A 107,311-nucleotide genomic window follows, 5' to 3' on the forward strand; every position below is an offset into this window, starting at 1 on the left:
CCGTGTCATTCGGACTAAAGAGGAGAAGGACGACCCAAGTTGTTATCAGCGCTCAGTTCAGAAGCCTGCATCTCTGATGGTATGGGGTTGCATTAGTGTATGTGGCATGGGCAGCTTACACATCTGGAAAGCACCATCAATGCTGAAAGGTATATCCAGGTTCTAGAGCAACATATGCTCCCATCCAGACGACGTCTCTTTCAGGGAAGACCTTGCATTTTCCAACATGACAATGCCAAACCACATACTGCATCAATTACAGCATCATGGCTGCATAGAAGAAGGGTCCGGGTACTGAACTGGCCAGCCTGCAGTCCAGATCTTTCACCCATAGAAAACATTTGGCGCATCATAAAACGGAAGATACGACAAAAAAGACCTAAGACAGTTGAGCAACTAGAATCCTACATTCGACAAGAATGGGTTAACATTCCTATCCCTAAACTTGAGCAACTTGTCTCCTCAGTCCCCAGACGTTTACAGACTGTTGTAAAGAGTAAAGGGGATGTCTCACAGTGGGAAACATGGCCTTGTCCCAACTTTTTTGAGATGTGTTGTTGTCATGAAATTTAAAATCACCTAATTTTTCTCTTTAAATGATGCATTTTCTCAGTTTAAACATTTTATGTCATCTATGTTCTATTCTGAATAAAATATGGAATTTTGAAACTTCCACATCATTGCATTCCGTTTTTATTTACAATTTGTACTTTGTCCCAACTTTTTTGGAATCGGGGTTGTCTTAAAACTATTAGCAACTACATCCATGTTATAATTTTCGATACCTTTGTCATTAAAGTATTTAGGGTAATGTATTTGTCCAGAGCCATCTTTAATAATACTACTTAATATATTCCATATTCCTTTAATATTATTTTTGCTATTATATATTAATTTACCATAATAATCCTTCCTACATCTCCTTATGATACTCATTAACTTGTTTTTATATTTTTTATATTTATTTTCTGCCTCTTTGGTTCTTAATTTAATTCTTAATTCTCTATATAGAGTGTTTTTCTTCTTACAGGCATTTTGTAATCCCTTAGTAATCCAAGGTTGGTCATTATAGTTTTGTTTTGTACTATATTGCTTCAGTGGGCAATTTTTATCATATAATAATTTGAATATACTTAAAAAGTTATCATATGCTCTATCAATGCTATTCTCTATATAAACTGATTCCCAGTCTTGTATTAATAAATCATTATTTAATGCGAACATGGCTTCCTCAGTCCTAACTCTTCTATACTTAAGTTTATGGTCTATCACATTTCTCTTATGATTACAGTCATAAATTGTAAAAACTGGTAGATGATCACTAATATCATTGATTAATATTCCACTTATAATGTTATTATCGGGGCGGCACGGTGGTGTAGTGGTTAGCGCTGTCGCCTCACAGCAAGAAGGTCCGGGTTCGAGCCCCGTGGCCAGCGAGGGCCTTTCTGTGCGGAGTTTTCATGTTCTCCCCGTGTCCGCGTGGGTTTCCTCCGGGTGCTCCGGTTTCCCCCACAGTCCAAAGACATGCAGGTTAGGTTAACTGGTGACTCTAAATTGACCGTAGGTGTGAATGTGAGTGTGAATGGTTGTCTGTGTCTATGTGTCAGCCCTGTGATGACCTGGCGACTTGTCCAGGGTGTACCCCGCCTTTCGCCCGTAGTCAGCTGGGATAGGCTCCAGCTTGCCTGCGACCCTGTAGAACAGGATAAAGCGGCTAGAGATAATGAGATGAGATGTTATTATCTATATCATTGGTAAATATATTATCTATTAAGGTAGCACTATGGTCAGTAATTCTGGTGGGTCTGGTAATTTTTGGGTGGAGACTCATACTGTACATGGTATTAATAAATTCCTCAGTCATACTGTGCTTATTAGGGTTCAGCAGATCAATATTAGTATCCCCACAAATGAAGATAACTTTTTTATTATCTACTGTAAATGTCTTTTCTACCCAGTCCTTAAACGCCTCTATACTAGTTTCTGGTGCTCTATATATACAGCTAATTAATACATTTCTACTTTTTTCAATATTAATTTCAATTGTTAAACATTCTAATATTTAGAATAATCTAATAATAAATATTGCTAAGATACAAAATTTAATGTTACTACATGACGCGGAAAAACTAGTTCATGCTTTTGTTCCCTCCAGGTTGGATTATTGTAATGCCTTACTGTCTGGATGCTCCAATAAGTGCATAAACAAGCTCCAGTTAGTTCAAAATGCAGCAGCAAGAATCCTTACTAGAACTAGAAAATATGACCCCATCACCCCTGTCTTATCCACACTGCATTGGCTCCCAATCAAATTTCGTATTGATTATAAAATACTACTATTGACCTTTAAAGCACTGAATGGTCTCTCACCACAGTACCTGAGTGAACTTCTGGTCCTCTATGACCCGCCACGCCTACTTAGATCAAAAGGTGCGGGCTATGTGCTGGTACCATGTATAGTGAAGGCTACATCAGGGGGCAGAGCCTTTTCTTACAAAGCCCCACAGTTAAGGAACAGCCTTCCAAGTAGTGTTCGGGAATCAGACACAGTCTCAGTGTTTAAGTCTCGGCTGAAAACATATCTGTTTAGTCAAGCCTTGTGTTAATGGTGTTTATGAGGTAAAGGTGTAGATCTGGAGGGTCCTCAGACATAGAGTGTTTTGGTAAACTGGGATGTATGGATGCTGTCAGTCCCCCACTCGCTTGCTCACTCGAGTTTGTTGATAGTGTAGTGGCTGGCTGCTTTATGTCCTGGGGCTCCCTCATGCCTGTGTTACCTTCTGGCTCTCCCCTTTTAGTTATGCTGTCATAGTTAGTTTTGCTGGAGTCCCTGCTTGTATTCAGTGCAATATGTATACTGTTCCTACTTATTCAGGTGATGTTGGGCATACCTAACAACCTGTGTTTTTTCTCCCCACCCCCCAAATCTGTCCCTCTGGATTACATGTCGGTCCTGGGATCGAGATGCTGACCTCTTCTGCTCCTCGGACCTGCCTGATCCATCCTGGTGCCCTGTGTCTGGTTGGAGTCTCATCTCATCGCTCCTGTGGAGGGCAGCCCCATGTGGACAGTTGGGGGTTGTGCCTGGAGGATGGTCTGGACTCTTGCAGTGGTGCTTTGTAGCTGGGGACTGCAGTCAGGGCCGTCGACAGGGGGGGACAACCGGGTATTTTGTCCCGGGCCCAGGCATGAGGGGGGGCCCAGAACTGGTCCCTCATGAAGATGGCATTAATCATTCTGTTTCATTCACTAGCGGCTCGTTAATAGGGGCGATTTGGGCGACGCACTCCCAAACAGGGAGGGAGATTTTTTTTTTTTTATCTACTCCTACTACCAACAGTAATGTCATTGTCCAATCAGGTTAAGGTCGCGCCTGCTGTAGCCACGCCCTTTTGGGGCGATTTCTGTCAGGTTCAGATTTGCCCCAAAATCTCCCATTGACACTAATGGTACGTACGTTTTTTTCGAAAATCCTGCTCCCAATGCGTTTTCTATTAGGTTTCATGTGCTCGCACAAGCAGCGTGCTTGCGTCATACGCCTATTGCGCCGCGCAAGTGTTGCCAGATTGGTTTTAAGTGTTGGCGGGTTTTGAACATAATTTTGGGCTGGAAAACGCAACTTGCGCGGGAAATGTGTGAACATTCTATGAAGAAGATGGCGAGTGTTGAGTGCAGCAATACGATAGCGTCTCTGAAAGAAGTTCCCTTTAGTCGTCGTACCAATGAGGAGAAAACGGCAATCAAACAGCTAGGACCTCCTAGACCGAATTTAAACATCAAGCAAGTGTCTACGAAGGGGGAGAAGACCTACTCAAGAGGTTTTAACAAGAACTGGTACCACCGGAAAACTTGGCTAGCTGGCTGTGATGTAGTCAATGCTCGTTTTTGCTACCCTTGCATTCTCTTCCACCCTGGAAGTAGCACAGCAGACGGTACAGTGATATCTGATATTTGAATTTACTAGGCAAAAGTTGTTTTTGTGTGTGTGTGTGTGTGTGTGTGTGTGTTACCAATGGCAGTTTAGCATTGCCATGTTTTTGTTTTACCAATGGCAGTTTAACATTGCCATGCTTGGAATATTTCAGTAGCCTCAAGTTCTCTCTGACTTGGTGTAAATTAAGCATATTTTCAGTTTTTATATATTGTACAGTATGTGTTCATTGGAGCCAGCAGCACCTTACCTTTTTCCAACTTGTTAAGCCAAGTTGCACTGACTACAAAACCTTGTGTAACCTTGTGTGTGTATATAGCTAAATAACTAAAGCCTTTTGTGTTCATCGGCATGCTTGTAATACTTTAAATTTCCTTTTAAGGCATGGCTTTCTGGAGGAATTCCTGGGGGAAAAAACCTGCAGAATTTATTTAGAATTATTTGTTGTTAAAATGGTGCAATTCCATATAAAAAAACCACATAATTAAGCTGCACATGTTTGATGGTTATGCTTTTCTTCATCTTTTTCAAAACTTAAATAAACACTTGTTTTGGATTTATATCCTGCCACTTTAATTGCATTCTTTAGAATTGAAGAAATTAGAATATGTTTATAATTAAGAATTTGTATCTACTTATTATAGAATACTGGAATAATATGAGAAAATAAATGAGTAATATTAATTGATTGTGATGCCAGATGTTTTGCTTTGAAGGCTTCACAATGAATCTTCCTTAGTTTTAGCCTGGCAAGCCAGACTAAATGTGAATATTTGCTACTCGTAGGCAAAAATATTTTTGGCCGCTAGGCGGGTGGGTCTAGTTTACTAGGCTACCTTAGTTTGCCACCTTTAACTTGTTCAGTGTTGCCACCTATTGGAGAGAAGAGATATTGTCTATATTGATATCTGAATTTACCAGCCAAAAACAAGTTCGGCCAATTGATTTGCTACCTAGGTCAATTTACTTCAGTCCTGTGGACATTTACGGTCCGTGTAGACATAACGGGGGAAAATTGCCCCCCCTGAAAAAAAATTCAGGAGCCGCCACTGCAGGAGAGGCTCAATGGGCTGGCTATGCTCTCTATAGAGTGCAAACTTGCAAAGAAGCTGGACTTCAATGACCTTATTGATGACTTTGCCACAGCAAAAGTCCGGCGCATTGCATTTCGCACCTGAATAGTTGCAGACTAAGGAAATGTTCAAACTGTAAATATGTTGAAATTTTGAAATAAAATGGTTGACTGTTATAATGGGCTTGGAATACCTGTTATTTAAGGGTTGGCGTGAATGGAGACTGTGAAAAGAGGGGTTGGGTGTGGGTGGTTGCTGTGTGGCGATGTGCGTGCGCGCGTATGTGTGTGTGTGGGGGGGCCCACTCAGATTATTTTGTCCTGGGCCCAGCCAAAGCTGTCAACGGCCCTGACTGCAGTTGACTTGCTGACTTGAGGACTGCAGTTGACTTGCTGACTTGAGGACTGCAGTTGACTTGCTGACTTTAGGGCTGCAGTTGACGTGAACGGTTTTGCGCTCAGGTTTCCTGTAGAACAGGATAAGTGGCAACAGATAATGGATGGATGGATGGATGGATTGATTGATAATATATGTGATGTATAACATGCATGATGCAGAATTAAAGATTTGGTAGTACTTTATTAATTGAACCCGTCACTGGGCCTTCATAATACTTTCATATACAGTACATTGTCATTTATAAAGCAATGCTGGAGGATATAAGAGACTTTAGGTCTTATATCAAAACTGAGGTGACCTTTGAGATTTTGTTGGCGTGACAGAGAAAGACCTCTGTAGTATGACCCTGATGTGGGTGGAATACTGAAGCACGGACAGGCAGCAATTGGTGTCAACACAGGCTTTATTATGACTTTTTCTTTTCTACTGCACTGCAAAACCTGATAAGGTCACTGAGCTCAAAAATTTTATTGAAACTGATTACGTAAACATTTTTGAGGTAAGTAACTTAAATTTTTTAAGGTAAGATTTCTTAAAAATTACAATTAAGTGTAACTATAGTGTATTTTTTTAAAAATCTTACCTTAAAAAATTTAAGTTACTTACCTCAAAAATTTTTACGTAATCGGTTTCAATAAAATTTTTGAGCTCAATCACCTTATCGGGTTTTGCAGTGTGCTTTTCAGCTTTTACTCATACACACAACACACACACATGCTCTGGTTGGGAGAGAGATCCCCCTCTTTGCTCTCTCCCTCCTTTTCTATGCCAAATACCCCCACCACCCAACTCAGGCTGGGGAGCTGTCCGGGCTGCAGTGGACATGTGGTGGAGTCATTGGAGTGGTGCGTGGTCCGAAAAGAGGGTGAAGGGGCACCCCAGCAGGTAGTACTGGATGGTGAGGACTGCCCACTTGATAGCCAGGCACTCCTTCTTGATGGTGCTGTGTTTACTTTCATGCATTGAGAGTTTGCGACTGATGTACAGCACTGGATGTTCCTTGCCCTCCACCTTATGAGAGAAAATGGCCCCAGCTCTCTGTCTGATGCGTCCATCTGTAAAATAAAAGGGAGAGAGAAGTCAAGGGAGTGTAAAAGTGGCACCCCACACAGTGCAGCTTTTACCTTGGTGAAGGCCTGTTGGCACTGGTCCGTCTGCTGGACCAGATCTGGTGTTCACTTTGTAGTGAGATCAGTCAGCAGGCTGGTGACATCCAAATAATTAGGTATGAACCTGCAATAGTAGCCAGCCAGCCAGCCAGCCCCAGGAACTGTCTCACCCCTTTATGGTCTTGGACCTCAGGCAGGCCACAATCAGTGCAATCTGGTCAATTTGGGGATGCACCTGCCCATGACCCAAGTGGAAACCCAGATACTGTACTTCCACCCATCCAATCGCACACTTTTCCAGGTTAGCTGTGAGACCCACATGCCTCAGTGACTCCAGGACGGCCCTAAGATGTTCTAGGTGCCGCAACCAATCATTGCTATATATAATGATGTCATCTAGGTAGACCGTGGCATGGGGGCAGAGGATGTTGTTCATGAACTGCTGGAATGTACTGGGAGCACCAAATAACCCAAAAGGAAGCACAATGAATTGGTGTAAGCCAAATGGTGTGAGGAAAGGACATTTTCTCTCAGGATAGAGATAGAGGAGTCAAGGGGATCTGCCAATATAGCCTTGTCAAATCCAGTGTCAAATAAAAGCAAGCAGTGCCTAATCAATCAAGAAACTCATCAATGTGAGGCATTGGGTATGCATCAAATTTAGACACCGTATTGACTTTTCTGTAGTTCACACAGAATCGGACCGACCCGTCAGTCTTGGGGACAAGGACCACTGGGCTGCTCTGTGGGACTGCTCAATTATGCCCATATTGAGCATAGTCTTGAGTTCATCTCAAACCACCATTTTTTTGTGTTCAGGCAAGCAGTATGGGCGGCTATGCACCATTACCCCGGGGCCATTTCAATGTGGTGTTCTATGAGGTGAGTGTGGCTGGAAAGAGGCGAGAACATATTGGAAAATTCTGTTTGCAACCTGGCAACATCTGTGAGTTAGGCTGGTGAGAGGTGGTCTCCACAGGGGACCAGAGTGGCTTGGGTGGTTACTTTTGTTTTTACCTCCAGCCCCAGCTCCACCCTCTCCTGAACTACCGATGCCAATGTCACGGGGACCCCTTGTTCCAATGTTTTAACATGTTGAGGTGGTATGTTTGTAGTGCCCCACCCCTATCTGTTCACCTCACCTCATAGTCAACGTCCCCGATTCACCATGTGACCTCAAAGTGCCCTTGCCACTTGGTGATCAATTTGGAGCTTGAATTGAGCAATAATACAAGTACTTTATCTCCCAGGGTGAACTCTCTAAGGCATGCACCCCTGTTGTACAGCCAGGTCTGACGTTCTTATGCCTGCCGTAAATCATCCTGAGTTAAGTGCATGAGGGTGGAGAACCTTGCACACAGCTCAAGAACATACTGAATTTCATTTTTACTATTTGAAGATCCCCCTTCTCAAGTTTCCCGCAGCACATTCAAAATGCTGCAAGGCTTATGCCCATATAATAATTCCAATGGGGAAAGTCCTGGAGAGACTTGCAGGACCTCTCGTACTGCAAATAACAGGGGCTCAAGCCATTTATCCCAATTACGTGCATCTTCACTTAATTCAGCTACTGGGGGTGCATAAGCGTACTTTTGGTGCCGGTCCCAAGCCCGGATAAATTGGAGAGGGTTGCGTCAGGAAGGGCATCCAGTGTAAAACTGTGCCAAATCTAATATATGGAATGAAAAGAGAAATACCATACCGGATCGGTCGGGGCCTGGGTTAACAACGACCGCCTCTGGTACTGTTGGTCAACAGGGTGCTGGTGGAAAGTGTGCTACTGTTGCGCCAAAACGGAGAAGGAAAAAGAGAGGGGGGAGGCGTGTTAGGAGACAACATGAAAGATGTAAGGGAAGGAGCTTAGAATTGAGGGTAGGAACACTGAATGTGGGAACATTGACTGGCAGAGCAAGAGAGTTAGCAGGTATGATGGAAAGAAGGAAGTTGGACATTTTGTGTGTGCAGGAGACAAGGTGGAAAGGAAGCAAGGCCAAGAACATTGGAGATGGATGCAAGTTGTTTTATTATGGAGTCGATGGAAAGAGAAATGGTGTTGGTATTGTTTTGAGGGGCGAGCTGGTCAACAGTGTGATTGATGTGAAGAGGATGTCAGATAGAGTGATAGGCATGAAGTTGGAGATTCAAGGAGTGGTAATCAATGTTGTGTGTGTGTGTGTATGCCCCACAGGTTGGATGTGAGAATGAAGAGAAAGAGTCTTTCTGGGAAAAGATGGATGAAGTGGTAGAAAGTATACCAAGGGAGAAGTGCATGCTGATAGGAGCAGATTTCAATGGACATGTTGGTGAGGAAAACAGAGGAGATGAGGATGTGATGGGCAGATACGGTGTAAGAGAGAGAAATGTGGAAGGGCAAATGGTGGTTGATTTTTCAAAGAGGATGAATTTGGCAATAGTCAATACATACTTTGAGAAGAAAGAGCAGCACAGGGTGATGTTTAAGAGTGGAGAAAGATTGACACAGGTGGACTACATACTCTGCAGAAGGGGTAACCTGAAGGAGATTGGAGACTGTAAAGTGATGGCAGGGGAGAGTGTAGCTAGACAACATCGAGTGGTCGTGTGCAGGATGAGCTTGAAAGTGAAAAAGAGGAAGCGTGAAATAGTAGAACTGAAGATTAAGTGGTGGAAACTAAAAGAGGTTGAACATCAGAAGGAGTTTAGGGAAGAAATGAGACAAGCATTGAGTGGTCATGGAAGTGTGCCAGAAGATTGGAATACTACTGCTGTACTAGTAAGATAGGCAGCAAGGAAGGTGCTAGGGTGGTCATCAGGAAGGAGGAAGGAAGACAAGGAGATATGGTGGTGGAACAAAGAAGTGCAGGAAATTATAAAAGAGAAGAGGCTAGCAAAGAAGAATTGGGACAAGCAGAGAGACGAGGAAAGCAGGCGGTTATACAGAGAGACGAGACAGAAGGCAAAAAGATCGGTAGTGAAGGTGAAAGCAGAGGCATACCAGGAGTTGTACGAAAGACTGGAGACCAAAAAAGGAGAGAAAGACCTGTACAGACTAGCTAGGCAGAGAAACAGGGAAGCGAGGGATGTACAGCAGGTAAGAGTGATGAAAGATGTAAATGGAAATGTGCTGACAAACAAAGACAGTGTATTAAGAAAGTGGAAAGAGTACTTTGAAGATTTATTAAATGAGGAGAATCCAAGAGAGGAAAGGTCAGATTCATTGGAGACAGCAAATCAGGAAGCAGAGTTGGTTAGTAAGGATGAGGTGAGGGCAGCTATGAAAAGAATGAAGACTGGGAAAGCAGTCGGACTAGATGGTATCCTGATTGAGGCTTGGAGATGTTTGGGTGAAATGGCTGTGGAGTTCCTAACAAGATTGTTTAATAAGATCCTAGAGAATGAGAAAATGCCAAATGAATGGAGAAAGAGTGCGCTAGTCCCAATATACAAGAATAAGGGAGATGTACAGAGCTGCAGTAATTACAGAGGAAAAAAATTGATGAGCCACATCATGAAGTTATGGGAAAGGGTATTGGAGGCGAGATTGAGAAGAGAGGTAGCAATCTGTGAACAACAGTACGGGTTTATGCCAAGGAAGAGCACGTCGGATGCAATTTTTGCTTTATGAATGTTAATGGAGAAGTACAGAGAAGGCCAGAGAAAGCTACATTATGTGTTTGTAGACCTGGAGAAGGCATACGATAGAGTGCCGAGAGATGAGTTATGGTATTGTATGAGAAAGAGTGGAGTGAATGAGAAGTATATTAGAGTGGTGCAAGACATGTATGAAAACAGTGAAACAGCAGTGAGGTGTGCAGTTGGAACAACTGAATGGTTCAAGGTGAAGGTGGGACTCCATCAAGGATCTGCTTTGAGTCCTTTTTTGTTTGCCATAGTGATGGATAGCTTGACGGACGAAGTGAGGCAAGAGTCACCATGGAACATAATGTTTGCGGATGATATTGTGATATGTGGTGAAAGTAGAAAGGAGGTTGAGATGGGTTTGGAGAGATGGAGGTATGCATTGGAACAAAGAGGAATGAAGGTGAGCATGGCCGTAGCCAGCTATGAGGCCACTGAGGTCTGGACCTCGGTAATTTTTAAGAGCTGAAAACACATTTGTACGCTAAATATTCAAATGGATTAAAAAAATAAAGAATAACATTAAAATGTCTCTGTAAAAAGTGCATTGTTAATTATGTTAAATGTTGATTGTCTTCTTTGTCTGTTTCGTGCGTGCAGCTCTGAGACCAAGAACACAAAAACGAATGAGTGCGCAACTCGGGGGAGGAACGCAGTGCAGTAGACACAGGTTTTTCATGGTAACCAGCAGTGCACTTTCATGAAGCTGTTAAATTTACATTTTTGAAGCAGCGCAATTTTGTCCTCATTGCTTGGGCCAGATCAAACCATTAAACAAGCTTAAATTATTCTTACTCTTGCCACATACATGATTTTTTTTTTGAAAACTGATGATATTCAGTTCAAACACCATTAAAAGTAATTTCAGGAATAGATCTCTTGTGTGACGTGTAATTCACCCCTCTCATTTAAATATGTTGGAAATTTTTTGGCATGCACTTTCCGCGCGCATCATGGACCTTGGTGATTCTAAAATGCTGCCTACGGCCCTGAAGTTGAGCAGGAGCAAAACAGAATACATGTGCATCAATGAGAATGAGGATGAGAGTGTAGTGAAGATGCAAGGAGTAGACATAAAGAAAGTTTGTGAATTCAAGTACCTGGGGTCAACTGTGCAGGCAGGGTGGAGCAGTTGGAGAAGGATTTCGGGAGTCATTTGTGATAGGAAAGTCACAGCAAAAGTGAAAGGTAAGATGTATAAGACAGTAGTGAGACCAGCTGTGATGTATGGATTGGAGACCATACCCTTAACGAAGAGACAGGAGGCAAAGTTGGAGGTGGCAGAGTTGAGGATGTTAAGGTTTGTGATGGGAGTGACAAGGTTGGACAGGATAAGGAACGAGTACATCAGAGGGACAGCACATGTAGAGAGCTTGGGAATGAAGCTAAAAGAGATGAGACTGAGATGGTATGGGCACATCCTGAGAAGAGTTGCAGAGCATGTGGGAAAGAGAATGTTGAGGATGGAGCTGTCAGGCAAACGAAATTGAGAAAGGCCAAAGAGGAGATACATGGATGTGGTGAGAGAGGACATGAAAGTGGCAGGTGTGGTAGAGAAGGATGTGGAAGACAGAGAGCAATGGAGATGAAAGATCCACTGTGGCGACCCCTAATCAGGAGCAGACAAAAGAAGAAGAAGACATGCATCTTCACTTACCAACTTCCAAATAAAATTTTTAAGTGTTTGATTGAACCATTCTACCAAGTCATCTGTTTATGGGTGATAGATGCTGGTGTGGATGGATTTAATCCCCAATAACTCATATAACTATCGAAGTGTGGGTGACAAAAAAGGTAGTGCCTTGGTCAGTCAGGATTTCTTTGGGGATCCCGACTTGGGAGATAATTTTAAACAGTGCCTCTGCCACATTATGTGCAGAAATGTTACACAACGGGACTGCTTCTGGATATTATGTTGCATAGTCCACCAGGACCAAAATAAAGTGATATCCCTGTACTCACTGATCTAATAGCTGAATGACATCCATGCCAATTATCTCAAAGGAGGTCTTGATTAGAGGGAGAGGGCACAAAAGTGTTTTTGGGGTGGCTGCTGGATTTACAAGTTGGCATTCGTGGCATGCTGTACACCACTGACAGACATCCCCCTGAATCCCTGGCCAACAGAACTGGGCCATTATTCGGGCTAGTATTTTATCCTGACTTCAATGTCTGGCCATCGGATTAAAGTGAGCTGCATGGAATATAAGTTCCCTACGGCTCTTTGGGATTAATAACTGAGTTATCTGTTCACTGGTTTGAGTGTCCTGCATCACTCAGTACAGTGTATCTTTCATAAATGCAAAGTACGAGAAGGAGGGTGTCACATTTGGCTGGAGAGGTTGACCATTGATTACTCTCACTTGGTCAAAAGCATGATGCAGAGTCTCATCTCAAGTTTGCTCTAACAGGAAATCCTTGAGGGAATCCCTGAGAGAGGGAGGCGGGGCAGGCTGCTCCCCGCTCCTCCTATCACCCTGACACAGTGCTGATGTGGAAGGCTCTGAGACAGCTTCCCCAGTCAATGCTACACCGGAATCCCCCTGTGACACGTTACTGCAGGACCCACCCACTACTACATGCCCCATTAAACCTTTAAACCCCAGCCAATCAGTCCCCAGAATCAGTGAGTGGGTGAGGCACGGGGTAACCGCCGCCTCTACAATATGCTTTTTCCCCCGAAATAGAATGTGGACAGATACTAGTGGATATTCGTGAACATCCCCATGCACACACACAACTTTCACCACTTGTACTCTCCCCAGTGCCTCACCTTGCACCAGGCTTTGGTGGATTGAGGTCTGATTACAGCTGGAATCCACCAGCACGTGATATGCATCCCCTTGAATACTCACTTGTATGCAATACACTCTGGCCTGATCTAGGGCAGTCTCTGGCACATTGGAGATCCAGACCACAGCTCCCAACTCCGTCACAGAGCACTGGCCCTGGAGATGCCTGGCTTCCCTGCAGCCCCAGCATACTGGCCCAGGCTTCACCTCTGCACCAGCAATATGGGGATCACTTACCTGGGGGGAGAAGACACAGACACAGTAGGGAAAGAAGGGAAAGGGACACCACTGCCCCACCTCCATGGTGGGGGAATGGAGTATGGATGGGGAGAGGTGAGACAGGAGGAAGGAGAAGGAGAGGGAGAAAGTGAAATTGTAGAATGTCTGCCTGCCACTGGAACCACCACCAAATGGTCCTCCACCAACTTGATGGCTCAATCCAGCAATACCGGGCAGTGGCACTGGACCCACTCTGCTGTCCCTTCTGGTAGCTGTGCAGTGAACTGCTGCAGTGCCACCATGTTGATGATCCCCTCGGCGTCACAGTTGTCTGCCCTCAACCACTGTCAGCAGGCATCCTGGAGCCACTGACCAAACACAAACAGCTGGCTGACTTCCTCCAATGTCAATGTGTGGAAGCACTGAAGATGTTGCTCTGGGGAGTGGCCAACACGCTGCAGGATGGCTTGCTTCAAGTCAGCATAATCCAGCCGACTGTCGGCAGGGAGCTGTTGCACGGTGAGCTGCGCCTCTCCAGACAGCAGCAGTAGTAAGCGGGCCAGGCATTGCTCAACCAGCCACCCGCATGCTTCGGCTGCATGATCGAAGAGTGTGAGGAATGTCTCTGGATCGTCATGTGGCCCAGTCTTTGTTAATGTGACATAAGGTGGGTCCACAGTGGTGGCGGTTGAGGACCCCAACACAAGCAGGTGCTGGAACGCCTGGCGATCTTCCTGCTGGGCCAGCAGCAAGGCTTTGAAGTGGTTCAGGTTTGAAGCCTGAACTTGATCACCCAAAGTGTGAGAATTCTTTAAATAGAGACCTAATAAAATGGTGCATGTTGTGTAAACCTGAACAGGTCTACCACAGCAGAACAGCTACAATATGCATAAACTTTGAGTGGAAGGTGCCATAACTGGGGATGAACTTCGACACATTCCATGCAAAAAGACATTTACAAAATCGATTACATCAATGCATCATTATAGCCACAGTTCAGACTGTTGTGTGTCATTTTTAATCCTTATGTCACAGGTTATTAGCTTGTCTTTACTAACAGCACATGTATGAATTTTTGAGTCTGTTTGATAATGGATCTATGTCATCTTGCATTCTACATAGTGAACTCCATAACTATCATTTGAACATGCATTCAACTGTTTTCAAATCTATTCTGATACATCATTTCAATACAAATTAATTTATTTATATAGCTCATACGCCAGCTGAATGAACAATGTTCAGGTTCTCAGACCTAAGTGGTAATCAGCGATGGGAATAACGGCGTTAGAAATAAACGGCGTTACTAACGACATTACTTTTTTTAGTAACAAGTAATCTCACTAATTACTTTTTACATCGTTATAACGCCTTTCCCGTTACTTACAATAAAATACTATGCGTTACTTTATTAAAGCTGTTTTCATCTGGCACGCTGCTCGTTCAGCCTTTCTTTACTCTGCTTTAGTGTGGGGCAGGGAGACATGAGACAATGGCACAGTAAGCCAATCAGAGTAGATTTGGACAACATACGTAGGTAGGCCATGTCTACTGCACTACTGCGCACACTTTCAATCAGAAGACACAGCGATGGCGAGCGGTCAGCCCAAGACTGCGCTTTCAAATTGGAAATACAGCCATTGCTTTTCATTACTTGAAATAAAAGGCAAAAATGTGTATGTGCAATGCACATTATGTCGAGGAACAAAGCGTTTGTCCTCATCAGTGGCCAGTAATTAGTAACAATTTTAATAACTACAAAAATATATTAAATTTGATAGATGTCTTCTCACATTGTCCCACAAAAATATTAATATAGTGTAGATAATGTTACTGATTGGTTCTGTTAAGTGTCCATTTCAGTCATTAAACACATTTAACATTCATTTTTATTATGATTACACTAATTGAATTTGATTTTTTTTTTTTTTTGGGGGGGGGTAACAAAATGTAACGGAATAATTACTTTCCCTGGTAATTAGTTACTTTAATGACAACATGCCCAACACTGGTGGTAATACATAACCCTGTTAGGGTACGGTCACATTACAGCTCGTGATGCTTTGCAATGGGTTATCAATGAAAATGAGGCAGTTTGGTGGCTATGCTTCCCCAAGCTTCAGGAAGTATTCCCAAACCCATCTGTGAGTATTTACCACTTAGTTTGCTGACAAAAACATCACCCCCAAATTTCAATGCATTCACTGAAATTTTTTGCAACATTTTCAGCTGCTTACGAGACACACACCAAAAAACAACTTGCGAAGCTCGCCAGAGCCTTTGCCTGTTCCTCGGTTATGATTGCTGCCTACTGTTTGGATTGTATTGTTTCCTGTTTCTTTTTAATAAAGACTCTCTTCTGCACATACCTGCCTCCAATCTACCTGCATTCTCCTGAGGGTACACTTCACCTCAGTGCCAGTATGTCTCACCTGACTGACAGAATACCATGGATATAGCAGAAGAGAACCAGCATGCTACTCAACGCCATGCCCGGGTTTCCATGCCTCTACCCATATTTATATTTTTCTGGGAGTGACTTGGGTTGGGTATGTTGGGATGAAATATTCCCCAAAGGGGTTCTTCATGCAATATGCACTTTTTTATGCTGATCTGGCGGAGCCCAAGCCTCCAGAGCCTGTCTGGGCCTGCTGCATGATTCACTGGCTCATGGGACAGGCACGCCGATGGGCCAAGTACTTGATCCGAGTGGAACACCCATGCCTCTGTAACTCCAAGACATTTAGCACCATGCTCTAGAGCTAGAGCTAGAAGATATGACCACATCACCCCATCTTATCCACACTGCATTGGCTCCCAATCAAATTTGGTATTGTTTATAAAATACCATTATTGACCTTTAAAGCATGGAATGGTTTTGCGCCACAGTACCTGAGCGAACTTCTGGTCCTTTATGACCCACCACACCTACTTAGATCAGAAGGTGCAGGCTATCTGCTGGTACCTCGTATAGTGAAGGCTACATCAGGGAGCAGAACCTTTTCTTACAAAGCCCCACAGTTATGGAACAGCCTTCCAAGTAGTGTTCAGGACTCAGACACAGTCTCAGTGTTTAAGTCTAGGCTGAAAACATATCTGTTTAGTCAAGCCTTTTGTTAATGGTGTTTATGAGGTAAAGGTGTAGATCTGGAGGGTCCTCAGGCATAGAGTGTTTTGGTAAACTGGGATGTATGGATGCTGTCAGCCCCCCACTCACTTGCTTACTCGAGTTTGTTGACAGTGTAGTGGCTGGCTGTTTTATGTCCTCGGGCTCCCTCATGCCTGTGTTACCTTCTGTGTAACCCTTTTAGTTATGCTGTCATAGTTTTGCTGGAATCCCAGCTTGCACTCAGCACAAAATGTATACTGTTCTTACTCATCAGGTGACACTGGGCATACAACCTGTGCTCTCCCCCCACCCCGTCTGCTCCTCTGAGTTACATGTCAATCCTGAGATCGAGATGCTGACCTCTTCTGTTCCTTGGACCTGCCTGATCCATCCTGATGCCGTATGTCTCGCTGGAGTCTCATCACATTGCTCCTGTAGAGGATGGCCCCATATTTGAAAGTCACACTTGGAAGATGCTCTGGATGCTTACAGTAATGCTTTTATGGCTGAGGACTACAACTGACTTGCTAACTTTAGAACTGCAGTTGTCATGAACAGTTTTGCACTCACGTTTCCATCAATGAACAGTTTATAACATCAACAAAACAGACTTCATGTTAAAACTGTTAAAAAATGTTATAATCATGCTGTCTGTTATCATCCAAATGAGGATGGGATCCCTTTTAAATCTGGTTCCTCTCAAGGTTTCTTCCTCATGTCATCTGAGGGAGTTTTTCCTTGCCACGGTCACTACAGGCTTGCTCACTGGGGATAGACTAGGGATAAAATTAGCTCATGTTTAAAGTCGTTAAAATTCTGTAAAGCTGCTTTATGACAATGTGTATTGTTAAAATCATTATAAAAATAAACTTGACTTGAGATACTCTGGTATCTGTTTGATGCTCTGGAGAAGGAGGATCCCCATGATTTTTTTTTTTTTGGGGGGGGGGCTATGACATTAGAGGCCAACGCAGAGGCGGTGGAGGAGGCTGTTGCTCCAGAGCTCCTTCCAGTGGCTGATGCAGCAGCAGCAGAGGAGGTTGTCACTCCAGCACTCCCTCCAGAGGTCAGTGCAGCGGAGGAGGCCATTGCTCCAGTGTTCCTTCCAGAGGCCTCAGTTCCAGAAACAGTTCCTGAACCAGTTCCACAGCCAGTCCCAGAACCAGTATCAGAGGCCGACAGGGCAGCCTCTGCTCCTCAGCCAGCTCCAGAACTGGTGCCAGAGGCTGACAGGGCAGCCTCTGCTCTACAGCCAGTTCCAGAGCCTGCTCCAAAGGTCGACAGGGCAGCCTCTGTCAAGTCAAGTTTATTTTTATAGTGCTTTTAACAATAGACATTGCCACAAAGCAGCTTTACAGAATTTTAATGACTTTAAACATGAGCTAATTTTATCCCTAATCTATCCCCAATGATCAAACCTGTGGCAACAGTGGCAAGGAAAAACTCCCTCAGACGACATGAGGAAGAAACCTCAAGAGGAACCAGACTCAAAAGGGTGATAACAGACAACGTGATTTATAACATTTTTAACAGTTTTAACATGAAGTCTATTTCGTTGATGTTATAACTCTTCATTGATGGAAACTTGAGTGCAAAACTGTTCATGACAACTGCAGTCCTAAAGTTAGCAAGTTAACTGTAGTCCTCAGCCATAAAAGCATTACTGTAAGCATCCAGAGCGTCCTCCAAGTGTGACTTTCAACTGTCCATATGGGGCAGTCCTCTACAGGAGCGATGTGATGAGACTCCAACCAGACATAGGTCATCAAGATAGATCAGGCAGGTAATGTAAGTGTCCAGAGGCCCATATTGGCTTCTGCTCCACAGCTAGTTCCAGAGCCTGCTCCAGATGTCAACAGGGCGGCATCTGCTCCACAGCCAGTTCCAGAGCCTGCTCCAGACGTCGACAGGGCGGCCTCTGCTCCACAGCCAGTTCCAGAATCCATGCCAGAGGCCAACAGGGCAATCTCTTCCTCACAGCCTGTTCCAGAACCCATGCCAGAGGCTGACAGAGCAGCCAGTTCTAGAACCAGCGCCAGACACCGATGGGGCGGTCTCTGTCCCACTGCTAGTTTCTGAGCTAGCACCAGAGGCCAATATGGATATGCATTGATAAAGGGTTCTACTATAGCACAATTAAGGGTTCCCCTGCAGGATATATTCAGATTTGAGGTTTTTTTTTTCATTCTCATTCTTTTGTCTGAATTCATTTAGCAAAACCAATGTTTAGCAAAACCAAGGTCAAGGACATCAAAGTTCTTCATTCAACTAAGGGCATCTCAATAGGTGATTCTGTAGCTGCTTCATAAAAGTGTTATAAAAATTATATTAATGATCACTTTAAGCCAAGGACATGGTGTGATTCATTCAGCTAACATAAAAGCTTCTAAAATGAGTGGAATTATATAGTTAATGATGCTTTATAACACTTCTGAAAGGAAATGAACTGCCAAATCTCATGGCAGTAAATACAATAAGTACAAAAGGCTAAAATGATGGTGGACATTTCATTATTTCATAAAAGAGTCATTAAGCTTTATAAATGTGATGTAATGACAAAGTAATAATGTAAAAGACTTGCCTGATCCATCCTGATGCCCTACTTCTGGCTGAAGTCTCATCGCATTGCTCCTGTGGAGGATGGCTCCATATGGATAGTCGAAAGGTTTCTTCCTCGTGTTGTCTGAGGGAGTTTTTCCTTACCACTATTACCTCAGGAGTACTCATCAGGGATAAATTTTTAGTTCATATGCTTAAAGTCTTTATTTTTCTGTAAAGCTACTTTGTGACAATGTCTGTAGTTAAAAGCACTATACAAATAAGTGGATGTGATTTGGCTTAAAAGATAAATATTTTTTAAAAATACAAAAGAAAAAACATTCAAACAAAAAAGGTCATTTCCAGTGACCTGTACACTGATTTGCATATTTGCAGCTTGATAAGGTTTCATCATAACTACAAAAGGTTCACCCATGACTCTTACTCATGCCACAACAAAAGAGCTCTGCTTAAAAAAAAAAACATTGACGTATCAATCATCACACATTTCAATCCAAACTAAAGGCATCTGACACCATGAACAATATTTAACTGCTAAAAATTATGACACAATTAACCTTTTAAGATTAAAAACAAATCCTGGAAAGATTAAAAAGATTAAAAATATCAGAGAAATGTCTCCACACCTTTATCTTCATGAAAAATTCCAGGACACATAAATATCTATGTACATTTACTGTTCAGTAATTCATGACTCACAGAATAATGTCACATGCTTGATCTTCAAATACGACCTGTTAAAACCTCATGCAATATTCAGCCTTTAAAAATTCTCCATCACCGTTTTGTTTTTTTTTTTAACCCCAAGAAACACTACACCTTCATTAATAATGTTAGGAACCAATATGTGTGTTATGCAAATTGCAAAATTTTAATTGCTAGCCAATTAAACGATCTAACTTTAGTCATCGGTTGGTATGTACAATTGTCAGAGCAGCCCAAACCTTTCAGTGTTACCTTGACAATGACAATTTTGTTCATCATGGCAATAAAATGAGCTAAATTAGCTAGCTAGCTTCCTAGATAAACACACAAGGGTCCAGTTTCCATCCCAGCATGCCATGATGCTATAGGAATTTGCACATCAGATGTGATTGGTTTGAAGCAGTTGACCTTATAATTTTGTGACATCACAATCCGAGCTCATATGTAGTTCCATCTTAAATCAGTTTTCCAGAGATACGAAGATATAAATGTCCATCTCGCAGTATGTTAACAAGCATTTGAAATGTTACGCAAGAGTGCTGCAGAAAATTTGCACATAATTGCATGTCACTTCGCATGATACTTTCAGTGCAGTGAACATACCCACACACACACACACACACACACACACACACACACACACACACACACACACACCCATTGGGTGCGCCACATATTTGTTAAACAGCTACCTCTCTTTATTAAAAACCACAAACCTGCTTTCTCAACAAGGTTGGGTTTAATAGTAAATTACTCTGTTTGACATGAGCTGTGATTTTTATGAATATTCTGACTTGATGCAATGCACACACCATGACATTTTTCCTATAAACGATTAATGGTGATGGAAAAGTTCTGCATCAGTGTATACGTTTAGGAATATAAATAATTGCAGAACACCAGTGCAGATTATAGAGAAATAAACACACACACACACACACACACACACACACACACACACACACTAGTCCATCTTGCTATAATATAATTACACAAAGCAGACAAAGAAGTGATTTTTAGTTATTTTTCTCTTTTTTTGTGCATGTCAGCATTGGAACAACTGTTGAACTCAAAAAGTGTGAGAATGTGGACGAGTGCCAAGTTGAAATACCTGCTTTCATTGTGAGCTACAACTTTAGAGAACATAACACACCCACATGAAATATCCAAATGTCTTGAAGCTGGAGAGGGAATGAGAGACAGAGCTGGTTGCACAATTCTCATTCATGTGGTTTTGCTGCACATCTTAAAGAATTCCAGTGATGTGAGTCAGAAAAATAAAAAAGAAATGCCAAGAATTAAACAGGTGCAAAAACAGAGAGAGAAAAATGTGAGGATGAAGAGTCCCACCAAATAGGAGAAAACGATATTCAAACATTTCATAGGTATAAAGCAAATTACATCCGTGCAATGTTCCAAAATTATCTGCTGCAACTAACATAGAAAAGTAAAAAAGAAAAATGTTTCATCAACATTGTGGGAGCATTTATAGCGGAGCGCCATACTTAAGAGAATATGATAATGCATCGACCTGATTATTCATGGATTTTGTGACCGTATGTATGTACATGTACCACCACAAGCAACCCAATTGTAAGTGCAAGGCACAATCGCTTTAATGTGTATGGAGACAAACCGAATGTTCTCACGGTCCAGAAACTCAAGCGCCACAGAGACGTTCTCAAGCTTCATCTGGCAAAAGGTGGGCCTGGCATGGTACTTCTGGTACATTTTCTTCTAGCTGAGCACCTTGAGCAGGGCAATGAGCCACAGCCCGTCGTTCAGGTCCATCTGCAGGTCACCTAACCGCTTGTACATAAACTTCATGTGCTCATTGCACCAGTGCATGAACATGTTCTGCTGGATCTTGTTCCATGGCATGTCCTCGTCCAGGTCCTTCTCCATTGATAATACTCATCGCATAAAAAGTAAGGCTGCACCTTCAATGTCGATACTAAACAACGCAGAATAGTGTCCCTTGGCAAGTAATCCTTGTTGCTCAACAGGACAGCAAGGCTGACACAGTCACAGAGAAGACTGGTTGCACCACCAAAACAAGAGGTGGGATTTGCTTTCAGGGTTTACTCCCCAAGATTCACCATGTTCTGTGATAGTAACAGGGGCGCCATGAGTAGGACACATGGTCGGTCTTCACCATGGACTTGCTAGTGTGGTCAGCTCTTGAGTGACCATATGTTACACTTCATAGGGTGCTGGATGTAGGGAGACCAGTCTAGGACACCTACTGTATAAGCCACTAGGAAAGGTAGTACTCCTCCAGTGATCCTTAACCCCCAGTGCAAGCTAACATATTTCATAAACATTTGACCACTGAGCAACGAAATTTGTATCTTTATACGTGACTGCTTCTGGGAGTGTACGCTGGCGTGTCTGTCTGCCGCTGCTCACTGGACCTGATCCTCTGCTGTAAACTTTGTTTGGAGTCTACCTGGATCTACTCACTTTTTACGAATGTATACTAAATGGACATTACCTAACCTGGGATTACTATCGTTGCACCAATTTAAATAAATGTTGGATTACTACTTTCGGCTGGAACTTGCTTTCTCTCCTGTGGGTAACGCCAATGTTTATACCGGCCTAACTCGAGCCCTCTCAGCCGTGAACAAACTCAGATTGCTTGGCATAATCATGTGCAAGTTTCCCCTTTCTCATGTTTGTGCTCGGGTTTGCGCGAGCCAGTGCTGGTAGTCACCACTGCCCTCACTGACTTGTGCCAGTCTGTGTGCTCAGGTTGATGGCCTATTGAGGTCAAAATGTGGTTGTGTATAGTTAGCTAACTTATCACTCTATGGGGAGTTTTTTAAGATGCGTTCTGGAGCTGTAAATTGGAGCAGCCTCAAACTTTTCTGCCGATTGCTGTGGATTTTATGTAGCATTACTATTGAGTGTTCCCTAACCCAGTGTGTGGCCATGGGCTTATCGTATATGCCAGCCGAACTGCTAAAAATGAACTCGTCATCCCTCAGTCTAAATGTGGATGTTTACAGCCTGTGCGTCAACCTTTCCATCGCTCACTGGCCTCGCTACATACACAAAGGTTCTTGTCGCAAAGTCTGTTGTTATACAGAATCCTCAGGCGTCATCCCCACCCAAATAGCCACAACGTCAACTTGTCCTTCATCTACAACATTTAGAAAGGGAGGCGTAAACTATGGAAACCTTACGACATTACCGTCGAGCCACTTCCCTGTTCCTCTGCCTCCCACTAACTATATCCCTGTTCAGTGGTTGCCACGCTCCCTCCCTGTAAACAGAGCATCCCATGATGGAGCCAACGTTAAAAACTTGCATTCCCTGACGTTCCACAGGATTTCACCGGCAGCAACTACACAACGATCAGACTCATTTAATGCCAAATTCGCTCTGTTCAATGCCAGGTCTCTATCAAATAAGACATTTATTTTAAATGACATTATGTTGTCTCATATGCTGGACTTTTTATTTTTAACAGAAACTTGGCTAGCCGCTGGTGACATCTCTCCTTTTGGAGACCTCTGCCCCTCCCACTGCAGCTTCCTGAACTCACCCTGAACTCACTCTGGGGGTGGTATAGCCACCATTTTTAAAACCTGCCTTAATTGTAAATCTGTGCCCACTGATACTTATTCCTCTTTTGAAGTTCAAGTTCTCAAAATCCATGTATCAGTTCCTATATTATGCGCTCTTGTCTATAGACCTTCTAAAACCAACAACCTGTTTATTCAAGAGTTCTCCAACCTCTTATCGACTCTGGCCTCCCAATCTGATAAACTTTTAATATTAGGTGATTTTAATATACAGGTTTGTTGCCCAACCAAACCCATGGTTAAAGAATTTGTAAACTTAATTGACTCTTTCGGCCTCTGTCAATCTGTCTCTGGTCCAACACATTATAAGGGCCACACTTTAGATCTTGTCCTATCCTCTGGCCTTCCTGTGTCTGGTCTTGAAATGGTTGACACGGGAGTCTCTGACCACTCCTTGTGTTAGGGTTTTGCTGGGATTCGAACCTGGTTCGTTGGTGTGATAATCCAGCAAACCCCCACTAGGTCACCAGGGGGATGACTCAAATGCAGAGGCGTGAGGCGGAAGTAGAAAAAGAATCAAAAGGTTTATTTAAACTATATACACTATATACAGGGCAAAACAAAAGACAAAAAAAAAACCAAAGAGTATAATCCAAAAGAAAAGCAAAGTGCAAAAATACAAAAGCTAAGAAGATCAAAAAACACAGTACAAAGGAAACTGGAGATAAACATAACAGCACAAAGACTCCGTGACAAGAGGACTGAACTCAGGGGTATAAATAGACAAACTAATTAAGGACACAGGTGAAGATAATTAGGCAATTAACACAAACACAAGACACAGGAACAGTGGCGGCCTCTAGAGGCCAAAATAAACACGACATGAAAAGGAAATAACAGCAGCCTCTAGAGGCCAAAACAGTCCTAGTCCTAACAGGACCCCCCCCTCTAGGAGCGTCTCCTGACGTTCCCAGGGCGATCCGGATGGGCCGAATGGAAGTCCCGACATAGTTCTTTATCAAGGACATCCCGAGCAGGAACCCAGCAGCGCTCCTCAGGACCATAGCCCTCCCAGTCCACCAGATATTGCAACCCGCCGCGGACCCGGCGGGAGTCAAGCAGGCGATTCACAGTGAACACAGTCTGCCCCTGGAAGATGCGGGGGGGTGGGGGGTTCCTAGGGGCAGGGGCATACGTAGACGTCAGTACGGGCCGTAACAGGGAAACATGGAAAGTGGGGTTGATCCTCAGAGTCCGGGGCAACTGGAGCCGGTAGGAGACAGGGTTCACCCTGCGCACCACCTTGAAGGGGCCAATGTAGCGAGGAGCAAGCTTGCGGTTCTCCACCCGCAGTGGAAGGTCCTTAGTGGACAGCCAAACACGCTGCCCAGGGCGGAAAGCGTGTGCAGGTCTTCTATGGCGGTTGGCCTGAGTCTGGTTGGTTCTGGAGGTCTGTATGAGGGTCTTCCTGACCTTGCTCCAGGTCTTGCGACACCGTCTCACATATTGGTTGACCGAGGGCACCCCCGCGTCCTCCTCCTGGTCCGGGAACAGAGGTGGCTGGAACCCGAATTGGCACTGGAATGGCGACAGCTTGGTGGCCGATGACTGCAGGGTGTTGTGGGCGTACTCCGCCCATGGCAGCCAGGTGCTCCACGATGTCGGGTTATCCATAGCCAGGCCTCGCAGGGTGGTTTCCAGGTCCTGGTTGAGCCTCTCCGTCTGACCATTGGACTGTGGGTGAAACCCAGAGGAGAGGCTGGCAGTGGCTCCGATGACCTTGCAGAACCCGTGCCACACTCGGGAGGAGAACTGGGGCCCTCGGTCTGAGACGATGTCCTGTGGAAGACCAAAGACTCGGAAGACATGATTAAACAAAAGTTTCGCAGTTTCAAGAGCAGAGGGGAGTTTGCACAGTGGTATGAAGCGGCAGGCCTTGGAGAATCTGTCAACTAAGACCAAAATGACCGTGTTACCTTGTGACTCAGGGAGACCCGTGATAAAGTCGACTGCCACGTGGGACCAGGGACGCCGGGGAATGGTCAGAGGATGCAGGAGACCCTGGGGACGCTGTCGTGGGTTCTTGGTTCTGGTGCAAACCTCACAGGACAGGACAAATGACCTTACTTCCTGCTCCATGTTAGGCCACCAGAAGTGTCTTTTCAGGAAGTCCAGGGTCCTCCGAGCTCCCGGGTGGGCGGTGAGAGGGGAAGAGTGACCCCACTGGAGAACCTTGGCCCGGGCTTGATGTGGGACGTACAAGAGGCCTGGTGGCCCCGTCCCAGGACCGGGGTCCTGGCGTTGGGCTCGTCGGACAGCCTCCTCAATACCCCAGCGGACAGGGGCCACAATCCGGGACACAGGGATAATAGGCCCGACTTCATTCTCCCTGTTAGTGGCAGAGAACAGTCTGGACAGTGCGTCAGGTTTGGTGTTCTTGGAGCCGGGGCGGTATGAGAGGGTGAAGTCAAATCGACTGAAAAACAGGGCCCACCTAGCCTGTCGAGGGTTCAGTCTCTTGGCTTGCTGGAGGTACTCCAGGTTCTTGTGGTCAGTCCAAACCAGGAATGGATGTTGTGCTCCCTCCAGCCAGTGCCTCCACTCCTCAAGGGCCAGTTTGACCGCTAGCAGTTCTCGATCCCCCACATCGTACCGGGACTCAGCAGGACTCAGGCGGTGGGAGAAGTAAGCGCAGGGGTGCAGCTTTCCTTCCGAACGTTGAGAGAGCACCGCGCCGACACCACTGTCCGAGGCGTCCACCTCCACGATGAATGGTTGGGAGGTGTCCGGGAGAACCAGAATGGGTGCCGTGCAGAAGCGGTCCTTGAGGTCTTTGAACGCCTTTTCTGCCTGAGGAGACCAGCCATAAGATCCACCTGTCCCTTTGGTGAGGTCTGACATGGGTGCTGCCACAGAACTGAAGTTCCTGATGAACTTGCGGTAGAAGTTAGCGAATCCTAAGAACCGCTGAACCTCCTTAACGGACTTGGGAGTAGGCCAATCCCGGACGGCCAGGGTCTTGGCAGGGTCCATTTGGAGTTGGCCTGTCCGTACAATAAATCCCAGAAAGGAGACCTCGGGAACATGAAATTCGCATTTCTGGGCCTTGGCGAACAGATTGTTCTGTAGCAGCCTCTGGAGAACCTGGCGGACATGGTGGCGGTGCTCCTGCACGGTCTTGGAAAAGATAAGGATGTCATCGAGGTAGACAAAAACGTATAGGTTAATCATGTCCCTTAAGACGTCGTTGATTAGGGCCTGAAAAACAGCTGGTGCGTTGGTGAGTCCGAAGGGCATCACCTGGTATTCGTAGTGCCCAGACGGGGTGTTAAAGGCAGTCTTCCACTCGTCTCCCTGTCGGATACGGATGAGGTGGTATGCGTTCCGTAGGTCCAACTTGGTGAAGACGGTGGCGCCTTGGAGCAGGTCGAAAGCTGTGGACATCAGCGGAAGGGGATATCGGTTGCGCACAGTGATCTTATTCAGGCCCCTGTAATCAATACATGGTCGGAGCCCCCCATCCTTCTTGCCGACAAAGAAGAAGCCGGCTCCAGCAGGTGAAGTGGAGGGTCGAATAAACCCAGAGACCAGGGCATCTTTGAGGTATTCCTCCATGGCCTTGCGTTCTGACTGAGAGAGTGAAAACAGTCTGCCACGAGGAGGGGTAGTCCCAGGGAGCAAGTCGATGGCACAGTCGTAGGCCCGGTGCGGAGGAAGAACGGCGGCCCTGCTCTTGCTGAATACCTCCTTGAGATCCCAGTACTCTGTGGGAACTTGAGATAACTCGGTGAGATCAGGGGGCTCGGCAGGAGACACAGGAGAGCTAGAGAGCAGACAAGAGGCATGGCATGCAGGGCCCCATTCCACAACCTGGCTTGTTACCCAGTCTATGCGAGGGTTGTGGCGAGTAAGCCAAGGAAGGCCTAGAATAACTGGGAACTCAGGTGAAGGAATCAGGTGCAGGGATATTTCTTCCTTGTGACCTTGAGACTGGAGGAAAACTGGAGAAGTAACTTGGGTGACTCTTCCATCACCTAACGCTTGGCCATCGAGGGCAGACACAGACAGTGGGACTTCAAGAGGTGCAGTCGGAATATTGATGCTTTGGGCGAAGTGAATATCCATAAAGTTCCCAGCCGCCCCTGAGTCTATCAAAGCTTGACAAGAGTGGACAGACTCACCCCAGGAGATGGAGACCGGGATGTAGATTCCTTGGCCAGGGAGTCCGGGAGAGAGGGTAGGCCCCGTCACAACCCTCCCTCGGCTGGACGGGGCGGTCCTTTTCCCAAGAGTTCGGGACATGATGCTCGGAAGTGACCAGGTTTGCCACAGTAGATGCAGCACTTGTCCCTCCTTCTGCGCTCCCTCTCAGATGCGGAGAGGCGAGTACGACCCACTTGCATGGGTTCTGGACAGTCACTGAAGGAGGTAGATGGTCTCCAGGTAGAGGTAGGGAGGCTGGGGGGGCTCAAGGCTTGGTGGCGTTCTCTCATCCTGTTGTCCAGACGAATAGCATGTGAGATGAGGGTTTCGAGGTCACTTGGGCATCCAATAGAGGCCAGACCGTCCTTGATGGGGTCAGACAGACCATGGTGGAAGGCTGACACCAGGGCAGTCTCGTTCCATCCACTTACTGCTGCGAGTGTTCGGAACGAGATGGCGTAATCTGCGACGCTTCCTCCTTGCCGGATGGACATGAGCTTTCGGGCTGCGTCGGTACTGATGTCTGCCTGATCGAAGACCCGAAGCATCTCTTCAGAAAACAGCTGGAAATCAAAGCACTCAGGTCCCTGTCTTTGCCAGATAGCAGTAGCCCAGGCTCGCGCCTTACCAGCTAATAAGGTGATCACAAAGGCAATCTTGCGGCGATCCGTAGTGTAGGTGGTAGGCTGAAGCTCAAAGGTGAGTTGACACTGGGTAAGGAACTCTCGGCACTCACTGTGCTTGCCGTCATACCTCTGTGGTGCAGGAAGGCTGGGTTCGCGAGGTGAAGAAGGCAGCATTGCAGGAGGCACTGGAGCAGGAGTGGGAGCTGGATCAGGAGCAGGAACTGGATCAGGAGCAGGAGATGCAGGCAGAGATGTCAGCTGTGCCAGGGTTTTCCCAATTTGCTGAAGCAGTTCCTCGTGGCGAGCGAGGGCCTCACGTTGGCTGGTGAGCGTACGTCCATGAGCGTCCATGGTTGCTCCGAAGCGTGTCAAAGCTGCCATAATTCCCTGAAGGTTGGCCGGGTAGACAGTTGAAGCAGCCTCTGCTGAGTCGGTCATGACGGAGTCTTTCTGTTAGGGTTTTGCTGGGATTCGAACCTGGTTCGTTGGTGTGATAATCCAGCAAACCCCCACTAGGTCACCAGGGGGATGACTCAAATGCAGAGGCGTGAGGCGGAAGTAGAAAAAGAATCAAAAGGTTTATTTAAACTATATACACTATATACAGGGCAAAACAAAAGACAAAAAAAAAACCAAAGAGTATAATCCAAAAGAAAAGCAAAGTGCAAAAATACAAAAGCTAAGAAGATCAAAAAACACAGTACAAAGGAAACTGGAGATAAACATAACAGCACAAAGACTCCGTGACAAGAGGACTGAACTCAGGGGTATAAATAGACAAACTAATTAAGGACACAGGTGAAGATAATTAGGCAATTAACACAAACACAAGACACAGGAACAGTGGCGGCCTCTAGAGGCCAAAATAAACACGACATGAAAAGGAAATAACAGCAGCCTCTAGAGGCCAAAACAGTCCTAGTCCTAACACCTTGATCGTGTTTGATTCCTCTTTACCCCACCTCAGTCCAAGCCCTCCACTGCCCCCCTTGCTGAACAGGTGCATAAACTCTGCCACAGCCTTACATTTCTCTAACACTTTCATGGTCTCAAGCTCAGTACATTTCTTCTGTCCTCTCTTCCTGTAATGATACAGAGGAGCTACTCTCCCTGTTTAATGCCTCCTGCTCTGTCACTCTAGACTCCGTAGTGCCCTTAAAACCTAGACAGCCCAACCTTACTTTTGTACGCACCCATTGACTAAATGACTCCACCCATTCCTCAAGACAAGCCTGTAGGAGGGCAGAGCAAAAGTGGAAAAAAGACAAGCTAAAAGTGTCTTATGAGTTGTTCAGGGATAATTTAAAAATGTATCAATGTACTATTAGGAAGGCCAAAGAACAGTATTATTCAGACTTAATTTCTACAAATGCCCACTGACCTAAAGTGCTGTTCAATGCCATAAATTCAATTTTAAATCCTGTTACCACTGCTGGCACAGTTACCCCATCTAATGAATCTTGTGAGCGCTTCTCAACCTTCTTCACCAACAAAATTGATCAGATAAGAGCCAGATCATTCCCCCACTATCAGACCCTTCAGATTCTCATGCCATCACCTCCCATTTCCAACACTTTCAGCCAGTATCATGCTCACAGCTAACAGAAATGGTTCAAAATATGAAGCCTACTTACTGCCCTCTGGACATCCTGCCATCACGTCTCTTTAAGGAGGTTTTCTCTATCCTTTGTCCCATTGTTTTGGCCCTCATCAACAGCTCCCTAATGAGTGGCAGTGTCCCTTTGAGCTTTAAACATGCCATTGTACAGCCACTCCTCAAGAAACCCTCACTTGACTCTGACAACCTCAAAAATTATCGACCCATCTCTAAGCTGCCTTTCATGTCAAAGATTCAAGGAAAAGTTGTTTTTAACCAGATTTCCTCTTATTTGTAAACATTCAATATTTATGATAAATTTCAGTCTGGCTTTAGATCTGTGCACAGCACAGAATCTGCTCTTTTAAAAGTATACAATGACATCCTTCTCACTATTGACTCTGGGTCTTGTGCTATTTTAGTACTGCTTGATCTAAGTGCAGCTTTTGACACAATTGACCACAACATCCTTTTTAAAAGACTAGAGGAAGATGTTGGTTTGAAGGGGCAGGTACTAAAATGGTTCCACTCCTACCTAACAAACAGACACTTCTCTGTCAGGATTGGAAACTGCTCATCCTCCTCCACCCCTATCAAATGTGGAATCCCTCAAGGCTCCATCCTGGGTCCCCTTCTGTTTTCTTTATACATGCTTCTGCTTGGGTCAATTTTTAAGAGACACAATATTTCCTATCACTGCTATGCAGATCAGGGGTGATTTCTCAGAGACAACAAGGGAAGCCGAACTTCCCCTAAAATTCTCTCCCCATACTGCGGCGTCTACGATGTTGAATTCTCATTAAAACAATAACTTGCATAACATAATATATGCCCAAGATTGTATTTACGTTCATAACTATCCCTATGTCATCCTGTAACTTATTTGAGTGATGTCTGACGAACTTGCAGTTCACTACGAGAATCACCTTTGCTGCCAGGCTGTAACCTTTCTTATTTCAATGGGCTCTATGGACTGGCAGCCGGGTATCCATTGCAGTCTATGAGATGGCTCTGAACAGCCAATTTCGGCTAGTTGTTATTGGTTAAAATCGACAAAATCGTCACTTCCAGGGAAGCCAGGTATCTCTGGGGGTAAACGGGACATGGGAGGACCAAGAAGTCGGCTGATAAAGGATTATTGGAGGTGGTGTTTGAAAGACATGAGGAGGGCGGTCGCTGTACTTCGGTGAGGAACACAGTAAGCATGATCAGTCAGTCCCTAGCGGATGTCGAGAAAGTGTAGTCATGTGCCAAAGTGCTGTCCGAATTTCTTTTCATATAAACGTTTCTTCTCATTGATGTCTCTGTACATTACTCTGTAAATAAATGTAAATATTACTCGTTGTGCTCCGTTAACTTTCATCCATTCTATCAGTTTGATCATTCGTGAATTCACTCATTTATTTCATTTGTAGTTCAATCAACGTGGTTGTAGGCTAGCTTGAGCCTTATTGGGATCTGCAGTGCTAGCTGCTAACAGCTGGTATCTATCTGCTATAATGGCAAACATCATGGACATGCTTTTGTCAAAACGTTTTGACACTCTGCTATATGAGGAGAAAGTGAGAATTAAAGAGCAAGGCAGACCAAAGCCCAAGCTTAATCTCATTCAAAAATCAGCAGGTCATAACAGGTCTTTTCAGGTGTCTTGGTATGAAAATGTGAACTGGTTGACTGGGTCTCCTGTGACTAATAAAATGTACTGTTGGCCATGTCTTTTGATGAAGCCCTCTCAGGGAAATTTAGTTTGGTCAAAAGATGGGTTTGGGGACCTGGTGAATTTCAAAAGGGCTTGCAAAAGGCATGAAACAAGCAATGAGCATGTCACTTCATGTGCAAGACTTAGCTGTCTGGGGAGGGTCAGGGTGGAACATGCCATTGATGAAGGTGCTCATATAAATAGTGTGCATCATAAAACCCCAATTCCAAAAAAGTTGGGACAAAGTACAAATTGTAAATAAAAACGGAATGCAATAATTTACAAATCTCAAAAACTGATATTGTATTCACAATAGAACATAGACAACATATCAAATGTCAAAAGTGAGACATTTTGAAATTTCATGCCAAATATTGGCTCATTTGAAATTTCATTACAGCAATATATCTCAAAAAAGTTGGGACAGGGGCAATAAGAGGCTGGAAAAGTTAAAGGTACAAAAAAAGGAACAGCTGGAGGACCAAATTGCAACTCATTAGGTCAATTGGCAATAGGTCATTAACATGACTGGGTATAAAAAGAGCATCTTGGAGTGGCAGCGGCTCTCAGAATTAAAGATGGGAAGAGGATCACCAATCCCCCTAATTCTGTGCCGACAAATAGTGGAGCAATATCAGAAAGGAGTTCGACAGTGTAAAATTGCAAAGAGTTTGAACATATCATCATCTACAGTGCATAATATCATCAAAAGATTCAGAGAATCTGGAAGAATCTCTGTGCGTAAGGGACAAGGCCGGAAAACCATACTGGGTGCCCGTGATCTTCGGGCCCTTAGACAGCACGGCATCACATACAGGCATGCTTCTGTATTGGAAATCACAAAATGGGCTCAGGAATATTTCCAGAGAACATTATCTGTGAACACAATTCACCGTGCCATCCGCCGTTGCCAGCTAAAACTCTATAGTTCAAAGAAGAAGCCGTATCTAAACATGATCCAGAAGCGCAGACGTCTTCTCTGGGCCAAGGCTCATTTAAAATGGACTGCGGTAAAGTGGAAAACCGTTCTGTGGTCAGACGAATCCAAATTTGAAGTTCTTTATGGAAATCAGGGACGACGTGTCATTTGGACTAAAGAGGAGAAGGACGACCCAAGTTGTTATCAGCGCTCAGTTCAGAAGCCTGCATCTCTGATGGTATGGGGTTGCATTAGTGCGTGTGGCATGGGCAGCTTACACATCTTATAAAAATGGGTGTCCGGTGATGGACAGGGTAAAGGACTGTATAAGGGGGACACTGGATCGGGTATACAGCAAGCTACACAGGCTGTCCGGTTAGAACAGGAATTAATGGATGTCCACTCACGAGAAACCGTGTAAACCGTGGTTTTACTAGAAAACAGAATAAAATACAAATACAACAAGACATGAGCGATAATATACACACAAGCAATAATGTAAATAATAACAATGATATAAATACAAATACACATCGCATTAAATATATATTAACGCAAATGAATAATAATTATATACAATGTAATACAAATGTAAAACACACAAATGAATACTATATAAGTAAAACAATGTAAAGCCCAATGAATGCTACTTACACCCCATAATAAATAACACAACACACTAGATACTGATTATATACACGATATGTACACAATATGTACAATGTGTACAACGTACACGGCGGATGAGGATAGCTGCCTACAGCAGCTATCATTACCAAGGTGCGTGGTGCAACTGCTTACAGCGAGTCACACCCGCATGAAGACACAGAGTGTGTCGGCTGAATGAAGGGGAGCGTGGCTCCTTTAAGCGCTGCCCCGCGCTGTATTGCGCATAGAAGGTTAGAATATGTGGCGCGGTTATGAACTGTACATACCACCACTACACTCCCAACACGGCAATGGCTAATAATGAAATGTGCTCCCTTAACAGACCGCGGTCGAGAAGACAAGCGCTATCATTACATGGCTACTGAACAGAACAGAACAAACACGTAAGAAAATAGACAGACACAGGATGAGAGAAAAAGAGAAGAAATACTCGCTAGCCTTACCGCCACATGTAACAGTTACAGATAACGAGTACACACATAACACAGTAGCTACGCAACAATAAACAACTTACATTCAAGGACGCACGGAATGCTCACACGGCACAAATGATGGACGTTGGATCCTGACACATCCGCGATAGAAAGACAGAAAGCAAGAAAGAAATGAAACAGAGAGAGAAAGAGAGAAACGGATCCAAATATTCACTGATGAGAAGCAGGTGTTGCATGGAGTCCCCGTCTGATGTGTGCTGTTTTCTTCGATGTTTGTGCGCATCTTATATAGTCCACGCAGCACAGTGTGATGGACAGTGGCGCCAGGGTGTCTGAAGTTGGCGTGTGATGGACAGTGGCGCCAGGGTGTCTGAAGTTGGCATGTTGTAACATGCCCTGACAACTAACGAGTTGGGAGCCACTATGTCTGACAAGGGTGCCTGTTTACTACTTTTAAAGGTCAAAATAATTAAGACCTGGCACCGCAATTCTGAACAGCCGCCCCCAACTTTGTGGAACAAAGTTGTGTCCATGATGTCAGGCAGAGGTGTCCTGAGGGAGTGAAGGGAGTCTCACCAGGCGTGAGACTGGGCGTGTGTAGGTTCGGTCCTTGACCTGCACCTGTGCAGTACGTACCCTGCCATCTGCTCCAGGGATGACAGCAGTGACCTTGCCCACAGGCCACAGGGCACGTGGGAGTTGAGGGTCGACAATCATCACGATGCTGTCAACGATGAGGTCCTCCCGGTCTCGTTGCCACTTGGAGCGGGTTTGAAGAGAGGGCAGGTAGTTCCTGATGAACTTAGCCCAGAATTGGTCCGCAAGGGCCTGGCACTGTCTCCACCTGCGCCTGCTCAGGATGTCGGAGTCGGTGTAGACCACTTGTGGTATGGAGGGGTCGTGCCGCCCCATCAGCAGCATGTTTGGAGTGATGGGATCTGGATCTGCGATGTCTGACGAGGTGTAACCCAAGGGCTTGGAGTTGATGATGCTTTCCACCTCGATCAGCACTGTCCTCAACACCTCCTCAGTGACTGTCTGTGCATCGAGTGTAGTGTGTAGGGCAGCTTTGATGGAACGGATCTCCCGTTCCCAGGAACCACTGAAGTGCGGAGCATGTGGAGGATTGAACTTGAAGTCAATCTGTTGACTGGCTAAGTGGGACTGTAGCTCTGGGCTGAGGGCTTTGAACGTCTCCTGCAGTTCAGACTGACCCCCTCTGAAATTGGTGCCTTGGTCGGAGAGCAGCTCATGTGGCTTCCCTCGGCGTGCGATGAAGCGCCGCAGGGCCATCAAGAAAGCATCAGTGTCCATGCTGGTGAGGAGGTCTAGATGCACTGCATGGGTTGTCAGGCACTTGAAAACGATGCCCCACCGTTTCTCAGTGCGTCGGCCGATCTTGATGAGGTACGGCCCGAAACAATCCATTCCAGTGGAATAGAAGGCTGGCTTGTGCAAGCGCAGACTTGATGGTGGCAAGTCAGCCATTCTGGGGATCACTGGTGTGCCTCGCCACTTCTGACACTCTGGACAGCTGTGCTGATGTTTCTTGACAGCCGCTCTCCCACGCACGATCCAGTACCGCCGGCGCAGCTCAGCAAACACTCGCTCTGGTCCTGGGTGCGCCAGGTGGCTGTCGAAGTCTCGGATGATGAGCTGTGTGATGGGGTGCTGAGGGTCAAGCAGGATGGGGTGTAGAGTCTCCTCCTCAACCGTGTCACACCTGCGCAGACGACCTCCGACCCGGATCAGCTGTGTCTCAGCGTCGTACTCCGGGGACGATGTGAGGATCCTGCTGTCAGTGGAGACTGGCTTCCCCGCTGAGAGCAGGGTGAGGTCTTCGGGGAAGGAGTCACTCTGTGCCTTCCTGAGGAGTGCCATCTCCGCTTGCCTGTAGTCCTCAGCTGTGATGGCGGGTGTGGCCGCCCTGTGACGCGCTCTGACTGTGGCCTCCAGCAGCTCTGGATATTGACTGAAGTTCCCTGCATCAGGCAACTCAGGGTCAGAGGTCACGGTGATGTGGCCGCAGAACTGGGACTTCTGCAGCTCGGTGGCATCCTGCAGCAGCTCCACTGATGGTGACGGTGCACTGATGAACAGGCACGCTGGGGTGGAAGACCGACGCTTGACAGCCTTGGCGGGGCCTTGAAGTGTCCACCCAAGGCGTGTCTTCAGGGCAATGGGTCCACCTAGTGGGCCTATGTGCACAGGCTCGATGGGGATGAGAAGGTCTGGGTAGTCAGACCCAATGAGGAGCAGCGGACGGGCCTGAGTAACGGAGTGAAGAGGCAGCCCTCTGAGGTGGCGGTAGGTCTTTTGGAGAGCCTCAACTGGGTGTGAATGAGGGGACAGTCCCAGTTCGGGTGATGTGAAGGCCCGCTGTATCTTGTACCGCTGCTGCGGTTGACTGAGGGATGACACAGAGAAGGACACTGACCTCCCCGGCACCGTTCTGATGTCATGACGGATGGTGCGGAGGGCCAGGTTCTCACTCTGTCCTTTGAGGCCAAGCTGCTGCGCTGCTTGGGGGAGGAGCATGGTGCGCTCTGACCCGTCATCGAGGATGGCGTAGGTCTCCATCTTCTTGCCCCCGTAATGAAGGAGCACCTTCACCATCTTCAGCAGCACACAACTACCTCTCCGTGCTGGGTCGAGGTAGTAGGTGGATGGCTGGCTGGGTGAAGACAGTGTCGCAGTCTCCGGCCTGCTTTGTGCATTCACCTCATGCAGTACCTCGAGGTGCAGGCGATTGCACTTCGGGCACCGTGCCTTGAGGTAGCACTGAGCTGCTTGATGGTCGCGTCCACACCTCCAGCACTTCTTCCCGGTCTTGATCCACTGGAGCCTTGGTTCCAGTGACATACTCTTGAACGCAGTGCACTGGTTGAAGTAGTGCTCCGTGCTGTTGCAGAAGGGGCAGTACTTCTTTGGAGGCTCCACCTTGGCGGGTGTACGTGGAGCTGACTTTGATGGCTGCTGAGCTGACTTGGTTGGGGGGTCTACCAGCAGGACCGTGGTGGAGCGTGTGGCTGCCGGCTGCTTGCCTCTGGTGCTCCGCTGCCGCTCTGCCTGGCTCGCTGTTGCCTTTGGCGGGTCGTTGGTCTCGTCCAGCTGCACACCAACCTCGTGCTGTAACCATGCGGCGAAGTCCAAGAGTGTGGGGACAGGCACACGGTCTGGGTCGATGTACCGCCTGAAGGCAGTACGCAGCTCGTGAGGCAGCTTGGGCAGCAACCGAGACACATGCGAACCGCACCGTAGCTCAAGCTGTTCCTGGGTCCCCATCTTATCCAGCATCCCCACCAAGGACTGCACCTTCAGGGCGAAGTTCCTGAAGCCTCTCTGGTCACCGCTCCTGACAGGGGGCTCAGCCAAGACCTGGTTGATCTGCCTGAGTGCCAGTTTGCGGGGCTGCCCAAAGAGCTTCGTGAGGGCTGCCATCGTATCACTGTAGGGGTAGCTACTGTGGCAGTAAGCATCCGCTACCAGGACAGCATCCTCTAGCTTCAGGTGGTCCAGCAGGATCTGATATTTGAAGCGCTCTGTCGCGTCGGGTGGTAGGACGTTGTCGAGTGCCAGCTGCATCCTGTTGAACTGCCGTGGGTCGTCCTCGGTGAACGCTGGGATTCGCATCTTGGGCCCGCGGTAGGTCAGCTCCTGAGGGGGAAGAGATGTCAGTCGCTGTGGGACAGGTGACAGCCTGTGATGATCTGGTGCCACTGCCCTCTGACCGGCCGACACCGGTGATGACGTCCGCTGTCTCTGAGCAGACGAAGGGCGCCGTGGGCTGAATGGTGCTGAGTACTGTGGGGTGGCAGGAAAGGGTGAGGATGACGTGAATGAGTGACCCCGTGGCAGATTCATGCTCCTCAGGTGCTCTGTCAGCTCTGCCATCAGTGGTGTTGGCAGATGGGGAGCTCCTCCGTGTGGCGGTGTGGACGTCACTGCCTCAGCTCCTGCGATGTGTGGCCGAGGTAGAGGTGACGACTGCTCTGCCACCGGGGCGCGGCGATGTCCACTGGTTGAGTCAGCAGGGCTGTATGTTCTGTCATGCTGCAGTGGTGATGATAGGACTGCTGGGTGGGTTCCAGGCGTGACGGCTGGAACCTGGATGTCCCTCGCTGGTGTGCGTGGAGGTGATGCATAGTGTTGTTGTTGCAACAGGTACTGCACATCCCGCTGCAGCTGCCGATTGTCCTCCCGTATCTGCTGAAGGGCGAGGAGGATAGCTGCTGACGTGTCCAGGGGAGTCTGCCCAGCAGGGGGAGTGTGTGATGGCTCCCGGGGCCTGCTGTCTCCCACGTGGGAAGAATCATCCTGGGTGTGTGCGCCGTCCTGTGGCAGCCGTCGCTGAGCCTGGGTCACCACGTAGTCATCCAGGTGCCTGGGGTGGTGGTGCTCACGGCGAGGACGGCCACTGCCATCATGAGTGGACATCCTGACTGTGTAGAATGCTGTATCCGGCTCGAAGGACCATATAAAAATGGGTGTCCGGTGATGGACAGGGTAAAGGACTGTATAAGGGGGACACTGGATCGGGTATACAGCAAGCTACACAGGCTGTCCGGTTAGAACAGGAATTAATGGATGTCCACTCACGAGAAACCGTGTAAACCATGGTTTTACTAGAAAACAGAATAAAATACAAATACAACAAGACATGAGCGATAATATACACACAAGCAATAATGTAAATAATAACAATGATATAAATACAAATACACATCGCATTAAATATATATTAACGCAAATGAATAATAATTATATACAATGTAATACAAATGTAAAACACACAAATGAATACTATATAAGTAAAACAATGTAAAGCCCAATGAATGCTACTTACACCCCATAATAAATAACACAACACACTAGATACTGATTATATACACGATATGTACACAATATGTACAATGTGTACAACGTACACGGCGGATGAGGATAGCTGCCTACAGCAGCTATCATTACCAAGGTGCGTGGTGCAACTGCTTACAGCGAGTCACACCCGCATGAAGACACAGAGTGTGTCGGCTGAATGAAGGGGAGCGTGGCTCCTTTAAGCGCTGCCCCGCGCTGTATTGCGCATAGAAGGTTAGAATATGTGGCGCGGTTATGAACTGTACATACCACCACTACACTCCCAACACGGCAATGGCTAATAATGAAATGTGCTCCCTTAACAGACCGCGGTCGAGAAGACAAGCGCTATCATTACATGGCTACTGAACAGAACAGAACAAACACGTAAGAAAATAGACAGACACAGGATGAGAGAAAAAGAGAAGAAATACTCGCTAGCCTTACCGCCACATGTAACAGTTACAGATAACGAGTACACACATAACACAGTAGCTACGCAACAATAAACAACTTACATTCAAGGACGCACGGAATGCTCACACGGCACAAATGATGGACGTTGGATCCTGACACATCCGCGATAGAAAGACAGAAAGCAAGAAAGAAATGAAACAGAGAGAGAAAGAGAGAAACGGATCCAAATATTCACTGATGAGAAGCAGGTGTTGCATGGAGTCCCCGTCTGATGTGTGCTGTGTTTTCTTCGATGTTTGTGCGCATCTTATATAGTCCACGCAGCACAGTGTGATGGACAGTGGCGCCAGGGTGTCTGAAGTTGGCGTGTGATGGACAGTGGCGCCAGGGTGTCTGAAGTTGGCATGTTGTAACATGCCCTGACAACTAACGAGTTGGGAGCCACTATGTCTGACAAGGGTGCCTGTTTACTACTTTTAAAGGTCAAAATAATTAAGACCTGGCACCGCAATTCTGAACACATCTGGAAAGACACCATCAATGCTGAAAGGTATATCCAGGTTCTAGAGCAACATATGCTCCCATCCAGACGACGTCTCTTTCAGGGAAGACCTTGCATTTTCCAACATGACAATGCCAAACCACATACTGCATCAATTACAGCATCATGGCTGCGTAGAAGAAGGGTCCGGGTACTGAACTGGCCAGGCTGCAGTCCAGATCTTTCACCCATAGAAAACATTTGGCGCATCATAAAACGAAAGATACGACAAAAAAGACCTAAGACAGTTGAGCAACCAGAATCCTACATTAGACAAGAATGGGTTAACATTCCTATCCCTAAACTTGACCAACTTGTCTCCTCAGTCCCCAGACATTTACAGACTGTTATAAAGAGAAAAGGGGATGTCTCACAATGGTAAACATGGCCTTGTCCCAACTTTTTTGAGATGTGTTGTTGTCATGAAATTTAAAATCACCTAATTTTTCTCTTTAAATGATACATTTTCTCAGTTTAAACATTTGATATGTCATCTATGTTCTATTCTGAATAAAATATGGAATTTTGAAACTTCCACATCATTGCATTCCGTTTTTATTTACAATTTGTACTTTGTCCCAACTTTTTTGGAATCAGGGTTGTATAATGTTCATGAATCTGAAGTGTGTATATTGTTCAGTAATGTTAAGAGAATGGTGGGCTCTGTGTTATAGGTTATACCTGGGTATAATATTCAAGGTTCTGTGTGTTGCATAGCCTACCTGGTTATGAATTTCCAGACTGTGTTGCAGAAGATGTTCAAGGATGTGTTGCACAGCTGGGTGTTGTGTTAAAGACTCTGTGTTGCATATCAGGGTATGATGTTCAAGGATCTTCATTGAATAGTCAGTGATTTTTGGATGTTTGATATTTTTGATTAAGGATATGAGGCACTAGCCTGGCAAGCCAGACTATAACATGAAATGTACAAGCAAAAATACTTTCTGCCACTAGGTGGGGTTGTCTAGTTCACTATGCTAATGGGGCACACCTTTCTATGCTTTGATATCCGGCCTACAGGTTTTACGATGAATGCGTAAAATCGGCTTCCCCTGTTTTAAAAACCAGCAGCCGCCACTGATGCAGATGATACTCAGTTTTACCTGCCAGCTTCACCTGATCCCCACTCCACAAACAGCCTCATTAGCTGCCTGAACGACATTAAACACTGGATGGCAGGAAACTTCCTTCAGCTGAATGACAGCAAGACCGAGGTGGTCATCTTTGGCCCCTCTAATTCAGCCGCCAGTATCACCCCCACCCTTGGTCCCTTGTCTGCATATTTGCACAGTGAGGTTAAAAACCTTGGTGTTTTTATGAATAATACTTTGAGTTTTAACAAGCAGGTGGCAAATTTGGTGAGAGGTAGTTTTTATCATTTGAGAAACATTGCAAAGCTAAAACCAATATTAGCTCCAAAAGACCTAGAAATAGTTATTCATGCTTTTATTACTTCTAGGTTAGACTACTGCAATACACTTTATCTGGGCTTGCCTCATTCCACCCTCACATGCTTACAGATGGTCCAAAACGCTGCAGCTAGGCTCCTTACTGGTACAAACAAAAGGCAACACATCACTCCCATCCTAGCACAGCTACACTGGTTACCTGTGAGGTACAGAATTGATTTTAAAGTATTGTTGTTCATTTTTAAAGCCTTAAATGGTCTGGGCCCTCAGTACATTTCTGATCTCCTCACACCTTGTTCTGCTCCCATATCCCTCAGGTCTTCATCACAACTTCTTTTTTCAGTGCCCCGCACACGCCTAAAAACCAAAGGTGACAGAGCCTTCTCTGTTGCTGCCCCTAAGCTCTGGAACAGTCTTCCTATATATGTCAGATCCTCTCCCACCATTGATTGTTTTAAATCCAATTTAAAGATGCATTTTTTCTCCCTTGCTTTTGGCACAATCTGAGGTAGTAATTTCTATTTTCATTTTTTAATTTTGATTTTATTTTCAATTTTAATTGGTGATGTCAAGTCTACCCTTTTTAATTATTTTAACTACTTTTATAAATTGTTTTGTTTATTTATCTTTATATTTTACATATTTATGCCATTTTTCTACACTTTCTTGCTAGCTTGGGTTTTAATCTAGTCCAATTTTGCTATTTATTCTGTTTCCTTGTAAACATTGTTCCAAATCTTGTGTTATGTTGTGAAGCACTTTGGGGTCAACTTTGTTGTATTTAAATGTGCTATATAAATAAAATGACTTGAATTGACTTGGTTTGACTTTATTTCCATAAGATAGATGGGTTTTTATCCAGTGCTTATTTTTAATTTTAAAAAATAACATGGGATTATTTACGAACACATTTTACAGAAAATACTCACGACAGTTTCATATAAAATGAGTTAAAACAGTTTTATTAGTCCACGAGCTTGTTGGACAGTTGATAGTTTGTGTCATGTAAGGGTGATAGATGGATGTAAGTGTAGGAAGAGTTTTACTGAAAACACGCTCACAAACAGATCCAAAATGGAGACAGAGTGGAAAACCAGGCAGTGGTGGAGTGATGCACAGACAGGATATCAGCGGGATACAATACTCACAGTCCAAAAACACAAACAGGGTCAAAACCAGAAAAATGACACAAAACACAAGACTTTCACAAAGTCTGTGTGTTACTGAGAGTCCTTATAAAAATGTCTGTGCTGTGATTGAGCTCTAATTAGGAACAGGTGCATAGGGATTGGTCCTAATGGTGCTCCAAGTTGCATGAATGTGACAGATGAAACCAGACAGCTGTGTGACGTATGGAGTGTGATATTGGATGGTAACTCTACAGTAGTGATGCAAAGTGGAAGTGCCAGTTCACTGCTGTCCCCCAGGCACCCAGCAGAGTCACACCATAATAAATGTGGTGGTGTTGTTTCTGGCGCATGGCATGCGGCGTCAAAGAAAGGAATAAATATGTATCGTAACTGCGATGTGTCTCTCATTATTAGTCTCACTGTCACAAGACAATGCAGTGATTTATTGAGGTGAAAAACATGACATGACACACTTCGATGGTTCATTCATGGTGCTGTGATATTATTATTCTATTCAGGGGGATTTTGTGCAAATATTTTGCTCATGAACTTATCAGGAGTTCTGCTTTCAGGCACTGACTGTATATATACACAGTTGTGGTCAGAGGTTTACATACAATGACATGAATATCATCTTGGATATGAATGTCATGGCAACATTTGAGCTTTCAGTAATTTCTTTGAATTGTTCTTTTTCCGTGGCAGAATGTACAGCATACATCTTCTCATCTCATCTCATTATCTCTAGCCGCTTTATCCTTCTACAGGGTCGCAGGCAAGCTGGAGCCTATCCCAGCTGACTACGGGCGAAAGGCGGGGTACACCCTGGACAAGTCGCCAGGTCATCACAGGGCTGACACATAGACACAGACAACCATTCACACTCACATTCACACCTACGGTCAATTTAGAGTCACCAGTTAACCTAACCTGCATGTCTTTGGACTGTGGGGGAAACCGGAGCACCCGGAGGAAACCCACGCGGACACGGGGAGAACATGCAAACTCCACACAGAAAGGCCCTCGCCAGCCCCGGGGCTCGAACCCAGGACCTTCTTGCTGTGAGGCGACAGCGCTAACCACTACACCACCGTGCCGCCCAGCATACATCTTTAATTAAAAAAAAAACACTAGAATTTGGTACACAAGTTTTAATTTTCTTTGGGTTTTCTGAAATCAACACAGGGTCAAAATTATACATACAGGGTCAAAAATATCCATACAGCACACCTAATATTTGGGTAAAATGTCTCTTCACAAGATTCACCTTGACCAAACATTTTTGTTCACCATGAACAAGCTTCTGGCAGAATTCTAGTTGGATATTTCATGACTCTTCATGGTAGAATAGATAGTTTTCACATGACATCACATTTATCATCATTTCTGGGGACTTTAATCATGCTACTTTGGACTCTACTTTGGCTGCTTTTTACCAGGCTGTGGATTGTCCAACAAGGAATAACAGGACAATTGACTTGCTGTATGCTAATGTGAGAGATGCATACAAAGTCACACCCCTCCCCTCACTAGGGAAGTCTGACCACAACCTGGTTCTTCTACAGCCGAAGTACACCCCCCTGGTCCAAAGGCAGCCTGCAACAACTAGCTCCATCAGGAGGTGGTCCCCTGAAATGGAAGATGCCCTCGGAGACTGCTATGACATCACGGACTGGGATGTGCTGCTTAGCCCACACTGTGAGGACATAGAGGGGTTGACACACTGTCTGACAGATTACCTCAACTTCTGTGCAGACGTGGCCTCCCCCGCTAAGACTGTACGGTGTTACCCTAATAACAAGCTATGGGTAATACAGGAAGTCAAAGCTGTCCTCAACAGTAAGGCCAAGTTTACATTAGACCGTATCTGTCTCGTTTTCTTCTCGGATGCACTGTCCTTTTACATTAAAACGCCTGGAAACGCCGGGAAACGGGAATCCGCCAGGGTCCACGTATTCAATCCAGATCGTGTCTGGTCCAGTGCTGTGTAAACATTGAGAATACGCAGATACGCGGATACGCTGTGCTGAGCTCTAGCTGGCGTCATCATTGGACAATGTCACTGTGACATCCACCTTCCTGATTCGCTGGCGTTGGTCATGTGACGCGACTGCAGAAAAACGGTGCGGACTTCCGCCTTGTATCACCTTTCATTAAAGAGTATAAAAGTATGAAAATACTGCAAATACTGATGCAAATACTGCCCATTGTGTAGTTATGATTGTCTTTAGGCTTGCCATCCTTCCACTTGCAAGTGGTAAGTGACGCGCATGCCCGATATGCACTGGGATCACACACACAGCGGCTCAGTCCCGAATCACTGCTCGTGCACTTCACTCGCGCGCTCTGTGAGCTGCGCAGGGCTGGAGTGCGCACCCTCCAGAGGGCACTCGCTGTTCAGGGTGGAGTGATTTGGAGCGCAGGATGCCTGTGGAGCCGAGCGTATCCGTGTATTGGCGTTGCTGTGTGCAAGCGAATCGTGTATTGGCGTTGCTGTGTGCATGCTAATCATTTTAAAAACGTTAATCTGATGATCCGCTGATACAGTCTAATGTAAACCCCACCTAAGAAGGCCACCTTCAGGAACAGGGATAGGGAGGCGATGAAAGCAGCACAGCAGGAGGTGAAATGCTGCATGAGGGAAGCTAAGGACAGCTACAGGAGAAAGGTGGAGCAGAAGCTGAAAGAGAACAGCATGAGGGAGGTCTGGGAAGGTGTGAAAACCATCACAGGCCACAATACAAAGACCAGAGTCGTTGAGGGGACAGTGGAGAAGGCGAACGAGTTGAATGACTTCTTCAATTGGTTCAACCAGCCCACGTCCCCCAACCCTCTCCCTCACTGCAGCCATCTCTCCTTCTTCCCTCAACACACCTCCCCCCAGTCATTGCAGCAGCCCCCTCCTCCCCCACCTCCACACAGACTCCTCTATGCATTCCTGCAGACCAGGTCAGAGGTCAACTGAGGAAGCTTCACCCCAGGAAAGCAACAGGCCTGGACAAGGTGTGTCCACAACTACTAAAGACCTGTGCTGCTGAACTGGGTGAACCACTCCAACGCATCTTCAACCTCAGCCTGCAGCTGGGGAGAGTGCCCACCCTCTGGAAGACATCATGTATCATTCCAGTTCCCAAAAAGAATTGGCCCAGCGGCTGAACGACTTCCAACCAGTGGCGCTCACTTCACATCTGATGAAGACATTGGAGCAGCTCTTCCTCAGCCTCCTCAGACCCCAGGTACAACATTGGGATCGGGAGATCGTGAGTTCTATTCACGGTCGGGTCATACCAAAGACCATCATAAAAATGGTACCTACTACCATCTGGCAAGGCACGCTGCAATACAGATGTGAGTGGGGAGTTAAACTCTCGTGGTTACCAGAGGACTAGCCCCCCACTGTAACCCTAGCTATGTAATAGGCGAGAGGCCGAGGGCTGTGGAAACGGAGATCAGCGCCGCCCGATGCGCCACATGGCGTGGGAAGGGAAGGACAACATGCCCAGGACTGTCTGCAGTTTGCGTACCAGGCAGGTGTTGGTGTGGAAGACGCCATCTTCTACCTGCTACACCGAGCCCACTCACATCTGGATAAGGGAAATGGCACAGTGAAGATCCTCTTCTTGGACTTCGCGAGTGCCTTCAACACCATCCAGCCCCTACTGCTTCAGGACAAACTGAACAGGATGTGAGTGGACCCCTGCCTGGTCACCTGGATCTCCAGCTACCTCACTGACAGGCCGCAATACGTCAGGCTGAAGGACATCATGTCTGACACTGTAATTAGCAGCACTGGAGCACCCCAGGGCACGGTGATGGCCCCTCTTCTCTTCACCCTGTACACCACGGACTTCTGCTACAACTCGGAGCTGTGTCACATTCAGAAGTTTGCCAATGACACAGCCATCGTTGGGTGTATCAGTGACAACAGAGAGGAGGAGTATAGGAGCCTGGTGAGGGACTTTGCTGTGTGGTGCAACAGGAACCATCTGCAGCTCAACACCTCAAAGACCAAGGAGCTGGTCATTGACTTTGGGAGGTCCAGACCAAAGTCACGACCAGTTCTGATCGAGGGAGTCGAGGTGGAGGCTGTGGATTCCTACAAGTACCTCGGGCTGTGACTGGACAGCAAGCTGGACTGGACTTGTAACACCAATCACTTATACAGGAAGGGACAGAGCAGGCTGTACTTCCTGAGGAGGCTGCGGTCCTTTAACATCTGCAGGAAACTGCTGTGGATGTTCTATCAGTCTGTGGTCATCAGTGTCCTGTTTTACACTGTGGTGTGCTGGGGGGGGCAGCACATCCAAGAAGGACACCTCCAGGCTGGACAAACTGATCAGGCGGGCCGGCTCTGTGGTCGGCATGAAGCTGGACTCTCTGGTGACGGTGGCAGAGAAGAGGTCTATGGACAAACTATTGAACATCATGGATGACGCCAGTCACCTTCTGCACACCGTCATCAGCAACCAGAGGAGTCTGTTCAGTGACAGAATGCTCCTTCCCAAGTGCAGGACGAACAGACTCAAAAACTCCTCTGTCCCTCACGCCATCAGACTGTACAACTCCTCTCTGGGGGGGGGAGGGGTAACAGGAGGACAGAGGATGGGAAGGATCAGTAGCCTAGCCTAGCCTAACAATAAGCAATACCGGACAATGTGCAATATAATGTGCAATATAAAGTGCAATATCTTTCCTGCCCCCCCCCCACACACACTTACCCTAACCCCACTTCTCCCCCTTCCCCATCCCCCTCTTCCTCTCTTCCCCATATCTTATTCTTTTATATGTGTATATGTAAATACTTAATTTATTTTAATTTATCTAGAAGTTTTCTCTATTTCTTTTCTCTGTTTATGTGTAATGATGCTGCTGGAATCTTAATTTCCCTGAGGGAACCCGCCCAAAGGGATCAATAAAGTTTTATCTAATCTAATCTAATCTAATCTAATCTAATCTAATCTAATCTAATCTAATCTAATCTAATCTAATCTAATCTAATCTAATCTAACAAAAGCATTGAGAAATGAAGTAGGTGCCACTGTAGAAAGTGTTCATCCTGCTGCAAGATGAAAACGTTAATTGTTATTACAACTAAAGTTCTCTTAATGTTGTGGGAATGTTTATAAATGTTATGCAAATTCATTCTCTGAAATATCTAGAACTGCAATGTTTAGAAAAGCAGAAATGTTTGCCTAGTTATCTACTGCAACAGGCAATTTAAAAAAATAATAAACGTGGAGAGATTTTCCTATTTTATGCAAAACGTATTTGCCCTTACATGTGTAATAAGCAAAGTTGACGACAGGAAAGGAAGGAAGAACATTTACTGTACAGGTGTAACTCAGAACTGACTACTGATGGGCCTGAAGCCACATAACTGCCAGGGGTGTTTATTCTTATGTAATCTCTCCCTCTCTCTCACACACACACACACACACACACACACACACACACACACACACACACTATGATATCTGCAGTAACTTTTACAGTACCTTGTAATTTTAATACACAAATCTTCTTGTAATTCAAGAGAAAAAAAGTGCAAATAGCAATAAAATAGATTTGTGGGGGAAATGCATTCAAAAACCAAGGGCTGCAACAAACAAACAAAAACAAACCCTTTGTAAATCTCCACCCTGCTCATCCACCTTGTTTCAATTCGTGTTCTTCACTCATGATGCCGCTACATTAACGGGCAGGATGTGCGGAATATTAATGCACGTTATCCCATATGCTGTGAGCTCTTATTAAATATTATTAAATATTTAAATAATTAATATCATGCTTGGAAAAGTGTGACTTAAGTCGATGCACTGGATAATAAATGAAGAGCGAATATTGCACCAGAAATAAAAAAAAAAAAGTAGCCTAAAAGTGGAACATAATGACTTAATGGATTATTGCAGTGCAAAAAATATTTTATTATTGAATAAAAAAATTAAAGTTTTTTTAATGATAAAATAAGTTTAATTAATACGATTCAAATAATATTACAAATAAGTAATAATTTTTTAATGATTTAAATTCACATTTGGACTTGGTTACATCTTTTTTCCCCTGAAAAAAAAAAAAAAAATATATATATATATATATATATATATATATATATATATATATATATATATATATATATATATATATACATAATAATGTTGCACATATAAATGTAGATCAGGGTGTGAGAGTGAAACTCCTTAGGTACAAATCAAATCAGCAAAAATACATGACTATAATTTTATTCTATTTTTGGGTTGTGAAAAAGAAAATTAATAAATATTTTAAATATCGCAACAGATAAATGTGCATTTTAATGGGGTGCCAATGCTGCAAAGGTTGGTTCATGTGCAAATTTCCTTATTCCTGAAAAGGTAAAATTATTATTTTTTTCTCTTTTGGAAATGCCATTAATAAATACAACATAAATGAAATAAAAACTAATCATTTAAATGCCATGGGGGGTCATGCAAAATAACCTTTACCTTCTTTAACTGGAACAAAAGGGTAAAAAAAATTTTCTAAATGTCAAGTCACTCATTATTCCCTTCAGAATATTTTCATAGTTTGGCCACTGAATGTCAAAGCTGAAAAATAAATGTGAGCACATTTGCCAAGTTAGCAAGGAGAGAGACTAATCCCCTGAGTTTCTGCTGGAGGGAGGATTAGACCTGTCGATGCTTGTTCAGAGAGAAAGGAGAGACAAAGCTAAGAGAGAGAGAGAGAGAGAGAGAGGGTGCGGTGGATTGAGGTGGAGTTGAATGAAATGCTTGAGGCAAATGTGTGTCACTCATCAGGGAAATCACAGTGGCTCTGCCCAGGTATGTTAATGTGAAGAATTTGGAAGTCATAATTTTTTATTCTTTTATATTCACTCTCTTTTCTTTCCAGCTCCATTCTTTCCATTCTTTTAATACTAACACTCATGAGCATTAGACTGGGTCATCTGAGCTCATGTACAATCACACAGTAATTTTTTATTTGCATATCTCAGTGCAGTGCATGTTGTGACTTGCAGCTCCAGCTCCACTGCAAGGAAGTTCATCTTCTGGTTCAGTGCACCTTATTTCTTTTCATCTTTTTTTTTCCCTTATGTTTCAGATGCAGAAAATTCTGATGCACTCTGAATCAATGTGAAACACTGTGTCTGATCAGCAGCTGCACAAAGAATCTATGGCCAAGTGTGAAGTCTGTTGAAATGTGCAAAAATTCTCTCAAGAAGCTAAGACTTTTTGCACAATGTTGCATCTGTTGCACAAGAAGTGTTCCAACCTTCTGCATGAACTTGGGGAATAACAATTAAGCAATGAATGCTCATTTTTTGAACATGGGGGGGAAATAATGCATAATAAGATTAGATTAGATTAGATTAGATAGATAGATAGATAGATAGATAGATAGATAGATAGATAGATAGATAGATAGATAGATAGATAGATAGATAGATAGATAGATAGATAGATAGATAGATAGAACTTTATTGATCCCTTTGGGAGGGTTCCCTCAGGGAAATTAAGATTCCAGCAGCATCATTACAGATAAACAGAGAAAAGAAATAGAGGAAAACTTCTAGATAAATTAAAATAAATTAAGTATTTACATATACAAATATAAAAAGAATAAGATATGGGGAAGAGAGGAGGGGGAAGGGGGGAAGGTGGTGAGAAGCGGGGGGGGGGCACTGCGGCAGGAGAGATATTGCACTTTATATTGCACATTGTCCGATATTGCTTATTGTTAGGCTAGGCTACTGCTCCTTCCCATCCTCTGCCCATGTTTACATTAGACCATATCAGCAGATCATCAGATTAACGTTTTTAAAACGATTAGTGTGCACACAGCAACACCAATACATGATTTGCGTGCACACAGCAATACAAATACACGGATACGCTCGGCTCCGCAGGCATCCTGCGCTCCAAATCACTCCGCCCTGAACAGCGAGTGCCCTCTGGAGGGTGCACACTCCGGCCTTGCGCAGCTCACAGAGCGCGCGAGTGAAGTGAACAAGCAGTGATTCGGGACTGAGCCGCTGTGTGTGTGATCCCAGCGCTTATCACTTACCACTTGCAAGTGGAAGGATGGCAAGCCTAAAGACAATCATAACTACACAATGGGCAGTATTTGCATCAGTATTTTCATACTTTTATACTCTTTAATGAAAGGTGATACAAGGCGGAAGTCCGCGCCGTTTTTCAGCAGTCGCGTCACATGACCAACGCCAGCGAATCAGGAAGGTGGATGTCACAGTGACGTTGTCCAATGACACGCCAGCTAGAGCTCAGCACAGTGTATCCGCGTATTCTGAATGTTTACACAGCACCGGAGCTGACACAATCTGGATTGAATACGTGGACGCTGGCGGATTCACGTTTCCCGGCGTTTCCAGGCGGTTTAATGTAAACGGACAGTGCATCCGCGAAGAAAACGAGACAGATACGGTCTAATGTAAACGTAGCCTCTGTCCTCCTGTTACCCCTCCTCCCCCCAGAGAGGAGTTGTACAGTCTGATGGCGTGAGGGACAAAGGAGTTTTTGAGTCTGTTCGTCCTGCACTTGGGAAGGAGCATTCTGTCACTGAACAGGCTCCTCTGGTTGCTGATGACGGTGTGCAGAGGGTGACTGGCATCGTCCATGATGTTCAATAGTTTGTCCATAGACCTCTTCTCTGTCACTGTCAGCAGAGAGTCCAGCTTCATGCCGACCACAGAGCCGGCCCGCTTGATCAGTTTGTCCAGCCTGGATGTGTCCTTCTTGGATGTGCTGCCCCCCCAGCACACCACAGTGTAAAACAGGACACTGGCGACCACAGACTGATAGAACATCCACAGGAGTTTCCTGCAGATGTTAAAGGACCGCAGCCTCCTCAGGAAGTATAGCCTGCTCTCTCCCTTCCTGTATAAGTGTTTGGTGTTGCAAGTCCAGTCCAGCTTGCTGTCCAGTCACAGTCCGAGGTACTTGTAGGAATCCACAGCCTCCACCTCGACTCCCTCAATCAGAACTGGTCATGACCTTGGTCTGGACCTCCCAAAGTCAATGACCAGCTCCTTGGTCTTCGAGGTGTTGAGCTGCAGATGGTTCCTGTTGCACCACACAGCAAAGTCCCTCACCAGGCTCCTATACTCCTCCTCTCTGTCATCACTGATACACCCAACGATGGCTGTGTCATCGGCAAACTTCTGAATGTGACACAGCTCCGAATTGTAGCAGAAGCCCGCAGTGTACAGGGTGAAGAGAAGAGGGGCCAGCACCATGCCCTGGGGTGCTTCGGTGCTGCTAATCACAGTGTCAGACGTGATGTCCTTCAGCCTGACGTACTGCGGCCTGTCAGTGAGGTAGCTGGAGATCCAGGTGACCAGGCAGGGGTCCACTCACATCCTGTTCAGTTTGTCCTGAAGCAGTAGGGGCTGGATGGTGTTGAAGGCACTCGAGAAGTCCAAGAAGAGGATCCTCACTGTGCCATTTCCCTTATCCAGATGCGAGTGGGCTCAGTGTAGCAGGTAGAGGATGGCATCTTCCACACTGACACCTGCCCGGTACACAAACTGCAGACAGTCCTGGGCATGTTGTATCTGGGGTCTGAGGAGGCTGAGGAAGAGCCGCTCCAACGTCTTCATCAGATGTGAAGTGAGCGCCACCGGTAGGAAGGCGTTCAGCTCGCTGGGCCGATTCTTTTTGGGAACTGGAACGATACATGATGTCTTCCAGAGGGTGGGCACTCTCCCCAGCTGCAGGCTAAGGTTGAAGATGCGTTGGAGTGGTTCACCCAGTTCAGCAGTGCAGGTCTTCAGTAGTCAGGGACACACCTTGTCCGGGCCTGCTGCTTTCCTGGGGTGAAGCTTCCTCAGTTAACCTCTGACCTGGTCTACAGCAGTGGCGGCTGCTGGTTTTTAAAACAGGAGAAGCCCATTTTACACATTCATCGTAAAACCTGTAGGCCGGATATCAAAGCATAGAAAGGTGTGCCCAATTAGCATAGTGAACTAGACAACCCCGCCTAGTGGCAGAAAGTATTTTTGCTTGTACATTTCATGTTATAGTCTGGCTTGCCAGGCTAGTGCCTCATATCCTTAATCAAAAATATCAAACATCCAAAAATCACTGACTATTCAACGAAGAGCCTTGAACATCATACCCTGATATGCAACACAGAGTCTTTAACACAACACCCAGCTGTCCAACACATCCTTGAACATCTTCTGCAACACAGTCTGGAAATTCATAACCAGGTAGGCTATGCAACACACAGAACCTTGAATATTATACCCAGGTATAACCTATAACACAGAGCCCACCATTCTCTTAACATTACTGAACAATATACACACTTCAGATTCATGAACATTATATGATGCACACTATTTTTTAGGAATGGGAATCGAAAACCGGTTCTTGTTGAGAACCGATTCCCAGTGTTTCAATTCCATGGAATCGTTTGCCAGATTTGCTAACGATTCCCTTATTGATTCCAGCGGGCATGACTAATGTCATGTATATTACGCAAGTTACGCAACGTGCATAGCGACATGCAGTAAGCAGTAAACATGGCAACCAAGCGGTTTAAACGCTCAAAAGTTTGGCTGCATTTTTCAAGGAAAGATGACAACCAGGCGACCTGCAGCCATTGCAAAGTAGATATTACATCGTCCGGAGGGAACACGAGTAATATGCAAAAACATTTGTGCACACAGCATGCGATACATTTAAATGAGTGTCACGTTTTCGACACGTTTCGGACTGGTGAATCTGTGTTACTCCTAAACTAAACAAAGTTGATGCTATCGACCTGTTTGTTCTCCTCTTTATTCAAATGAGAATCGATAAGAGAATCGATAAAGAACCGAATCGTTAAGCAGAATCAAAAATGGAATCGGAATCGTAAAAATCTTATCAATTCCCATCCCTACTATTTATACACAAATTCTGCCCTCCGCTCCTTTTCCAGAAAATGGTCTGTGACCCTGTCATACCAGCTGGTGCACACAGTATACGAGCACCTTCATCGATGGCATGTTCCACCCTGACCCTCTCCAGACAGCTAAGTCTTGCACATGAAGTGACATGCTCATTGCCCGTTTCATGCCTTTTGCAAGCCCTTTTGAAATTCACCAGGTCCCCAAACCCATCTTTTGACCAAACTAAATTTCCCTGAGAGGGCTTCATCAAAAGACATGGCCAACAGTACATTTTATTAGTCACAGGAGACCCAGTCAACCAGTTCACATTTTTATACCAAGACACCTGAAAAGACCTGTTATGACCTGCTGAATTTTGAATGAGATTAAGCTTGGGCTTTGGTCTGCCTTGCTCTTTAATTCTCACTTTCTCCTCATATGGCAGAGTGTCAAAACATTTTGACAAAAGCATGTCCATGACGTTTGCCATTATAGCAGATAGATACCAGCTGTTAGCAGTTAGCACTGCAGATCCCAATAAGGCTCAAGCTAGCCTACAACCACGTTGATTGAACTACAAATGAAATAAACGAGTGAATTCACAAATGATCAAACTGATAGAATGGATGAAAGTTAACGGAGCACAACGAGTAATATTTACATTTATTTACAGAGTAATGTACAGAGACATCAATGAGAAGAAATGTTTATATGAAAAGAAATTCGGACAGCACTTTGGCACACAACTACACTTTCTCGACATCCACTAGGGACTGACTGATCATGCTTACTGTGTTCCTCATCGACGCTGAAGTACAGCGACCGCCCTCCTCATGTCTTTCAAACACCACCTCCAATAATCCTTTATCAGCCCGGCTTCTTGGCCCTCCCATGTCCCGTTTACCCCCAGAGATACCCAGCTTCCCTGGAAGTGACGATTTTGTCGATTTTAACCAATAACAACTAGCCGAAATTGGCTGTTCAGAGCCGTCTTGTAGACTGCAACGGATACCCAGCTGGCAGCAAAGGTGATTCTCGTAGCGAACTGCAAGTTCATCAGACATCACTCAAATAAGTTACAGGATGACATAGGGATAGTTATGAACGTAAATACAATCTTGGGCATATATTATGTTATGCAAGTTATTGTTTTAATGAGAATTCAACGTCGTAGCCGCCACAGTTTGGGGAGAGAATTTTAGGGGAAGTTCGGCTTCCCTTGTTGTCTCTGAGAAATCGCCCCTGATCTGCAGTAATGCATGGAAGAGTCTGTGTGGAGGTGGGGGAGGAGGGGGCTGCTGCAATGACTGAGGGGAGGTGTGTTGAGGGAAGAAGGAGAGATGGCTGCAGTGAGGGAGAGGGTGGGGGGGACGTGGGCTGGTTGAACTGATTGAAGATGTCATTCAACTCGTTCGCCCTCTCCAATGTCCCCTCAATGACTCTGGTCTTTGTATTGTGGCCTGTGATGGTTTTCACACCTTCCCAGTCCTCCCTCATGCTGTTCTCCTTCAGCTTCTGCTCCACCTTTCTCCTGTAGCTGCCCTTAGCTTCCCTCACACAGCATTTTACATCCTGCTGTGCTGCTTTCATTGCCTCCCTATCCCTGCTCCTGAAGGCAGCCTTCTTCCTGTTGAGGACAGCTTTGACTTCCTGTGTTACCCATGGCTTGTTATTAGGGTAACACCGTACAGTCTTAGCGGGGGAGACTACGTCTGCACAGAAGTTAATGTAATCCGTCAGACAGTGTGTCAGCCCCTCTATGTCCTCACCACAAATAAGTAATTTCTTATGAGGTCTGTTGTAGTCATCGTTAAATCACTGGGTATTGTATTTATCAGACATTTTAATAAAGTTTGGATAAACTTATGACATTTAAATACATTAATATTAGACAAGTCATTGCATGCATGAGGTGTGAAAATGTGCAGTTTCACACAGCTTAAAGAGATGGTGAAGATGGAAGGGTTGGTCAGCCCATGATGTGTGAAAACAAACCAATAAACAGAGCTGGGGGGGATATTTTGAAGTGTGTTTAAATTGTACACATACAATATAAAAGACTATTCACTGCACACATCAAAGCATTACTGATCTATTTTGTAATGTATAGCTAAAAAAAAATAGAAGTTAAAAAAAAATGTTTCCTCAATGTTGTGTCTGTGCGCCCTCTTGTGGCAGAGCAGGTGAATAATAATTTACTGACAACCTGAATTATTCCCAAAGACCTAGAAATGATATTCCACTGAAAATTATATCTTAACAAGCAAATTAAGCAGCTTGATAAAAGCAAATTTATATAATACTAAGTCCTATTTCTGATTGAGATTTTAAGAAAATAAAAATCGGATTATTTATTTAATCTAATTTTTACACATTTTTGTTTATTTCAGAAAATCTTTTCAGAAATAAATGTTTGGAATGAGTAACAGAACAATTTATTGTCAATCTTGAAATTATGATTCTTTTTGTCTAGAAATATGATTAATAACATGAAATTTGTTTTATAATAACCTGGGAAATAAAATCATAACTCTAAATCACCTCCACTGTCAGAAATAGGGTTACAGTAGGAGTCCATTTTTGTCCCCCAAGGTACAGTCAACACTAATGTACCCCCTACGGCTCATTATTGGACCTCAAGGTAACTATGTATATAACTTTTTAGGGCCAAAAAGGTACGTATATGTTCCCAAGCAATATATAAAGGGTACAAATAAGTACCTTACAGGGTACTGACCCAGTGACAAGCCACTGTACCCCAAAGGTACAATGAAGTATTTTATTTTATGACAGTGGATACCAAAAGGCATGGATCTGTCTAAATGTATGAAACAAGAACTTGAAATGAAAACCATGCTGTTTGTCCATTTTTAAAAATATATTTTATATAAACTTTTACAGGGCGGCACAGTGGTGCAGTGGTTAACACTGTCGCCTCACAGCAAGAAGGTCCTGGGTTCGAGCCCAGTGTCCAACGGGGGCCTTTCTGTGTGGAGTTTGCATGTTCTCCCCGTGTCTGTGTGGGTTTCCTCCAGGTGCTCCGGTTTCCCCCACAGTCCAAAGACATGAAGGTTAGGATAATTGGTGGCTCTAAATTGACCGTAGGTGTGAATGATTGTTTGTCTCTGTGTGTCACCCTGTGATAACCTGGAGACTTGTCCAGGGTGTACCCCACCTCTCGCCTATCGTCAGCTGGGATAGGATCCAGCTTGCCTACGACCCTGTAGAACAGGATAAGCAGCTACAGATAATGGATGGATAAACTTTTGCAGTATCCAGGTTTCACTGGGGTGGGGTTTAGTGAACAATGTGATACAATTGCAAAGGAAAGCTGATGAATATGACATGAACAGAAGGCTGCTGGCGCGACCTTGTGGTTTCAGTGTGTGTTGTATTAATTTTTAAAAACTTTTTTTTTTTTTTAATTTCATGTTTCTAACTAGCCCTGTGATGACCTGGCGACTTGTCCAGGGTGTACCCCGCCTTTCGCCCGTAGTCAGCTGGGATAGGATCCAGCTTGCCTGCGACCCTGTAGAACAGGATAAAGCGGCTGCGGATAATGAGATGAGATGTTTCTTAGTTCTTTTGTCCTCATTCCATATACTAGCGCATCTCAAAAATATTGGAACATCATGAAAAAGTTAATTTTTTTATAATTTAATTAAGAAGTAAATTTTCAGTGTGGGTGTGAGGGGGGTATTTGTGTGTGTGTGTGTGTGTGTGTGTGTGTGTGTGCGCGTGTGCGCGTGTACATGAATACATGAGTACACTCACAGACACACACACACATACATTTTAATAACCCCCCCGTACCATGTCCCTAGCCCTTATATTGTTTGTTACATACACAATAAAAAAAGAGTAAACTTTCATATGTTCTATATTCATTACATTTAAAGTCAAATATTTCAAGCCTTTTTTGTTTTAATTTTGGTGATTATGGCTTATAGGTCATGAAAATCAGAAATCCAGTATCTCAAAATATTTGAATATTTCATTTTGTGTATAGGTCTAGTTCAGTCCACACAACCACAACCATGGGGGAGACTGCTGACTTGACAGTTGTCCAGAAGACAATCATCGAAACCCCCCCCCCCCCCCCCCCCCCCACACACACACACACATACACACACACAAGGAGGATAAGTCACAGAAGGTCATTGCTGAAAAGGCTAGCTGGAAAAGGTGCACAAGCAATAGGGATGAGTGCAGCCTTGAGAGGACTGTCAAGAAAATGGGAGAGCTTCACAAGGAGTGGACTGAGGCTGGTGTCAGTGCATCAAGAACCACCGCACACAGACGTCTTCAGGAAAGGAGCTACATCTGGTGCATTCCTAATATCAAGCCACTCCTGAATCAGAGACAATGTCAGAACATCTTACCTGGGCTAAGGAGAGAAAGAACTGGACTGTTGCTCAGTGGACTTGATAAAACACAGTGGACCGACACCAGCAGATGACATGGCACCCCAAATCATCACAGACTGCGGAAACTTCATACTGAACTTCAAACACCTTGGATTCTGAGCATCTCCACTCTTCCTCCAGACTCTAGGACTTTTTTTTTTTGTATTTATTTTATTTATTTATTTGCACATGATAAAAGAAATTTACAAGAAAACATAAATGGAACAAAAACAGAAAACGTGCTGGGGAAGACAAAAGCACAATGGCTTGTTCTAAGTCTTCCCCCATTTAAATTAACAAGTAATTAATACAAATTTAACAAATTAGAGAATAACTATATTAACAATCGTAAATAATAACAAATAACAAATAATGATAATAATAATATAATAATTGATAACAAAATTATACATTAAACTGTAACTGGTATCATAACTGAAATAACAAATATAAACAAAATGTCAATTGCAGATAACAAAATATAAGTTCTCGTCTCGTCTCGTCTCGTCTCGTCTCGTCTTCTTCCGCTTATCCGGGACCGGGTCGCGGAGGCAGCAGTCTAAGCATGGAAGCCCAAACTTCCCTTTTCCCAGACACCTCGGCCAGCTCCTCGGGAAGAACACCGAGGCGTTCCCAGGCCAGCCGAGAGACATAGTCCCTCCAGCGTGTCCTGGGTCTTCCCCGGGGCCTCCTCCCAGGGGGACATGCCTGGAACACCTCCCCAGGGAGGCGTCCAGGAGGCATCCGAAAAAGATCCCCGAGCCACCTCAGCTGATTCCTCTCTACTCCGAGCTCCTCCCGAGTGACTGTGCTTCTCACCCTATCTCTAAGTGAGCGCCCAGCCACCCTGCGAAGGAAACTCATTTCGGCCGCTTGTATCCACGATCTTGTTCTTTCGGTCATTACCCAAAGCTCATGACCATAGGTGAGAGTTGGAACGTAGATCGACCAGTAAATTGAGAGCTTCGCCTTTTGGCTCAGCTCCTTCTTCACCACGACAGACCGGTAAAGCGACCGCATCACTGCGGAGGCTGCACCGATCCGCCTGTCGATCTCATGCTCCATCCTTCCCTCACTCATGAACAAGATCCTGAGATACTTAAACTCCTCCACTTGAGGCAGGACTTCTCCACCAACCTGGAGAGGGCAAGCCACCCTTTTCTGGTCAAGAACCATGGCCTCGGACTTGGAGGTGCTGATTCTCATCCCAGCCGCTTCACACTCGACTGCAAACCGCCCCAGTGCATGCTGAAGGTCCTGGTTTGAAGAAGCCAACAGGACAACATCATCCGCAAAAAGCAGAGATGAAATCCTGTGGTTCCCAAACAGGATTCCTTCCGGACCCTGGCTGCGCCTAGAAATTCTGTCCATAAAAATTATGAACAGAACCGGTGGCAAAGGGCAGCCCTGCCGGAGTCCAACATGCACTGGGAACAGGTCTGACTTACTGCCGGCAATGCGAACCAGACTCCTGCTCCGTTCGTACAGGGACCAGACAGCCCTTAGCAAAGAGCCCTGAACCCCATACTCCCGAAGCACCCCCCACAGAATATCATGGGGGACACGGTCGAATGCCTTCTCCAGATCCACAAAGCACATGTGGACTGGTTGGGCAAACTCCCATGAACCCTCGAGCACCCTATGAAGGGTATAGAGCTGGTCCAGTGTTCCGCGACTAGGACGAAAACCGCATTGTTCCTCCTGGATCCGAGGTTCGACTATTGGTCGAATTCTCCTCTCCAGTACCCTGGAGTAAACCTTCCCTGGGAGGCTGAGAAGTGTGATTCCCCTATAATTGGAGCACACTGTGGGTGCAATCAGTTAATCATTGATATTAAGTGATCACTCATTAAATCAGTCTCATTAAATTTTGAAGGTCAATAATTAAAATGAATCAATCCCATTGAATTGTTTAATTTGACTCGTTTGAATTGAATCATACCATAGAATCAGTCTCATTCAGTGAATCATTTAGTGAATCGTTCAATGAATCGTTCAGTGAATCATTTAGTGAATCGTTCAATGAATCGTTAGTGAATCATACCATTAATCCTGGTGCTTAATAATAAATTACCAAACAGCTAAATTATGGTATATTTCCAAATTATTAAGATCACTTACCATATTACATAACATATGCACCCTTTTGAATTCTTTGAGAAGATTGGGGACTTCACATATTGTTGTTCATACAAATAAACACAGTTTGTTTAATAAATGAATTTATTATACAAAGATAAAAAGATAAAAATAATAAATCAATATATACAAGCAGTGAGGTGTGTGTGTGTGTGTGTGTGTGTGTGTGTGTGTGTGTGTGTGTGTGTGTGTGTGTGAAGGACTTGACCATGTGTTTAGCCTCGTGTAGCTAACTACACGTGGTGGAGGCCTAGCTTGTTGCTAGCTAAAACAAAAGAATGTTATCTAAATAGAACAAAGGATTAGCTCTGTGTTTAGCCTCGTGTAGCTAACTACATGTGGTGGAAGCCTAGATTAGCCTTGTGTTGCTAGTATGTGTTTGTGAAAGGCCCTATGGCCTAGCTAAAGTGTGTTTGTTAGGCCTGGTGAGGCCTACTGAGCACGTGTTGCTAAAGACAAAGGGAAGCTATCTAAAGTGTATCAGGCCTGGTCAGGCCTGTTGAGCACGTGTTTTCTCAGTAACAAAAAGATTCCGCACTCATAACATCACCAACTCATTGAAACCTTGATAAGGTCAAAATGTATGATAAGGAAACTAGTGTTAGTCAGAATAAGAGAGAGAGAGAGCAGGAGCATGCACAACCTATCAAACAATTGAGAGAACATAGAACCAAAATAAATCAACACGCTGCGTGTCTAACAGTGTAACAGATAAACCGGGGTTTAAATTCACACTATTCCAATAAAAGCAAATTCCTAAGACTATCCTAATTATGCCCAAATGCCAAAATCTTACTTAATCCTGCCTTTAGCAAGATATGAAGAACTATTCGCCGGTGTAGTTTCGGGCCTTGCTGTGGGAGCACGTGAGCCGCTCGTGATGGAGGCGTAGAAAACTTTCGGGTCCAGCGGAGCACTTGGGTGGTTCCCGTGGAAAGCAGAGGATTCTTGGTCCGAACCTCAGCGTTCGTGAGGAAAAGTCTCTGATCAGAATAAGATGCACAGCGCTTTTGAGTTAAAAAGGATTCAATCGCTTCTTAACTTTTAACTGCCTGGGCTGCAGTCGTGACGTCACTTCTAATGCAAGTAAACCAGTTGTAACTCAGGTTGAGTTTAAAGATTGCGTGACTCTAGAGTTTACCTTTGCCAAGGGTAAGTAAGAAAATCGTGCTGAGTGATGGATCTTGCAAGAGAGAAGACGTCTTTTTGATGGAGAGCGTCCCTTTAGGCGTCTAGATCCGTTGAAATCCAGACACGAGAGACAAAGATGGAAGCGTTGTCCCATTGTTTTATGTTTCCTTGTATGATGACGTAGATGATCCTGCCCACGCGTGACGTAGGTCACACGGAAGTGGACTGGGAATTGTAGTTCTGACACAAGATGGTGGCATGATACCTACAACACTCTCCGGTCCCCTTTCTTAAAAAGAGGGACCACCACCCCAGTCTGCCACTCCAGAGGCACTGTCCCCGACCGCCACGCGATGTTGCAGAGGCGTGTCAACCAAGACAACCCCACAACATCCAGAGACTTGAGATACTCAGGGCGGATCTCATCCGCCCCTGGTGCCTTGCCACCGAGGAGCTTGCAAACCACCTCAGTGACTTCGGCTTGGGTAATGGACGAGTCCACCTCTGAGTCATCAGCCTCAGTCTCCTCAATGGAAGACATGACGGTGGGATTGAGGAGATCCTCAAAGTATTCCTTCCACTGCCCGACAATGTCCCCAGTCGAGGTCAACAGCTCCCCACCCGCACTGTAAACAGTGTTGGCAGAGTGCTTCCCCCTCCTGAGGCACCAGACGGTTTGCCAGAATTTCTTCGAGGCTGACCAATAGTCCTTCTCCATGGCCTCCCCGAACTCCTCCCAATTCTGAGTTTTTGCCTCCACAACTGCCCGAGCTGCAGCATGCCTGGCCTGCCGATACCCGTCAGCTGCCTCAGGAGTCCCTGAGGTCAACATGGCCCGATAGGACTCCTTCTTCAGCTTGACGGCATCCCTTACTTCTGGTGTCCACCACTGGGTTTGGGGATTGCCGCCACGACAGGCACTGGAGACCTTGCGGCCACAGCTCCAAACAGCTGCGTCTACAATGGAGGTAGAGAACATGGTCCACTCAGACTCAATGTCCCCCACCTCCCTCAGAAGCTGGGAAAAGCTCTCCCGGAGGTGGGAGTTAAAGACCTCCCCAACAGAGTGCTCGGCCAGATGTTCCCAGCAGACCCTCACCATACGTTTGGGCCTGCCAGGTCTGTCCAGCTTCCTCCTCTGCCAGCGGATCCAACTCACCACCAGGTGGTGATCAGTTGACAGCTCAGCCCCTCTCTTCACCCGAGTGTCCAAGACATAGGGCCGGAGATTAGATGAAACGACAACAAAGTCTATCATCGACCTCCGACCTAAGGTGTCCTGGTGCCACGTGCACTTATGGATACCCCTATGCTCAAACATGGTGTTCGTTATGGACAAACCGTGACTAGCACAGAAGTCCAATAACAAAACACCACTCAGGTTCAGATTGGGGAGGCTGTTCCTCCAACCACGCCCCTCCAGGTGTCACTGTTGTCGCCCACGTGAGCATTGAAGTCCCCCAGTAGCACAATGGAGTCCCCAGTCTGAGCACCCCTCAGTACCTCTCCCAGGGACTCCAAGAAGGCCGGATACTCTATACTGCTATTTGGCCCGTAGGCACAAACAACAGCAAGAGCCCTCTCCCCAATCCGAAGGCGCAGAGAGGCGACCCTCTCGTTCACTGGGGTAAACTCCAACACATGGTGGCTGAGCTGGGGAGCTATAAGCAAGCCCACACCAGCCCACCGCCGATCACCACGGGCGACTCCAGAGAAGTGGAGAGTCCAGCCCCTCTCAAGGAGCTGGGTTCCAGAGCCCAAGCTGTGCATGGAGGTGAGCCCGACTATCTCTAGCCGGTACCTCTCAACCTCCCACACAAGCTCAGGCTCTTTCCCCCCCAGCGAAGTGACATTCCATGTCCCAACAGCTAGCCACTGTGTCCGGGGATCAGGTCGTCGAGGCCCCTGCCTTCGACTGCCACCCAATCCACACTGCACCAGTCCCCTACTGCTACCTCTGTGGGTGGTGAACCCACAGGAGGTCAGGCCCACATCACCTCTTCGGGCTGAGCCCGGCCGGGCCCCATGGGCAAAGGCCCGGCCACTAAGTGCTCGCATATGAGCCCCAACCCCGGGCCTGGCTCCAGGGTGGGGCCCCGGCTGCGCCATACCGGGCGACATCACGGTCCTAGATTTTTTCTCCATAAGGGTTTTGCTGAACTGCTCTTGGTCTGGTCTGTCACCTCGGACCTGTCTGCCTTGGGAAACCCTGACAGGGGCATAATGCCCCCGACAACATAGCTCCTAGGATCATTCAAGCACACAAACCCCTCCACCACAATAAGGTGGCAGTTCTAGGAGGGGAAAAAAATACAAGTTAATGAGTGAAAATAAGAAACGAATAAAATGTAACCTAGGATCTATACATAAAGTAAAAAAAGTGTAATTGATTGATTTTGAATGGTGAATAAATATTGTACTAATAACAGAAGCCTGGTGTATGGTGTAGTGTAATATTTTACAATTTGATCCAAGACTGAACTTTACTTAAAGATGTCAAGTGTGGCTGGGAAATGAGAATAGGTGGTTTTTGAGATTACGTTTAAAATTAATCATGGATGTAAGGTGGAGGGTGAGGTTATTCCATTCAATTACACATTTGTATTGAGCACTCTTTTGACCTAGGGATGTTCACACTAGGGGGATATGCAGTTGGTCGCTTTGTCGAGTTTGGTCTCTTTGTCGACTCTAGGACCTTGATTTCCAAATGAAATGCAAAATTTACTTTCATCTGAAAAGAGGACTTTGGACCACTGAGCAACAGTCCAGTTCTTTCTCTCCTTAACCCAGGTAAGACGCTTCTGACGTTATATAATTATAATGTATTATTCATTTTATAGTTATAATAATATAAGTGCATTATATTCTGTTCAGTTCTATACTTTGGTACAGTTTGGTTTCTGTCCCTTGAATATCTCACTTCATTTGTTTGTTTGTTTACTTACTTATTTACCGTACTTACTTAAGTGTTCTTAAAATTACAAGAAGTAAGTGTTGGCTAATGTTCTTCAACTTCCCAGCACTGGGACAACAAATGCATGGGTGTTTACTGGATTATAAACATTTAACTTTCACTTCCATAATGAAAAGTTTATTTTATCTGATAAATGTTCACTGATACCTTCTTCACCAAGCTCATTATTCACTTTCCATAACCGTCATTTCTTCGTTGTTCAATTCACCAAACCGACTCTTCAGATCTCTGAACTGATTTCTAATATTTATCTCAGTGAGATGACATAAGAACCAATTCAAAAAACGGATTACTTCGTCCCCTCCTTGAACTGCCACCTTATTGTGGTGGAGGGGTTTGTGTGCTTGAATGATCCTAGGAGCTATGTTGTCGGGGGCATTATGCCCCTGTCAGGGTTTCCCAAGGCAGACAGGTCCTAGGTGACAGGCCAGACTAAGAGCAGTTCACCAAAACCCCTATGGAGAAAAATCTGAGGACCGTGACGTCGCCCGGGATGACGCAGCCGGGGCCCCACCCTGGAGCCAGGCCCGGGGTTGGGGCTCGTATGCGAGCGCTTGGTGGCCGGGCCTTTGCCCATGGGGCCCGGCCGGGCTCAGCCCGAAGAGGTGACGTGGGCCCGACCTCCTGTGGGTTCACCACCCACAGAGGTAGCAGTAGGGGACTGGTGCAATGTGGATTGGGTGGCAGTCGAAGGCAGGGGCCTCGACGACCTGATCCCCGGACACAGCGGCTGGCTGTTGGGACATGGAATGTCACTTCGCTGGGGGGGAAAGAGCCTGAGCTTGTGCGGGAGGTTGAGAGGTACCGGCTAGAGATAGTCGGGCTCACCTCCACGCACAGCTTGGGCTCTGGAACCCAGCTCCTCGAGAGGGGCTGGACTCTCCACTTCTCTGGAGTCGCCCGTGGTGAGCGGCGGCGGGCTGGTGTGGGCTTGCTTATAGCTCCCCAGCTCAGCCGCCATGTGTTGGAGTTTACCCCAGTGAACGAGAGGGTCGCCTCGCTGCGCCTTCGGATTGGGGAGAGGGCTCTTGCTGTTGTTTGTGCCTATGGCCCAAATAGCAGTATAGAGTATCCGGCCTTCTTGGAGTCCCTGGGAGAGGTACTGAGGAGTGCTCAGACTGGGGACTCCATTGTGTTACTGGGGGACTTCAATGCTCACGTGGGAGATGACAGTGACACCTGGAGGGGCGTGGTTGGGAGGAACGGCCTCCCCGATCTGAACCCGAGTGGTGTTTTGTTATTGGACTTCTGTGCTAGTCACGGTTTGTCCATAACGAACACCATGTTCGAGCATAGGGGTGTCCATAAGTGCACGTGGCACCAGGACACCTTAGGTCGGAGGTCAATGATAGACTTTGTAGTCGTTTCATCTGATCTCCGACCCTATGTCTTGGACACTCGGGTGAAGAGAGGGGCTGAGCTGTCAACTGATCACCACCTGGTGGTGAGTTGGATCCGCTGGCGGAGGAGGAAGCTGGACAGACCTGGCAGGCCCAAACGTATGGTGAGGGTCTGCTGGGAACGTCTGGCCGAGCACTCTGTCGGGGAGGTCTTTAACTCCCACCTCCGGGAGAGCTTTTCCCAGCTTCCGAGGGAGGCGGGGGACATTGAGTCTGAGTGGACCATGTTCTCTACCTCCATTGTGGACGCAGCTGTTCGGAGCTGTGGCCGCAAGGTCTCCGGTGCCTGTCGTGGTGGCAATCCCCGAACCCGGTGGTGGACACCAGAAGTAAGGGATGCCGTCAAGCTGAAGAAGGAGTCCTATCGGGCCATGTTAACCTCCAGGACTCCCGAGGCAGCTGACGGGTATCGGCAGGCCAGGCGTGCTGCAGCTCGGGCAGTTGCGGAAGCAAAAACTCGGAACTGGGAGGAGTTCGGGGAGGCCATGGAGAAGGACTATCGGTCGGCCTCGAAGAAATTCTGGCAAACCGTCCGGCGCCTCAGGAGGGGGAAGCAGTACTCTGCCAACACTGTTTACAGTGCGGGTGGGGAGCTGTTGACCTCGACTGGGGACATTGTCGGGCGGTGGAAGGAATACTTTGAGGATCTCCTCAATCCCACCATCATGTCTTCCACTGAGGAGACTGAGGCTGATGACTCAGAGGTGGACTCGTCCATTACCCAAGCCGAAGTCACTGAGGTGGTTTGCAAGCTCCTCGGTGGCAAGGCACCGGGGGTGGATGAGATCCGCCCTGAGTATCTCAAGTCTCTGGATGTTGTGGGGCTGTCTTGGTTGACACGCCTCTGCAACATCGTGTGGCGGTCAGGGACAGTGCCTCTGGAGTGGCAGACTGGGGTGGTGGTCCCTCTTTTTAAGAAAGGGGACCGGAGAGTGTGCCCCAATTATAGGGGAATCACACTTCTCAGCCTCCCAGGGAAGGTTTACTCCAGGGTACTGGAGAGGAGAATTCGACCAATAGTCGAACCTCGGATCCAGGAGGAACAATGCGGTTTTCGTCCTGGTCGCGGAACACTGGACCAGCTCTATACCCTTCATAGGGTGCTCGAGGGTTCATGGGAGTTTGCCCAACCAGTCCACATGTGCTTTGTGGATCTGGAGAAGGCATTCAACCATGTCCCCCGTAGTATTCTGTGGGGGGTGCTTCGGGAGTATGGGGTTCGGGGCTCTTTGCTAAGGGCTGTCCGGTCCCTGTACGAACGGAGCAGGAGTCTGGTTCGCATTGCCGGCAGTAAGTCAGACCTGTTCCCAGTGCATGTTGGACTCCGGCAGGGCTGCCCTTTGTCACCGGTTCTGTTCATAATTTTTATGGACAGAATTTCTAGGCGCAGCCAGGGGCCAGAAGGAATCCTGTTTGGGAACCACAGGATTTCATCTCTGCTTTTTGCGGATGATGTTGTCCTGTTGGCTTCTTCAAACCAGGACCTTCAGCATGCACTGGGGCGGTTTGCAGTTGAGTGTGAAGCGGCTGGGATGAGAATCAGCACCTCCAAGTCCGAGGCCATGGTTCTCGACCGGAAAAGGGTGGCTTGCCCTCTCCAGGTTGGTGGAGAAGTTCTGCCTCAAGTGGAGGAGTTTAAGTATCTCGGGATCTTGTTCACGAGTGAGGGAAGGATGGAGCGTGAGATCGACAGGCGGATCGGTGCAGCCTCCGCAGTGATGCGGTCGCTTTACCGGTCCGTTGTGGTGAAGAAGGAGCTGAGCCAAAAGGCGAAGCTCTCAATTTACCGGTCGATCTACATTCCGACTCTCACCTATGGTCATGAGCTTTGGGTAATGACCGAAAGGACAAGATCGCGGATACAAGCGGCCGAAATGAGTTTCCTTCGCAGGGTGGCTGGGCGCTCCCTTAGAGATAGGGTGAGAAGCACAGTCACTCGGGAGGAGCTCGGAGTAGAGCCGCTGCTGCTCCACATCGAGAGGAATCAGCTGAGGTGGCTCGGGCATCTTTTTCGGATGCCTCCTGGACGCCTCCCTGGGGAGGTGTTCCAGGCATGTCCCCCCGGGAGGAGGCCCCGGGGAAGACCCAGGACACGCTGGAGGGACTATGTCTCTCGGCTGGCCTGGGAACGCCTCGGTGTTCTTCCCGAGGAGCTGGCCGAGGTGTCTGGGGAAAGGGAAGTTTGGGCTTCCCTGCTTAGACTGCTGCCTCCGCGACCCGGTCCCGGATAAAGCGGAAGAAGACGAGACGAGATGAGACGAGGATTACTTCGTGTTTCTTTCAAAGACAAGCTAATTTTACTTCGAGAAAAGACCAAAGACTGCTATTTTCTTTTGCTACATTTCCTTTAAAATATTTATAGCATTCATTCTTTATATCTAGATAAGTAGATGTACATATTTTACGAAATAACATTGAGCTTGCTTGCTTTAGCTAGAATTACCTCAGTGATCTCACTAACTAGCCTGTCATTAAAAACTAGCTCACTGCTTTTTGAATCTGAAAGAAATCTGTGGTATTAGAAACATCATAACATCTTCAGTACTGTTTTACATTTAATGTTAAATAAATGTGTCACGGTGGTAAGTGCAGAGGTGGACAAAGAACCCAACTTCATTACTGAAGTCAAAGTCCAGATCCCGCTGGTTAAATGTGACTCCGATACAAGTGAAAGTTCTCATCTCATCTCATTATCTCTAGCCGCTTTATCCTGTTCTACAGGGTCGCAGGTGAGCTGGAGCCTATCCCAGCTGACTACGGGCGAGAGGCGGGGTACACCCTGGACAAGTCGCCAGGTCATCACAGGGCTGACACATAGACACAGACAACCATTCACACTCACATTCACACCTACGCTCAATTTAGAGTCACCAGTTAACCTAACCTGCATGTCTTTGGACTGTGGGGGAAACCGGAGCACCCGGAGGAAACCCACGCGGACACGGGGAGAACATGCAAACTCTGCACAGAAAGGCCCTCGCCGGCCACGGGGCTTGAACCCGGACCGTCTTGCTGTGAGGCGACAGCGCTAACCACTACACCACTGTGCCGCCCACAAGTGAAAGTTGTACAGTCAAATTTTTACTCAAGTTAAAGTACTGAAGTACTTGCTTTTAAAATACTTAAGTATTAAAAGTACATTTTCTGTCAACGCATCATTGTATTACTGCCACAACACTTACAAAACCTAATGACGTTACCAAAGACAGAAATGTGAATTCACAAAATGAACGCATGCTGTGCATCATGGTGGTTTAACGTTAAGCTAGCTAGTCAGTGAAGCTCCACCTGACATGCTAGCAAACTCTTTCAAACGCAATCATATTGGGTAGCTAATGCTACTAGAAAAGAAAGATTTCTACATTCTGTTTATTTGGCAAGATTATGTTAAAACATATTTCTGAAAGGACTTCAGATAAGTTAACATTATTCATGTTAGTGTAACTCCATTTTTACATGCTAACTAAGTGTCCAAGTTAACTAGCTATGTGTTATCGTTAGCTGTGGACAAGGCTATGGCAACTTGGCGGGAATATCCATAGAAAGCAGAGGCTCCAACTCTCCCACTGTGGGCAGGAGATCTCCCACTTTAGGGAACATTTAGAAAATCCTCCCAACCTTCCGCTGACAACATAAAAGTCTCCCGCCCGTCCTTACTACACATGATTAGTTTAAAAAATATATAACTTGATACGTTTATGTTGACGAAAATGAAGAGTTGACTTTCCGCTTTTTGTATGTCTGATACTGTATGGGTGGACTCAAGTGTGTACCCTGTGGTATATGCCGATTCCCCAGTCGGTACACCAATTGGCGTAACGGGGGGATTGGAGTGAATGCCGGAGGCATGCGCACGCAGATCAAGCGCGCATATAAATCGAGTGGAATTCGGTGCACCGCGGGGTCACAATGAGCCACCCAATGTCTTAGCAGTTACCGATAAAGCATACAGATGGCGCTATTAATGATACTCATGAGAGAACGAGAAAACCCGCGACACTCAACCATTTTGTTTGTTTTTTTGCATCTGCATTTCGTCTGCATTTCTCGCCTTTAACTTTGTTCTCTTGAATGAGATAATGAAACGAAGTTCCGTTGGTGGAAATGACGAAAGCCAAACTACGAAGAAAAAATATCAGAAAATCACCAAGATAAAGTTCGGATCGCCCGTCACGATGATCGCCAGGGACGAATGGCGGACTATTTTGGACGGCAGCAAGATGACCCTATATCTGACAAGGCTAGATCACCAGACCAGATGTTAGATTCTAACGAACTTGTCTGAATTTTTTTGTCTGACTTTTACTATCTTAGAAATAGAATATTATGAGAAGAACATTATCATCAGAGGGTCTACCACTGGCAATTTATAATAGTCATTATTGACATTAACATTGACTTTAGGCATATTAAAGTTTGGTCTATAGTCACTGGATTTATCTAGATCTGCTACTATTAATAAGATTTAATTGACACGAAATTGACACGAAATGTGGCGAATCATTCATACAGTATATATACACATCATTATACACACACACACACACACACACATACACACACACACACACACACATATACAACCCCGATTCCAAAAAAGTTGGGACAAAGTACAAATTGTAAATAAAAACGGAATGCAATAATTTACAAATCTCAAAAACTGATATTGTATTCACAATAGAACATAGACAACATATCAAATGTCGAAAGTGAGACATTTTGAAATTTCATGCCAAATTTTGGCTCATTTGAAATTTCATGACAGCAACACATCTCAAAAAAGTTGGGACAGGGGCAAAAAGAGGCTGGAAAAGTTAAAGGTACAAAAAAGGAACAGCTGGAGGACCAAATTGCAACTCATTAGGTCAATTGGCAATAGGTTATTAACATGACTGGGTATAAAAAGAGCATCTTGGAGTGGCAGCGGCTCTCAGAAGTAAAGATGGGAAGAGGATCACCAATCCCCCTAATTCTGGACCAACAAATAGTGGAGCAATATCAGAAAGGAGTTTGACAGTGTAAAATTGCAAAGAGTTTGAACATATCATCATCTACAGTGCATAATATCATCAAAAGAATCAGAGAATCTGGAAGAATCTCTGTGCGTAAGGGTCAAGGCCGGAAAACCATACTGGGTGCCCGTGATCTTTGGGCACTTAGACGGCACTGCATCACATACAGGCATGCTTCTGTATTGGAAATCACAAAATGGGCTCAGGAATATTTCCAGAGAACATTATCTGTGAACACAATTCACCGTGCCATCCGCCGTTGCCAGCTAAAACTCTATAGTTCAAAGAAGAAGCCATATCTAAACATGATCCAGAAGCACAGACGTCTTCTCTGGGCCAAGGCTCATTTAAAATAGACTGTGGCAAAGTGGAAAACTGTTCTGTGGTCAGACAAATCAAAATTTGAAGTTCTTAATGGAAATCAGGGACGCCGTGTCATTCGGACTAAAGAGGAGAAGGACGACCCAAGTTGTTATCAGCGCTCAGTTCAGAAGCCTGCATCTCTGATGGTATGGGGTTGCATTAGTTGCATGGGCAGCTTACACATCTGGAAAGACACCATCAATGCTGAAAGGTATATCCAGGTTCTAGAGCAACATAAGCTCACATCCAAATGACGTCTCTTTCAGGGAAGACCTTGCATTTTCCAACATGACAATGCCAAACTACATACTGCATCAATTACAGCATCACGACTGCGTAGAAGAAGGGTCCGGGTACTGAACTGGCCAGCCTGCAGTCCAGATCTTTCACCCATAGAAAACATTTGGCGCATCATAAAATGGAAGGTACGACAAAAAAGACCTAAGACAGTTGAGCAGCTAGAATCCTACATTAGACAAGAATGGGTTAACATTCCTATCCCTAAACTTGAGCAACTTGTCTCCTCAGTCCCCAGACATTTACAGACTGTTGTAAAGAGAAAAGGGGATGTCTCACAGTGGTAAACATGGCCTTGTCCCAACTTTTTTGAGATGTGTTGTTGTCATGAAATTTAAAATCACCTAATTTTTCTCTTTAAATTATAAATTTTCTCAATTTAAACATTTGATATATCATCTATGTTCCATTCTGAATAAAATATGGAATTTTGAAACTTCCACATCATTGCATTCCATTTTTATTTACAATTTGTACTTTGTCCCAACTTTTTTGGAATCAGGGTTTTATATATATATATATATATATATATATATATATCCTTCTCACCCCCGGCGGGGGGGTGGTATCCATGTCATCCTCAAGCTCGGGTCCTCTACCAGAGGCCTGGGAGTTTGAGGGTTCTGCGCAGTATCTTCGATGTTCCTAGGATTGCACTCTTCTGGACTGAGTCTTCAGATGTTGTTCCTGGGATTTGCTGGAGCCACTCTCCCAGTTTGGGGGTTACTGCCCCAAGTGCCCCCACTACCACGGGGACCACGCAACCCTTGACCTTCCACATCCGTTCCAGCTGCTCTTTCAACCCTTGATACTTCTCAAGTTTCTCATGTTCCTTCTTCCTGATGTTGGCGTCAGCTGGGATCGCCACATCTATCACCACCACCCTCTTCTGCTCTTTGTCCACCACCACTATGTCCGGTTGGTTAGCCAGGATCTGTTTGTCAGTCTGGAAGCTGAAGTCCCACAGAACCTTGGCCCTGTTGTTCTCAGCCACCTTCTGTGGTATGGCCCATTGGGACTTGGGTACTTCTATTCCATACTGGTTGCAGATGTTCCTGTATACTATCCCAGCCACTTGGTTGTGCCTCTCCATGTACGCTGATCCAGCTAGCATCTTACACCCTGCTACTATGTGCTGGACTGTTTCAGGGGCTTCTTTGCAGTCTGCATCTTGGGTCTGATCTGCTCTGGTAGATCCTGGCCTCTATGGCTCTTGTGCTTATGGCCTGTTCTTGTGCTACCATGATTAGTGCCTCTGTGCTGTCTGACAGTCCTGCATTATCCAGCCACTGGTAGGATTTCTTGATATCAGCCACTTCCTCTATCTGACGGTGGTACATGCCATGTAGGGGTTTGTCCCTCCAGGTTGTCTGTTCCTCCTCCTCTGCACTCTCATCAGGGTTCTGCTGCCTGAGACATTCACTTAGCAGTTCATCCTTTGGGGCCATCTTTCTGATGTATTCTCGGATTTTTGATGTTTCATCCTGGACTGTGGTCTTGATGCTCACTAGCCCTCGGCCTCCCTCTTTCCGCTTAGTGTATAGTCTCAGGGTGCTGGACTTGGGGTGGAACCCTCCATGCATGGTGACGAGCTTTCTAGTCTTGATATCTGTGGCTTCTATCTCCTCCTTTGGCCAGTTTATGATACCAGCGGGGTATCTGATGACTGGTAGTGCATACATGTTGATGGCTCAGACCTTGTTCTTACCATTCAGCTGACTTTTCAGGACCTGCCTTACTCTCTGGAGGTATTTGGCTGTGGTTGACTTCCTTGTGGCCTTTTCATGGTTTCCATTAGCCTGTGGGATGCCAAGGTACTTGTAGCTGTCTTGGATATCACCTATGTTGCCCTCTGGTAGGTCAATCCCCTCATTCCGGATCATCTTGCCTCTCTTTGAGACCATCCGGCCACACTTGTCCAATCCGAATGACATCCCTATGTCATCGCTGTAGATCCGGGTGGTGTGGATCAGCGAGTCTATTTCTCGCTCGTTCCTGGCATACAGCTTGATGTCATCCATGTAGAGCAGGTGGCTGATTGTTGCCCCACTACGGAATCGGTACCCATAGTCGCTCTTCGTGATGATCTGACTGAGGGGGTTCAGGCCTATGCAGAACAGCAGTGGTGATAGCGCATTTCCTTGGTATATGCCGCACTTGATGTTGACTTGGGCAATGGGTTTTGAGTTGGCATCTAGGGTTGTCTTCCACATTTCCAGTGAGTTCTGGATGAAGGTCCTTAGGTTCCTGTTGATCTTATACAGTTCCAGACATTCCAGTATCCATGTGTGTGGCATTGAGTCGTAGGCTTTCTTGTAGTCAATCCAGGCAGTGCACAGGTTGGTCTGTCTCTTCTTACAGTCTCGGGCGACTGTTCTATCGACCAGTAGCTGGTGCTTGGCTCCTCTGGTGTTACTGCCAATTCCTTTCTGTGCCTCGCTCATGAATTGAGCCACATGCTTACTCATTTTTGCCACAATGATGCCTGCAGAGACAGGTAATTGGCCGGTAGTTGGATGGGATGGGTCCCTTCTGGGGGTCCTTCATGATTAGGACTGTCCTGCCTTGGGTTAGCCATTCTGGGTGGGTCCCATCCCTCAGCAGCTGGTTCATCTGTGCTGCTAGGTGTTCATGGAGTGTTGTGTGATGCCTTTCTTTTCCATATGTCTTTCCAGTATTTTTCCACCTCCTTCTGGGTCTGACTGGTTGTTGTTTCCCTGCCACTGAGAGTACACCTTGGCTGGTTCAGTGGAGAACAGCTTGTTTATTCTCCCGGCCTCTCCCTCCTTGGTGTATCTCTTCAACCGGGTGGCTGTTAGTCAGTTTCGAGTGCCTCTGGTATGGAGAGTGAGTTGTACTTCCTGGGTGCCCCTTTATTCACCATGTTCCCTTTCTGTAGTTCAGCTAGCTGGCTAACTTCTCTCTGTGCTGCCTTTACCTTGGCCTTTAATCGTCTCTTCCATGGTGGATACTGTTTGTTATGTCCCCACCTTGTGTCCAAGCATCTCCATGTGATCAGGTCTCAGTGATGGTTCTTGTGGAGATTGTCTTCACATCTACTAGTAGATCTTCTGAAGGTACTTGGCAACTCAGCTTCGGTATTCGTCAGGGGCTCCAGGTTTCCAGTTGGGTCACAATCTTCCTTCTCAGGTCAGCAGCTTGATTGTGGGTTTCGAAGTATCCAATGGTCCCACATTCGCTGCATGTATCCCCTCTCTCTGGGATTGCTTGTATAGTAGCATTCCAGCTACTCCATCGATGTCTTGTTCCAGTAGCCCATTTCTCATCAGTTTGCCCTGGTTCCCTAGCAACTGACGCAGACCTTGTTGACCCGGGCGACGTCTGAGCTATCAGTTATGTCTTCACTCATTCCTGAGGTAGGCTGATATATCATGAGGGGTCTTGCCTAAGGACCCTTACTGGATGATGTTTTGCCCCGACCGGGATTCAAACCCTGATCTCCCACGTCGTAGTCAGTGAGCATTACTACTGTACTATCCAGCTGATATATATAACTCTCCTTCATGCCTACAGCGCTCAAACTTGTCTCCCTCCGAGCTACTCACAGAGAGGGAGAATCTCCCTCTTTGCAATTTCCCAAGTTGGATCCTCTGAGAAAGTCATTTGTCTAACCAGACTGTATAGCTATTGCAACATTATCGCTTGCTCTAAAAGCACAGACAACTTCGTTGCAAGCTTTCTCTTGGAATAAAATGTTTACATTCCTCAATATGCTTCCGCAGCTTGGATGGCAAGTTTTTGTAGGCTGTGATGTGGTTCGCTTTCGGCAAACAAAGCAAACATTTAAAACGAAACAAATCTTTAATCCTTTCAGAAAACTGAAACATAGGTTCATGGGCCATGGGTGCATGCATTCCCCAGAAGAACCACCTTCTAACATTCTGCCATCAACTGATCATGTTCAAATAATGCTGCAGAGAAACTGAAGTGGATTTTATCCAGTCTCTGGATGTGACATGACCCTAGTGATTACTGACCAGCTGTCTCAGTATCACCTGCGAAAAAAACAATCATGTTTTCAAAAAAAAGAAAAAAACATCCACTTTCAAAGTTGCTTCATAATAATGAGTAATGAGGACCTTGATAGAAATGTAGTAAAAAGTATCATGCTTGCCTTTCAAATGTAGTGAAGTTAAAGTCAGAAGTTTCCAAAAAAGGTAATACTCAAGTAAAGTACAGATACTCAAAAAGTGTACTTAAGTACAGTACTCAAGTAAATGTACTTCGTTACTGTCCACCTCTGGGTAAGAGTAACATGATGAATAAAATAAAACCAGTTTCACAAGAAGTTCAAAATCAGTGTTTTGGTGCAGAAACTGACGGACACATTCTGTGTGAGCTTACTCATCAGTGTTGCCATGGATACAGATACCCAGTCACATGTTTCTTAAATATGTCTTTCAGCACAAATTCACCTGTGAAACATAAGAGACAGGTGTAAGTATGAGATGGGATACGCGGTCAGTTCTGTCCCTGACAATGAACACAACTCCAACTGTACAGTTTACCATGGTGCAGGTGATGATCAGCATGCCCGAGTAGAGTTAAATCACACAGTTCCATTAAAATTAACCATAAAATTATTCATCTTTTAGGATAACTAGTAACAATGATCCTAACAAGTTAGCTATCATCAGACTAACTAGTAAATAACTAGGCATAAACAGTTCAGCACTAATTAGCCTAATTATGCTGATATTCTCTAATTAGTCCATCCATTCTCAGATATTTGGTTATTAGGAAGATGTTTTATAATTCATCAGTATTGTAGTTTACATTTTATAAAATGTCAAGATACCATGTAAAGTAAAAAAAAAACATATACAGTTATGCATGAGACAGAATCTTGTTGTCTCAAATACCATGATACAAATTTGCCGCTCATATTGTGTACTGCAATATTTCCGTTAATATTCATATGAGCTGTACCTCTTCTTACACACTAGGTGGCAGTAGCAGTGGTAGTAGCTTACAGAACATGAAGCTGGATGCTTCTAAGTGTGTTTACATAATATTCCAAAAAGCTAAGCTAACCAGGAGAAAGCATTATGGCACACATGCTAAACACAAGACCCACAGCTTTGTTTCATTTGTCCCACGTAACCTTGGAAAAAATAATACCGAAACACCGTGTAGTACACTACTGCTCAACGTTTACATACTGTCAAGAATTCACAGCAGATCCCTAGCATAGCTATCTGAAGGGCAGTTACCGCAAGGGGTGTTTGGGGGTGACATGAGACATAGTACCTTTGTTTACAGGGCAGTCGCATCCCATGGGATGGCTCTGGAATACTGGTCATCACTGACACCTCAACTCTCACTTGATGGCTCCAAGGGCCACACCCCAGAACACCATCTTGACTGATGAACTAAACCAAGTGAGGGGACCTTGAAGATATGTTGTTAAGCATATTTGATAAATAGAGGCAAAGTCATGTTAAATAGCTTACACAGTGATGTCATGCTGAACGTGAGTGCCTGCGCGCACCGGGTTGTATATATTGAGCATGCGCAGAATAAAAGGCCAGTGAGTGAGTGTCAGAGGCCAAAGAGACAGTGGTGTGTCAGTTATTTTCTCCCGTGAATATTAGCCATTAGCTGCTGCTAGTTAGCACTGTGGTGACTGTACACATGATAGACTGCTGCAGAAATGTCTAACGCAACAGGTTATGGGCCCAGTCAGGCAGGCCACAGGTGGCTGAGACTTTTATTTGACGGTGACGAGAAAAGTTATGAACTCTGGGAAACAAGGTTCCTCGCGCACATGGAGTTGCGTGGTCTCAGAGATGTTATCCTGGAGGATCCGGAGATAGATTTGGCCGACAAAAGAGTGCTCGCGGAAGATGAGGCAAAGAACGGAGAGTCTTATGCAGAGCTTGTGCAATGTCTGGACAACAAGAGTTTGTCGTTGGTAATGAGAGATGCGAAACGAGATGGAAGAAAAGCACTGGGGATTCTTCGCGAGCACTACGCAGGAAAGGACAAACCCCGCGTTGTGAGTTTATACTGTGAACTTTCCTCGCTCTATAAAGCTAGCAATGAAACAGTTACTGACTATATAATTCGAGCAGAGACTATATTCACGTCATTAAGAAGAGCAGACGAACAAATAAGTGGTGGGCTTCAGATAGCAATGGTAGTAAAAGGGCTACCTGAGTCATACAAGCCATTCATAGTGCACATCACACAGACAAATGATGTTGTAACGTTTGTCGAGTTTAAAACGAAACTGCGAAGTTATGAGAGTACAGAGAAATATGGGAGAAGTGATGTGAATGTGGAAGACAAGGTAATGAAGACTAGCAGGGCAACGAAAGCACGTGGTAGAGGACGTGGAAAGAAAATGGACTTGGCTGATGTCGAGTGTTATACGTGCGGTAAAAAGGGACACATGGCTAGGGCATGTCCGGACAACACCCCACAGAGAAGAGAAGATCGAAAGTGGGACACACCATGGCGAGGCAGAGGGCGCGGTTGAGGATGAGGCAGTGACTACATGAAGAAAGCTGATGGAGAGGCTGAAGAAGAGTCTACAACTTTCTGTTTTTTCCAGATAAGTGACTGTCCAATACAGCAAGGAAACAAGAAGGGTCTCATGGTCGACTGTGGTGCCACTTCACACATGATCAATGACACCACAAAGTTCAAAACCGTGGACAAGAGCTTCAGACCCGAGGACCACAAGATCGAGCTTGCCGATGGGACCAAGGTGAGCGGGGTGGCAAAAATGAGAGGAGACGCCGAGATCTACTTGCTGGACAGCGAGGGATGATGAGTGAGAACAAGGCTCAAGCAAGCACTCTACATCCCATCATTTCCACAGAACATCTTTTCAGTCAAAGCGGCGACAGCCAACGGAGCCGAGATTCGCTTCAAGGATGGTGATGACTGGCTGGTCAACAAGGACGGTACAAAGTTCAAAATGGAGGTGTATGGTAGGCTGTATTACCTTAGCACAGTAGGGGATGAAAATATTGATGAAGTGTATGGTTGTCATGACATTCAAACCTGGCATAGAATACTTGGTCATTGTAATTTTGATAATATTGCAAAATTGGAAAAGGTGGTTGAAGGAATGTCGATAAAAGGGAAAAATGACAAGTCTAATCAAAACTGTGAAATATGCATACAGGGCAAGTTTACACAAAGCAGAAACAGGCAGGCAGATGCCAAAGCTACTGCAGTACTAGAGCTAGTACACACTGACTTATGCGGCCCTATAGAACCAGCAGATAAGGATGGATACAGGTATGTGATAGCATTTACTGAGGATTACAGTGGGATGATTTTTCCATACTTTATCAAAACAAAAAGTGACACGACAAAAGCTACGGAGAAATTCATAGCAGACGTAGCTCCATATGGAAAGATAAAGTGCATAAGGTCAGATAACGGTACAGAGTTTACCAGGCAGGAGTTACAGTCTTTACTTAGGAGTAAAGGGATAAGGCACGAGACAAGTGCACCCTACTCACCTCATCAGAACGGAATTGCCGAAAGAGGATGGAGGACCCTATTTGAGATGTCACAATGCATGCTGTTGGAGAGTAACCTCCCAAAGCAATTATGGATTTTATGATTTTTATGATTTATGATTTTTATACAGCAATTATGCTGTATGATGTACAGACAGCAGCCCAAATTCATAACAGGTGTTACAGTAAACGCCTAGAGCAGACACCTTACCATGTTTTCACAGGAAAAACACCTAACCTATCTCACATGAAGTTATTTGGCTCTGAATGTTACGTATATAAGTAGGAAAAGAAGAAGTTGGATTCTAAATGTGACAAAGGGATCTTTGTCGGCTATGATAAGTATAGCCCAGCATACAATGTGTATTATCCTGAGACAGGGAAAGTCCTAAAACATAGGCTAGTGAAATTTATCACCAAAGGTAGCGCAGATAGCCAAACTCAGACAGGTGGTGACAGGGGGGACAACATTGAGAGTTATGGAAATACTCCACCAAAGATAGTCAACCAGGGTCAGGGACAGCCTGAAGAGAGTAGAGAGCCTAGTGTGGAGGAGACTACTGAGGCAGATCCAACTCAGGCAGATAGCACTCAGAGAGAACAGGGAGAAAGGAGATACTGTATCCTACAAGAGAGAGAAAAGCTCCAGAGTACTTAAAGGAGTACCAATGTAAAGCTGAGTGTGATAATGATGAATGTGAAAACGTGGATTATTTCTACAGGGTGGCCTATGATGTACCTAAAACATTTAGGGAGGCTATGGACTCTGAGAAATCAAAAATATGGACTGATGCAATGAGAGAAGAGATGAACTCTTTAACAGAGAATGAGACTTTCACTCTGACTCCACTGCCGAAGGGCAAACAAGCAGTGGGAGGTCACTGGGTATATGCAGTGAAAGAGAGCCCAGATGGATCTGAGACTTGTAAAGCCAGATATGTGGCAAAGGGGTATGGTCAAGTGGAAGGGATTGACTATAAAGAGACATTCTCACCCACGGCCAACATGACCTCTGTCCAAGCATTAATGCAGGTTGCTGTACAGGAGGATCTTACACTACACCAAATGGATGTAAAGTCTGCTTACCTCCATGCTCCAATGGACTGCGAGGTATATATGGAGCAGCCGGAAGTTTTTGAGATTAAGTCAGAAACAGGAGAACACTAAAGGCCAATTTATGCTGACAACCCAGTCCTCGCAGACGGTGTCGCAGACAGTGTCTGCGTAGCCCCCCCCCACCTTTGCAGATGCTCTGCGCGCACCTCCCAAAAATTGTGACCACCGCAGAAGCCTCGCAGACAGCGCCACAGACAAGAGGGCTCTGATTGGTCCACTCTACCCGCTGTACACGCACTTCCGCTTCCCTACTTTCCCGGTTTGTTTTGTTTTCATGACTGGCATTTTTAAAAACACGAGCGAAGATGGAGCAGCATGAAGAGCAGTTGATTGAGGAAGTACGTACATCTATACGACTCCAGTTCTAGTCATTATAAAAAAAAGTTCTAGTCATTATAAGTAACCGGAGGATAAACACTCCACTAACCACACCCACCAACTACTCCTAGTGACTTCACGCCCCCTTGCGTTGTGCCAGTGAATAACATCGCGCATGCCTATTCCCCCGCTCAACAATAAATTACAACTGTCTGCGAAAAGCTATCTGCGAAAGCCTTGTCGCAAGAGCATGCAGAGGCCTTTAGTGTGCAAAATCAACAAGTCATTGTATGGATTAAAACAGTCCAGTCATAACTGGAACCTGTTACTGCATGATCACCTTACGGGGAATGGTTTTGTGCAAAATGATGCTGATCATTGTGTCTACAGCAGAGAATCTGACAATGAGAAAGTGATTCTGTTAGTGTGGGTAGACGACTTAATCATAGCAGCAAGTAAAGACACATTACTCAGTGATGTAAAGGAGATGCTGAAGAGAAGGTTTAAGATGAAGGATATGGGTCCACTTAAGCACTTTCTGGGTATTGACTTTAGTCACAGTGAAGGAGAGATCAAAATGACTCAAAAGAGACACATTGTGAAAATGTTAGCAAAATTTGGAATGTCTGAATGTAAACCGAGATCCACCCCATCTGAGCAAAAGTTGAATTTTGACAATGAGGGTGAGGCTATTGACTCAACAGGATATAGAGAAATAGTAGGTAGCTTGATTTACATTATGACATGTACCAGACCTGACTTGAGCTGGGTTGTTAGTAAGCTTTCACAACACTTAGCTGAACCAAAGCAACAGCATTGGGTTGCAGCAAAACACCTACTGAGATACCTAAAGGGTATGATAGATCAAGAATTACACTATTGAAAATGTGAGGAAAGCCTACAACTTGAGGGATATAGTGACGCTGATTGGGCAACTGACAAAAATGATAGGAAGAGCACAACTGGATACTGTTTCAGCTTAACTAAGAGTGGTCCAGTTATATCATGGAAGAGTAGAAAGCAGCCAACAGTGGCACTATCTACCTGCGAGGCGGAGTATATAGTGCTAGCAGCCACTACTCAAGAGAGTATGTACAGTACCTAGTACAACTACTTAAAGGAATGGATGGTAGTAGCCAGCATGTACCAGTCAAGATATATGAGGACAATCAGGGGGCAATAGCGTTGTCTAAGAACCCAGTATGCAGACAGAGAAGCAAACATGTGGATATTAAGTATCACTTTGTATGTTCTGCACACACAGAAGGGAAGATATTAATAGAATACTGCCCTACTGCAAACATGGCAGCTGATGTTCTTACCAAGCCATTGACAAAGGCTAAATTTGAGAAGTTCAAGGGATATTTGTTTGGAGAGTAGTGAGAGCTGACATGTAAATGTTTCTGGAGAGAAATGTGAACTGTTAAGTTTTGTAACGATAAGTTTTATTTGAAGTCTTCAGAACACTGCCAGTACTGTATGCCAAAGGTTTTATTTTGAGTTTTGGAGTTATGTATTTTTGGTTTTGTTTACCACTAGAGGGAGCTATAAACATGTCTTTGAGTGGGAGTGTTAAACATATTTGATAAATAGTGGCAAAGTCATGTTAAATAGCTTACACAGTGATGTCATGCTGAACGTGAGTGCCTGCACGCACTGGGATGTATATATTGAGCATGCGCAGAATAAAAGGCCAGTGAGTGAGTGTCAGAGGCCAAAGAGACAGTGGAGTGTCAGTTATTTTCTCCCATGAATATTAGCCATTAGCTGCTGCTAGTTAGCCACTGTGGTGACTGTACACATGATAGACTGCTGCGGAAATGTCTAATGCAACATATATTATAAGGTACCTCCTATAATAGTTCTGCCAATCCCCTGCTGCCCTTCATTGATTCCAGTCATCTTGGGATTTTCTTCTGCCATGGGAACCATCAATGCTGGGCCAAGATGGCGCAGTTAAGGGTTGGGCCAAGGGTTGCACATCCTTAGCATCATCTTTAACAAATCACTGTGCAGGTTTCTCCCATGAAATCTCTCGATTACAAGACAACCAGAGGCTTCACAGCCAATAATGATTGGCGATGATCAACTCAACATATTGGACCACTGCACATATCTTGGAAGTGTAGCAAAAGGGGAGGGGGGATTGTAATATTCCGACTACGCCACTAGAGAATTTACCTAGACCAGTATCACCTTAACAGGTGTCTCAGTTATTACCCATAGACTGTTCTATAACACACAGGTTCATTGTACCCGCAAGACAAGAAATGTGTTTTCATCCATGAAATTCAGTTTATTAAAAAAGTATAAAATATTTATATTTATGAAACACAGACTCAGCACTCACAACCACACAATTGTATGTACCACCTCAAATGGAGAGGGAAGAAGAGGAGGAAAAAAAAAGAAATGTCTAGGCTGGGGGCTTACCCGCGAAAAGGGCAAGTCTTTGGCCTAGGAAAAGTCCCAGGAATAAACTCCCACTCACACGTGAACACACCCACAGCAAAAGATGTCCAACTTGACAATCACACGTGACCACAGCACACTGGAAAGAAAATTAATATAACTGGAAGTGGACACAATTAACAAACACACCCAAAGACACATACACACATCTACTCAATAAAATTGGTAGAAATCAAACAAAAAAAAAAACAAGTTAAACTAAATTGACACAAAATTAATTCAAACAAAACAACCCAAAACAAAAACAAACAAACAAACAAACAAACAAACAAACCAACAAACAACTAATGAAAAGTGTATGCTGGTGATCCAGGGTAGTTGTCAAAAATCCTCCCACCAGTACACAAAGGAAAAGAAGACACACAAAACAATTAGCCCACACAAAGTAGGCCAACAGAAAACAAAATATAACAAAGATAAATTACAAATATAGACACTCTCTCACTCTCACAGACAATCACACACAACGCAAACAGAACAGCAACGCCACATAATTGCAGCTGGCATACAGCAAAAACTCTGTTTGCCGTCAGGCCAATCACACAAAATCAGGGCCAAGCAAAACAGCAAAAGGCACCCCAATGAATGTCATGTACCTGTATGCCCACAATTCCTAAAATGCATCATAAAATGTCACGTTAATAAAAAAAATAGGTGAAACAACAAGTTCATTCTAATGCTCTATCAAGCTACATACCGGGGGAGCAGTATCAAGTTGTTTGCAATGCCGAATTCCACAGGTTCAGTCACGATTCTTTAATACTGCAGAAAGTTTCTTGGTTACAATAAACATGGAACAAGCTGCCAACATAAATAAACTGAATGGGAACCTACCGGTACAGGCTATACAGACTCAGACGTGCAGCAAGGTATTAACGTAGCTCACCAACGGAGGCTGCAGAAAGTAGAACACATTACCCACAACACAAGGAATAAGCCATGACAAAGAACAACGCGCATCAAACACACAGGAAATCTTACCGGCGATCAGGCAGAAACGGGTATATGGGGAGCCAAAGTAGGACCAGGAAACGAAGGCGTTTTTTTCCTGGGCCAGATCTCCATATCCTTATATATAAGCTCCCAGCATACCCATTGGCCCACAATCGCCATTACCAGGAGCTCCACCCATTCATCCCACTACAATCTATCCCCACCTTTTTGCATCGTCATCCCGACAATGGAACACCCGTCAACTCCCCACTTAGTTCTACGGCCTAAACAAGGCTGTGATTGCACTTGATGCAGAGTCGCTAGCACCAAGTGCCCCACCACCTACTGGTCGTGGTAGATGATAAATATTAGGGTGGTGACCAGCTGTGAACCTTGTGGTCCGATGTAGGGATAGCCCGATGTTACCACACTGGTCCTCTACAGGGGGTGATGGTACAACTGGGGCATTCACACTAGTCATAGTGGACCCTAATGGCATGGGGGGCAGGTCTAGTATGGCGGCTGGGCCCAAGGTGGCCTCAGGGGCAAGAGGGGGAAGTGCAGGCACAGCTCCAGGCACTTCTGGAGGATGTTGGGCAAGCTCAAGGCCAGGGGGAGCCGAATCCACCTTATCCTCCTCCTGTGAGGTCACCCACTCCACTACCAGTGGCCCGTCAGGGACAAGGAGGGCTAGATCGGCCGTCTCCTCTGGTTCTGGAGAACTAGCCTCCACAACCAGTGGCCCTGTCTGAGTAGGGCCCATGGGAAGGTCCTGTCCTAGACAAGCCTTCAATAGGCTACGATGTACATGTTTTACCTTACTGGGATTGCCCACTGGTGCAATAGTATACACCCCTCCTCCAGCTGGGAGGGCCTTGATAACTTGATGCACCACTGGGCTCCATAGGTCCTGGATTTTATGTCTACCTTGCACATTTAAGTCACGCAGATATACCAGCTGACCCTCCCCCAATGGTGCATCATGGACCCGATGATCATGAGTCTCCTTTCTCTGATTTGCTGCAGCCTGCAAATGGTCACGGGCTCCATGAAAGGCCACCTGCAATCTGGTCTGATGTTCCATGACCCAGTCATGGAGGCTGCCTGCTCTTGGCTCTTGAACCCTCCCTAACAAAAAATCAATGGGTAACCGCAGTTCTTGACCAAACATTAGGAAGTATGGGGACTCCCCAGTGACTGGATGGGGGGGGTGGAGTTATAGCTAAAGAGTAGTTGCAGAAGGCAAACTACCCAGTCTCTCTTATGTGATGCAGGTAGCGTACGAAGAAGGTTGTATAATGTGCGATTAAAGCGTTTGCACTGGCCATTTCCAGCTGGATGGTAGGGGGTAGTCCGAGACTTCTGAATCTCATAGAGATGGCAAAGCTGTTGAATTAAGGATGCCTCAAAGCATCTGCCTTGATCAGAGTAAATGCGAGCTGGGACACCAAACTTATAAAACCACTCACAAACAAGCACCTGGGCTACTGTGGCAATGCGTTGATCTCTAGTGGGAATGGCCAGAGTGTATTTGCTAAAAACATCAGTCATAACCAAGACATTCTCCCGGCCAGACCGAGACGGCTCTAACAGGGTAAAATCAATGGCAAGCACTTCATGTGGCCGTGAAGCCAACAGATGTCCCATAAAACTATGGGCCACTGGTTGAGAGTCCTTGGCCAGTTGGCACCAGTCACACTCAAGGCACCAACGGGCCATGTCAGTAGACATGCCCGGTCAATAGTATCATTTCCTAACCAGCTCCATAGTATGTTCGATGTCTTGGTGGCCGTGATCCTGATGGAGCTGAGTCAATACCTCTGTTTGGAGTCTGGCTGGTAATAACAACTGAAAACACTCCCCTGCACCGTCTGGCCGCAGAACCCTTCGGTACATGATTCCCTCCCTCTCCACCAGTCGATCCCACTGGCATAACAGGATTATCACAGATTTTGACATGCGCTTACACACCTCAGAGCTAGGCCTCACTTTCTGTTGCCAGTGGGGCAGAACCTCCTGTAAGGTAGGATCTGCTTCCTGCATGGAGTGCAACTCTGAGCTACTATGTCCCGGTAGAGCAGTAATAATGGTCTGGGTGACTGTTGCTGTTGGCTGTGCTTCTATTGCCTGCTGTAATGAGGCAAGGAGGACGGTGCCTAAGGCCAACTCCGCTGAACCAGACAAGTCTGTGGGGTGCTGTCTAGACAGGGCATCCGCATTATGGTTATGCCGACCGGAACGATACTTTATTTCAAAATCAAAAGAGGCCAACTGGGCAGCCCACCGTTGTTCCGGGGCCCCCAACTTAGCCGAGGACAAATGTCTGAGGGGATTATTGTCTATATAGACCAAGCAATGATGTCCCAGCAGGTATTCCCTAAACTTCTCTGTCATGGCCCACTTGAGCGCAAGGAACTCCAATTTCATGGAGCTGTAATTGGACATACTATTGCGTTCAGTGGGCCTCAGACCTCGGCTAGCATATGCTATGGGGCACACTTTTCCCTCCTGCTCTTGGGAGAGTACCGCTCCCAAGCCACTATGGCTGGCATCAACCTCCAAAATAAACGTCAGCCTAAAGTCAGCATAAGTGAGAACAGGAGCAGTGGTGAGCCTTCTTTTCAATTCCTCAAAGCTATGCTGGCACTGTTCTGTCCAGGAAGAGCCAAGACTATGGCTGGAGCCTCTCCTGGATTTTGTACCACCTAGCTCAGCCACCAATCCGTGCAGGGGTGCCGCCAACTTGGCAAACCCTTCCACAAACCAGCAGTAATAGCTGGCAAAGCCCAAGAAGGAGCACAATTCTGACACTGTGCTGAGTAAGTGCCAACAAGCAACAGCCTCAATCTTTTTGGGATCTGTGGCTACCCCATGTTGCGAAATGACATGGCCCAGATAGCCTACCTCCTGCTTGAAAAAAGCACACTTCCCCAACTTGGCCTTTAGGCCCTCCCACTGTAAGCGCCCCAAGACCACCTCTAACCGCTCCAAATGTTGAGAAACTGAGGAGGAAAAAAATCACAATATCGTCAAGATACAAGAGTAAAGTCTGACATTGTTGATCCCCAAAGAGCCACTCCATTAGCCTCTGAAAGGTCACAGGGGCATTACAAAGCCCAAATGGCATGTGATCCCGTTCAAAGAGGCCAAATGGAATGCAAAATGCGGTCTTAGAACGATCACCCTCATTGACAGGAACCTAGTTATATCCACTGGCTAAGTCCATTGTGGAAAACCACCGGGCCCCTGCCAGCACATCCAGAGACTCCTCTATTCGGGGTAAAGGGAAGGCATCCTTACGAGTCTTGGCGTTAAGTTGGTGGTAGTCCACGCACACATGCAGGCTACCATCTTTTTTCTGCACCAAGATGATAGGAGAAGCATAAGGACTACTGCTCTCCCTGATGACCTGCACCTCCAACAGCTGATTGATATGAGCCTTGGCCAACTTACTATACTCAGAGGGAGGGATACGCCTGTGTCGCTGTCGAACAGGGGCATCATCGATTAGGGGTATATGATGGGAAATAAGGTTAGTACAACCCAAATCTCTATCATGGGTAGAAAAGACTCCACTAAACTTATGCAGCAGTGACTTTACTTGTTCCTGGTCTGCATCAGACAGAGCAGACAAGTCTATAGCCTTGATCTGATCCAGTATGGAAGGAACCACTGTATGGGAAGCCATGGTTACTGTCGTGGCATCAACCTCCAGCACATCTGCAGGCAAGCTAACCACTTGTACACTGTACAACTTACCCAAGCATGTATGAGGGTATAATAAAACATCATCACTGCCTACATTAACCATGGGTATAAAGCCGGTGCCTCAAGTCACTCGAATCAGGGCGGGGGAAGCCAACAGGCCAGCTGGTAAGCCTGTTTCAGGGGGCTCAAATAACACAGGGTTATGGGAGTACTGGGCTGAGCATGTCGTGGCAACCATCATCATGGTGCCACCAGGAATTCAATATGCCTGCTTACCCCAGACCTTTACCCTCCCAGGCCTGGCAACATTGCTGTCTGCACGATGGCAAAATTGCAAAGCCTGAACAACTAAGCTATGAGCCTGTGAAACCAAGGGCAGATCAAAAAGGGCAGGGCCATGCTGACCAAAGAGCTCATGGTAGCATTTGCTCAGTATATTCATCCCTACGGCCCCTGGGGACTGCAAGCCTACCCCACCAGCCGGGTCCTTAACAACTAACACCCCACAATGAGGTAATAACTCCCCACAGAGTTCTATATCCAGTTCCAAATAGCCAATGTAAGGAATAGCCAGGCCATTAACTGCATGGAGCTGCAACCACTGACAAGATTGCAGATGGTCAGAGCCCCATGACTGAAAGTGAATAATAAAGAAGGATTCAGTAATCATTGACACCATAGAACCAGTGTCTATTAGGCAGGGCACACATACCCCCCCCCCCCCCATAAGCACATCCAAATGCGGGCATGATGACATTAAGCTTGTCCTGCCACCACTAGCACTTGAGCCAATCAGGCCCCCACCTAAACTGTGGCTCTGCAATTCGGTGGGAGCTAGTTTTCCTCCAGGATATGAGAAGACTGTCTATTCCCACTAGAAGGAGCTGTCGAGGGAGGCGAGGTACGAGAAACAACCCATTCCCCGTCACATTCCCGAGCAAAATGGCTGGGCTTTTGGCACCTTTTACATATAATGGGATTACTATGGGGTGGGAAGCGGGACCGTTGTAACAAGGAAACACTCTGTGAAAGCTGGTTCAAATGATCTTGCTGACGTTTCAACAGCTCTTTTAACTCTGCCATTTCAGACCCAAAGGGGGCACTAGGACTCATTTGCCCCCCCCCCTCCCCGTACACCATATTGAATACCACATCCTGATGGGACTGAATAGCTATGCCCTCTGGCTCCGCCTGGCAAACCCTCCCGTTCCCACCTGATTGCCTCAGCTCTTAATTCTAACATGGTGATGGTGGGCTGGCACCATGTTAGTTGCTTAAGCTCCCTACGTAATGCACCATCGATCACATGTTCGGCAAACTGGTCATACAAAAGAACCTCAAAATTTGCTAAACAATTAGGTGCACACTGCTTAATTCTATCTATCAGCTTCATCAAAGCCAGTGAGAACTCCAATAAAGTCTCACCCTCTTGCTGCTTTCTAGAGAAGAAAGCCTCCTGGAGGGCTACATAGGACTGGGAGCACCCATACAGTTCCCATAAGATGGCAATGATTCGTTCGGGATCACTCTTGTCAGCATTGGAATGGTACTTAATTTCCTCCCTTGCCTCCCCTTCTAGATGATCATACAAGAAAAAAGCTTGGTCGGATGTTGAGAGACGATGAGCCCGCATACAGGCTTGCACCTCTTCGACCCACTCAATTACATTTATTTCCGACTTGCCATTAAACATTGGACACTTTTGGTCATGTGGCACAAAAACCAATCTTTCAGTTATCAAAGGGGCTGTAATAGCACTAGTTATGGAGGTGGCTAAAGTGCCAGGACCTCCAGAGGCTGCTGCCTAAATAGCTGGTGGTGCAGAATCCACAGGGGCCACAAAGAACCCAGCACCATCGCCCTGTGACACAGCAGCTACCCTTTCCTGTCTTAATTTTTCATTATCCACTTTTAATTGTGCAACCAGTTCCCTTAACTCTTGTAATTCATCATCCATGGCAAATATTTTGACTAAAGACTTACTATGATTGAAGTGACACCCAATAGATTCTACCAACCGGATCTCACAGCACTTCGGCAGGCACCCATTGCTGTTTTGCTTGACCAACACACACCAGAAAAAGAAACAAACAGTATTAAGAAAATAATCTCAATTAACACAAAGCAAAAATAGACCAATCAGCAATGAATACCATATGATTGGAACACATGTTTCTGCTAATATTGGGCAAATCCTGTTGGCTACGCCAGATTGTAGCAAAAGGGGAGGGGGGATTGTAATATTCTGACTACGCCACTAGGGAAGTTACCTAGACCAGTATCACCTTAACAGGTGTCTCAGTTATTACCCATAGACTGTTCTATAGCACACAGGTTCATTGTACCAGCAAGACGAGAAATGTGATTCCATCCATGAAATTCAGTTTATTGAAAAAGTATAAAAATATATATTTATGAAACACAGACTCAGCACTCACAACCACACAATTGTATGTACCACCTCAAATGGAGAGGGAAGAAGAGGAGAAAAAAATGTCTAGGCTGGGGGCTTACCCGCGAAAAGGGCAAGTCTTTGGCCTAGGAAAAGTCCCAGGAATAAACTCCCACTCACACGTGAACACACCCACAGCAAAAGATGTCCAACTTGACAATCACACGTGACCACAGCACACTGGAAAGAAAATTAATATAACTGGAGGTGGACACAATTAACAAATACACCCAAAGACACATACACACATCTACTCAATAAAATTGGTAGAAATCAAACAAAAATAAAATACAAGTTAAACTAAATTGACACAAAATTAATTCAAACAAAACAACCCAAAACAAAAACAAACAAACAAACCAACAAACAACTAATGAAAAGTGGGTAACACTTTACATTACGGCTCGCTAATAAGGTGGTAATTCTGTGGTAATTGTGATGTAATTTCATGGTAATATTGCCTTTGTAACCACTTATTACAGGTAATTTCCATGCAATTTCCAGTGTAATTACTCTGCAGTTTCTAGGTAATAGCGATGCAAACAGCTTTCATTAAGGTGGTAATTTCTATGGTAATTTTGATGTAATTTCATGGTAATATTCTTTGTAACTGCTTATATCGAGTAATTTCCATGCAATTTCCAGTGCAATTACTCTGCAGTTTCTAGGTAATAGCAATGTAAACAGCTTTCATTTCAAGTATAATAAAATGGTAATTATTTGAAATTAATCTGTAGTTATTGAAATGATGAGTCCAGGATTTACTTGTTGTTTTTGTTTACTTACCTGAAAAACAAGGAGGTGATTTCCAGGAAAATACACAGCATCAGGGCTGTAAAATGCATTATCACTTATTTCCACTCAATTACTTAGTTATTACACCTCTGATCTGAAATAGTTACCGTGCACTGACATCCAAAACACAAACACATTTTGAGCACAACCTTTATTACTTTGTTTTTTAAAAAACAAACAAAAAAACATTGTTTTCACACAGGGCTGGCACTAGGCATAGGCAGACAAGGCAGTCGCCTAGGGCGCCAAATGTCTTGGGGGCGCCAGTAACGCTCATAAGTCCCACAGAATTAGAACGTTAAGCAAAATAAAACATTAACCTTTACATTGACAATGATTATTCATGGGCACTCAGTATACACGTATGTGTATGTATAGGTACTAGATCAGCTGTGCTGAAGGGGGTGCTCGCCTAGGGCACCAAACTGACAAGAACCGGCCCTGTGTTTAACATTTGCAACAACTGCAATTAAACAGCATAATTAAATTCTGAAATAATATAATACAAATAATAAATGAAAATATTTTCTTTAATTATCAAACATTAATTTTTAACATGGTTATGTTTAAGGAAAAACATAACACTAAACATTCAAACCCACTGATCTCTTTCAGTTTAGGTTTTATAGGTCAATGGCAACAATTCTCCTTTTTCTTTCATTTTTTTAATGTTTTCCATTAGCCCTGGCTCGTTATCGACAAATTCTTTGCATTCTTTTGCAAATTGCTTCAATGTTTGCCTGTAAACTTGGGCATTCTCTCCTTCTCCTCACCCACAGCAATGAGGACCTCAGCTATTACAGCTGTCAGGGCGATTGTGTTTCTGTCCACGTCGTGTCGCTGGCAGCTGTTGCCCAGACTTCTGGTCTTTGCGTAGGTTTTTAATAGGGCCCTGTACCTATGGAGTACATCTTCTGGTGTTTTCACTGCAAAGAAAAAAAAGGTAAGTACAGTCTTCAACAATAATGAACAAACATTGCATTACAGAGTAAAAATACCAGTGTTAATATAAAAATTATTGAAATTAACCCCGTTTCAGATAACATTTGATCCCACTCAAAAATAATATTAATTTTACTCTTTGGTCAGTGTAACATTTCCAGAGTTAATTCTACTCAATATTGTGTAAAATAGCTTAACAGATTTAGAGTTGAATTTAGACTGGCCGTCTGCAGAACTTTACACTGACTTTTGCAACTGTTAGAGTAATTTGACTCTGCACAGTGTTGTAAATACTCTATCTGGATATAAGTTTACTCTGGAATATGGCCACTCCATTTTTTACATTGTAGCCAGTAACACTTACTTCTTTTCCCAAATTTTGCAGTGGTCCTCTTCTTCTTAGACGTCTTCTTCTTCTTCCTCTTTTTTCCTCGCTCAGAGGAGGAGGAAGAGGAGGAGGGGGGGAGGAGGAGGAGGAGGAGGAAGAAGAACGGGCTCGAGGAGACGAGGATCTTCCTAGGCCTGGGTGTGCAGCTAAATGGATAATAAGAACAGCAATTACCACTACATATGCATAATGGGATACATGTAATTCAGTATAGTAATATAGATTGGTGTAAACACCACAAGCAACAGGAATACAGCATATTTAGACAACATACAGTGAAAACCATCTAAAGGGGCGCTAGGCAACGTGGACTCCTTGTGGTTTCCCAAAACAACTCATCTCATCTTATCTCATTATCTCTAGCCGCTTTATCCTTCTACAGGGTCGCAGGCAAGCTGGAGCCCATCCCAGCTGACTACGGGCGAAAGGCGGGGTACACCCTGGACAAGTCGCCAGGTCATCACAGGGCTGACACATAGATACAGACAACCATTCACACTCACACCTACGGTCAATTTGGAGTCACCAGTTAACCTAACCTGCATGTCTTTGGACTGTGGGGGAAACCGGAGCACCCGGAGGAAACCCACGCGGACACGGGGAGAACATGCAAACTCCACACAGAAAGGCCCTCGCCGGCCCCGGGGCTCGAACCCAGGACCTTCTTGCTGTGAGGCGACAGCGCTAACCACTACACCACCGTGCCGCCCCAAAACAACTCATTCATGAAAATAAATGTTTGCCCTTCTCCATCACAGTTCATTATGTTTTTCAACCTAGCTGATCAGAACATTGGCAGATACAAATGTGATCATACATACTATGGTACACAATAGCAAAGTTACTTAGGGCAAGTTTGTTTTTGTAAGGCAATCCTCCCTGTTGCAATGTTCCTCTAGGGATGTCAGACCATGTTTTGCAACTGGGGTTTTCTGCCCATAGACAGCAGAAGCGAGTCATCTATACTGACCAGTGGTGTGCACAGACATTTTGGGGGGCAAGTGCTCTGGGGGGAAAAAAGGGCACTTTTTTGCGCATGTGGAACACCTTATTATAAAAGTCTGAGGTTTAAGCCTCCTCTTGTGTTCGGGTCGCCACTGACCCGTTTTAGTTTTTAAAGGTGTAAAACAACCACTTAATGTTAATTTATTACATCAAGGCTTTTTGACTTTGCCAGGAATCTCTAGTTGAACAAAATAGAAAAAGAAATTTTTGTTTTCCTAAATCTGAAAATGGTCTAGCAAAAAATATAATACTTATGTGCAGTTGTTTCTGTATGCGACGGGCTACTTCACGACAAAATAATTACAGCTTGGGCTTAGAGGGCAAACAATACATTTTCACTCGATTCATGTGTTACCTGGCTGGTGGGGCAGGGGAAGAGCTGACTGACTGCCCGATGTGTTGTCTGCGCTACGACAAGGCCGTGGCTTCCAGGACGCTATGCTGCTGCAACCTCACATTGAATGCACTGCACGCTTGTTCACATGACAGATCAAGAGAGACAGAGGTCCAGTGTGTGTGCGGAGGGGGCACACATCGGGACATTATTTTCACACACGCTTTTAATGCTGCGGCTTTTCTAAGAGATCATGTCGACATTGGCCTCAGTAAACTGTAAAAAAAAAAAATTCAAAAGGGCACTTTTTTGGACAGAGGGCAGAGGGGCAGGTGCTTGAGCACCACCTCGTGTCTATCTGTGCACGCCACTGATACTGACTCATTACAGCAATTTGTGACAGTGATTAATTAACTCGAAAATGTTGCCTAATGCCTCTTGAAATCCAAGTATATTAATGATATTAAAGTTCCACTTACCAGGAGAACTGTGTGAAGAGGTACTGGGGCGCTGCAATGCAGCCTTCAGTTGTTCCCTCAAAAAATCTCGCTCTTCCTTCAGCGCATTGACCTCTTCCTGGAGTTTCTTGAGTTTGGTTTGGGCTGTTGGAGCATCCACTTGAGTTTCAACATCTCCTGTGTAATGAAAACAAAAAGTACAGTATTATATGTGTACATCTGAATACATATTTTTTATTGTTTTCCCAATTTCTGTCTTTTAGTCTTGCATGTTGTGCTTGTTTGTTGCCCATTCATGGATTTGTGACCTGTATTCTACTTTACACTGCTGTTACATCATTTGAACAGAAGATGGTAGTATAAACCCTGACATAAGTTTGTTGTAGCCAGCAGAGAGGAATAGAAAGAAGAATGTGAGTAAACACTAACAACTAGGCTATTCAACACAGTGTTGAGGACTCTGCTTTATGCCAGTGTGCAACATTTTTGTTTCTTATTTGACCACCTCTGTAATGCATTTATAAAATAATTAAGTTCTTTCCTAGAAAAAAGCATTTTGTCAAACTGTAAAAGCACTTAGAGTTGTGCAATTGTATGAACTGTGCTATAAAAAATACAGTTGCATCACATTCCATGCACTTATGATTGAATGGTAAGCATCCAACAGTAGTAAAGTAGCCAAAATAAACTGTTGATTGACAGGTCATGGACAGCGGAAAAGACAGCTGCTAGCCAAGGGAAAAAAGATGTACAAAATACAAAAACATTGTCCATACTTCTCAGAGATCAGAGCTGACCAGTGACGAATGCAACCACACAGGGGTCTTACAAGTATTGTTAAAAAAAAAGGAAAGAAAAAAAAACAGTCTACATACAATAGATAAAATTACACTACATTCACGGGAGATAAGCGGGATAACGGCCAGCGAGGTCGACCGGTTAGATGGTTAATGTCTTGTCGCCGGAGTTCTGATCTAGAGCCCCCACCTCGCCATTGCCGTTAACTTCATCGAACCAGACACCCCGCCGGCCGTTATCCCTTACCTAATTCAGCTGTGCATGCTCCCTCGCCAAGTAAAAACCTGTATTTTGTCCCATATATGCACTACCTTGTGTAAGATCCTCAGGTTTATCAAGAGGTACTGCTGCTTCAGCTCTTTTGCGTTTTGGACGCATGGTGCCATGGCTGTAATACAGTAACACACAAAACAATACCCTTCAATAAAATGACCAAGTCAAAATCTGTAAATAGTAGACATAGCTTCTTGGTTATACACGGTGAAGCTAATGAAAACGTGAAGGGGGGGGGGCGGCAATTACCCATTAGTTGTACAATTAAATGAATATACTGTGACAAGATACTGAAATTGTATGAAATGTGACTAGTATCTTTAACACATTGGTTTACTGTATGCTTACATAGCTGCTACTGCTAGCTAAGTCCGCTAGGTTGATATAGCTAACTTGAACAGGCTGGCTAACCATTATTGGTTACCATCTTATTGTCTGTTTTTCGGTTGTTAGCACAAAATGTTTTTTTAACAAGACATTTTACATGGGTTTCGGATCCTTCAATTGTTCTAAGGCAGAATACAAACAGAATTATTGAGTCGAATTCGAAACGTGGCTTCATTACATCCGTCCTTCGTAGAAAGTTTTCCTCCTTACCTTTTCGGAACTTCACTGAACTGGTGCCGACTTGCTTCCTGCGCGCGCTCTGTGGTTCTTTGTTTGCTCGTCGAATGACCAGTGCATGGTAGAAAACCAAACGTTTGGCAAGAGTGACAATGTCCCTCACCAGAAGGCTCGTGGACGGTCTTAGAAAGAGCAATAAAAAAATTATTTGCTGGATGCAGAAACAGAAATTATTAGCCAGAAAAAAGCGATGCCGTTTGTGTGGACGGAAAATGAAACTGAAAAGGAGTAATGTCAAAGACGGATATAAATGGTAAGACTTAAGGTTACTATTGCATTACAGCCTGATTTAGGTAGGCGTACGTTTTACTGCATTACAGTAAAGCTGTTTACAACTTTTTTGTGTGCCTAGGATATGTCGAAGACATAAGAAATTCATCTCGAAATCAGTGAGAGACAAATCCATCTTCTCAAGATCACACATGAAATTATCTGCTTGGCTAACATTCATGCTCAGGTAGGTGATCCTTTAAAGTTTCAAAGCACAAACCAAGCAGGGAATCACTCAATATTGAGCGCTATACCTCTCAGAAAAGTAAACCCTTGATATTAGGCTAAATTATATCTTTTCATGGGACAGCACCGAAGATTTGACTCTTTGGTACAATCAAAAGGAGTCGGGGGGGGGGGGGGGGGGGGGGGGGAGTAATGTGAGACACCCCCTATATCTAGGTATTACAACAAATATGTGATCATAACCATATTTTTTTCAACCCCTTCCCATTCCCCCATTGCCAAAAAGGGGAAAAAAATGGTCCTGGTGCTGTTGTAAGCATGTTTTTTTTTTTTTTTCACAATTAGGTCTTAAACATATTTAAGTGAAATATTATATTAAATGGTTTTATTGTTAGTCATACATTGTAGGAAAGCCAAGTAATTACAACAGGAAGACAACCTGGGTGAAAACACCCTTCACAGAGATGAGTGCAGCCACTGAAGTCACCTATAAGTGTCTTACCAGCCCCTCCAATATTAGATTTGCAATGTGTGGTTGTTAATCTGGCTCTTAGGATCTAAACATGTTGTTATCATAGTTTTAAAGTAGAAAAAGTAAGTTTATCAGCTATTCTTCTATACTGTGATGTAAATATCCCATATATATATATATATATATATATATATATATATATATATATATATATATATATATATATATATATATAAAAATCTCCTTCTCACCCCCGGCGGGGGTGGGGGGTGGGGGGTGGGGGGGGTGGTATCCATGTCATCCTCAAGCTCGGGTCCTCTACCAGAGGCCTGGGAGTTTGAGGGTTCTGCGCAGTATCTTTGATGTTCCTAGGACTGCGCTCTTCTGGACTGAGGCTTCAGATGTTGTTCCTGGGATTTGCTGGAGCCACTCTCCCAGTTTGGGGGTTACTGCCCCAAGTGCCCCCACTACCACGGGGACCACGCAACCCTTGACCTTCCACATCCGTTCCAGCTGCTCTTTCAACCCTTGATACTTCTCAAGTTTCTCATGTTCCTTCTTCCTGATGTTGGCGTCAGCTGGGATCGCCACATCTATCACCACCACCCTCTTCTTCTCTTTGTCCACCACCACTATGTCCGGTTGGTTAGCCAGGATCTGTTTGTCAGTCTGGAAGCTGAAGTCCCACAGAATCTTGGCCCTGTTGTTCTCAGCCACCTTCTGTGGTATGGCCCATTGGGACTTGGGTATTTCTATTCCATACTGGTTGCAGATGTTCCTGTATACTATCCCAGCCACTTGGTTGTGCCTCTCCATGTACGCTGATCCAGCTAGCATCTTACACCCTGCTACTATGTGCTGGACTGTTTCAGGGGCTTCTTTGCACAGTCTGCATCTTGGGTCTGATCTACTCTGGTAGATCCTGGCCTCTATGGCTCTTGTGCTTATGGCCTGTTCTTGTGCTGCCATGATTAGTGCCTCTGTGCTGTCTGTCAGTCCTGCATTATCCAGCCACTGGTAGGATTTCTTGATATCAGCCACTTCCTCTATCTGACGGTGGTACATGCCATGTAGGGGTTTGTCTCTCCAGGTTGTCTGTTCCTCCTCCTCCTCTGCACTCTCTTCAGGGTTCTGCTGCCTGAGACATTCACTTAGCAGTTCATCCTTTGGGGCCATCTTTCTGATGTATTCTTGGATTTTCGATGTTTCATCCTGGACCGTGGTCTTGACGCTCACTAGCCCTCGGCCTCCCTCTTTCCGCTTAGTGTATAGTCTCAGGGTGCTGGACTTGGGGTGGAACCCTCCATGCATGGTGAGGAGCTTTCTAGTCTTGATATCTGTGGCTTCTATCTCCTCCTTTGGCCAGTTTATGATACCAGCGGGGTATCTGATGACTGGTAGTGCGTACATGTTGATGGCTCGGACCTTGTTTTTACCATTCAGCTGACTTTTCAGGACCTGCCTTACTCTCTGGAGGTATTTGGCTGTGGTTGACTTCCTTGTGGCCTCTTCATGGTTTCCATTAGCCTGTGGGATGCCAAGGTACTTGTAGCTGTCTTGGATATCACCTATGTTGCCCTCTGGTAGGTCAATCCCTTCAGTCCGGATCATTTTGCCTCTCTTTGAGACCATCCGGCCACACTTGTCCAATCCGAATGACATCCCTATGTCATCGCTGTAGATCCGGGTGGTGTGGATCAGCGAGTCTATTTCTCGCTCGTTCCTGGCATACAGCTTGATGTCATCCATGTAGAGCAGGTGGCTGATTGTTGCCCCATATATATATATATATATATATATATATATATATATATATATATATATATAAATAAATTTCCTTCTTCTTAACTCTGACAAGACTGAAGTACTTGTACTAGGACCACATACAGCTAGAAGTAAGTTTTCTGATTCCACAGTAACTCTGGATGACCTTTCTGTTTCTTCACATGCAGCAGTAAAAGACCTCGAAGTGATTATTGACCCCAGTCTTTCATTCGAAACTTACATTGATAACATCACCCAGATAGCTTTCTTTCATCTCAGAAATATTGCAAAGATAAGAAATTTAATGTCATTGCATGATGCAGAAAAACTAGTCCATGCTTTCGTTCCCTCCAGGTTGGATTATTGTAATGCCTTACTGTCTGGATGTTCCAATAAGTGCATAAACAAGCTCCAGTTAGTTCAAAATGCAGCAGCAAGAGTCCTTACTAGAACTAGAAAATATGACCACATCACGCCTGTCTTATCCACACTGCATTGGCTCCCAATCAAATTTCGTATTGATTATAAAATACTACTATTGACCTTTAAAGCACTAAATGGTCTCACATCACAGTACCTGAGTGAACTTCTGCTCCTCTATGACCCGCCACGCCTACTTAGATCAAAAGGTGCAGGCTATCTGCTGGTACCTCGTATAGTGAAGGCTACATCAGGGGGCGGAGCCTTTTCTTACAAAGCCCCACTGTTATGGAACAGCCTTCCAAGTAATGTTCGGGAATCAGACACAGTCTCAGTGTTTAAGTCTCGGCTGAAAACATATCTGTTTAGTCAAGCCTTTTGTTAATGGTGTTTATGAGGTAAAGGAGTAGATCTGGAGGGTCCTCAGACAGAGTGTTTTGGTAAACTGGGATGTATGGATGCTGTCAGTCCCCACTCGCTTGCTCACTCGAGTTTGTTGACGGTGTAGTGGCTGCTGCTTTATGTCCCGGGTCTCCCTCATGCCTGTGTTACCTTCTGGCTCTCTCCTTTTAGTTATGCTGTCATAGTTAGTTGCCGGAGTCCCTGCTTGTACTCGGTGCAATATGTATACTGTTCCTACTTATTCAGGTGACATTGGGCATACCTAACCACCTGTGTTTTCTTTCCCTCCCCCCACACCCCAAATCTGTCCCTCTGAGTTACATGGAGTCAACAGGAAATCTTTTGGTGGAGAGGGTGGAGACCTCGACTGGCTATCGTAGCCTGCAGGGAATCGGCCGTCAGACATTCTGTCGCATGTCCCAGACCCGGTGAAATGTAACTGGATGATTGTCTTGGCCAGCCCTAAGGGTCCCATCTGCATCTCATCATTGCTGAGGAGTGTGCTCCCATCACCCAATCAAGCATCCAGCCAGAGCAGGTCATGATATATTTTACCATATTAACATGCCATTGTTGTGTGTTATGCCTGATGTAAAGACTCTCGTCTCTGTGAGCCTACCACACAGATTTAATACTTGTCATTTTTAGGGCATACCTAACAACGTGTTTTCTTTCTCTCTCTCTTCCCCCCCCCCAATCTGTCCCTCTGAGTTACATGTTTATCCTGGGATTGAGATGCTGGCCTCTTCTGCCCCTCGGACCTGCTTGATCCATCCTGGTGCCCTGTGTCTGGTCGGAGTTTTATCACACCGCTCCTGTGAAGGACGGCCCCATGAGGACAGTTGAGGGTTATACCTGTTAAAACTGTTAATATTATAGTCAGGCTGTCTGTTGTTGCCCAAATGGGGATGGGTTCCCTTTTGAGTCTGGTTCCTCTCGAGGTTTCTTCCTCATGTCGTCTGAGAGAGTTTTTCCTTGCCACCGTCGCCACAGGCTTGCTCATTGGGGATAGATTAGGGATAAAATTAGCTCATGTTTTAAGTCGTTCAAATTCTGTAAAGCTGCTTTGCGACAATGTTTATTGTTAAAAGTGCTATACAAATAAACTTGATTTGATTATATATATATATATATATATATATATATATATATATATATATATATATATATATATATATATACACACCTTTTGTTATATATAGGCTATATACCTTTTTGTAAATAGCCCAGTATGTTGAATGTGTATCGTGTAAATTGTAGCCTACATGTGAATAGTGGCAATAAAAGGCATTCTATTCTATTGAGGATGCCCCAGAAGTGTTCAGTGGGGTTTTAGACATTTAAGTAGCCTATGTGCTAGCTCATACAGTAAAAATCATCTATTAAAAAAGTGATTTGTATGCAATAAAAATCATTGTGGCAGTAAGCAAACCATTTAATTGGATGAAGTAATGGACCCTTTTTAAATTGACCTCAAAGTTGAAAGTGGGCTTAAAGGGTACATGGGCTTAATGGGTACACTTCCCTTACTTGATTCCTTGCGAAATATGCAGCCTACAATAAAAATGAATAAAGTGTATTTGTGCTAAATATGTCTTGAAGCTGACTTTGGCTTTTTGGCTTTTTTTAGGTTTTCACAGGGCCTCAGACAACGGCAGATTGATCTGATTGATGAAAATGTTGCCCTGAGTAGCCGTAGTCTGACAAAGATGTCAGCAAAACTGAGAGGCGTGTGCACCAGTTCAGTTAGGCGTTTGGAAAGGAGGACTGGTAGGAGAATTGGAGGATGAAATAGTTTCGTTGTTATTGATGAAAGTAAAATTCTGCCACAAGAGAAAGGTAAGAGTAGGGGTAAATACTGTATCATTCAGTTCAAATGTGTAATGGTACGTACGTACTAATTAAACATCTTATTGTATTACCTTTAGGTACAGTATGTATTTAAAATATTGTAATATCTAGACTTTTGTAACAGTGTGTTTCCAAATTTCTAGTATGGACATGGACGCTTTGGTGCAAGCTGGAGGAGGCACGGATGGGTGTTTGGCTTACTGGAGGTGAAAGGCCAGCGTAGACGCCCTGTGTTGAAGTTTGTGAAACGCAGAACACAGCATCGCCTCATGCCTATTATTCAACGTTATGTGAGACCTGGGAGCGACGTCCTTTCAGATTCTTGGCCTGCATATAGACGACTTCAACAAAATGGATACATTCACGATCAAGTGAACCACCGCCGTTTTTTCATACATCCCACAACAGGTGCACACACACAACACATTGAAAGAGCATGGTGAAATATAAAAAATGATGTGTATCACTTCAGGGCCAACATGACTGAGCAGAAACTTAAAGAATGTTTGTCATTTATTGAGTGGGATTATTGGTTGGCCAAGAAAAACAAAAATGGAGCTCTTGGCCAGCTCATCGAAGACATTAGATACACATATAGAGTGTGAATCAGAGAGTGTATCAGTATTACCTTCTGTACTTTCTTTTGATTTTATTATTTTTTTTACCATGTCTAAATGTTTGTATTACAGGTCCACCAGGGCTAATTTCATCTGTAACAAGTCACCCATGTACCTGTTTGTGTAATTGGGACAGGTTTCCTGAAAGACAATTTGGCAACTCTGTGTGTGTGTGTGTGTGTGTGTGTGTGTGTGTGTGTGTGTGTGTGTGTGTGTATAAAGTTATATGGGTTACAAATATATTTTATGCAGCTGCAGCAATCTATCAGTATGTGGTGTGATCCATGCTTGCTACTGGACTCCAGCAAGATCCTGATGTGTTCCATATGTATTTCTCACAAGTACTGGTTTAGATTGATAGGGCTATAATTAATGTTTTGGTAGGTTTACACCAAACATTTTAAAATGTTCAATTACTTACTATTAATAAAGTAATAAAGGTTGTGCTCAAAATGTGTTTGTGTTTTGGATGTCAGTGCACGGTAACTATTTCAGATCAGAGGTGTAATAACTAAGTAATTGAGTGGAAATAAGTGATAATGCATTTTACAGCCCTGATGCTGTGTATTTTCCTGGAAATTACCTCCTTGTTTTTCAGGTAATTAAACAAAAACAACACTAAAAATGTCATAAGGATAATTGATGGGTTTATCAACACAGCTAGGAAATTAAGTAGGAAGAGGCAATAGTGCATTTTACAGCTCTGATAGCATGTAGTTTCCATGAAATTACTAAACTTGTTCTAGTGTAGTTACAGGCAAATAATGTATTTTTTTTTACCATCTTACTACTACAATGACTTGATTTGTCTCTTTCTTGGTAATAACTAAGTAATTGAGTGGAAACAAGTGATAATGCATATTACGGCCCTGATGCTGTGTATTTTCCTGGAAATTACCTCCTTGTTTTTCAGGTAAGTAAACAAAAACAACAAGTAAATCCTGGACTCATCATTTTAATAACTACAGATTAATTTCAAATAATTACCATTTTATTATACTTGAAATGAAAGCTGTTTACATTGCTATTACCTAGAAACTGCAGAGTAATTGCACTGGAAATTGCATGGAAATTACTCGATATAAGCAGTTACAAAGAATATTACCATGAAATTACATCAAAATTACCATAGAAATTACCACCTTAATGAAAGCTGTTTGCATCGCTATTACCTAGAAACTGCAGAGTAATTACACTGAAAATTGCATGGAAATTACCTGTAATAAGCGGTTACAAAGGCAATATTACCATGAAATTACATCACAATTACCATAGAATTACCACCTTATTAGCGATCCATAATGTAAAGTGTTACCGAAAAGGGTATACTGGTGATCCAGGGTAGTTGGCAAAAATCCTCCCACCAGTACACAAAGGAAAAGAAGACACACAAAACAATTAGCCCACACAAAGTAGGCCAACAGAAAACAGAATATAACAAAGATAAATTACAAATACAGACACTCTTTCACTCTCACAGACAATCACACACAACGCGAACAGAACAGCAACGCCACACAATTGCAGCTGACATACAGCCAAAACTCTGTTCGCCGTCAGGCCAATCACGCAAAATCAGGGCCAAGCAAAACAGCAAAAGGCACCCCAATGAATGTCATGTATGCCCACGATTCCTAAAATACATCATAAAATGTCACGTTAATAAAAAAAATAGGTGAAACAACAAGTTCATTCTAATGCTCTATCAAGCTACATACCGGGGGAGCAGTATCAAGTTGCTTGCGATGCCGAATTCCACAGGTTCAGTCACGATTCTTTAATACTGTAGAAAGTTTCTTGGTTACAATAAACACGGAACAAGCTGCCAACATAAATAAACTGAACGGGAACCTACCGGTACAGGCTATACAGACTCAGACGTGCAGCAAGGTATTAACATAGCTCACCAACGGAGGCTGCAGAAAGTAGAACACATTACCCACAATGCGAGGAATAAGCCACGACAAAGAACAACGGGCATCAAACAAACAGGAAATCTTACCGGCGATCAGGTGGAAACAGGTATATGGGGAGCCAAGGTAGGACCAGGAAACGAAGGCGTTTTTTTCCTGGGCCAGATCTCCATATCCTTATATATAAGCTCCCAGCATACCCATTGGCCCACAATCGCCATTACCAGGAGCTCCGCCCATTCATCCCACTACAGAAGCATAATATCATAAAATGGAACAACTGACAGAGAAGCAACTAACCATATCCAACTCTCCTCAACAACATTTGGATGCCTCAAGCATAGAGTCTTTCTCAACCATGACCTCAAAGTCCACACCAAAGTAGCTGTTTACTAAGCAGTTTGTGTCTCTACACTGCTATATGGATGCGAAACCTGGACCCCATACAGGCGGCATAAAAAGCGCTGGAGGCTTTTCACATCCATAGCCTCTAAAGAATCTTGAGAGTAACTTGGAAGGACAGAATACCACATGATGAGATCTTACAAAGAACAAAGTGTGACAGTATAGAGGCGCAGATCATGGGACAGTCTCTCAGATGTGTGGGACATGCAATCAGGATGGCAGATAATTGTCTCCCTAAGAAAGTACTGTTCAGTGAACTCGCAGAAAGCACCCGATCAGCCAACAAACAGAAAAAAAAACATTACAAAGACCACCTGAAAAGAACCCTTAAATCATACAATATTGACCCACGCTAATTGGAAGATCTTGCCGAAGACCGGCTAACTTGGCGACAGATCGTCAAACAAGGGGTTCTGAAACTAGAGTATGCAAGAGGAGAAACTGCATTCAAATGGCAAGATACCAACAGCATCAAGATCCCACCAGCAATGTTTTGTTCTCTTCAATAAAGGACTTCATTTCTTGCATTTTCTTAATTTATTAACAAGAAGGTTTAAATTAACATCGTACTTCCATGCTGTATTCTACATGTTCTTCTTCTACTACATTCTTACTGTCCTAACTCCTGTCTGCCGATACAACAATACTGACACCTGTGGTCTGGAGCAGAATACCACAAATCATCGCATCCCCTTTCCTTGAAGTGAAAACTCAACAGGTCAATGAACATATTACTGGTGTCAGTCTTTTCTTAACTAACATTCTGCTAAACTTATTTCAGTTACAGCTTATTACATTCGTATACTTCACAATGCCAAATCATTAGCAAAGCAGTATAACTCGATCAGATCTGCAGGACTGTAAACTTAAATAATAATCAAAACATGAAACAAAAGTATCATTCACGTGCTCATTAACCAAAAGCTTTTTTTTTTAGCATCACAGATTCAGTCTAGGTTGTCTGTGTCTATGTGTCAGCCCTGTGATGACCTGGCAACTTGTCCAGGGTGTACCCCGCCTTTCGCCCGTAGTCAGCTGGGATAGGATCCAGCTTGCCTGTGACCCTGTAGAAGGATAAAGCGGCTAGAGATAATGAGATGAGATGAGATGAGATTCAGTCTATCAGGCTTTTTAATTGTTCTTGCAGATCTTCTCATGACCATTTCATTTGGAGTATGCACATCTGTGTCACAGTTTTTCGACGGTGAAGAGATGGATTCCAACTGCACATTACTGAGCTTTTGGGCTGTAACAGTCTCTGGAGTTTTTAGAAGACTGTGCCAATTCCATCTGATAAACTGTCCTTCTTTTGTTCTCACTGTGTAGGATTGTGGAGCAACTTCTTGAAGAACAGTGGCTTTGGTCATCCATCCTTCACAGTGGCTTTGGTCATCCATCCTTCACAACTTTCAATCCGGACTTGGTCATCCCTTGACAGTGGTGGAAGCTGCTTAACTGTTCTGTCATCTCATCTCATCTCATCTCATCTCATTATCTCTAGCCGCTTTATCCTTCTACAGGGTCGCAGGCAATCTGGAGCCTATCCCAGCTCACTACGGGTGAAAGGCGGGGTACACCCTGGACAAGTCGCCAGGTCATCACAGGGCTGACACATAGACACAGACAACCATTCACACTCACATTCACACCTACGCTCAATTTAGAGTCACCAGTTAACCTAACCTGCATGTCTTTGGACTGTGGGGGAAACCGGAGCACCCGGAGGAAACCCACGCGGACACGGGGAGAACATGCAAACTCCACACAGAAAGGCCCTTGCCAGCCCCGGGGCTTGAACCCAGGACCTTCTTGCTGTGAGGCGACACCGCTAACCACTACACCACCGTGCCGCCCCCTGTTCTGTCACAGAAAAGTCTTTTGTTTAATCTTTTGTTGTTTTAGCTTTTGTTCCAGCTTAGTATGTTTCTTTTGCTTTGAGCAGCGTGGTAGTGTTGTCCTGAGCTTCCTTTTCATGAGTAGTTCAGCAGGAGATAACCCACACTCCAAAGGTGATGCTCTGTAGCTGAGTAAAGCAAGGTAAGGATCTAAGTTGCTGTCAGATGCCTTTTTTAGGAGTTGCTTGAGAATGTGAACTCCTTTCTCAGCTTTTTTTATGTGGTTGAAATCATAAGCTTTTGCAAAGTCTTGCCACTCTTTGCTGTTGAAGCATGGTCCATTGTCACTCATTACTGTATGCGGAATGCCATGTCTGGCGAAGATTGATTTTGCATGTGTTATGGCACAGCTAGAAGAAGTGCTTGACAGTAATGCCATTTCAGGATAATTTGAGTAATAGTCAATGACTACTAAATAGTCCTTTCCTTTAAGATAAACAAGTCCATTCTTACTTTGTGCCATGGTGCTACTGGCACATCTGTTACAGTCATGGGCTCTTTAGTTTGCTTGTTCCTGTATTTCTGGCATGTTTCACATCTGCTAATCATTTTGTCAATGTCTTTGTTTATTCCTGGCCAGAACACTGCCTCTCTCACCCTTCTTTTACATTTTTCAATACCAAGGTGCCCTTCATGAATCCTCTGCAGTATGTCCTGTCTTAACTCTAGTGGGATAACAATCCTATTTTGTTTTAACAACAGTCTATTCACCCTGCTCACCTCACCTCTTATGTGGTAGAACTGCAGACAGGATCCTGTAGCCCATCCATTCCACATGTTTTCAATGACATTGCAGTTCTGTGTCTCTCGCTGTTGCTTCAGCAATCTGTCTGTTTTTTGTGTCTGACACAGGGAGTGTAACAGACACCATGTTGACGTGCTTGAACGTCATCCTCAGTTGTGCTCACACTGTCCTTTGTGGGTGCTCTTGACAGTGCATCTGCAAGGATCAGGTGTTTTCCAGGTGTGTAGACAAGTTCAAAGTCATATCTTTGCATTTTCATCATCATTTGCTGTATTCTAGGCGACATCTCATTGAGATTCTTTTTAATGGTGGCAACTAGTGGGCGATGGTCAGTCTCTACAGTGAAGGGGGGAAGGCCATATATGTAACTGTGAAACTTTTCTAGGCCAAAGACCAATCCTAGGCATTCTTTTTCTATTTGGGCATATCTACACTCAGTCTCTGTTCTGGATCTGGATGTGTATGCTACTGGTTTCCAATGCTCACCTTCAGCCTGCAGAAGCACTCCACCGATTCCATTCTTTGATGCATCTGTAGACACTTTAATCCTCTTTGTTGGATCAAAGAATGTCAGTACAGGTGCAGTGGTCAGTGTATTTTTGAGTTTTTGCCACTCATTTTCATGGTTTGATGTCCACTTGAAGTCATTTTCTTGTGCAGGAGTTCACGGATGCATGATGCTGACAGATTGGGAATGAATTTTCCTATGAAGTTTACCATTCCCGTTATGCGTAGCATGCCTGCCTTGTCTGTTGGTCGAGGCATGTTGAGTATTGCATTGATCTTCTCTTGATCAGGTTGTATTCCTTGTGCTGAGAGCTTGTCATCAAGAAAAACAATTTCCTGTGCAGCAAACTGGCATTTGCCCTTATTGAGCTTATGTCCATTCTTTTGTATTTGCTCCAGCACTCTTTCAAGTCTCTGATTATGCTGCTGAAGTGTGGCTCCCCATACAATAATGTCATCCACATAGGCTCTCACTCCATCCAGGCCTTCAATGATGTGCTCCATTGCTCTGTGAAATATTTCTGAGGCGGATACAATTCCAAAAGGTAATCTCTGGAAACAATATCTACCAAAAGGCGTGTTGAAAGTGCAGTATTTGGTGCTACCTTCATCCAGCTTAAGTTGCCAAAACCCTTGTGATGCATTGAGCTTTGAAAAGTATCTGGTGCCTGTCATCTCACTGGTAATCTCTTCATGTTTAGGAATTTGATAGTGTTCATGCTTGATGTTTTCATTCAGATCTTTTGGATCTATGCATATTCGCAACTCTCCAGTCTTTTTCTTCGTGCAGACCATTGAATTTACCCAATCTGTTGGTTCTTCAATCTTTCTTATCACATCAAGTGTGGTCATTTGTTCTAATTCTTTCTTTAGACTGTCTCTCAATGCTACTGGAACTCTTCTTACAGCATGCACAACTGGTTGAGCATTTTCTTTGAGCTGTATCTTGTATGTGAATGGCAGTACACCAAAACCTTTGAAGACATCTGAAAAGTTTTGTACTATGGTGTCAACAGAGTCAGGTGAGACAGTCACATCAGTGTTGATTTGATATACTCTTTTCACAAGCCCCATTTCTTCACAGGCTTCATCACCAAGCAGTGAATCAAGTCCTTCAGGAACAACTGAGAAAAGTTGATGGTGCACTTTGTTCTTTACAGTGACTTTCAGCATGCAGGTGCCTAAACACTCAATGTTCTGTCTATTATAGTCCTTCAGTGCGAGTGTTTTTCTTTGTATTTTTGGTCTTTCTTTCATTGCTTTAATATCAGACATGCTGATTAGATTTGCTTTTGCACCAGTATCTAATTTCAGTGTGACTATAGTTCCATTTATTTGCAGTGGTGCTAACCATTTATCTTCTTTAACAGCATGTATCTTCTCCTTTGGTTTATTCTCACAGTTCAACATGCTGACAAAGAATGTGTCACTCAAATCAGTGTCCTCCACAACATTCACAGATTTTCCTCTGTGCTTTTCTTTTTGAAAAACACTGTTTAGCAAAGTGGTTCTTGCCCTGACAATTGTTGCATTGCTTACCAAAGGCAGGACATTGTTTTGGTTTATGCTTTGTGCCACACCTCTTGCA

The 107,311-nt window shown here is 44.9% G+C and overlaps 1 pseudogene; it reads right to left on the reverse strand.

Moving 5' to 3' along the window:
* Window positions 1-23,789: 23,789 nt before the first annotated feature.
* On the reverse strand, window positions 23,790-86,187 carry LOC132884668 (uncharacterized; annotated as a pseudogene).
* Window positions 86,188-107,311: the final 21,124 nt, after the last annotated feature.

The sequence above is a fragment of the Neoarius graeffei genome, chromosome 4 (genome assembly GCF_027579695.1).
Source record: "Neoarius graeffei isolate fNeoGra1 chromosome 4, fNeoGra1.pri, whole genome shotgun sequence".
NCBI classification, from domain to species: Eukaryota; Metazoa; Chordata; class Actinopteri; order Siluriformes; family Ariidae; genus Neoarius; species Neoarius graeffei.